The sequence below is a fragment of the Protomyctophum bolini genome (assembly GCF_963924005.1).
Source record: "Protomyctophum bolini genome assembly, chromosome: 9".
NCBI classification, from domain to species: Eukaryota; Metazoa; Chordata; class Actinopteri; order Myctophiformes; family Myctophidae; genus Protomyctophum; species Protomyctophum bolini.
This window is the reverse complement of record NC_137870.1, coordinates 34,377,432-34,513,618: the sequence shown is the minus strand read 5'-3', so window position 1 is coordinate 34,513,618 and position 136,187 is coordinate 34,377,432. Positions and strand designations below refer to the sequence as shown.

Genomic DNA, 136,187 nt, shown 5'->3' with positions numbered 1-136,187 from the left:
TATCTGATTCTACTGACTATATAGAGTTTTACCATACAATATTTTGTGCAATGGAATAGTATTTAACACAATCACTTCTCCTCCCTATATGTCTCTCTGTCGGGCGGAAACCTCATATGTCCAAAACTATTACATTTCAGGATTCAAATTCAAAAGTATTGCAGATCCACAAGCTCAAAACGCATCCGCATTTTGAGCTTGGGAATGGGCTACCTTTGATGCTTCTGTGTGACACTGTAGTCTGATCAAGTAAGATGCTAATTTAGGGGGGAAAAAAACTAAACACTAAAAGTTAAAATATGGAGATAAGAGGTAACAGCAGCGCTATATGTTTGGCATTCAGATGTCTTATTTGAGCAGGGGGGCATATGATAAACACACACACATGCAAAACTATTTGAGGGGTGCAGGGGTGGGGTGGGGTGGGGTGGGGGGGGGTCGCAGCATGATGCCCATCTATCTTTCTGACATCTACTAACCCAATCCCACCGGGAGTAACCGAATTCAATCCTCTGCATTAGATAAGCACGTCTCCCCTCCCCTCCGCACGCGTCTGTGTGTGTGTGTGTGTGTGTGTGTGTGTGTGTGTGGGGGGGGGTTCTGTGTGCAAGCGTGGGCTTGTGTGTGTGTGTGTGCACCCATGTGTGTGCGCATGTGCGTCCATGTCACACGCGCAGCAGGTTGAGATTGTTTTCACAGTCAAGTGTTGGTGTGCAGGTCACATTGCAGTTATACGGGGAGCAGACGGCAACAGGCCCGACGGACAAAGAGAGCCCCCTGCAGAGAGAGAGAGAGAGAGAGAGGGTCGTCCTCTCTCCCCCCCCCCCCCCTCGGGGGCTCCAGGGGGGTCCTGGACCTCTACTCTCTCATTGTCACTGTTGTCGGGTGGAAGGAAACCTGCTATGTCCAAAACGGAGTGGAGAGCGGGGGCGTGGTTCTGATGGATCCGTTGTAGCCATTATTTAGTCACATGAAGCTCTCGTTCATAATTCACCTTTGGTATGCAAATTCGGGGGGTGCGCCATTTTGATGAGTGATAAGTCACTACTATACCTGGCCAATGGATATAGGCATACAGTGTTGGAAAAAGACTAAGTACTCAATTGTTTTACTAAGTAAAAGTACCAATATTGCAATTTACAAGTAAAAGTACGGAATTGAAAATGTACTTGAGTAAAAGTACAAAAGTTCCGGCATCAAAATGTACTTAAAGTATTAAAAGTAAAAGTACTCATATTGCAGAATGTCCCACTTCACAAGTTCAAAATGTGTACAAAGTCTATTGAAAATAGCAGATCTACAAGCTCACAATGTGTCACGTTGTTCCACACCCCCGCAGGGTGTCAAGTCAATTCCTATTAATATAATTTGTATTTCTTGCACTCATTACAAGAACACTTACAGACTATTTTTACATTCTCAACATTAAAATTACACTAAAAAAGGCCTCTGCACAGGCTCTGAACACCTGCCCATGGTCCCTACAGTATGGACAGAGCTGGGCTGTTCTGACATCACACCACTCCATATTTGGGCATTCCTGACACAGAGAGAACTCCATATATAGGATTAAAGGGACATAGAGAGACAAATACAGAAATCTGTACAAAAGCCTCATTTGGCATGCTTGACAAAGAACTCCATATATGGGCATAACAGGACACATACATAATAACTGGGTGGGGCATTCATTTCCGCTTGTCCAGAACCAGCACAAAAGCCTCTATGGAGCTGGCCTGTTCTGACATCATTCTGATGTCTGCATAGACTCCATATTTGGGCATGTCTTCACCATTCATGTCTGCTCACCGAGCATCAGCGGAACAACAACAAACAGCTGCAGCCTATTTTATCATCCTTGTACTAATGAAACTAAAATGCTACACGGTGACGGCGCAGGATTATTATTTCATGTCAAAACATTCAAGTATCAGAAGATTATGTTACCCAGGTAAAGTAGGCTCACTCACTCTGTACGTTTAACTAAAGTTTTCCACATGTCCGAAAGTAATTTATGAAAAAGACATAAGCCTAACCTTTTTTTAAATCATACTATCATTGTTGATATAATGGCATTTAGGTCAATGATATAACATTATTGTGATATAATAATAGCATCGGCTAGGCTATTTAAGGGCCATGCAGTCAACTGTCTTCCGTGAGAACGTTAGGTTTTGGTACGATTACAATTAACAATTTACAGTAGGCATTTATATTAAGCAAGAACAAAAAGCTTGGCAATAAATCACATACCTAAAAAGTAGTTATCATGAAACATGATGACGCGCAAGTGACACGCAATTAAGTGACGCGCAAGTCTAATTATTAGTATTACTATTATTATTACAACGAAGTAGGACACTATGTAACGTTCTTGTACCAGTACTGTCCCGGATTTGAACTTGGGTATCCTATACATTTTACCACTGAACTAATAGAGCCTTTCTGCTTGCTCTGGGGGAGGAACTGAATTCTGACCTTCAGTTCAAAATCAAAGGCAAAACCGCAAAAAACGGAATGGTGTCAAAGGTCGTGTCCAACCTACTGTATATACTGTAGACACAGGAGGTCTCAATAGAAGAGGTCGTGTCCAACCTATATAGACACAGGAGGTCTCAATAGAAGAGCGGGGAGACCAAATACAACCACCCCGGTCCCCGATTATATATTATATATTGTTTTACTTTTAAAATTAGTTCTCAAAAGGCCCAAAAATGAAGGTCCGGCCCTACCTGGGCCCTCATCAAACCCTGTACACTCAAGTCAAGGCACTGCCCCTGCTGCCACCCTTATAGATCTCCATATATGAAGCTGACCTGTTCTGACATTCCATATGTTGATCTGACCACATCAAACCCTGTACACTCAAGACACGCTCCATATATGGCCAGTACAGAATTAATTCCATATGTTGATCTGACCCCCCATGCCAAAGCGCCAGCGCTCACCCAGCAGTCTGCTGTCACCCAGGCGGATGCGTGCACGCGACCTCACCCTCTTCTTGCCCTCAGGTGTCTTACTGGTAGTAAATGGTGCATTTATAAAGCGCTTTTATCCAAAGCGCTATACTGTACATAGATGCATTACATTACATTCACTTCACACACACATTCATACATCGATGGCATGTGTAGCCCCCAGCCAAGACCCAGCCCGCGACAGCCCTGCCAACCGGGCTCAGCCCTATTGGCACGGCAGGTTGCACGTTGGTCTGGCGAGTGGGAGGCCCGGGTTCAATCCCTGCTTCCGCACAATGCTACACAAACATGCAAGGCACCATCACAACCTGCACATCGGGAGCAATTAGGGGTTCAAAGTCTTGCTCAAGGACACTTCGAGACCAACTGTGGGGGAGCCCAGATCGAACTGGTATAGGTTTCCCTTCCGGCCGGGCCACTCTAAACTACCGAGCCACTGCTGCCCCATAACATAATACTCCACCATGCATGCTTGCATGTATGGACAAAATAACAGGTTCAATTTAACGACAGAACGGCGAGGAGGTTGGCGGTGGGAGATACGAGGTTCGGCGGGGCGCTGCAGATGGTGTGGGTGTCTTCGGGGGTGCCTGGCCGGCTGCTCTATCGGGTGGATCGCGCTGTGTCGCCATCAAACACAGCCAGTTATCTTATCATCGCCGTGACAACTGCCTATTAGTCCCAGAGAGAGGACCGCCGGGCCGGCCCCGCGTTCCCATGGTGATGACACGGCCCACAGTGCCAGGCGGCTCTGAACCCGCCTGCTGGGAGATAGTGGTGGGAGCAGAGTGGACACACACACACGCACACAGTACACACACAACACACACACACGGTTCCATAGAGGGGGGGGTCATCCCTGCAGTTAAATTATTTATAGCTTGAATGGGCCCTTACAGGTCTGTAACTCTGAGAGTGCATGGGTAACTGTGACATGGGTAACATGGGACATGGGTAACATGTGGAACTGAATGGATTTGGTTCCAACACTCTCAGAGTTATATTGGGGACTGTTTTTTTTGTAGCTTTCGCCTTTTTTTTATTTTTTTATTTTTTATGGAGGGTCAGACAGTAGGCTGACAGGAAATGGGGGGAGAGATGGGGGGGTGACATGCAGTAAGTGCATGACATGCAGGGAGTCGAACCCGCGGCACACTGCCAGACTGGATTACCAGCCAAGGTGCCTGGACCGCTGAGCCACGGCCCAGGCCCCCCTGGTGCATTCCTAACTGGGGGTCCTTGATATTACAACGGTGCAGACTACTGTAGTAGACTGTGTGTGTGTGTGTGTGTGTGTGTGTGTGTGTGTATGCGCGTGTGCACATGCGCTGTGCGTCGTGCACACATAAATGGCTTGTGTGAACGGAGATGGGAAAGTCCCTTGCTCAATCAACTGTACTGTATGTGTATGTTTGTGTGTGCGCGTGCGTGTGTGTGTGTGTGTGTGTGTGGTACAGTAGACAGTAAAGAGGTTTATGTCGCCAGTGAGAGAAGAGGAGGCTCCATCGGTACTTAACACCAACCTGCTATGACAACTTCAACAAGGACGTCGACTGCTCGCATGTACAGTATGTGTGTGTGCTCGCATGTGTGTGTGTGCTCGCATGTGTGTGTGTGCTCGCATGTGTGTGTGTGTGCGCATACAGTATGGGTATTTCTGGAATATCTGAAGCGCTTCTTAAGCGATTCCGTTGGAGTGACCTGCAGATCAAAGTGACTGAAGAATTACAGCATGCTTATAATTGATTACCGGTATAATGGATTATAAGGGAGAAAATATATAATTTTGATAACAATAATCTCTAATATTCTAAACTCTCACTAATGCAATATATGCATAATATGACAAGACTATTATGTGTACATTTAAATTGATTATGCTCTTGAATCTTCTTTTTCTATCTCTCCTTTTTTGCACTCTCTCCCTTTCTTTAATATGTTTTTGTTTTGTACTACTGTTGTTATTTACTGTTGTGTGTCTGTTGTGTACTGTTGAGTATGTGTGTCCGTCCGTCTGTTACAAGCAAATTCTCCTGAATGGCCTGTTATAGAGCCACCAGGAGGCCGATACATTTAGTGATATTACTCCTCCAGATACTGTCCAAAAATCCCGCAAATCGTTACACAGTATCTCTATAGTCATGTGCTCGAGACGGATCTGCCCCATATTACATTTCCCATTATAATTGGCTAACATTGGCTTTCAAAGTTTGCAGTTAGCCCACAAAAAGCGTCAAATCATGAACACAGCATGCAATTTACATGAGATCTATCACGCACTTTCCTACTAACTAGGCTGAGAAATATATCCCACCGTTTTCACATTGGCCTATTATAGCACCACCAGGAGGCCACAACCTGACCTGACCTGGTGGAGACCATTTTCCATCCGTGTGTGTGTCCATCCGTCCGTTACCAGCTAATCTCCGGCAGCGTTAACCTGGTCGATGTTAAACTTTGCACACACACTCCCTAGATGCCAACGATGAACCTCTGCCCCACATTCTCCAGAACGGCCTGTTATAGCGCCACCACGAGGCCGACCTTTGTAAAACACAAAAAACTCCTCCAGATTTTTCAAATGCTTTTGTGTGACGCTGTAGTATGGTCAATATAGTAAGGCATTAAATATATGGGGGAAAAAACACTTAAACCATTAAGATAAGAGGTTTCTGCCCGACAGCAACACTATAGTGAATTGTTATGTGGTCACTGTGGACAGAGCAGCAGTTCAGAGGCAGTGTTCATTTTGTCGCTGTCGAGGTGGAAAAGGTTGCACGTCGAAAGCCAAAAAAAAAAGGAAACTAGTGTAAATAGTGGAAACTAGCCGACCTACAAGCTCGGGGGGGCATTCATTGGGTGCAGGGGAAATATGGAGATACAAGGTCGATCTGTCCGGCAGCAGCGATTTACAGGAAACACAAAAGAACCACATCAGTTAGACTATAGAATACAACGCACAGCTGACACCACAGAGAGAGAGAGAGAGAGAGAGGGAGAGATTGAAGGGGGTGCCAATGGAGGACAAAGCAAGGCTGTAGAAAGGACCAGTGGAACTGGAAACCTCTTGTCCCAGATCAGTCCTTCCACCGTACAGTACAGTACAGTACAGTACAGTACAGTAAAGTACAGTAACAGTATAGAGTATGCCTGGCAGTGCTGTGTTTCTGTGTACAGTAGCGTAGCTGTCAGCGATGCCAGCAGTGATCAGAACAGTTGCCTGGCAAGTGTCTGCGTGTTGAACAGCAACAAACAGAGCTGGATAATGAGAGGGGACGCCCAAATGACAGCATTGGGCGCTGTGTGTGTGTGTGTGACTGACTACCCCCTCACCCCCCTCACCCACATCCTAGTTCCTCCCTTATTTAGATCGTTGTCGTCAGGCAGAAACCTCTCATCTCCATTGTCGGAACTATTTCCTAAATGAATGCTTCTATGCAGTACTTGTTCACACTACAGCCTCACACAGAAGCACCAAAAGTATAGCAGATCTATACAAGCTCAAAGCGTGGCTTGTAGATCTGTTACTTTTGTTATTTTTTTAACTTTAATCCTGAAAAGTAACAGTTTTGAACATGGGAGGTTTTCGAGGAGACGATTATGTTCTGCGAGTCTTCCCCAATACTTTGTTTCTGTTTTCTATATGGACAGCGTTCTCGTGTGAATGGGGCCTGAAGCTCATGAACTCCAACATCTCCCCCTGATCAAGTGACCACCGAAAAGAGAGATGCGTTGTGTGAGCAGTGACCACGGCGGTGTGACGTCACGTTGTAGTTTCCGGGGGTCACCTCTTTCTTCACCGACAACTGGACTATGATCAGTCCTTTAAGGCCTATTAATAATGATAAGATGACCCATGTAGGGACATTACGGATTGCAGCTTTAAAACTTAAATATTTTGGTGTGGCGGTAAAAGAGCGAGTATACAGTTGTAGCTCATGTGTCGGTTTCTGAAAGAATGGAAGGTTCAAGTGGTTAAAATGCTGGATGGCTGAGGCTACATCAAAAGCAATGCAATGCTCCCATCCCCCTCACAACACATGCACACACACGAACATGCACACGTGCACACACACACACACACACACACACACACACACATGTAATTTAGCCTCTTATCAGTGTGTTATCGTGTAGTGGGTGAGTCAGTGCATTAGCTGTGAACAGTGCTCTCTCCCCTGAAGCCCCCCGGAGCCATATGGGGTCTCCCAGGGCAGCTAGGAGGGGCTGTGGCTCTAATAATAGAGAGTAAACCTCAGTCATTACAGCCCTGACAGCCCCACTGTGTCATCATTGTCTGTCTGGCAGCTGAGAGCTCCTACAGGACAGCACAGAGGTTTAATGTTAATAACAATTGTTTTCATTTTAGGTTGTGGACACAGAACCACAACCACAACCTGTCCCTATATAGCGGCTTGGTAAAAGGCACGGTGGAACAGAGGCAGTATCACCACAGTGTGTGGAATTCCAACTGGAACACAAATTATGAGCGTGAGTTTGACCTTGAACTTCTGTCCGTCAATCAAGAAAAGGAAATACACATTAAAAAATAAACTTAAAAGGGATAGTTAACTTAAGCTGTATGAAATACTTGCCATTAATATAGTGGTTGCAACTGTATTAATTGATTGCCCGAGTCCTCTATCACATGGAACTCCCACCACGGGACTCTGGCAATCAATTTATTTTTATTTCAAAAAGAAACTCAGGGCAGCAATAATCAGAAAGGAAATTATATTAAATTAGGTTCTTATTATACATTATATTTTCGGACTGATAAATCAGTTTATTTTTTCTTTTAATTTTACCGTTATAAATTTTGTTTTTTAGGTTTGTGTTTGTTCAGAAACATGGATCATGCTGTACTGCATTTTATGATTTGTATTGTGAGGAAGAATATTCTCCACTACGGTGTAGACTAATGGGGATCCTTAATAAACTAAACCAAACTAAATTAATACAGTTGCAAGTATTTCATACAGCTTAAATTAAAAAAATCTGAACTATCCCTTTAAGCAGGAAATCGTCATAGGTCTCAATCAAAGACAAAAAAAAGAAAGACATGCAAACTCTTGTTTACTTCCGGTATCTGCCTTTTTAGGAGAAATGAAGAAAGTTAGAGTTTATTAATTCCAACTAGACCTATAGACACACAAATCTGAAGAAAATCTACTTTATTATCAGCCTTTCTCTGTCCCAGCAACACACTCTCAAGGGATCCAGCACCAGTAAATATCAGACGTTCGTGAGCTCAGACGGTGCCCACTTAGGAGACCCTTCGTAGGATTCGTGTATATACCATTTTGCCTCCAGTGGCTCCAATTGGGATGGCGTATCTTTAATAATATCTTAAAGAATATCTTTGTCTCAATAACATCGGGGGCCATAACATCACATTTCAGCGGCCATCGATTTTTATTTGATAGTAAATGGCAGGTAACAAAGCGCGGGGCCGCTGAGTGGGGCCAGTGTAAATGTACCTCTGATAAACAGTTAAAGAACTTCATCCACTCCATTCGCTCAGCCGTGGCCTGGAGGCAGAAAAATCAACACTAATCGGATGAGAGGGAGCAAAACAAATCCTACAGTTCTACTGTCGTTGTGCTCTCATGATATGAACTGGAGAGGAGAGGAGAGGACAGGACGTCTTCCAGACCACATTTATACTATCAAAGGAAAGGCTTGTTTTAAAGAGGAAACTCAGACTTGTGTGCGCGATACACCGAGATTGTAATGCTCTCTTTATATAAAGGGAATGTCTGTATGTCTGTCTATATAGGTCTGTAGACATGCTACTCACTGCCTGCACCAATGGCTCTGCATTTGCACACACACATTGACCAATACCTATGGAGATGAATGTGGCCCAAAACCTGTCCACAATTAAGCTTAACAGAAAAGGAAACATTTCACTGCAAGTTGCGGCCCCACAGAGTATTAGCAACTCAATGTATATAGCTTAAACGTATGTTTTGTCTCCACCAGGCCGAAGGCATGGGGAGAGAGTATGTTTTGCACTCCGTCCGTCCGTCCATCCATGTGTGTGTGTGTGTGTGTGTGTGTGTGTGTGTGTCTCTTCCTCCGTCCGTGTACAGCTAATCTCTGGCACCATTGGCCGATGCCAAACTCTGCTGCACAGTGCACACACACTCCCTGGATGCCAGCAACTAACCTCTGCCCCAAATTCTTCAGAACGGACAAAATGCCACAAATCATGAACACAGCGTGCGATTTCCGTGAAACTATACACACACATTCCCACTAGGCCGAGGATGAAATGTCAGATAAAATAATCAGATCAGCCTCACGGTGGCGTTACAAAACAAACAGGCACATTCCTGTTTTTACCTATATGAATAATATAGGCTATGATCTATCTTTTAACGGGTAAGGACTGGTGGTTAAGTTAATGAGTATTTATTTATGCCTTGTACCCCAGGAAGACGTTGTTTAGGTGTCAGCTAATGCGGGAGCCGTGTAAATAAAACAAATGAAGAGATACAAAGCTAGGACAGTTAGAGAGGGCACAGCGTGGGAACAGTGTGGTATGGGGTGAGAGGAGAACAGAGGGACGAGGGAAAAGAGGAGAGGAGGAGAAATACTGTACATTTTTATCATTATCACTGTATCTCCATATTTCATCCATGTTGTTTTCTATTCATATTCATAAATTAGTATAGGCCTACGCTATTTCATTGTATTGTAAAATCAAAGAGGTATAGGAGAGCACACCACTAGTGGTGAAAGGTGCTCCACGGGAGAGAAAACTCCTCTTTTCTGATCAAATGTTCCCTACAATGGCATGCCCCAAAATAGCCAGGTTTTAATGTGGTTAAGTGTGTCTGTGCAGGCTTTAGCATTTAACCGTTGAAAGGTATAGAGTTATGTGGGAATGCCTACTGAGCCATACTGTACATCCAAACATAAATCTGATCGCATTAAACAACATTAAACTCACTTTACCAAGTCACTTTGCCACTCGATGTGCCATTCACTTCACATGCATGCACATACCCTCTATTAGAATGAGAATCTTTATTGATTCACGCATGTCTACAAGTGTAAAGACGTGGGTGAAATGTGTTTTTTGTTGCAAGCTCCATATTGTTTGTGTTGTTTGCAGGAAGAGAATAGGGGGGGCAATATAGTGACTAAATAATAACTATCTTGGATTCATTCCAACACAGTCAGGTTCTTAGTTATTTCTTCTTGTTTCCTTAAAAGTGGACGGTTTTGGATGGTGTCCACATGGTGACAAAATAAATGTCTTGCTTTGTTTGTCCTTCCTTTCAGATGCTTTCAAAGCTTTTATATCTCTAAAACCTTTCGCTCTTGTTCTCTCTTGTTCACAGACACACACACACACACGCACGCACGCACACACACACACACACACACACACACGCACTCACACACACACACACACGCACACACACACGCCTTTTCTCTTTCTCAGACATCAGCGAGGCGAAATATGCCAGATCAACAGAAACGTCACATCCATGATAAGGGGGCTTACCTTCCTTTTTTCTAATTGAAGTGCCGTCCGACCTTAGCAGCTGACAGCTCCCCTCTGACGTCTGGTGTGTGTGTGTCTGTGTGTCTGTGTGTGTGTGTGTGTCTGTGTGTCTGTGTGTGTGTGTGTGTGTGTATTACTACACTTGTCAGGACCAAATGTCCTATATCCTACCATTTGAGAAGTACACATTGATATATATTCCATTATAGGCTTACAATTAGAAAAAGGTTGGGATTAACATTAGACATAATAGCTGGTTTATGGATTAGAGACAGAGGTGTGCCTGTCATGCCCATAGTTGTGCGCCGGTGTTGTGCGCAGAACGATTGCCGATCTACAAGATCTCTGCGGCGCGTTGTGAGCTTGTAGATCCAGCTGTTTTGTGGGCTTTAGACACAGAATAATGTGAAAATGCCATTAATAAGAAATGTTGATGTCCTCATGAGTATAGTATAGTATAGTATATACAAAAGCGAGTGTGTGTGTGTGTGTGTGTGTGTGTGTGTGTGTTTTTTTGAGGGGGGAATCAGTTTTCAGTGCGTCTAAGTGCTGAAGACAGCAGGGATCACAGAGGGTCAAGTTGAATGTGGGGCTCTGCCATTGAGTTAGTGCTGCCTGCTGCCATCACCGTTCATGTCATTCATTCTTATCATTTTAGCATTATCCTTCACCTGTCTGTCTGTCTGTCTGCCTGTCTGTCTGCCTGTCTGTCTCCTGTATATACACTACAGTATGTTCATGTGTTTTCTCTTTTCCTTTCCTCTTTGTCCCATTTAAAGACCCAGAGGGCTGATTCAAAAATAAAAAGCCTTCTAAATGGGTATAGATTTGGCAAGATGTTTAAAAAAATTTCAGAAGTGGCAGCTCTTTTTTTGTTCTTACTGTCGATTTGTGTCGAACTGTTCTTTTTCTTTTGTTGTTCTGTCGTGACTCGTTACTGTGGATGTGTATTGTGGGTGATACTAATCACAAAAACAATAAATGGCAGATGTACAAGCTCGCGGTGAGGCGGGACGCGGCGGCGCTGTGAGCTTCTGCTGTTTTTGAATAGCTGACGCAAAGATCTTAAAATGACATGGACGCTTTCCCAAGATTTAATGACCGATTCTATACAAATGCCTCCTAAACCCAGTGGTTCTCATGGAATGCTGACTGAATGGCAGATTTATAAGGTCGCAGCGCGGCAAAATGTTATCGTCTGTTTTCACTGAACGACAAAATAGGGCTTTAGGCTTAATCATTAAGTGGTTAGTTATTTACACTCTATCTGAGACAAGCTCGATGCGTCACATATCAGGGTTCGGTTGCCTAAAATACTACCATTCAACACTTATTCTGACAAGATAACAGGCATTCTACAATACGGCATGGTATCTGTAAGCACTAGGCATGTGACGATATATCGTATATCAATATATATCGATATTAATCCCGACGATATGAATCGATTCATTGAAATACAAAAAAACTTTCAAATAAATATATAAATATTCCATCATATTCAAGTGCTTTTGGAGAGAAATGATAGTCACTTTCAGTAGTAGAGCACTGTAGAGGGGAGCTGTGTGTGTCTGTGACTGTGCCCAGGTGGTGATGGTCGTTGATGCTCATCAAGGAAGGCAAATATGTTTCTGCACTGTCAAAAGTAATGCTACTTATTTTGCAATGTTGTTAAATAAAAAATCTCAGGGGGGGAGATAAATTATATAAAATTTTAAAAACTGTATTTTGTCTTTAAAATATATATATTTTTTAATATCGTGAAGAATCATATCGTGATACGAATCGTATCGTGAGTTGAGTGAATGGTTACATGCCTAGTAGTCACTGATGCCAATGGACTGCTGTTGTCCGTACGTACACGTCCACACGTCTACACTGTCCCAACCTCATGCACACCACATCTCAGGAACACCTTGAAAGACTCTGATTATACATTTCTCACAAAACAAGCATCCACTCGGTGGCCAAAGGTTGCCGTGACCTCACGAAACACCTTCATGATATTCCTTCAAAAACTTTTCAGGATTCGAATTCAAAAATCACAAAAAAGCAGCAGATCCACAGGCTGAATGAGTTAAGACCCGAGGGCCGATTCTACAAATGCCTTCGAAAAGTTTCAAGAATTTTCTAAAATGTTCAGAAACAGCAGATGTTTCGAGCTGGTGGATCTGCTACTTCATTTGTTGCTTTTGTGTGACGCTGTAGTACGATCAAGTAGGGCACAGTGTTTTGTTTCGTTTTTGAGTGGTGCAACCACTCCTACAACCAGCAATGTCCGTGTCCGCCTATGTGTATCTGAGCACGAGTATATGACTATTTAGTACCAGTAGGGGCGCTGTTTGCCAGAAACAGAGAGAGAGATAGTATTAGTGCTGCCTGTTGCGTGCTAATGAGAGTTTGAGAGAGAGGAGTGGGGGGGGGGAGTTGCACCACTCAGTTCACACAGGTGTGATTTTCTAGTTACATTAGGTTTTTGGTAACTTTGGTAACACACACAAAGACACAATGTACGTATCAACATGCACACAAAGTGACACTCATGCCATACAAAAGGCAATAGCTTTGGAAAGCCAGGGAACACACCCCAATATCCTGATGCGCACACACACACACACACACACACACACACACACACACACACACACACACACACACACACACACACGTGCACCCATGCATGCCATGCATGGTTCCTATAGCCACCTCCTCCTGCAATAGAAACATGGTCGGAATCAAGTTTTCTCAACTTGTCCTCACATTTCACTGCCTGTGTGTCTCTCCGCCCCTCGCACCGTTACTTAGATTCATCCCCCTTTCCCACTCAGTTTCTGTGTGGGTGTGTGTCTGTGTCTGTGCGTTCGTGCATGTACAGTATGCACAGGCATGTGTGTGAGTGAGTGAGAGTAATATTATGAAGAACAGATTTTTCTGCAGAGGAAATGAAAGGCCTTGTTAGCAAACTGGGGGAGTGGGATGGGAGACATCAGAGGGCCGGCGTCGAGGCTGACAACAGCATAATGCCGCTGCACCGGCCCTGTGGAGCGTCCCACCCACCCAGAAACACTCTCCACATCTTCACAGGCACTGCCACTACACAAGGGATCCACAGGCAGGTCACATTACTGCCCGCCTTCATCAGTGTTTACTGGCAACTTAAAGATTGTAATAACATCGGTCAGGATAGAGATTTTTTATTTAGTCCCCCCTTTTTTTAAAAGAGTTTTGGAATGACTTGTAAAACCAGCTGTGACAGAGAGAGGGAGATAGACAGAGAAAGAGTTGGGAGGGAGACGGACAGAGAAAGAGAGAGGGGAAGAAAGAGAAAGCGTGTTGGGAGGGATACAGAGGAGAGGAAAAAGAAAGAGAGAGAGAGAGAGAGATGCTGGCAACGGCGTCAGATGCATAACCACATTTGGACGGAGATGAGAATGGGCCTCCACAAGGTCACGTTCTATAAACACTCTCTCCGAGTCCGCTCGCTGGAGCTTTTGTTATACATTTTAAATGAGAGTCAACAACATGTCTGTGTACATGTCTTCATGTTTTCGGTGGTCACTTGAGGTAATACAACGAAAGCGGTTTGACTCACAACGGTAAACACCAGCGACCGCGGCCAGAAGAGAATTCAGATGTGTTCGCATCCCCGCAAAAAAAAAGCCGACGACTCGACGGCTCGGGGCTCACACAGAGGCAAACGAGAAAAGCCCCTTTTCTTCTGCCAACATCTCCCTCTCTCCCATTCTCTCGCTCTGTAATTCCTGTGTGTGAAGACTTGAAGCTGAAGCGGGGTTTCTCGGGGTGTTTTCTTTGGGCAGCTGCACGGCTGTGGCTCGTCTATACTTAACGTAGATATATGGAGTTTTGATCAAATGCTGGAGAAGTGGCACGACGGGCTCTGTGATTATTTAAACTGCAGCGTTGAATACACAAATCAGACAGGGGGCGGTGCTATTGGGGGGCGTCGTGATAATTGTCTAACCCAATCGGAATCTGTTTCTAATTGTAAACCTAACCCTAAAATATTTTTCTTTTACAACATAAAAACTATTTAAATTACTATGTTGAATGACATTTCATTTGTTGCTGACATCGACGATGTATTATTGTGTACACTTTTTATGCTATGCTGATGAATTGAATACATAGAACCACAATGAAAACAATTCCCCGTTTCGCCTTAATGTCGGACTATGTACATTTTGTACAATGTGTGCTGCGCACATTCCTGACTAATACAGCATTCAATCAATGAAAAAAGGCTTGTGATACAAGTGTAAGGTAATACGCGCACACACACACACACACACACACACACACACACACACACACACACACACACACACACACACACACACACACACACACACACACACACACTAGAGCCTGTGTGATAGTCTATAGTTTTGAATCAAAGCTTGAGGATCCTTGCCCTGTTCAAGGTTCCACTCCCACTGTTCTGTAGCATTGGGCTGGATAACCATAACAGTTTAATGACATGCTATTACACAGCGATCACACTTAAACCGCCGCGTTAACACCATAACCACTGCCTCAGTCCCACGCACACTCATGCACGCATGTCGCGCGCACACACACACACGCATACATCTGTGCTTGCGCATACACCACGCAAGCACAGATGGACAGACACACACACAGACAGGAACGCAAGCACGTACACACGCTCGCACGCACGCACAGGCCGATATCACATTTAATACCCTAATGCTATTTATTATAGGCTTTGGTTTCCATTTTGTATTTTTCCTTTCTCTTGCATTTTTCTTTTGCAAGATACATCATATCCTTTTTTTTGTCCTTTAGTTTGTTTTAGCTTGATCACCAAAAAAAAGCCAAACCCCTAACCTTTATTTTGTGTCCTTTCGTTTTTTGTCTCCTGTCTGGTGAACAAAGCCACTCCACTGATGTAGACGTATTGGACCTGACCCGACGAATTGGCCACAACAACAAATCCATGCCAATCCCACGCCGCATGGAACCCCCCCCCCCACCCCCTATGCCCCGGCACTACCCGCACACCCCACCCCACCCACGCCTCACCCCGAAGCCCAGGGCGAGTCACTTGTGATTTATTTCATATTTCCATTTGATTGGAGACTGTTTGGGGGTAATCAGGCTCTGTCAGTGGGCTCTGTGCTGTGGCTGAGCTGTTTACATAGCTCTGCTGGAGACATGTTGACACTGAGGAGGCCTGACATGAGGAGCGGAGTGCAGGAGCCGCTGACTCTCAAGGCCCTCCGCACCGCGCTGTATGTGTGTGGCTCGCACTGGAGAGGTGGAAGGACAGGTCTGGTACAGAGAGAGAGAGAGAGAGAGAGAGGGAGAGAGAGGGAGAGAGAGGTAGAGAGAGAGAGAGAGAGAGAGAGAGAGGTGGTGGTTGGCCACTTGAAGCATCCCTATCCCTAGGGGGAACATCAATTTGCGTAAAATAGCCGGTGCAATTGCAACACGTTATGAGCTTGTAGATATAGATATGCTATTTTAAAGATTACGGTGTGTAGAGCCGTACGTGGTTCTCAAACATTGACGTGAACATTGATGTGATTTATATGCATTTGTCTGCAGACCCCCATCTGAAGTTTATAGTGCCAGGGTTGGGACCGCCATGAGAGGATTTGTGTTGTTAAATTGTCTGAATCTATTCCACATTTTTGTAAAATATTTAGAAAATTGCATGATGGTACAACCTCACAATGGGTCACATAAGCTGATAAGCAAGAAAGAATAAAATAGGGTTCTCTGGAAACCCTGCATGGACCCATGGACACCATGTTGAGAAACACTGGTGTTGAGGGGGGTATGACAGAGGGGGTTGACAGAGGTATAGACCCCAGGTCACACAGTAGTGACAGAGGTATAGACCCCAGGTCACAGTAGTGACAGAGGTATAGACCCCAGGTCACACAGTAGTGACAGAGGTATAGACCCCAGGTCACACAGTAGTGACAGAGGTACAGTATAGACCCCAGGTCACAGTAGTGACAGAGGTATAGACCCCAGGGGTCACACAGTAGTGACAGAGGTATAGACCCCAGGTCACACAGTAGTGACAGAGGTATAGACCCCAGGTCACACAGTAGTGACAGAGGTACAGTATAGACCCCAGGTCACACAGTAGTGACAGAGGTACAGTATAGACCCCAGGTCACAGTGGTGACAGAGGTACAGTATAGACCCCAGGTCACAGTAGTGACAGAGGTACAGTATAGACCCCAGGTCACACAGTAGTGACAGAGGTACAGTATAGACCCCAGGTCACAGTAGTGACAGAGGTATAGACCCCAGGTCACACAGTGGTGACAGAGGTATAGACCCCAGGTCACACAGTAGTGACAGAGGTATAGACACCAGGTCACACAGTAGTGACAGAGGTATAGACCCCAGGTCACAGTGGTGACAGAGGTATAGACCCCAGGTCACACAGTAGTGACAGAGGTATAGACCCCAGGTCACACAGTAGTGACAGAGGTATAGACCCCAGGTCACAGTGGTGACAGAGGTATAGACCCCAGGTCACACAGTGGTGACAGAGGTATAGACCCCAGGTCACACAGTAGTGACAGAGGTATAGACCCCAGGTCACAGTGGTGACAGAGGTATAGACCCCAGGTCACACAGTGGTGACAAGAGGACAGAATGAGACAAAACACTTTGTTTCCAAATGGGAAACTACAGCAATATTTAACTTTTTACATCGACTTTCACCCAAACAAAATGGGGGGGGAAGTTAGAGAAGAGTCTAATCAATTTAGCAAAGGTTGTTTTTTTTGTGCGGAGCAGCAGCAGTCAGGCCTTTGACAAGCAGACGCTGACGTCTTTGGAAGAAGACAGAAGCTGAACACACACGTCTCTTTATTATTTTGGTCTTTGTTTGTAAAAGATCCTCACACAGAGAGGAGGTAGTTGGCTCTGAGAATGAACCTCGGGTTAGAACACACGCAGTCACACACACACACACACACACACACACACACACACACACAGTCTTTAAAATAAATGTATAATGCTGTTAGATATTATTTTAAGGCACGGTACTGATTTCAATGCCAAATGTCAAATCAGACGCAGATGACTGGGAGGGTTCTTTATGCAAATCAGACACAGTGTTAATATTCAGATTATAGTCTACATGAAGCCTCAGTGTGTTTCTAATATCCCAGAGAAGGTAGGTGTGTCTCTGTGTGTGTGTGTGCGCGTGTGCGCGTGTGTGTGTGTGTGTGTGTGTGTGTGTGTGTGTTATGTCTTTCTCCAGATAGAGAGACGGTGCTGCTGCACCCAGGGGCGATCGGAGCTGGTGCACTAGCTCTATAGCTATCCTGCGTCGGCATGAAGAAGGATAGCGCCTCGCTGTTTCACCCCGGGAAACGAACACAAAAGAGACAGCGAGAATGTTTATGAACACCTCAAACCCCAAAGGACCCTCGGGGTGACCTGATTATCGCCTGCCTGTAATTCCACAGTCGGCAAGGTGCCGCTTCCCGCTGGAGGGAGCTGGGAGAGAGAGGGAGTCATGGGGAGGCGTGTGTGTGTGTGTGTGTGTGTGTGTGTGTGTGTGTGTGTGTGTGTGTGTGTGTGTGTGTGTGTGTGTGTGTGTGTGTGTGTGTGTGTGCGTGTGTGTGTGTGTACTGCGTCACTGATGGGTATCATTAAACATCATTAAAGGGTTGGAGGAGTTTCGAGTTGCTTTGTTTTTTGCACTTTCGAGACCTTTTGTGTCAAATGCACTCTAGGAAGAGCACACAAACAGCTCAGCCCCGAAGACACACACACACACACACACACACACACACACACACACAACAAAGTAGACTATTTACAAGTCAAGCTTGTTTTTGGTGTTGCATGTATTCTTTTCACAGAGAGCAAAATTGTTGTCTTAAATAAAGTAAGTCTCGGAGCTCTACAAACTGGTGTGCGGATGTTCTTCCTCTTTCTTGCATGTATTCTTTTGACATGAACTCTGACTGTGGCCTTGGTTGAAAAAAAAAAGGAAAGAAATGGGGGGAAAAAAGGAAATCAAATAACAGAGCCAACAACTGCAACACCCTGCGGTATACACACACACACACACACACACACACACACACACACGCAAAACTGTGCTGCTCTCTCTATTCAACAATAGGCATAATAACTTTTTCTTCAAGGCCCGTGCATGCATTGTGAAGTTGGAGCAGTCATTTAAGTGTTTGTGTGCATTTGTCTCCGTGTGTATTTTGACGTGGTGGTTGGCAGTGCACCCCCCACCCCCCCCCCCAATTCCCTTCTAAGTTATGTTTAGTCATCCCGTGCCAGAATGTGTCATGTGCCATTTTGATTCGGGGCTGTTGATTGGTGGGGGCTTGACGGTAGGAATGCCACCACCACCAGCACCGCGAGCTGGAGCTGCCGCGGCCGGCGATGTGTTTATCAGTACTAAGAGAGAACAGTGGAGCCCCCTCCCCTCCCCTCCCCCATCCGCTCTGGTCAGGCCAGAGAGCAGCCAAACATCTCTATCCGTCATTGGCCACAGCATTATCATCATTACTATTATCCATGAACAACAGCACAGAGCCATGATGGACCACACTAGACAGAAGGACCCATGCAGCGGAGTTGTTGAAGCGCGGCAGAGTGCTGCCATCTGCTGGCCAGGGGCCACACCATGAGGAAGGTGACTTCATCATTATTATTCCATATTATGGGCAGTGGTTCTCAAAACTTTTTTATTTTTATTTCAGGGACCCCCTGTGAACGGAGAGTTATTAACCCGTCACCCCCTCCTCAATGAACCCTGGCCCGAGGGTTCACTGCAGGAGGCCAGGTTGAGAACCACTGCCATATTGAAACATGGATTCAGATTAGGGTTCTTATTGTATGATGGAGTTTTGAAAGCTAAAAGGGGCATGGACACATTGGACAGGCGTACATGTGGAACGTCATCGTCATCAATAATATTTGTGCCGTTTCAGACACAAGCCCACTTTTCTGGGCTTGTTGACCCCGGTCAACAAAAGTTGACAATTAAAAATAAAGTTGAACTTTATTTCTAGATTAAAGTTACAGACATCTCTTGTGGTTTGCCTCATATGGTTAAAAGTTCAAATGCATTCTCTCTGTTGCGTGCGCACACACACAGACACACACACACACACACACACACACACACACACACACACACACACACACCTTTGTACGGTACAAGCATAAATGGATCAATGATCACAACGCCTTTACGAGGCTTCAAAGCATAAAATAATGTCCATCGATTCACCGGTGCAGATTGTGCCTCATCTCCTCAGCTGGTCCCACAACACTAGAGAGGAAACCGGGAGGAGAAGAAAACAATGGCTCCTGGCTACCCCGCTGCCTCCACCGCGGCCGAGCGCGTCAAGCTAATGCAGGCTGACGCATGGTGAGTTATTGCGCTGAGCACCCAGGCCGCTGGTTTTGCTCACAGCCCCGGTTTGATCTTTTATTTACACTCCTTTTTGCTCAGGATTTCAGGACAATTTTCCCAGCTCTTTGCAGTCAACAAACTACAAAGCAAAGCCTCCTCCGTTTCTGGGAGGCAATGTTTGAATAGAGAAAACAGACCGCTGGCCTGCATGGTTTGCGTTGCTTGCTTTCAGAAATACAATAACTTGGACACTTTGGAGTGGACTCCATGGCCTGGTGTGTACTGTAGGTTGGTCTGACCCTGAGACAGTGGCAGAGCTGGATGGATGGATGGTGATGGAGAGCAGAGCGGTTTGGCCGATATATATCGTCCTTTGACCTTTTGATGGCATCCGTTTTGGCAATGATGCAGTCGCAAATGTATTAGATTAGTTTTTGTGGTTAAATAAGCTCTTGTATACTTGTTTGCTTGTTGATTGTGTAGCTTAAGTTAGTGAAGTGAAGTTTATTTCACATTGAATTGTATCTTTCAAAATGATCTTCTTCTTCCAAAACATCTGTAATCGGTGGTATAAAACTGTCCAAAATCGGGCTTTAATGGAGAGTCAGACATGGAATGTAGGCAAACAGAAAGTCAAGACAGATAGACAGCCAGACAGCCAGACAGCCAGACAGACAGACAGACAGACAGCCAGACAGCCAGACAGACAGACAGACAGACAGACGGTAGTGCAGGTACAGTATAGGGGACAAATCATTTTGACTGCCAAGCAGCATTGTAAATTCACTCAAGTGGCTGTCTGTAGCAGGGAAATAGAGGCCGCAGCTAAAACTATTATTCTGCCATTAGTTTTCTGCAGGTCACGATTGTGGCATAATGCAATAGCATTCATCTATTTCATTCATTTTAGTTCTTAGAGAGCGACACACAATTTAATTACCCGTCCTCCTCTTTGGCGGTCTTGACGGGAGCACGCGCGTCGCCCCCCGCCCCTGCTTCTGCGCGCTCACTTCTCGTAAAGAATCGCGGGTGCCGAAACAATGATGGATAGAGTCTGAAAAGTGCATTATTTCTGATGCATTTTTGATTATTTCTACCCCTTTCCGCTTTTCCCCCCTCTGCAGGTAATGCAATAAAGCCTGATCTGCCCCGAGTTCTGTCAGAGACATGGATATTGCGACGGCGTATCGCACTCTATACCCGACTGATGCGCGGGTCACTGAATCATCATACCGCTCACTGGCTTTAAAATGACTTCTTCACTGTTTTAGAATGTTGTTGTTTATCATTTCACCCCATTATTTTGTCTTTTTTCGTCCCCCGACCGATACATTTTTGTCTGAGGCTGTCTGACATTATCTCTTGCCTTTGTGTTTTTCAGTCTGTCTTTTTTTTGTCTCTGTCTGTCTCTCTCTCTCTCTCTCCCTCCTGCTTGGAGACATTCTCATTTGGATCAGTGCCTTGAATCCCCCCCCCCCCACACACACACACACACACACACACACCCCCCCCCAAAAGACCAACGCAATATAATTCCTGGTTGCAAAGTATTTCAAGGGCCTCTTCAAAGTAATTCAATCAATAAGGCCCTCATGTTGGGTTAAAGCTGGGGTTACAGGCCGATATTGCACCGCTTCAGACACTCCCTGATGCCCCACTATGTCTCACTCCCTGATGCCCCACTATGTCTCACTCCCTGATGCCCCACTATGTCTCACTCCCTGATGCCCCACTATGTCTCACTCCCTGATGCCCCACTATGTCTCACTCCCTGATGCCCCACTATGTCTCACTCCCTGATGCCCCACTATGTCTCACTCCCTGATGCCCCACTATGTCTCACTCCCTGATGCCCCACTATGTCTCACTCCCTGATGCCCCACTATGTCTCACTCCCTGATGCCCCACTATGTCTCACTCCCTGATGCCCCACTATGTCTCACTCCCTGATGCCCCACTATGTCTCACTCCCTGATGCCCCACTATGTCTCACTCCCTGATGCCCCACTATGTCTCACTCCCTGATGCCCCACTATGTCTCACTCCATGATGCCCCACTATGTCTCACTCCCTGATGCCCCACTATGTCTCACTCCCTGATGCCCCACTATGTCTCACTCCCTGATGCCCCACTATATCTCACTCCCTGATGCCCCAATATGTCTCACTCCCTGATGCCCCACTATGTCTCACTCCCTGATGCCCCACTATGTCTCACTCCCTGATGCCCCACTATGTCTCACTCCCTGATGCCCCACTATGTCTCACTCCCTGATGCCCCACTATGTCTCACTCCCTGATGCCCCACTATGTCTCACTCCCTGATGCCCCACTATGTCTCACTCCCTGATGCCACACTATGTCTCACTCCCTGATGCCCCAATATGTCTCACTCCCTGATGCCCCACTATGTCTCACTCCCTGATGCCCCACTATATCTCACTCCCTGATGCCCCAATATGTCTCTCTCCCTGATGCCCCACTATGTCTCACTCCCTGATGCCCCACTATGTCTCACTCCCTGATGCCCCACTATGTCTCACTCCCTGATGCCCCACTATGTCTCACTCCCTGATGCCCCACTGTCTCACTCCCTGATGCCCCACTGTCTCACTCCCTGATGCCCCACTATGTCTCACTCCCTGATGCCCCACTATGTCTCACTCCCTGATGCCCCACTATGTCTCACTCCCTGATGCCCCACTATGTCTCACTCCCTGATGCCCCACTATGTCTCACTCCCTGATGCCCCACTATGTCTCACTCCCTGATGCCCCACTATGTCTCACTCCCTGATGCCCCACTATGTCTCACTCCCTGATGCCCCACTATGTCTCACTCCCTGATGCCCCACTATGTCTCACTCCCTGATGCCCCACTGTCTCACTCCCTGATGCCCCACTATGTCTCACTCCCTGATGCCCCACTATGTCTCACTCCCTGACGCCCCACTATGTCTCACTCAAAGTGCCCTAAACCACTGTTTCCCAAACAATGGCTCTGGAACACATCTTTGCATCATGGACAAATTTTTTGGGGTGTAAATGTATATATCGTTTCCCTATAAACAAAACAGTTTTTTCAAAAGATTTCAACTAAATAGTTTCAGAACAAGAAAAACATAAAAAGAATCCTCAAAAGGCCATGAATAAATAAAAAAAATTAAGAAATAGTGCAAATAGTGTAATAGCAGATCAACAAGCTCACTTTTCAAATCGGCTTAAGTGGTAAATTCATAATGTATTTCATAATGTATTTTTGTAAGTTTGGATGCCGGGCAGACACCAAATTTAGTTTCTGGTTCTCGAGAGAATGCTTGCACTAAACAATTTCTTTCTAACGTGAGTCATGCTCTGCATAGTCAATATCAATCACCTTACTTTTTCTAAAACCGTAAAAACAAGAACAAACCATTCAGGATTTTCCATTTATTTTGTGTGCATTCTTTCGTCGTTTCCATCACAAAAGCGTTTTCCATCACAATATAAATGTTTATAACGTCTGATATAATGTACACCTCCTGACACGGTGGCGCTTTTCAAACTTCTTCATGTCAAAGACCCACAACTGGACTTTGACAGGAGCCATGGACCCTCATTGACTGTCAACTTATTCTGTCCCATATACTGTATACCCTCACCCTGATATTGAAAATATGTTTTGGCTTAAATTAACTTGGCTTAATTGAGAAATAAAAGTGTGGTGTTATTGAAACAATTTGTTGTTTCTTTCTAAAAGTATACACACCTGTATATTATGCCAATGTGTGTACATATCTGCTATCACATACACTATCTGTATAGGCAAATAAACAAATGAAAATATATACATGTCATATATTATATGACCTGTATGTATATTATTTAGCGGTTTCTAACTTTCTAAACAACAATTCTTTCTCTTTTCTCTTCTGCCATCACTCTATCCTCTCTCTTCTCACGGTAATACTACAAAAATGGAGCGACAACTAATAGGCAACGAAACTCAAATAATAAAAGATTATTCGAAATCTGTAATATTTTTTGTATTATTATAATTGAAAGTGAGTTGAATGATATAAATACAAAAATGGATCTCCAAGTAGTGCACAAGGGTAAAACAACATCATTCATTAGTATTCCATTCAATAGCGTTACGTCTCCAGCGTGTGCATGCCATCATTGCCATGTTCCTTACTAGCCTCCTGTCATGTCACTCAATACGTGGCTTTGATTGGGCCGAGGCCGCTGCGGGAACACAAGCACATGGTAGCGCGAGGTCACAGAGAACAGGTGAAGCAGCACAGGTGAGCTTGGCAGCAGAACACACACACACACGCACGCACGCACGCACACACACACAGATTTCATAGTGTTCTGACGCTTCTACTTGGCAAGCCACTTCACTCACAAAGACCTGGGTTACAGCGAGCGCTGGCTGCACTCATGGTGTATAAACATGACGTTACACGCACTGCCTCCGACGTGGCACTGGCCTTCACACACACCCAAATGTTGTGATATGAACGATGACGCCCTCACACGCCTAGCAGCACTCACAACAGCAAAGGACATTCACTGACCATCCCCTCATCTGGACGGATATACTGCATAGAACTTTGAGATGGGGGAAAAGTTGGCTTTAGCAGGAGTTTTAATTTGTTACCTGCATTGTTCTCAAAGTGGGGTCTGGGTATACCCCCAGGGGTCCTTGAGGGTGGTTCCAGGGGGTCCTCAGGTAAATTATTGATAGGTAGAAAGCAAATGAACAAAAACAAAAACAACCTTTTTTACGTTTGAAAATGTTGTGTTATTTTTTTTCTACCATCAAATTGTTTTTTTTTTAAATGTTTACATGGTTATGTTTCACCTTTGTTCTCTGGACTGATTGATAGTCTTCCTGAGCTCTGGTAGAGCAACTACACGAGCCTCAACAAGTGGTAACTATATATTGTTCCCAGGTGTAACAATTATTTCACACAGTCTGCCTTCTCAGTAAAGGAGGCAAACCTTTGGAACTCCTTACCTACGGGTCTAAAACTAGACGGATGGTAATGTGTAGTACTACAGCGGACTCTCGTTGAAATCAAATCAACTGTGCTTACATCATGTATAGTGTCTGACGGGTTACATGAGTGATTAAGTTTACTGTTGTTTTATAGGTCAATGTAATGGGTATTGTAAGTTTGTTGTAAAATATTATTAGTATAGTATATTGTTAGATTAGATGCATGTGCATGTAAACGATTGTTTTTAGTCGAGGTAGTTCAAATTTGTATAGAAAAACCTAACTAGGGACTGGTTTTGCAAATTAGCCTTGGCTATAAACCCTATGTACAACGCAACGGTTTCATGTTTTTACAACTTGACACATTGTTTTTTGTATTGTCCCTGTTAAATAAACGTATAAAAAAATGGTCCATTACAGGTCTTTAACTCAGAGTTATGGGGTCCTGTGGCCTATAGGTCTAATTACAAACTAAACTGCGGGCCCTATAAAATGAAAAGCTTGAGAACCACTGTTTCAGAGTACAGTACATGTTGTCAAGCCCGTCACAGCTTTGCTCTTCCACTAATGTACGACACACAACATTATATTCACATCCTCATGACCTCCAGTCTGAGGCCAATAAAGCCGTGTTGAACTATGTGACTCGGTAATTCCACAAGTTCACTGGAGAAACAGCAGCCAGTAATAAAGTCACTCCATCACCCGTACTCTGAACCGTGTCAACGGGACTTACAGAGAAACCACACGACTCTCTACAGCAAAAACTGTGCACCGTCTGTGTGTGTGCATGCATTCGCCGTGCCACACCGTCGTACGATGGAGCATAAATTAGGATAACAACCTCCCGTTTACCCTCACTGCCTCCTTTTCACCAAGTCACTCAGTCACAGACACACACACACACACACACACGGGCGCACACACTCACTCGTAACAGGCCCCAGGTCTCCTGACATAGCCTCTCCTGTGACATTTCATCAGCAGGTGTGTGTGGCATCCAGACCATGTCGTTGTGATTGGCTTTGTGCTCCGCTGTCGCGGCGATGGGGGGGGAAGATTGATCGCGGAGGCCTGAGGGGCCGATGTGTGTGTGTGTGTGTGTGTGTGTGTGTGTGTGTGTGTGAGAGAGAGAGGGGACATCGTGGAAAGGTCAGGCTCTGAGGTGAAGCCTCTGATATTGACTCTACAAAGGTTCCCTCTGATGAGACAATAACGCCTGGGCAGCCCCTTGCAGGGTGCGCGCACGCATGCACGCACGCACGCACGCACTCACGCACACACAGTGGACCATGTGGCACATAGGGTTGTGATCCGGATTGGAACTGGTGGACTGGGAACCAGATACAACATAGAGGAACCAGAATCGGTTCCATCACATTTGAAACCGTTTCCACAACCGGTTTTTATCACTATTGTGGACTTCACGTCTGCTATATAACAACAATATCAATACCAGTGGTACTCAAACGTTTATATTTCAGGGACCACCATAGCTCTGAAAGTGTACACATGGAACCACATGGACACATAAGGGTCCATTTGGTTCCATTTGTGCACTCTCAGAGTTACAGACCTGTAAGGGTCCATTTGGAACCCCCAAATGGACTTCTCCACGAGTCTAGCGCATCGTAACAGGGACAGACTCCTGTGTGTTACCGGCCGATACCGACAATAAGCCTCTCCCGACCTATTTATATAATAGGAAGAGGAATCGTTAAGGAATCGGAAACCGATTACAGAGGCATCAGAATCGTTAAAACTCCTAAAGGATCCCAGCCCTATAAGCATGCAGAGTTTGTGTCCTTGTGGTGCGACAGCATCTGGATGCATTTACGTTTGTTTAGAGATGATTTCTTGTGTTTCCACCGAGTCGTGGGTCGCGGTGCAGTGCCCAAACTTCATGTTGTACCATTCTGTCAAAACTGTGTTCCGTTACATTCTGTGTCCAAAGCCACACTGCAAACAGTGCCAATTTAACCACTTTCAACAAGTTGGTGTGTTTTAGATATGCCATTATAGGCTCAAACATGTTTCAAAAATAGCAAAATATTGCTTGTAGATAAGCTATTTTTTACAGGCGACATGATCGTATGACAAAGTATGAAATAGGGCTTTAATGTGGAGGTCATACTGTAGGGTAACAGATAAGGCACAGCTTAAAATGTCTTGCATACTGGCCGTCTGGCCCATATCTATACAACAATACGGTATTAGTTGATTTGAAAACAGAATTAAACAGAAATTACTTAAAAGTTAAAATGGGAAAGATTCTCCTGAATCTTTCCCAATCTTTCTCCTGAAAAAGCAGCTATTCGGTTTTAAGAATCAAGACATTGTTGTGAGTGGAGGAAGTTTCTAGTTTTACATACTGTATTGACCTGCAAATTATGTTAAATATTAAATGAAGTAAGTATAGAAGTACAGAATGTAGATAATGTGATCCAAGTTGCCTTTGTTTCTACGGAGCTATGATTTTCTGACTGTTGGGGGCTGCGGTGGGGTAGATTTAGTTGTTCAAACACCACAACATAATGACATATCTCTGCGGTTTGGGTGAAAAAACATCTAGCTCAAGTGGAGTTAGGTTTTTGTCGAAGCGCTTTTTAATAGTTTTCATTGGTTTCAGATTTTTTTAACCAATAATTATACAGACGAAAATGGTGTTCAATAGCACTGAAAAACTAATAATAATAACGGGTGGAGTTAGCTGGTTTGGCAGATAGTTTGAGGATCCAAAGGAGTTAAGAGGTTTTCGCTTAAGCACTTTTTAGAACTTTCCATTGGTTCAATATGTATTTAACCAACACAGACGTAAAGCGTGTTCAATAGCCTTGATTTATCAAAAACCTCAAAATTGGTTTCTTCCGGAAAGCAATGATATAATATATTCGTTATTATGACAATGCCAAATTATAACCTTTTTTCACATTATTAGAATTTCCAGCATTTAAAATGATCTACCATCTTAACTGTGAGAATGGACCTGTAAAAGATTTAGCAGTGCCTCTTGTCTGAACTAACCAACCAGGTATATTTAATTCACTTATCATTTCCGTCGGCTGGAAACTTCATTATGTGCAAAACAGTTACTTTTCAGGATAAAAAAAAGAAACAGCAAAAATAGCAGATTCACAAGCTCAGGAGCTTGTGGCTCTTGACGTTACCTCATCATTGTTTCTCTCCCTTCCACCACTCATCTGTCTTTCCCTAATCTCTCCCTCGCCCCGTTCCCCCCTCTCTGTCCGTCTCTCACCAGGCTGACGGTGTGTTTTCGCGCAGGACGTTTCCCCTCATTGTGTCTCACTGCCGTACGTTTACATCTCTCGCCTCCATCTGGCCCGCGGGCCCATTTGTCTTAACACCCACCTGGCAGCGAGGGGGCCCGGCCCGGCCCGGCCCCCTCACTGCCCCTGTCTAATGTTGATCCCTCTCTCTCTCTCTCGTGAAGTAACTAAGTACATTTACTCAAGCACTGAACTTGAGTACGGTTTTGAGGTACTTTTACTTTGAGTATTTCAAATTGTTTATACTTAATACCTTTACTCGGCTACATCTCAGAGGCAAATGTTGTACTTAGTAACTAGCTATACTTTGTATAGATAACACCGTTTTATATGATGGCTCTGTGAAAATAGCCAATCTACAAGCTTGCAGTTCCATTTATTTGGTATATTCATATTGCGTTATTGCTACTTTTACCCAAGTGAAAATAATCCGAATACTTCTTCCACCACAGCTCTCTCTCTCTCTCTCTTTCCCTTCTCTCTCTCTTATACACACACACACACACACACACACACACACACACAGGCCTGCGCCCATGGGAGAACCTGCCTGGCTAATTAAAGGAAAACAAACTGTGCACTTTCCAGCCGCACGCTGCAAAACACTGCTTATTAAAGGAGTAGAAAGTCAAACTTCATGATTCATTAAGAAGGAGGAAGTCTGAGCCCACTGAACATATGGGGGGGGGGGGGGGGGGGGGCAGGGTATGGTGGTATGGACGGACGGATGGATGCATAAGCGAGGTGGTGTGTGTCCGTGAGTGAATGTGCGTGATTGATTGAGTTAGTTAGTTAGTGAGCGTGTGAGTGAATGAGCGAGCAAGTTAGAGAGAGTGTGTGTGTGTGTGTGTGTGTGTGTGTGTGTGTAGCCTGGAACCAAACAAATCTGCCATGGCAAAACAAATGTACGCAGTGAGATTTGTGGGCCATGCCAGGCTAGCGTGTGTTATTTCTAGGGTGGGGTCTTCAGTGTGGCACAGGGACAAAGGCAGGCACTGATTTTGTTCTAATGTGTTAACAAGACAGTGAAAGTTGTGGTCAGCACCGATGTCAGCTCCATGCTCTGATCTCATCGTTCCTATAGTGTGTGTGTGTGTGTGTGTGTGTGTGTGTGTGTACACCGCAAATTATTACAGGTCCATTTAGTTCCAGTTGTACACTCAGTCGGGAGTCAAATTAACACTCTTATTTTACTGTATACATGTTCACATGTGCTGCCGTACCTGTGCCAGCTAGCGTGCATGCATGGGTGTGTGTGTGCATGTGTGTGTGTGTGTGTGTGTGTGTCTGTGTGTGTGTGTGTAGCCTCCCGTCTGTGTTCACTTCTCCCCTCTGTCCTCCAGCTTTCCTCGGCTTGATGTTTTCCTTTAGGTTCTAATGAGTTCTAAGTGGCCAATACTTTCTTCTGCAGGAAACTCATGTCAAACTAATTAACTTTTAATGAGAGGAAACCCACTGATTAGAGTGTTTTTCTTGGCAAACGAGCCAATTAATTCTGTTGGTCGGAGCGGCAGGGCTGAGGGGGCCGGGCCGGGGAGAAGGCCTCTCCTCTTCAGTCTCTCTCTCTCTCTCTCCACACAGTGCCAGTGGTGGAAAGTAACTATGTACTTTTACTTACTGTACTTAAGTACAATTGAGGTATTTGTACTTTACTTGAGTAATTCTAATTCCCATTATTTTCTAACTTTTACTCCACAACAAATATTTGAAAACTTTAGTTACTAGTTACTTTGGCGATTTTAATTTTGATTAAATCTTGATGTGAACTCACATTTCGGCCATTTGAAAATAGCCGATCTGCAAGCTCACAATGCGTTGCTCGCAACACGACGCATTGTGAGCTTGTAGATCTGCTAGTTTCAAAAGATTTTGTACACATTTTGAACTTGACATTCTGCAATATGAGTACTTTTACTTCTAGTACTTTAAGTACATTTTGATGCCGATACTTTTGTACTTTCACTCAAGTACATTTTCAATTGTCTCAATTTATTTTCCACCACTGCACAGACCCCCCCCCCCCCCCCCCCCCCATGTTGTCTGAACCCCCGCTCAGTCTGTTTGGCCAGCTGCTGAAGCGATGGCATTCTGAGATGTAAGTCCACACACACACACACCCCCTATTCTGAGTATGTCTCTCTCACGCTTTGTTCTCTCACTCTCGCACACACACACACACACACACACACACACACACACACACACACACACACACACACACACACACACACACACACACACACACACACACACACACACACACACACACACACACACACACACACACACAGTGATGACATCACCATTTTAACAGAAACTAACTGATCTAGATATGTTCAGTGTGTGACCGAACACCTGCGGTCAACTGTAGGTTTTAACGCTCAATTCGCCAATGGCTTGTTTTCCGTCAAGTAATTTCCGACATCCCGGAAACACATGTGTTTCATAGCTTCCTATGAATTGCTAACATTATATTAATGACTTAATATAGGCAGATCGGGCCTCTCATTCCAGTGATAGGTCCTGCTCAATTGGCTTTGCCTGGATCCTAATGGACGTCCGCACACAATGGAGAGGCATTTCTAGTCCTTCAGAATTACAGCCCTAATCGCAAACAAAACGACCATGTTTAGCAGCTCAAATAGTAACTCTGGATTATCTCACGGGTAAAATATGAATGTTTCCGAGGTTGATAAGATAGACGAGGAACACAAACAGATCATCCCTGCCTCATGCAGGGGAGGCGGAAGTGCTCTTCTTCTACAAGCCAAATAGAACGGGACTGAATGGTGGCAGTAGCTTAACCTTTACACACACATACACACACACACACACACACACACACACACACACACACACACACACTTCACTCGCTGCCCAATACTGCTCTCTAGTGATGTTTTGGAGATGTTTGCAGCATGTTTCTCTTCTCTGGACTGCATGATAATTAAAAGGCCTCTGTGCAGCAGTGGCCCTCAAACATGTTCATGTAAAGGGCCCCCAAATGTATACCATTTGGCCGTGGACCCTCATTTGAAAACATGTGGTGCCAGGGACCCCCATGAGAGAAGATTTGTAGAAAAATGTGTTTGTGTGTGCGTGCGTGCCGTGTGCATCTATGTTTGAGCATACGTGCATGTGCCTTTTTGAATAGCCAGAAAATGTATGTGTGTGTGTGTGTGTGTGTGTGTGTGTGTGTGTGTTTCAAACAGGGCCTATTTGACTCTTATTTTCATATCAGAGTGAGTTTAACTACCAATAGAAGCACTAAAGTCTCCTAACGGTGCCGTTTAGCTCTGGTGGGAGATGAGCGCACGCTCGCTCTCTGCTTCTCTCTCTGCCATTCCCTGGAATCCCGAGTGGGAGTGTTTGATGTGCCGATCGGAGCGGCGTGGAGCAGAGCGAGCCGCTCAGAACCTGGAAAATGTGTCCGTTTCATCTCTCAATTACTGTCAAGGTTTGAAGTGCTGGTGTTCTGCCTTCATCCTTCACAATATGGCTCAAGTTCGTTGAAACATATAGGGGGAAAGAATGAAAGACAGACAGACAGACCCCAGAAACTGCCACCGTTTCAAAACCTGTCCGAGACTTTAAAAGATGATTTTTTTTGTCTCCCTATAGCCCACCCTCCTGAGGTGTGTGTGTGCATGTGGGGGGGAATCATCAGAAGTTCTTTAGTATAATGTACAGCTGTCAGGAAATTGGTGATCTATCTAGACCTCATCATCACTGCCTTTAATCTGCCTTATTTCACCCTAGGCAGTGTACACAACTACACACACACACACACACACACACACACGGTCATTAACATGACTAAAATAACCGCTCTACAAGTTCACAATGTGTTGCAGATGTGACACGTTGTGAACTTATAGGCTATGTTTGCGCTACACCAACGTTGTAAAACAAAGTATAAGTCGACAGGCACTGTCAAACACTGCTCTTGTTTATTACAATACATCTAGATTCTAGACCACTGTAATGCACTGTGAAATACTTTGGAAATATTGTTAATTTTGGAAGGAGCTTTGCATTTGAGAGAGATGGAAGTCAAACACTCATAATAATTTACACCAACATATTGGATGGTTGCTCATGTGAATCTGTCCTACCAGTGAAGTTATTGAAACTGGCTTTGAAACTGACAGTAACACAGCGACAGATGGAGGTAGTCAGAAGTAGTCAGTATGTGTGTATGTGTGTGTGTGTGTGTGTGTGTGTGTGTGTGTGTGTGTGTGTGTGTGTGTGACTGTGGTTGGAGGAAATGTCTGCAATGTCCTAAATGCAGTTGCTTTAACAGCCCTACTACTGACTACATTCCTTATTCTGTCTCTCTCATATCCCTCATTCCAGCTGGCCTGTGTGTGTGTGTGTGTACAGTATGGACAGAAAGGGGATATGTCTCTGATGACCAAATATGATATATGAAACAGAACTGCATTTCATTTCATGTGTGTGTGTGTGTGTGTGTGTGTGTGTGTGTGTGTGTGTGTGTGTGTGGTAATTCTGTACTACAGATTTATATGTGCGTGACATCAGAACGGGCTCTTTATGAGCCAGATTTATCTCTGACAAACACATCAACTGCATCAAATTATAGTTTGCTGCACTTGGCGCTCGTTATGCCGTCTTATGACATTACCACAAAGGGGGAAAATCCTCCGAAAAAACATAATTCATATCATGTGTTATGGTTCTGATGCAGCGCTGTTCCTGATTTGTCAACATGACCGAGTAACGGTAACCTCTGGAGAGTGTCAATTGAACTCTGAGTTAGAAGAACACTGAGGATTTTAACTGGACTAGTGTTTCCTAAAGGATCGCCTAAAGTTATATGATCACTCAGCATTTATACGGGTCCAGAATTACTGTATTGTTTTGATTACCTCTGCAAGCTGACAGCCATCTGTCTGACTTATTGTGACTGATTTATTGTAACCGTCTGCATCGTTTCTAATTCATGTGTGTTTTTATTATTATTAATGGGGAAGAGAGTAAAGAGAGTGATGGTATTTTAAAGTATTATGGTCATTAACTGTGTTAACTGTGTTAACAAAGCATCTTACTATCGTATTTCACTGTATCTATTCTCAACAACACTGTAAATGAAGCCAACTACAACTTTGAAAACAAAGTTTGAATTGAAATGCAATTATTACTTCCATTTTCATTGAGTATCAAGGTATCAAGGCAGAAGTACCACCCAAGGAAATTATGTTGAGGCTTAACACATCTGGTTCACATCCTCCGTCCACTAAACGAGTGTTCGAAAAAGATTATTTCCGGGGAAGTACTGTACGTACATGCAGCGGAAGTGGCCCGGCCGCCCCTATAGGCTCTCTGCATTAGGCCGTGGCCAGGCTTCTCTCCCGGAGACGAGAAAGGCTGGGAACGAGGCAACTGATGAGATGCTGGTCAGCAGCCATCGCTTTACAACGTCACATATAGGACCTGATTGCTGCCTTATGAGTATAAACCAACCTTATGCAACAGAGGTGTGCAACTAGTTGTCCTTTAACCCATTTTGACCTGAGATCAGATTCTAAAAATGTCTGTTTGAAAATTACAGTTGTCTGAAAAAGCTGTTTTTATGTCAGTCGTTCTTTGATTTTTCAAAAATATCAGACCTACAAGCTCGTAGCACGCCACTCGGTGGCACGCTATGAGCTTGTAGATCTGCTATTTTTCAATAGCTAAAGCATTAGCTCTGATTACTGTTCTAATTACTGTTCTAATGAAGATCACTCACTTTCCCACTTCTGATCACTAGCTAAATATACTCATGGCCACAAATAATGCCCACATAAATACTAAATCCATATATTACCAGGCACACCGCCACCCCTTTCAAGGTTTGACGAGTTGTGCAGCTCTTTCTGAGATGCTGGAACCACCCAGTGGCACTAATAATAATTTGTACCACGTACATTCGTAGAAAGTCACTTGCTCATTCTGCCATTTGGTGGTACTGTAACTGAACCTCCTGGCCCTTTCAGCATGCAATACTTTATATATTGACTTGCAGCCACGTCACTGGAGGACTTGTTTGCATTAATGAACGCCGGGTAAATGGTACATTTACTGTATATAGTGCCTTTATCCAAGGCGCTTTACACATTCACCCACTGACAATTTGACACACATATTCACACACCGATGGGAAACCATGCAAGGCACCAACCTGCACATTGGGAGCAATTATGGGTTCAGCGTCTTTCTCAAGGATACTTCGACACTACTGTAACTCTGGGGGAGCCCGGAATCGAACTGGTAACCTCACGGTTCCCATCCAGCTGCTCTACCGGCCACACTACCCCTGAGCCAGTGCCACCGCCGGGTATACCTACAGTATGTATTGATCAGCTCGGTGGCCTTTAGTATAGTAGTTTAGTAGTAATGAACTTGAGAGTTGGTCACAGAACAGAACAGGACTGTACAATGTTAGTGTCATAGATAGACAAAACATTTAGATCTTTAAACAGAGGAGCAGATGGAGCCAAATAGTCAGAAGAAGTAGCTATTCTTACACATTTCTTTTGAATAATTAATAATTTGTGTAAATTGGATGGATATGTATTTCCCCAAACAATATTGCAATAAATGAGATATGGATACAACTGTAATAAAGGGTTAAGAGGCAAGCCTGATGAACCAGGCCACTAATTATTCTGATGATACCAAATGATCTTGAAACTTTGTTGGTTACTGTATGTATGTGTTATTTCCAAGACAAATTTTCCCTCCACCAGGATTCCTAGGAACTTGGTGGATGAAACTTGACTCATTTCAATCCCCACCAATAGAGATCTTAGCTCTATGATGACAGTATTTTTTTGTTTTTACACACAAACTATAAAATTAGATTTCATTACATTTAGTGATAATTTATTTGCAAGAAACCAATTAGATAGCATAGCTGTGCCAGAATTTGCTTCCTTAATGAGAGATTCGAAATTTCTGTGAGTCAAAATCAAATTAGTATCATCAGCAAGCAGAATCGGGGTAAAAGATGAGGATACAGCAGCCAGGTCAGAAATAATAAGGGTCCAAGAATAGACCCCTGAGGTAGGGGCAACATACTGTACTAGTGAAGCCTCGGCCGGGAGGCGAACCCGGAGACTATGGATCAGCAACAAAGCACCGTATAGCAGGCCTGGATTAATGGATATATTATCGTCATATTACGGTAAGACAACGGCTACAACGTTATTCTCCTTAAAGTGGCCACTATTTCTTTAGGGTGCATTGTCCCTTTACCAGCTGCAACTCTCCTCCTACACTGGAGGTCCAGCTGTCTTCGAGCAACTCTGCACTAGATATTATGTCATTCCCTGGGGTTCTCTGTCCCCGTGACCCCCGAGCACCTTTTCATATTGGCTGCGTCCTGCGTGAGTGTCTCCGTGTGGCTGTATATCCACTGTCGGCCTGTCCTCCTCGACACAAACCTTTCACTTTCTCACACTCGCTCAATCTCACACCGTTCCAGTCCATTTGTCACCTTACACTCACTCACGCCTCACCTCCTTGTTTTTCTGCCTCGCAGCCTCAAAACACATGCACACACATAGCTTTGTATCACTTGTGATGTGTGGACGTCAATATTTTGGAATGCCATTTTAACATTGTTTTTGCCATTTTTAACGCTTACCCTAAAAGCATGACTTAAGGCTCATACATAGTCTGGATTTGCGGTGGTTAGGTGACCACCGAACTACAACATGACGTCACGAGCCGCGGTGAAGAGCAAACCACCGCCACCGCTCCAGCCCTTCTCTGTTTTTACTCACCACCGCTCAACGTTATTTCGCGGTGGTCGCGGTGGTCAGCTCACCACCGAAGATCCAGACTATGAATAGGCCTTTATACTTAGTTGAAAGACACACAACTTCATCAGGTACAACTCTAACCCTATAACACCTAAATGATAAATCCTACCTTAACCCCAACCAGATCTTATTTTAGCCATTAAAAAACAACAATTTCACATGACTAACCCTCAAATTCTACTACCGCATAGGATACTTGTGGGGACATTTGGGCCCCATATCAACTATAACACAATAATGCACGCTCGCAGAGTTTCCCCACTCTGTGGTCGTCAAAATAGGGGTTATTGATGATTCTGACCCCATTCCAAGCATTAGCTTTACATGAAAAACACTCCTTGGGTATTCAATTGTACCCCAACGTTCAACCCCTGCATTTAGGCTATCATGATCCAAAATGTATATAATAATCAATTTTTAATGTTATTTGGATCATAAAAAACCGTTGAACGATTACTATTGCGATATATCTTGGGTCAATTCGTAGGCCTACAACTACAACAGAGCCACAGACTGCTTAAAGCCACAGCAATATATATCTAGGACGAGCCTGAGAAGATCCAGAAGAATCTCCACCAATAAATGTCGTCAGTCTTACTTGCTCTTCTCCGTCTTTCCCATCTTTAACACAGCATATCTTCTACTTGTCTGTTATATCTATAATCGACAGTATGGAGAATAAGTGGAATGTGTGTGGAATCATGTGAAAGGACCATGGTTCATAGAGCATTGCATGGGGTATCACTGCCACCCAGTGGACAAACATAGTATTCCATGTTCTGGGTCATTATGGTAGTAATTTAATAGTATGGTATTTATCATAGAATTTTATATATATATAACATTTTTGGAGATATTTGCCCACACGCTCCCTGCCAGACAAATGTTAGACAAATTACTGAGAGTAATAACATTTTAATGTTCCTTTAACTCTCAGTTCAATACTACACAGTGATCACTCTTTGTGGGAAAGACTTCTTAAAAGTACCAAATGTACCTCAAAGCTATTAGGCAATATAAACAAATCATGTTGTATAGGCCTACATGGAAAACTATGTAGTAAAATGTTGCAAACTTACAATTTCCCTCTCTGGAAGATGCGTCTCTGAATGTGGTCCCACAGCCTCCCAGCTCTGAGCTGATTGATGTCCTTCTATCTCCTCACCCACGTCAAAAGAAGATACCTGTCAAACACCAAAGAATACATGTCTTTTATCTTTCTCTAATCATGTAGATAACCAAGAATTCTAATCATGTTCTTGTTGTTCTTGTTTTATATACTGCAATCATGTTTTCTGGATATTCTATATTTCATTGTGTTTTACATAGGTAAAGGCCTCGTATAAGCCCCTTGGGGTTTTTTTGCCTCAGCCTAGCCTTCTTATATTTATATGTTCACTGTGTTGTTTTTATACTGTGCTGAATAAATAAATACAAATAATACAAATCTTCTGTGGAAGATTTTAAACCTCAACTGTTCCTCAGAGTTTCCCCAATTTCACTGGTATAGTTTTGTTCGCTATAGTAGACCAGTTAACAAAATAAAGAAAAATGAATGTTATCATTTGTGTCGTAAAGACAGATATTGCCTTTCCCATCGTCGTGGATGGCTTGATTCTACGTTTAAAATAATTGATACAGATAGTGTAAATCTCTATGGGAAAATATGAATGGCAGTTATTTCAGCGGGTCCAGAAAACCACGCCCACTGCTATGCTCTATAGATTGTCACATTTAGAAAGAATTCGAAAGAAGAAAAAAAGGGCAGGGTACAACACTTTTTTGGTTTTTGTTTACTCTTATACAATATTAATATTATGGAGTTTGGCGAGTTCCATATCCCAGTACACACGTTCCATCTCAGAGAAGGAGGATGCAGGAGGAGGAATGTGATAACTAATAAGTGGTGTGCTACCGACAATCAAGCCAGACATTTTTCTACAAATAGAGGGTGTTTGTGAGGCAAGAAGAATGTCAAGAAAGATACAGAGAAGGGCAGAGGGAAGATCAAAGTCCATATATATCCATTGTATGTCTGACATTTGAAAGAGAACTACCAGAGCAGATGTGCAGAGGAGTAAGCTGTGGAAAGGAGAAGTGTAACGAGGATTGTGTTTCAGAAGAACCAAAGTGTCTGGCTACACTGCAAGGGAATTCACTTTGCAGGGTCTGGAAGAAATAGTCCTTGGATGATGCAAAGATGAAGTGGCTTTTTTATTTAACATTGTTACATAGACATCTCTGCAGTCATCAAAATGAACAGAACAAAAGTATTTACCATAATAACTGGTCAGCTTGGCCCCATGGGTCTTCTCACCTCAACAGTCCTACTTCGACTGCCAAGCAGTGGCAGCGCTCAAAAACACAGGAACGTATTAAAGGTTGTGCAGCGTGAACTGCCACAGTGTCCTAAAAGGGAAGGAAACAAAGGTGAGCAGGATCAGAGTGGAAAAGGGAGTCACATACTGTACATGCCGAAGCTGTGAAGAGGATGGACGTGAAAGGGGATGAAAACAGATGAATTGTGCGGTTGAGATGCAGGGTAAATCTGAAAGAATTGAAATGGTGTTGGAAGCAGCGAGGAGATTCCTCAAAATAGTGGTATTTACTACATTATGGTGAGGACTTGAATTATACATTGAGGGAAGGATTTGCGCAAACTCAGACCACATGGGTCTGAGACTAATGACGATAAAATAGTTTGGACAATAAATGTTAAATGTATGAGAGTTATGGGATGGGGTGAGCACAGAACACTAATAGCACTAAAGACTATACATCAGAGAAGATCTATGTGATGATGATGATGTGCAGCGCCAGTGCTGTAAACATTATGGTCAAGCCAACATGCTGGCACGAAAGTTTCATGTGTTCAGACAATGTCAAAATAGCACTTTTTAAAACCTACTGCACTCCACTCTATACAGCTCACTTGTGGTGCCGATACAGCAAAGCGAAAATGAAAAGACTTCAGGTGGCATATAATGATGCTTTTCGAATATTCCTGAGACTCCCAAGATGGACCAGTGCTAGTGAAATGTTTGTGACCAGTAATGTACCCACATTTCATGCTGTACCGAGGAATGTTATGTATAGATTCATGTGTAGACTGAGGGAATCAAATAATGCACTAATTATGGCCTTAACAGGGATCACACAGAGTGACACAGTCTTCTCCTCATGTTTCTGGAAACACTGGAGGCAATGTTTATATGTTTTTAATTGACAAGGACTGCCTGGAGTGAAAATAGCCTAATACATAGGCTATTTCTGTGTTGTTGTTTTTGTATTTACTGTTGTGTTTTTACATGTTGTTTGTATATGGACCCATTGTGTCTGAAATAAAGTTTTCAATGAATATACAGTAATGCAACTACTACAGTAGCCTATAAGGATGTCATGCCAATAAGTGTGGTGACTCCAGGCCAGGGACCCTCGTGGTTCCTTATGTTGGGGGGCTCGGTTCTGGCTGTGTACAAATGGAACCATGTGGCAAAAGTAATTGAACAAAGCCCTTCCCTTTAGTATCATTGGTTAATGGTAACACCTGTCTGTGATGGAAGTAAGGAAGAGGCCCAATTTCTGTCCAATCACGGCTGCTGTGCATAGACCCCATTGTGAGTTACTGTAGCCTAATAGCCTAAATCTCTGTCACATAAAACTTCCAAGTATAGTCCAAAATACCATAGCCCACTTGTCATGTAGCCTATACAGTACAGAAAGACACCACTGCAATTAGACTTATTGCTAAGAATTGTGTTCATAAACGTATGCTAGTCATGATAATCATCCTAGTATGCTCCCATTAGAGGGAGCGAGCTGGGAGGGAAGGGAAGAGTTGTGCTGCAATTGTGCACATTCATTGTGTGATAATAGCCTAACCTTACCTCTGGTCCATAGCTCTAAACGCATGACCAGAGCTTAACCTATGATTCTTTAAATGTCGTAAGCGAAACCTACCTTTTTGAAAGTGCACAAGGAAGAGACTGTTCCTCTGCAACTCTACTACTTCTGTGCTGCTGTCATGTTATTGTTACGGCGGTTCGTTCTCATTCTCCACACCTGCTGCTCCCCTCGTTGAGTATAGTAGCCCGTGTTGCCAGATTGTGCAAGAAAAACAAGCGCTGGCAAACAAACAAACAAAACGAAATCATCATAATATGATGATTTCGTTTTGTTTGTTTGTTTGCCAGCGCTTGTTTTTAACTTTCTTTAACTGTATTGTATATATTATATACAATACAGTTAAAGAAAGTTAAAAAAAAAATGGGGAAACGTGTTGGCCTACTGTATGGAAATGCTGGGCTCCAGAGATTTAAAATGTATGGGGGTCTGTGTGTGGGGGTCTGTTTGTACAGGTGAGATTTAGAAAAAAAAACATGGGGTTTGCAGGGTTAAATTTACCTCATTTTACAACAAAAATAATAATAACTTTATTAACAAAGTCCTAAAAATCTAAAAGTCTTTGACTTTGTCCAGATCTCAGTAGGCTACAGCCCTTCCACTCTATTACACCCCCCTGTTGGCCGTGCGCGCTACATGCCAGCCAGCCAGCAGCTAGACTGTGCATCTGCATTGTGCACATTGCACAACCCTGTGTGTTGGTCTGTGTGAGTGAGTGAGTGAGTGAGTGAGTGAGTGAGAGAGTGAGTGAGTGAGTGAGTGAGTGAGTGAGTGAGTGATTAACAGTTTGCAGAATTACAGTAGCCTACATTTCAAGCACAACTCAATACAAAAACTGGAGTGGACGACACCATAAAGCATTACACTTGTTTACAATAGGGTCCAGTCCACCATTTTCAATTCATCATAACATTTAGAGACTACAAATATACAGCCAATCAAATCATTGGTATGGGTATGGGGTATACGCACAAACACCCAAAGATGGCCATATGAGGCCCTCAAAAAAGGGAGTCATCTCCAGTCTCCAACCAGCTATTTAAAGCGGAGACGCTGTGAAGAGAGGGGCTTTTATGGCTTGAACCGTCTTATCGCTGCTTGCAGTGATATTTGTGGGCTCGCTCCAGCGAGCACACACTAGTTCTCTACAGCCACTTTTTTGGCATCCAACTACTTCAACAGAAGAACAGATCAAACTATCTTTATGCAGTTATTTATGACGGAGACAGTGGAGAAGGTTCATGACTGAGGTGCGTGCAGCCTCTTTTATTTATGAGTGAAAATCATATAGCAGGCCAGGGAATGGTAACATAAATCACAGTCTGTTGGCCACACGGTGGCGTCAATGGTCCCTCGACGATATCTGCCGGTGAGAGAGGGAAGTTAGTCTTTAAGTTGAACAGAAATACAAATACACTCCTTTTCTGTGGGAGGTCTGCCACCCTGCCCGAGGCCACTCTGGCGGGGTGGTGGGGACAGACAGAAATAATAACGGCCTTCTCTCTTTCTCTTTTCCTCTAGGTTCCTGTGGCGAACAGCGACTCCCGTGGTGGGTACAGGTAAGTACAGGTACAGTAGGTGGTTTAGCTTAGAGTAGCATAGTTCATTAGCTTAGGCCTCTTCTTTCTACAGGGTTCCCGGGACAGGTATAGTATCACACAGGTACGATAGTTACATAGGCGTGCTTCCCTACGCAGCTCAAGGAGCTCGCTAGCCCTCCTATCCGAAGCAGTAATATCCTTAGCGGAGTCTTCGCCTTTAACGGCTCCTCTTGACTCATAAGGTGAGTAGTATGAACAGTGGTAAGGTTTCTCTTACGACCTTTTTAGGCGGTGTCGGTTCAAGGTGGCGAGGGGTCCCCGCTGTCTCTCTCTCTCACTAGCGGCAGGGGGACGAGGAGTGGGTGGCGTCCTCCTCCGCCTCTCTTCCACCTCGCCTCTCTCTGTGTCCGGCTCCGAACCTAGAAACCTGTTAGATAGAGGGACGATGAGAACGTGCACACAGAGCGATATAACAGTGGGGAGCGTGTATGGGAAATATAGTGTCGCTTACCACCCGAAGTCTCTCGTGAGGCGTGCCTCTGTCAGCCCGTGGTGAACCAGCTGCTGCTGCGTGCGCTCAGAGTGAGAGCGGCTTTTATACTCGGCCGGCTGGCGTTGATTGCTCGCCGCATAATTTCCGTCTGGCCTAGTATGAGATCCGGCACATACACCTGGCTTGATTGGCTGATGTATGATGATAAGAGTGCGCCCACGTCACACAAGGGTGATTTTTATTATCATTCATGATTAGGGCTTAAGTGGTTAAATAAAATGAAGTTCAGTTTATATGTATACAGTATTTTATATTTATTATCGCTCGTTCATTGTAAAAGTTAGTAGAACTTTAATAAAATCCAATATTTCATGAATCCTTCCTTCCTTCCTTCCTTCAAAACATTGGTCACATCAGTAATCTAATCTAAAATGTGGTCTAGTAGTCTCCAGAATCGGAATTGGAATTAAACCTACAGTATCATTGGTTGGGCTACCGATCTCCTAGCAGCTGGAGGTGGAGGTAACCAGCAGATTCTCAGTAGTCTCAGTAGCAGCAGCATCTGCTCTCCCCGCTCCATTTACATCCTTTACAGCATTCCCAGTCTCCCTCAAGACACCAAAGACGTCCCAGGAAGGAGGCAGCATGTGGCGGGTGAATGCCAGACGTGCCAGCAAGGAGGCTGATTGAATGGTGAGCATGGTGAGCAACATTATGAAAGACCTGAAGGGGAAATACTGGTGGATGTCCCCTGTTAACTCATCCTCCCTCCAACCGGGAAACATCAGGACAGGGGGGATGTGGAGTAGAGGCTCCCCGCTCAGAAGTCTCACAAATGTCCCCAGGACGAAGCCAGTGGTCGCACCGTATCCGTTAGCGAAACGACAATGGAGGACACAGACGATCTGCGGGAAGACCATGCAGTACAGCAGGTCTGAACTCATCAGCCAGAACGCCATGACGCCTTCCCCGGTGAAGGCCAGGCCGGTGCCAGCCAAGCCCACGAACAGCACACTTAGCCGGATCACCCATGCACACTCCACCTCCGATGCCTTGAGAGAGAGTGGAAAAGACTCGTTATTACAGAATGACCGTCTGATCTCCTTCTTGTGCCTAAGCCTAGTAATACAGAATGTATGCCCCATCGTATGACGGTGTCACATGCCGAAAATAGCAAATCTACAAGCTCATAATGTGTTGTGAATGAGCATGTATGCGTTGTGAATGAGCATGTAGATCTATTTTCACTGCTTAACACCATCATGCCACAAAGTATAGATCAGGCTTTAAAACTCTGGTCTCAGAAATGTTTATACTCAGTCACATGGTATATGTTATATATATATAACTTTCATATAATACCCGCGATATGAACGAGTTCAAAATAAGTCAAGTCACACACATCGACAAACCTTCAAGCAAGGCAGGTGAGCAGGTACTCAAAACGACCAAAGATCAAAAGCAAAAAAACAGAAAGAAGAAGCATCTGCACACTGTAATACTCATTATAATATGGTACAGTAATTGTCTATTCTGTCTGTGACTCAGTCATCCTTTAAGTCATCCTTTAAGTGACTTTTATGTAGGCATCCAATGAGTGAGTTACATTTAGAGCCAAAGCTCACGTCATCTTAAATAGAGTCTTCCTCGTTCTCTTCAGTTTATCTCTTTTGTTCGAGCACCTGTTGAATTTTATTGGATGTGCGTGCACCTCTTGAACACATACACATACAGAAAGGTTTCCAACCTGTTTCCTGAGGTAGCTCTTGTAGATATTCTGAGTGAACATGGATGCAGAAGAAAGCATGGCAGAGTCCACGGAGGACATGACGGCTGCAGCCAATGCCCCAATGCCCAACACCGACACCCAGGACGGGGCGAGGTTTTGCAGGGCCAGTGGAAGCACATTCCCTGCCTCCCCGCGCTCAAACGGAGATGGAAGACCATACTCTGTCTGGTTCCAGTCTGAGAGGGGGAAAAGCCTAGTGTGAGTTTAAAGCTGCAATCGAGAACGTGTGAACATTATTTGAAACAATAGTATGTGTATAACTAGTACATCTGCTGTGGTTGGAGGAGGTCTACTCTACTTCCGGGAAGCTCATAAGGGCAATATTCTCCCTGGCCAAGCAGGCGCAGAGCGTCGCAGTCCCGCCCCCTGCGAGGGCACCAGAAGAGAATTCCATATAGATATAAAATGTATTTATTTAGAAGAAGAAGAAAAACGGTTGTTGTACACTGCCCTTTTTTTTCTTTTTTCTAATGATTTGTTCGGCCCCAAAATATGCGTTTATTGTCATGATTTGTAAACTCGGCTGTTGGCTTTGTACGAGGCTTACAGGTCTTTAAATAAAGGGACTGAGACGCTCTATGTCTTAGCACATCGGTAGTAAGTTGGGGGTCCGCGTCAATATGCCGACGGTCCATTGGTCCGATCAACAACCTACCTCAAACCCTCACCCTAACCCTAACCTCCCCCGGGGCAGACACCTAAACCTAACCACCCACCCTCTCCCGACCCCCAGCGCACCTCGGATCAATGCTCCTTCGGAGCAATGGTCCGAAGGAGGAGTAAGTTGGGGTCCGAACCGTGGGTAGGACAAGATTTGTGGAATGCACATTGCAGCTTTAGCAGTGAGTTTGTGAAGTACCTGCAGAAATAGCCACCGCTCCTATAATGACTGAAGGAATGCCCATGACGGTGGAGAGGATCATTGATGCAAAGCACGTGATCTGGGCCTGAGCAGGTGATGCAGCAGAAAGGACCCTCTGATAGAATGCCTGGAAGGACAGTCCTCCTAAGGACTGCGCCCCACACACACACACACACACACACACACACACACACACACACACACACACACACACACACACACACACACACACACACACACACACACACACACATGCCATCAGGCTTCCGCGGTATCCTGGTGTCGGGCGGCACAAATTATGTCTGAGGCATGGAGTGCCAACGGATCACTGCCATCAGGCCTCAGCTGGGTCCAGTTGTACACGACGGAAGGTGGAAAGTTCATGCCATTTAGCCATCCATGAGCACAGCATAAACAGCTGCAGCTGATTGCAACACAACGATGCAACCCATTACTCTTAAAGACATGCACGCACACACGCCCTGACGTGTGCGTGTGTGCCACCCACACATTGCAGCTTTTGCGCAGAAAGTATAGAATAGGGCAGCCAGTAAATAGAGAAAAAGATAAAATATGGACATTGAAGGTTTCTGCCTGACAATGCAGATATGTAAACACAGATGCATACTGTACATGGATAGGATTTGGCGGGAAACAACAAACCAACCAATAAGAGGAATTCATCGATCCATTTTCCAACATCCTCTGTCTTGAGCTCCCCCAGCCAGGGCGGTGAGTGTGGAGGTGTGAGTGTCATATTATATGATGATGATGATGATGATGATGATGATGGGTGGAGAATTACAAAGGGAACACACAGCCACTGGGAAGGGCAAGATACAACAGAACAAGGAAATGGGTCAACAGAAATATAAATAATATTCACCGCCAGTGCTAATAGCTAATGCTATCAGGGGTGGGGGGGATGGAGTTTGCATTAACCACTCCCTCCTCAAAATGTAAAACTTGGCACACTCTTTAAAAGAAAGAAAATAAAAGAAAAATCAACATTTTCCATAATATTTCCAAGATAAAAAAAAAAAAATGGGGAAAATAGGAGTTCCGAGTGCATAATCTTACTCAGGGCACCTCAACGGGAAAATAAACAGAGACCCTCTGCTTCCCAGCCAGGCTCTCTACCCATTAAGCTATGCCACCATATAGCCTGAAAGAGCCTGTGCATATTAGAGAGGCAGAACAAACTAGCACTGGAAACCGACACCGACTTCCTATTGGTTCACCAACCTATGAGCCCGCATCCCCTTCCGTTTCCGAGGCTATGCCACCCCTGACATTCACGTCTGCTCTCACCAGACTGATGAAGATGATCAACAGCTGGATGACATCAGTGTAGGCCACTGAGTACAGGCCTCCCAGCAGTGTGTAGGTGATGGCAACACCTGCAGACAGGACGATGGCGTAGGACGAATGAAGATCAAGAATCACACTGACTGTCCCACCTGCAGAAACACACAATATACACACGTGTGCCAATTGAACCCTAGTGTCCCTCCTCTGCACATGTCATCCTCTATAGGTGAACCATATGCTATATTTCAGCGAAGATATCAGATTTACAAGCTCACATGCCTTCCACGGAGCACACTTTTGTAGTTGTTGTAGGAAAGAAAACATAACATTATTTAATCAGTAAGATGATGACGTTTCCATTTTGGTTTCTGCTCCTAGTAAAATATCCTTTGGTTCATTGTTTTTGTTTCTGCTCCTCAAACCTGTTCGGAGCCCTATAGGTAGTAAGCACTGACAGATGCAAGGATGAACAGAGCTAACAGCTAAGCAGAGTTTAAATAACATTGATGCACTGAAATGCCAAAGTAAGGAGGAGACCTGTGGTGAGGTGCAGATGTAGCAAAAGTGGGAGTAGTACTCTAGACTACATACATGTTGGTCCCTGAAGGACCTGATGTTGATAAGCAGAGCTACACTATACACATGTTGGTCCCTGGAGGACCTGATGTTGATAAGCAAAGCTACACTATATACATGTTGGTCCCTGAAGGACCTGATGTTGATAAGCAGAGCTACACTATATACATGTTGGTCCCTGGAGGACCTGATGTTGATAAGCAGAGCTACATAGTGTAGCTCTGCTTATCAACATCAGGTCCTCCAGGGAAATAACATTGATGCACTGAAATGCCAAAGTAAGGAGGAGACCTGTGGTGAGGTGCAGATGTAGCAAAAGTGGGAGTAGTACTCTAGACTACATACATGTTGGTCCCTGAAGGACCTGATGTTGATAAGCAGAGCTACACTATATACATGTTGGTCCCTGGAGGACCTGATGTTGATAAGCAGAGCTACACTATATACATGTTGGTCCCTGAAGGACCTGATGTTGATAAGCAGAGCTACACTATATACATGTTGGTCCCTGAAGGACCTGATGTTGATAAGCAGAGCTACAGTATAAAGTGTGACTGACCCAAGGCACCCAGGATGCAGGCCACCCAGAGAATGTCACTGAGCAGACTGGGAAGCAGGAGGGCTGTGGTGAGTGCATTGCCATAGCGATGCTGAAATGGATCCATCATCGTCACGTAGCGCTTCGACCTCATTTGTTTAGCAAAGAACAAGCCTCCTGTTGGGACACAACATGAAGGTGGTGGGTTAGACCAAGGGTTCACAACCTTGGGATCGGGACCCCAGGTGGGTCCCCGGATGATTAATGTGCATATTGTTTTCTCACTCAACAGTAAACAAACCAACAGCAGTAAGTCGCCCTTTTTTAATGATATATCGGACAATATTGATATATGCTACTGATAATATAGTACATCACTACTTTTAAGACCTTTTTAATACCTCTAAAATGTATTAAATACAAGGCAAAAATAACAATAGGCCTAGTGTCAAACTGTCAAATATTTCGTAAGAAAGAGGAAAACATTTTGAAAATAGCAGCACTACAAGCTCAGTGGAATCGAGTCAAACTAAATGTAATAAATTGCCTCAACTCCAAATCCAAGTGGTGGGTCATGGCCTGAAAAGTTTGGGAACCCTTTGGACAGTACAGTAGACCTGACTGTACAGATGTGAAGATGATGCCAACGTCTTCGTGAAACAATTTTCTCTGAAGGCTATATCACTGCATGTTTTTCAGAAAAATTATGTTTCTTCAGTGGCTCTCAAATGGTGGGCCAAGTCCAGATCTGATTTTGTTATTATGGATTATTTACAGTATGTACTATATTAGTACTTTGTGCACACTCAAATCCCAATACAGCAAATAAAACATATATTTTAAACATAAAATGTTCAAAAAATAACAAATGTTCAAAAATCTTCCCACCCAAATTCCATTCTAATGAAGTTGAGGAAACAATACACATGATGTTGGAGTGTGTCTGTTACATCACAGACTTGAATCTCAGCTCTTCCTGGACTACAGTTGAAATGGAAAGAATGCACAATGCTGCTTCTTACCTACGAGGAAGGACAGCACATATGAAGGGGGCCCTAGGGCCCAGATGACGCCACGGGAGGGAGTGTAGACGGCCTCGGCAGTACCCATGATGTAACCTCCTCCAACCCAGGTGGCTGATGGTGAAGAAGCAGTTAACATAGTCACACACACACACACACACACGCACACACACACACACACACACACACACACACACACACACACACACACACACACACACACACACACACACACACACACACACACACACACACACACACACACACACACACACACACACACACACACACAGGAACAAATTGTTGCTGTCGGGAAGAAACCTTGTACTGTCTGCATGTGCAGAACCATGTGTTCCTAATAATGAATCCAATATAGTATTATATATTAGTCACAAGCTCTTAATACTTTTCATTGGTTAAATAATTGTTGCAGAAAACCAACAGGGAAGACTTAAGCACTTTCAACCTGGCGTCTCAAATTTCCAGAAGTAGCAAATCTACAAGCTCACAAAGCGTCACATCTTTTCAGTACTTTTGAACGACGCTGTCATACGACGATATACAAAGTAGGGAATTAGTTTAATTTTAAAAGATGAAATGGAGATAATAGGTTTCTGCAAGAACAGGGGGGAAAAGACAATCTCACAGAGAATTGTTGCTCTATCTAAAGGTCCATTGAGACGGGCAGTGAGCCAGCGACTGATGCACCTTGTAATTCATTTTCAATGAAAGGAGTGTGTTTATTTTGGACGTGTGGAAAAGTTGAGGGGCGTATTTTCGAGGGCGCGGTCCCATGAAATTTTGTGAACACACCCGCGACTGACTAGACCTGGATTGTGTATCAGTCAAGTCAAGTCGTACGATTTGTCACACACGTTACCGCAGTGAAATTTGTTCTCCGCATTTGACCCATTTCTTGGAGCTGTGAGAATTTACAATTTAGGCATTTAGCAGACGGTGAGCTGCAGCCGTGCCGCGCTTGGGAATCATTTGATTAGTTGATTTACTCCCAATCCAACCCATTGATGCTGAGTGTCAAGCAGGGAGGAATTGGGTCCCATTTTATAGTCTTTGGTATGACCCTGCCGGGGATCGAACCCCGACCTCCCAGTTTCAGGGCGGACACTCTAACCACAAGGCCATGGAGATGGTCAACTTTTGAAACATTTGGAAAAATCATAAGCAATAAAGCAATTGTGAAAAGTTTCAATAATTGACAGTTTTCCCTGGCACATGTTTCGGATTGAGGATCCACATCAATTTGGAGGCCCTTGACATGAAAAGATTTGTGAATCCCCGCTTTATGCTATATACGTACATCGTCGTACATACATTTTCTCACCTGTCATTGTGAAGATGCCGATCCAAATGTTGATGTTGCGTCCTCCTATCATGGTGACCTCACTTCTGGATCCAACACATTTCTTCTCCTCTCTCCTGGATTTCCTTGAAGCCCAGACCCCCATCCCCAGGATCAAGGCATAGAAGACCAACACTGCTACCAACCCAGCTATGTTTAGAGCCATCGTGAAACTAAAACACACAAATGCAAGCAGACAGGATGTGTTAACATATTGAAATGTCCTTGAGCGAGATATTGAATCTATACTGCCCCTGTTGCTGCTGCTGCCACCAGGTGAATGGAATGATAACATTTATTATTTATCACAGAATTGTCATAATTAATGCTGATAAAAGCAGTAAATTCCATGTCTACTCACCGTTTCTTTTCCCCTGAGGGGCAACAGGACCATATCTGGAGAATGCATGGGACTGTCGCTAAACTACACTGAATCAAAAGTGAATAACTTATTTTTGAACGTCTGACTTTCAGACGTTCAGTCATGTGGCAGCCAAGTCTATCCACACAAGCCAAGTCTATTCACACAACCACGAGTTGTGTGAATCATCCCAAAATTGGCTTGGTGAATAGGCGCCTTGGTATGCAGGGTTTTGGCAACCAACTATTATGATTGTTACTTAATGTTCTAGACCCTACCTCTTATGTATTCATGTTTAATAAAAAGCCCCGGGAAGAGAGGAGAGCCAACTGCACCGAACCTTCCCGGGAATGACAGCTTTGCATGGCTACCTTTGTATGACTATATGTACGTGGGTTTCAATAAACTAATGTTTTAGACCCATCTCGACTGCGCCTCTGATATAGGCCTACTCTGAAATCAACAATAGTACAAAACAAAAAAAGGCGCCCCTCACTTGACAAAATGTTATTGGTTTTTACAAGCTTCTCCCATATCAGTTACACAACTTGTTTTAGTGTTTTAAGTCCTTACATAAGTAAGTATAGTATATATACAGTAACTGAAATCGGTGTGGCAGCCAGGCAATATGTTCCAAGCACGGCTGGGCTGACTTTATTTTGCACTAGGAGTATACATTGTTATGTTATGTTTAACCAAGTGTCTGTGTTGACTTGAGCCAATAAATGATTTAACCTGCATCCAGTGTCTCACCTTATGTGACTGAGAGGAACCCACAGTAGCAACAGACAGTGCTACACCCATGTTTTGGGACTGGATGTTCCATTTTGACCAGATATGCATTGATGCCGCCAATGTATGTATGTAATGTATGTAATGTATGTATGTAATGTATGTAATGTATGTATGTAATGTATGTAATGTATGGCCTTGTTTTTACTGGATTAGCCTTTTTAAAATGCTGCCATTTTGGCAAGGTCTCGATAAAGGTGCTCGATAAAGAGATCTTTGATCTCAAGTGACTACTTGGTCAAATAAAAGGTAAAATTTATAAAGAGAAGTCATCATGCTGAGGAAAGAAGATTACACAGTAAATGCAACACACTTTCCAAGTTCAAGTGCACTTATCACCATACAACCAAGCAGCTGGAACTTGTCTTCCATTCCAGTGGTTCTCAAACATTTTCATGCCAACGTCCCTCAAATTGATATGTATTTGGCCACGGACCCCCGTCTGAAAATATCCTGTCAGGGACCCCCAGAAGAGAAGATTTGTCTTCTCTTCTGGGGGTTAAAAAAAATCAATCTACTACACAAGCTCACAACACGTTGCATCACGCATTGGCTTTGAATAACCAAAGAATAATTGTGGTTAAACAGATTGTTATGCTATATTAAGTCATTTTGTTGGAGGACCTCCTGAAACCTCCTCACAGACCCTGGGGTTCCTGGACTTTCAACACTTTGGCATACAAAACAAAACTTTCATTGAGAGTACTTTAGCTTTTTATCTAATTCCATAGCTTCCTGTCCTTCAAACGTATAATGTATACATACAAACAAACAAACAAACAAGTGATCTAAAATATCAGTAACATAAAAATAGATCAAGATAAGATAACCTTATTTGGTCTGAAATCCAGAAGATGTGTTGATCAAGCTGGGAGATGGAGCCTTGTCAGAAAGTCCAGGTGTGATCAGGGATACACTGGCCTCAGTAGTTACAGCTCCAGTCTGCTTAATATTTCACAGACAGATTAAATGACAAACACTAGGCAAATATTTTACCAAATGCATTACTACTAACTTACTGTACTTACACAAGAAAGAAATATACATCTGAAATCAACCGTACAGCATATATTTAGTTTGGACTAATAATAATCAGAGGACACCAAAGATAAAAGCCTGGGTACCGAGGCTACCCTACCCTAGAACATGCTGAAGAATGATTGCCAGTGATTTTGCATGAGAAACAGGTCTTTAGCACTTTAAATCTACTGTATATGCAGTCAATAAGCAACAACCATGCTGGAGGTTATGTGGAAGTATAAATGTTGACCATGAACACATATTTTGGTAAATAATAAATATTGGGATAATGTATGGTCAGAGATAAAGAAGATACTAAGCTATGAGATACAGGTCTAAGACTAGTGTTGTGCTTTACCTTGGTGATTTGAGGATAACACACAGAGAAGATATGTACCTGGTCAAAGTATGATTGGCAGCTAGTAAAAAAGCAGTTACAAGGCTATGGCGCAAACCAGAACCTCCAGTTTGTGAGCAGTGGCTGAGCATTGTGGAGGAGATATTTGTAATGGAGAAACTAAAGGCTCATTCATAGTTTGGATTTTCGGTGGTGAGGTGGCCACCGAACTACAACATAACGTCACAAGCCGCGGTGAAGAGCAAACCACCGCCACCGCTCAACGTTATTTCAGCTCCGGCGGTGGTCACCTCACCACCGGAGCGGTGGTCACCTCACCACCGGAGCGGTGGTCACCTCACCACCGGAGCGGTGGTCACCTCACCACCGAGAATCCAGACTATGAATGAGCCTTTACTCATACTCACTGAGAGTCTGAGACTATACAAGAGGAACTATTCATTGAAGAATGGAAGAAATGGACTGAATATAGAATTCAACAGAACGACACAGATGTTAACAATGATGGACATTCATAAATGGACTAGAATACGTTGTTTATTAATGATGTATTTGAACCCTTTCACTGTGACTGTCATTTTATGTTTACCTGCAAATAAAGATGTGGTTAAAAAAACGATCTACTGTATAGAGGGTATGCAGTGACCGCAGGTCACATTTACTATGAACGTGTGTCACGTCATATATAGTCACGCCTCGTGACATCACGCCTCCATCTCCATATATGGAGCTCACCTGTTCTGACATTCCATAATTTGATGGCCAAGAGCCAACCATGACAGTCAGTCAACACACGTTTATAGGAGAACTCTGTGTTTTATAACAGTGGTTCTCAAAAATAGCAGATCTACAAGCTCACAGAGTGTCAATTCGTGCCGTGCTGTGATATGGTAGGCTATAGTCTATCTGCTATTTTTGAAAAATGTTGAATCATTTTGCCTTTTGACACAAATCTGCTCTGCTGAGTGAAATCATCTCTTTTGGGGGGTCCCTGGTAGGTACAAAACATTTTCAGATGGGGGGGGGGGGGTCAGTTTGGGGGTCCTTGGCAGGAATCAATGGGTTTGTTGTTTAAAGTATACAAAGAACATAAACGCCTTTAAACACACAAACACAATCTTTATTTTGTTCTCTTTGTAGCAGATAATGAGGAATAGAGCAGCCACACATTGAGGTGTGTGTGTGTGTGTGTGTGTGTGTGTGTGTGTGTGTGTGTGTGTGTGTGTGTGTGTGTGTGTGTGTGTGTGTGTGTGTGTGTGTGTGTGTGTGTGTGTGTGTGTGGTGGAAAAAGTACTCAAATGTTTTCCTTCAGTAAAAGTATCAATACTGCAATATGGAAATACTCCATTACGAAGTAAATGCACTTAATTGTACTGAAATGTACTTAGCTAGTTCCTTTACACCACTGGTGTGTGAGTGAGTGGTCTCAGAAGTGTATGTATGAGATAGTGATGTCGCCGTCTATCTCCAAGGTGTCCACCTGGGTGAAGGGCTGGAGGCGGTGGAAGAAGTCAAACAGATGCTGGCCATTGACGAACACCTTGAACCTCTGGTTCCCACAGCGGATGGACATCTGACACAACAAACAGCAACAACAATTAGACACATCATGACACTTGCACCTGGGGCCTATTTCACGAATCTTGGATGAACTAATCCAGGATATAGGCCAAAGCCAGGCTTTTTAAATCCTGATCTTTACAGCCTGGTTTATTCCGTTCCACTAAAGCCAAGCGAGGCTCAGAATTGGCGGATTTGGCGAGCCGGGATCAGCAAGCCTGGCTTAATAGACAGTCTGGCTTGTTGTCTCTAGACCCATTCTGTGGATCAAAGATTTACTGATCCTTCTTCTTCATGGGGTATTAAGGCAGTTTGCATCCTTAATAGTTGCATTACAGCCCCCTTCTGTATATCTCATTATCTTTACTAATCTATTCAAGACCAACTGATACAAGGATTTAAGCTTCTAAAATAAATACTGCTGCTGTAATTAAAGAGAGAACATACTCTCAATAGTGGATAGACTGAATGATTAACTACCCCAAAAATATAGTTTACATTTTACCACTACTATTAACTTAAAACAGAATTCTTAATATTGTAAGCATAATGATATTGTCGCATTGTGATATTTGGCCATAACTCCCTCCTCTGAGGGAGCTACCTTTGGGGAAGGGGGTTGTTTTCCAGACAGGGGCCAGACTGGTGAGGTTCATAGGTTCATGGGTTCATTTAGCATGCCAAAGTTTGTGCTATTGCCATTGAGAATGCATTGGGCGTTTAAGTTAAATAACTCAGAAACTACAAAACATTTCAAAGTAAAAAGTTCCAGCATGTGTTTCCACAGTAAGCTGAATTTTACAAAGTGTGAATGGAGTTTCTAGGTGAAAGTGATTTTTTGAAGTGCCACTATCTGCCTATAAATGTCTCAAATTTGAAAGCACTATATTTCTAAAACTATGAAACATTTCAAAGATTCCTTTTCAGGCACACATGTCCACCGTAGGATGAACCTAAATAGGTTTGAATGGGGTTTCTAGGTGTAAGTATGTAGGACTAGTAGTGGGTGAAACGTTACAATATGTTGTAAAACAATGACTAATGGTAATATTTAGTGGTTTTCACTTTTACAAAGAATAATAATAATAATATAATATAATAATTATTCTTAACCGTGCACTTGCACGACAGCAAACCTATTCATGGGGAACATTCACCAAAAGCAGCTGATCTACAAGCTCACAAGCTGTCATGATGTTGTGCAGCCTATATATTTTGGTTATTTGATTTTATATAGTGCTTAAATTAGTCCTTTAATGCAGACCGATACAAATAAGGCAACATAAACCCATAATAATTGAATAAATCTGGAAAACATCATTGGTTTGTGATCAGTTTAACTGCTTAATGAACAGTAAAGACATCAGGATTAGGTTAAACCTGGCTGTTAGCCTGGTCCGGAGCAGGCTAAGTCCAAAGCATAAGTTTCCATGGTAACTAATGTAGCATCACTTTCATGAAACCGAATCAAGCCTCAACATATCCAGGTTAACTGGTTAAGTTAATCTGGCAAGATCAACGAGCTTTCATGAAACCGGTTAAACACTGATCCAGGATATATTAAACCAGGATATGTGTTAAAGCCCGGCTTAATCTCTAATCCAAGTTTCGTGAAATAGGCCCCCGGTCTCTGAAAGTCAAGAGGCAGATGACACAACAACAAGGGGCCAACATAGTGGACCCGCAGTGCCCTCTGCTGGACACATCTGCAGTCAGATCAACATGGAATGAATTCTGTACTGCTGTACAGCATTTCTTGAGTGTACAGGGTTTGATGAGGTCAGATCAATATATGAAATGTCAGAACAGGTCAGCTCCATATATGGAGATCTAAGGGTGGTAGCGGGACATTCTCTTGAGTACAGGTTTTAATTTAATTTAATTAATTTAATTTAACTTAATTTTCGGGCCAGCTGCACTAATAACTAATAACTTTGGGGCAGGCCCGTCTATAGAGTTTGAATGGACAGGTATATCAGTCAAAACTCAAAAGGGAGATATCGAAGAGGAAGGATGGATGGATCAACATTATGAGTAACAAAGTACTGTCCCTCCATAAAGGGACATGTTTAGTTGTACCACAGACATAACGAAGGGTCTTACATCAAAGTACTGTCCCTCTGCAAAGGGACAGAGGCCGGTCTCTCTCTCCTCCTGTCCCCAGCCTCCTCCTACCATGCTGTTCCTCACCACCACGCCGTCCCTCACCCTGGGGTTCATGTGGAAGGCGATGTCACGCGTGCTGCTCGCCTCAAAGTTGATGCACATCCTGGAACACACACACACACACACACACACACACACACACACACCTATGAAACCAAACAGCGACCAACCCTCTGCCACAGTGTCAGTTTCACTTCAATGAAACACTAGAATGGAGTCATTTGTGGAAACCAATTAAGGACATGCCCAAGTATTTTATGTGCAATTAAATATAGGCTATTGCTGAGTGGTTGAGGAAAAGCCCGGACACACTGATCCTTGTTCAAAAATCAATATTAAAGAGATAGATTGAAAAGCAATATACACGCACGCATGCACGCATGCACGCATACACGCATACACACACACCTATCAGCTCCAAAGGGGACCATTCCTCTGATGATGATGGTTCTCTTAGAGGACATTCCTCCTGGGATCATCTGGGAGTAGGGCACCGTCTTACAATAACATAAAAAACAACACACTGTCAATACACAACCATATATACATGTTAAAAACAACAAACGTCTGTCAATACAATAAGTTTACTTACAGGGTTGTACACTGGCTGTCCACCCATAACCTGCAATTCAAACACAAGTGCAGTCAGGGTATAATAATAATAATAATAATAATAATAATAATAATAATAATAATAATAATAAATAAATTATTATTATTGTATTCTCACTGGTAGATTTGATCCAGGGTAGCCATTCCCTCCTCCACCCTGATTTGATCCAGGGTAGCCATTCCCTCCTCCACCCTGCAAGGGAAAACAGGCCTAAGTCAGTCCTGCAGCTTATACGCACAGTAGTACCAGCTGCAAGTAGTACCAGCTCCAAGTAGTAGCAGCTCCAAGTAGTACCAGCTCCAAGTAGTACCAGCTGCAAGTAGTACCAGCTGCAAGTAGTACCAGCTGCAAGTAGTACCAGCTGCAGCAAGTAGTACCAGCTGCAGCAAGTAGTACCAGCTGCAGCAAGTAGTACCAGCTGCAGCCCAGGAGACAGTCCAGGCCCGCCCCACATCCAGTATGTCAGCTTGAATCAGACTCCTGTCTTTTGAATGGATTTATATAATTATTTGTAATAATGCTAATGCTTCCGTCATAGTCATGGAGAACGGAAGCTCTGATCATACGTAGTTTTGCTGCGCTAATACTACAATACAATAGGCACAGTTGTCTGGCTACACGAGACTAGTTCGAATCTAACGCTGTGCATTCCTGCTTTGTCAAGCGACGATACAAACACAATTGGTCGTGTTTGGGGCGGAGCCTGTCAGCAGGGAGTTTTGGGTGGGAGGAGTAGGACGAAGGTTCTACGTCCTCCCAGTGGGGGCTCCTCACTGCAATGAGCATATGCATGAGTCATATAATGAGCCATGATGTGCTGGATGTGGGTGGAGCTGGACTGTCCAAATCCAGCTATTACCTTCTCCATATGAGAGCTTACCCCTGGGCCACCTGGGTAGCCTCCGCCCATTCCTCCGCCCATTCCTCCGCCCATGCTGCCACCTGGGTAGCCTCCCATTCCACCGCCCATGCCGCCACCTGGGTAGCCTCCCATTCCACCGCCCATGCCGCCACCTGGTGACATACATCCTCCTCCCTGGACATCGACGTGTAGAAAAGGGGGGTTTATTAAGACGAGACAGGGATTGTGACATAAAAAAATATTTTGTAATTTTTCTTAATCTTTTTTTAGGTTTTCTGAGCTCAATTGCACCCAAAAAACCCTGAACTTTTAGCATTCAGTATTTTCTGGCTCAAACAAGTGCTCTGATTTTCCTGCTGTTGTCATATATGACACAGCAAATCCCATATATGTCAATGGGATTTGCCAGCAGATGTCACTGTTTTCACTGTTTTGCCTGTTTTCACTGCAGCTCAAAAGGCTTCCAAACCCCAGAGAAAACTCCAGAAATCCACTGAATGTTCAAAGGGTGTAATTGAGGTCATAAAACCTCAAATAAAAAATAAAATAAATGAAAATGAATGTCATGAAACCTTTAACAGGAAATGTACAGAAGAGGAGAGGTTAATTTAGGTAGGAGTGCCCACTTGATGAGGATCACATCTTATATCCTAACCAAGTGAACCACGCCAGGTCACCTCTCCTCTTCTTTATACATGAATAATATATACAAAGTAATGCAAATAAAGCATACCATGCCACCTCCTCCCATTCCTCCTCCCATTCCACCTGCAGGTCTTCCCTGAAAACAAACAGAACACAGGTAAATACATTAATACCAGCGTTATCTGTCTCTCTTCGGTCTCCACCAGGCCAAAGGTATGGAGAGAGTATGTTTTGCACTCTGTCCGTCCGTCTGTCTGTGTGTTTGTTTAGTATGAGGAATGTCGTCATTCGATGTTCATGTTCATGAGTGTCCTTTTCTGCACATAGGATGCTGTATACCTTTATTAAAATGACATGCTGCGGACCCACTATGAATAGCTTATTACAGCTTGCTGACAATGGAATATAAAGTTAATATAGGTTTGCATGGTTGGAACGTATAATAAACACTGATGTACAGATTTCTCCAAAACCGTTTGGACAAAAGCTGAACACGGAGAAGGACTTGTTGGCTGGCTCCTGTCTTTTTCTTTTAATTATCAGTGCTATAAGGAGTCATAATTCCAGTGGCGCAGAGAGCTGCAATGAAAAGCTCACCCCGATGATGTTAATGGTCTGGACAGACACATCTCCTGCGATGTTGATGGCACACACTCGTTCCACAGGGAGCCGGTGTGGGAACGTGTAGAAGTCCTTGCCGTTGACTTTGATCTGTAATTGTCATGGAATGGTCACGTCATGGTATACTCAGTGGTGGAAAGTAGCTAAGTAGATTTACTTAAGTACTGTCTTTTACTTATACTCCCGTATATTTCCATGGCATTTATTTTCTACTTTTACTCCACTACATTTATTTGAACAGAACACTTTAGTAGTTACTTTAGAAGATTTGTATTATTATTACAAAACATACATTAACCACTTCAGCCATATACATTTCGGCCATTAGTATACATTTGAAAACTTGAAATGGGACATCCTGCATAATGAGTACTTTTACTTTTGGTACTCAACTGTGAACTGTATGTGTGTCATCTGTTCAGAGTCGCAAACACTGACAAGAAAGAGGTTCATATAAGGAATTGTCTGTGGCATGTTTTGCATTGAGATAGATAATTACAAGTTGTAAGACTATATCATGTCCAAAACTGTTACTTTTCATGATTCAATTTCAAAAGTATAGCGAAAGTAGCGTGTGTTGTTGTGTGACCTGGTAGCCCTGTGGGCCGGCTAGGATGACCATCTCGAAGGGCTGTCCCAGGCTGAAGGGCATGTCCCGGGTGCTGTCCTCCGACTGCCAGCTGCCGTCCTGCCGGCTGTTGAAGACCACCTTGTCCCAGCCGCTGAAGCGAGGGTTGAAGTGCATGGCGATGTCACTGCCCTCCGTGGACTGGCCACACAGCAGGTTGACTAGAAAGCTGAAGAGAGAGAGTAGACATCGTCATGTGTTTAAGGTGGTGTACAGTAGGCTATATGTCGTATTGGTTATAACGTTCTTAAAGGGGAATTTCACTTTTAAACATGCTTTGGGTCGTTTTACCTCTATCTCTATTTATTTTCAGAAAATAAAAGACAAGGCCAGCCGCCATGTCAATTTGCATGTCTGCTCAATTTCCATGTCTATTTGCATGTCAGCTCATGACTTCTATAGTAGACAAACCCCGGTGCAAAGCTTTGAGCATTGTGAGCAAGCATCAGTATAGTTACAGTACAAACGTGCGAGTCAAAGAAGGAGAAAGACTATTTCCCAATTTCGTTTTATATTTTTGGGCTATGTTTGCCTTTATTGAGGGATATAGACTGATAGGAAATGGGGAGTGACACGCAGCGAAGGTCTTCAGGAACGGGAGTTGAACCCACGACACACAGTCAGGCGGCATTAGCAGTGTCCAGGCGGCTACGCCGGCCACCCAAGCCACTATTTCCCAATTCCAATTGCGTTTGTCTTATATGTTACGCCAGCTATTCCTAAGCCTCCTCAGGTCAACCATTTCATGGTGGGACAGTGGGTAGATCTGGTTGAGCTGGTCATTTTAAAAGTAGTTCTCAAGTCAAAAAAAGTGTGGGCACACCTAGGATACACAATAATATAGCTCTGAAAGCAGTGCAGCTAAGGGCTAAGAGTGGCAGAAGTCATTGTATTATTTTACAGCTGTATAATTTAGCTTGTCTTATATCTGAATAGTCTTGTAGTATATTAGATATTAGTCAGAATATAAAGTTAGATTTGTGTTTACTTTGTCTGGTAATATGCCCCCTGAGATTAAACTGAACAATAATAGCGGACACATTTGAAAATAATTTGAAAAGAATTAACCACAGTGGAGGGAGGGACAGGCCATTGATAAGAGACCCTGGTGAATTCAGACCCCACCCTCACTCTGATTACACAAGGTGGACCCTCCAGTGTTTAAACGATGTCAACACATTGCAATAACAGACAAAGACTGAATCGTTGGAACTGATAACTCTGTGAGCCTATTAGTGAAGTATATAAATACTGCCATGTTTTACGGTTCAACTTCCGCCTTATATTATCATACAGTATCACAGAAACATTGTTTGCTTGTACTGTGGTACTTCAGCATGCAGTGGTGGATGGAGAACTTAGATTTGTTTTACTTAAGTAAACGTTGTAGTGTGTGTGTGTGTGTGTGTGTGTGTGTGTGTGTGTGTGTGTGTGTGTGTGTGAGAGAGAGAGAGAGACCCAAATGCGACCCCAATGAGCTGCACAGGTCAATGGGGTGTGCTACAAACAGACGGGTGCAGTACTTAGTTTAGACAGTTTTTGGTTTAGACTATGGTTAGACCAGTCATTAGTCCTACAACTACAACAATCTCAAACCCTCACGGCCTCACCCTAAAGCTAACCTCCCACGGGGCAACACACCTAAACCTATAACCTTAACCCATGTCTAACCAATGACTAGTCTACCCACTGTTACAGTATATACAGTATAACCTTATATCGGTGACAATATAAAGATGATTCTGATTCTGTCAGATGAATGTAAAATATAGTGAACCCAGAGCATGCAGACAGAGGCTTTTAGGCTTATACCTGTAATGTTGTACCCAATGTGTGTTGGTGTAAAGCACAGGTGAAAGGGCATATTAAACTGTATACTGTGTAATATCAATGTCTATTGGTGTAAAACACATGTGAAAGCGCATATTAAACTGTAAACTTAACCAATAACAAATTCCCCCTTTTCCACCAAAAGAGCTGTGGATCTAGAACTGGTTCTGTTCTTTATTTTATACGAAGGTTTATATCACATCTACATCTTCCAACCTGAATATAGTGACATGCGCCCACTTTGGTTCCCACTTCAGGGCAAGAAGAAGGGATCGGAACCAATTAATTTGGTTTAAAAAAGAAAAACGGGTTCAACCCCGGTGGAAAAGGTGCCACATGCAGTAGCATCTTACTTGTCTGTACTGTCACGAATGGATCCTTGGATATATATGGACATTCCATCTCTCATGCCTCCATTGATGGGTCCTGTGTAAGGAACACTCTGCAAAACAAACAGAAGAAGGGTGGAAATCCTGCAGATGACTGGGTGTTCCCATGCAGCGATTATCAACATTTTAATTTAAAGAACCTCTAGTTTGATGTGGATTAGGCCACGGACTAATATTGATATGATTCTTATCTCTAGGACATCAATCTACACTGTAAAATCCTGTGAGTTAATCAGAAAGTGTACAAATGGAACGGGTGCATTTGGCTCCATGTGTACACTCTCAGTTACAGACATGGAAAGGGTCCATTTAGTGGACAACTATCAATTATTTAGCTGGGGATCCCCTGGAGAATCCAGATTGAACTGTGCAGCTGATTACAAATGTAATACTATTTTATTATACATCTACTTTTACTCAATCCGAAGGCTATCATTTAATTATATATTATACAATATTTTACATTATATATATCATATTCTGTATTTCAGTTGATTCAACTTCAAAAACAAAAACAACTGTATTTGTCGTACTTACAGGGCTATACACAGGCTGGTAGCCGGCCGGAGCGACGAACATGACGGTGAAATGAGTGAGAGAGATGAAGAGATGAAGCAGACGGAATAAGCAAGGACAGGAAGTGGTGATGGCTGGTACGTTTTAAGGGCTGCAGGAGGGATGTAACCACACCTACATTCATTCACCATGACAGATGTGTGTTTACCTTCAACCCAGGAGAGACAGGAGTGGCTCCCCTGAACAAAAGATGGAAATAAGTGAGTCACCTAACCTGCAGGTATTCAATACATATTTGACGAGCGTGCGTGTGCGTGTGCGTGTGCGTGCGCGTGCGTGTGCGTGCATGTGCAGTATGTATTTTATTTATTACTTCTCTATTACACCATAATGTTCAGTTGAAATGTTCTGTTAAAAGTTCTGTATTAGAGCTTTACTTGAATAAGAGCACAAAATCAGTTTACTGGTACACCCGTAAAGGTGGTAAAAAAATCGAAATGCAGGAAAATTGTCTTTAAACTCGGCAGACACTTTATTAAGTAATTAAATGTACATAAATGCTATCGCATAATGGTCTGGTGTGGTAACACTATAGCCTATAGAGCAGGGGTGTCAAACTCATTTGGGGCGAGGGCCGCATTGGTCAAAAGGTCACTTGATGGGGGCCACAACCAGTTGCGGACGCACGCTCGATGTCTCAAGCCCAACACACACCGGCTCCGTCCGACGCGGCGCGTCAGCGCACGTCGGACGCCGCCGGTGTGCGATAGGTTCATTGAAAATGATGGAGGCGGCTGTTTTGACGCGCGGCGTTCGCAGACGGTGTGGGAGGCCCTTCAGTCAGTCACTGCTATAATATCTATCTATCTATCTATCTATCTATGCTCAGACCCAGCCAGCCAGCCAGCAAGCCACACACATAGTGCTCAGACCCAGCCAGCCAGCAAGCCACACACATAGTGCTCAGACCCAGCCAGCCAGCCAGCCAGCCACACACAGTGCTCAGACCCAGCCAGCCAGCAAGCCACATACATAGTGCTCAGAGCCAGCCAGCCACACACATAGTGCTCAGACCCAGCCAGCCAGCAAGCCACACACATAGTGCTCAGACCCAGCCAGCCACACACACCTCCGTAAGGGAGTGGTTGCACCACTCAAAAAATCTTCAAAAAACTGAAGAGGCTACTGGAGATTGGAGAACCTGATTTGGACATGATCTGATGCAGGACAATGTCACTATGACAGAAAGAGAAGATGGGTCTTCACACATTCACACACACACACACACACACGACTTTGTCCCTAATGTGCACGGCACCGTTCTACTTCATCATATCACGCAAGAGACGCCACACACCAGTATGGAAGAGAGATAGTCACTTACTCACTTGTTGTAACTTGTAGGGATGCCACAAAGTGAACATCAGCCAAATTGAATAGTCGACAGCTCTGCCGATTAATAATCGATTAATTGAACCCACCCCCCATATAAATCGTATAATAAATAATAATTTAATTAATTAAAATAATAAAACGTATAAGATTTTATATTATGCACATGCCATGGTCACATAACCATTATGTTGAGTGCATGCTTTGATGGTTACAGTTATATAATCAGTTTTGATGAGTAAACCTTTGTGGAGATCTTCTCAGTTCTCATTGTATGCTAGTTACTGCCATTCAGGATGGAAAATGAAATCCATTTGGATTTGGGGAGAAGTAGTTTCATAAGGGGCTGGTATGAAGTACTTGATATAAAGAGAACATGTTCAGTTCACTAGTCTACACTCTACTCTACACCTGCCTTCATTTCATCTGATTGTCTGTCTGGCAGGCACTTAACAAGCAATCGTTAACTGTGTCTGTTAGAGAGAGGGGCAGAGAAGAGTGGCTTTGCTCAACTTGATTTATACTTATATTCTCCACTCTGATGAAGGTACATGTTCGATATAACATTTTGGCTATTTTTTTTTTTTTTTGTTGTTGCTTGAGGCAGGCGGGCCACATTAAATGACATGGCGGGCCACATTTGGCCCGCGGGCCTTGAGTTTGACACCCATGCTATAGAGCATACTGTAGCAGTGGGCTTGTTTTTCTGGACCCACTGACAACTCTCCAATTAATTTTCCCATAGAGAATTTAACATATAACTAATTTTTAAAAAGTGGTCATGTGGCTCAAATTTCCCCAGCTAAGGGGTAAGTTGACCCACATGATAGACAAATTGCCCCAGCTAAGGGGTAAGTTGACCCACATGATAGACAAATTGCCCCAGCTAAGGGGTAAGTTGACCCACATGATAGACAAATTGCCCCAGCTAAGGGGAACATTGACCCACATGATAGAGGTCAGAGCCCTGCACCCAAGAGCCCACACAAACGTGTCACCCACCGAATCAAAAGTATATTTAGTTTCAGACCATATAAAAGAGACCACAACATATCTGTACCATTTATCATTTCTGAATGGGTGGGCATCATGTTTTAGAGAAATTTAGACCCACCTGGACAGTGAACACACCGCTTGCCATCAGTGCTGTTAACCGAAAGGGTGCTGATGGAAATCATATTATTGGTCATGCCCACCCTATAGTGGGTCAGGCTGTAGAACCGGCCCTGCAGCATTGCAGCTACTTAAGAACCATTTTTACTGTATATGGTCCATATATGGCCAGGCCCAAATGGACCCTACATCACAGTGTTGACTAATTTGGTCCTTAAAAGGCAGATCACAGCCTCAAAGATGTGCTTTTGCTTGAAGGTATGGTTGAAAGGGAAGGAATAAGGAAAGGAGAGGGGAAGGAAAAAAACGCACACAATAAGCTATAGTTAACTGATTTATATTGCATTAGCTATAGCTATCTAACCAGTCAGCTCCAAACATTTTGTTACTAGACACTGCTAACTAGTGGTGAAGGTAACAGTGAAGTAAGTCCATCTTGTTTTCCGCCACTTATTTCCCCCAGTTGTCTCCTGACTTGCAAGATGTCTGTGTCAGGGCTGAAAGCAGAACTGAAGTATTTGAAGTCTATTTTCAAACCAAACCATGAACGCTTCAGAATTGTAGACTGCAACCATGACGAGCTGAGCTGTCAGTTCAATGTGAGCGGAGAGAAACGGGTGACCATCCATTGCAATATGACAGAGTCTTACCCCTCCACGCCTCCAATGTGGTCTGTGGAGTCCGATGACCCAAACCTGGCACAGGTTTTAGAGCGTTTGGAAGATGTGGGAAGAGGCAACACTCTGCTTTTGCAGCAGCTGAAGAAGCTCATCTCTGACCTCTGCCGGCTGTACAACCTTCCCCAGCACCCTGATGTGATGAAGTTGGACCCGCCCCTGCCCGCAGTTTCCGTAGGACAAGAGCCAAAGTATGGAACCACCGACAAAGTCCCATCTGAGGAAGTGGATGAGGAGGAGGAGGAGGAGGAGGAGATGGAAGAGGACTTAGAAGACCTGGAACTGGACGACTTCAACGAGGCAGTGGAAGGTAATAAGTCGGAGGATGAGGATGGTGTTGAAAAGAAGAACCTGGCAATCCTGCAGAAGATCCGTAAGACCCAGACGCAGGACCACGTGAACGGAGTCGTGTCCGGCTCAGTGCAAGCGTCTGACCGTCTGATGAAGGAGCTTAGAGACATTTACAGGTCCAAGAGCTACAAGACGGGCAGCTATTCTGTGGAGCTCGTGAACGACAGTCTTTATGAATGGCATGTAAAGCTGATGTCATTGGACCCAGACAGCCCTTTACACAAGGACCTGCAAGATCTTAAGAAGAAAGACGGACTGGACTGCATTCTCTTAAACGTCTCGTATAAAGACACCTTTCCCTTTGATCCACCATTTGTGCGCGTGGTTTCACCAGTGATTAGCGGAGGTTACGTTCTCGACGGAGGTGCCATCTGCATGGAGCTTCTCACAAAGCAGGGCTGGACCAGTGCCTATTCCATAGAGTCCGTCATCATGCAGATAAGTGCCACGTTCGTCAAAGGAGAAGCCAGAGTGCAGTTTGGAGCCCAAAACAACCAGTACAATGTTGACCGTGCACAGCAATCCTACAGGTATCTGGTCCAGGCCCATGAAAAGCATGGCTGGTACACGCCACCTAAAACGGAGGGCTAGGAGATAACCACTGTCCATGGTTCCTGCACTATAGGGCCACATGTAGAATCAAAAGCGTTTTGGCCCTGAAGCAAGCCGTCTTGATTTATGTGTCCAGAGCTGTGTCTCTGTGCATGTTTTATATTTTGAATATATTTCACTTTAATTTCATAATGAAAGTCAACAGGGGTTGGATCGGACTGGATGCTTGTCCAGAGTCATACATCATATATATATGTCATAATTTACTGAAATTATAAGACTGGCCATGCAGGACATGATGTCTGAGATCCACATGGTTCAATGTTTTTTTTTCTGTGGTCAGTGGTGGACTATGTGCGTACACACATGCACAGTCACACACATACAAACGCATGAACTTGCTCTAACACATTACATTCACGAGTTCCACCATCATCCAAGAAATCACACCCAGTGTGAAGTGAGTGGTGCAGGTATAGCATTGGCGCCAAGCACGCAAGGTGAGTGGAAGAGTTCTGTCTTAGCTGATATGGCACCCTAATATGGACATCTCTGATGTAATTAGCATAATTATGGCCATATATGGACACTTGTGCTGCTATAGACACATACTGTAGACACACTCGCTCAAAAATAAATGGATAGTTTGGGGCAGGGGCACAGAACCTCTGGAATTTCCGGAGCCATCACAAGTGGCTCAGAGTTGCAAGATGCAGTACAATTTAGGGGCTACTCCCGAAAGTCTTCCACCTTTCAAAATACTGTTGAAAATGTATTGCCCAAAATATGGACACTAGGTTGAAAGTGTAGTTCGTTGGTATATAAAATATGTTTTCAACAAGAAATGCAGGATCAGGATTGTCCAAACAGCATTGTAATATCAATGTTCTGTATTCTACACATCCAAAAGATCCAGAAATAAACATTAGTGACATTAACGGGACAAATAAATACAAAAAAATTAAAACAGCTGTACTGTAGGGCTGCAACTATATATATTTGTTGATTATTCTATCAACATCAGCATCGATTATTATTGTATACTTTGTCATACAATGGTGTCGTGCAAAAATAATGAAAAAAACCTAATCTAGAAGCTCAAAACACGTCGCAAAAACCCTTTGCTTACAATGACATTCCCAAAGTTAGGTCAATATTATTAAATAATAAATAATAGATAAATAAACCGATATGTTTTTATAATTTCTTAAATGTGTTACTTTGAATAATTACACCCCAACTGGCACAATAATTATACTCAATCTGCCATATAGATGGTTGTGGACAATTCAGAAACCTGTGTTAACCAATTCCATTATCGATGGATATTCCAGACTAATAGAAACCACTCTTTCTGGAAAGTTAGCATGATGATAGAAGCAATTGTCTCTCCCTGGAAAGTTGGCATGCATAATAGAAGCCATTGTTCTTGCATAACGATAGAATAAAATGCAAATATTTTGAAATGACCAATAGCATCATTAGTTGGCGGCCCTCTGAAATGTCCACAGTCCTCCTCTGAGACACACAGGGCCCTATTTTGGTGGCTTAAGTACCAGGTCTTATGACTTAACTTAAGACCTGGAGGCGTGGTTAATGCCGTTTGGCCACTCAAAACAGCCAAACAGCACTGGCCACACCCCCAGGTCTTAGGTTAAGTCATAAATCAAAGTCAAAGTCATATGATTTGTCACACACGTTACTGCAGTGAAATTTGTTCTCCGCATTTGACCCATCTCTTGGAGCAGTGAGCCAAGGAGCAGTGAGCTGCAACTCTTTGATGCTGAGTGCCAAGCAGGGAGGCATTGGGTCTCATTTTTACAGTCTTTGGTATGACCCGGACAGGGATCGAACCCCAACCTCCCAGTTTCAGGGCAGACACTCTAACCACAAGGCCACTGTCTGGTACTTAAGACACGCAAAATAGGACCCACAGTCTGTAAACCAAGATGGTGCCATTTTATAATGAGCTTTGGTGAGGACCAATATGAAGATAGGTCCTTTAAGGACATTGTAAACGAATATTAAAGATTAATGAGTTCTCAATGTATTTTATAGTTGCTTCCAAAGCCTTTGAAGTGCAATGCCCAGGTACTGAGGTACCTCAAACCATAACCTGACCATAACCGCAAGGGAGGAGCAGCGCATGGTCGCCTACCTTAACGCATGTTCGCCAACCTTAATCCGGTCGTTTTCCGCATGTCGGACCAATGACTGGTCGGAAAAGCATACGGACACTGGTATAATATCCCGGGCACATACTGTATGTTATTGTGAGGGTTCTGGTGCCATAGACCATACACGTTAAATGGCGTGGGTAGTATATCAGCCCCATTTGAGATAGCAATGGGATTTTGTCAGCAGTTTTCATTGTTGGGATGAAAACTTTCAGTATCCAAATTTTCTATTCATTAGTAAAGATATGTGCCCTGGATATTTTATACACGTATACATACAGTCCTATTAGCCATGCCGTCGTTAGAACCCCTTTTCCCCACAAGAAATGTATTTCTATAAAAAATAGTGTCACAATTTGCCCATTGTGACATAGTGATGATGTCATGATATGGATGACTTTGGTACATATAGGCAGATCAAATAGAGCTCCACGAAAGGCAATGTTAGGTCTTAACTACAGCAGCACAATGACCCTGCCACGCCATGTCTACCAGTCAACAAAGCCAACTTCTTGGGTGTCCCCACCAACAGCAGGAGAGACTCTCTTCGAAGACAACAGCTTTACAGCACCACCGATGAACAGTCAGTGTTTCTACACCCCTGGGCTTACAGGCGCCCCTCAGGGAGGTGCAGGGATCGACCACATGTTTGCTGATCCAGTGTCCAACGTTGTTGGAGTGATATACGCCTCATCGCTGGCCAACCAGGGAAAGGATATCGTGAACAAAGAGATCGACAGATTCATGGCGATGAACAAGCTGAAGTATTTCTTTGACGTCGACACCAGATATGTCATCAATAAAATCATGCTGCTTATGTTCCCATACGTTCACCAGGAGTGGGAAGTGGGTTACCACAGAGACACTCCGCTAACGCCGAGGAACGACGTGAACGCTCCCGATCTCTACATACCCACCATGGCCTTCATCACCCACATTCTGCTGGCCGGGGTGTCTCTTGGCCTTCAGAATCGGTTCAGTCCAGAGGAGTTGGGACTGTGTCTCAGCACCGCTCTGGTGTGGCTCAGCATCGAAGTCTTTGTCATGCGTTTGAGTCTGTACCTGCTCACGGTGCTGAGCGACCTCTCCACCTTTGACCTCATCGCCTACAGCGGGTACAAATATGTCGGGATGACCTTCACCATGCTGGGCGGCTTGCTGTTCGGCAGTGCCGGCTACTACCTGGCTCTGTTATGGTTCTCCGTCGCGCTTATGGTCTTCATTGCAAATTCTTTGAAGATGAAGATTCTCTGCGGTATCTCTTCTGACTCAGCTAGGACCGGAGCCAAATTTCGATTCCGCCATTATATCATTGTGGGCATGGCTATATTTCAGCCACTTATCATCTACTGGCTGACCTCTCACCTGGTCAGGTGAATGTTAAGTGGCAATTCCATTGCTGTTTCTGCCCCGGTCAGTCAGCTCACACAGTGAAGGATGACCTTCCATTTGCGTTGATGGAAGTTAAAGACGTTCACTGATTTGTACCAGAACAGTGAATAGAGGTTTTGTTCAAGAGAAAATGTCTCACAGCAACACTTTGTTTGTATCATGTGTGTAATACTGACAAAAACCTTATTTTTTGGCCCACATTACAATTGTATTGGGTATGTGAGTTGTTTAATTAATCCCGAGACATGGCCGAGACATGGCCAAAGCATTTCTGGGGGTCCCCAGCCAAAAACGTTGAGAACCCCTGAAGTAAAGGACACATAATGGGACAGGGATGTGAGCGGACCATCACTTCACTCAGTCACTTCCAGCATGTTCAACACGAAAAACAAGACAAGCTACATGTTGCATGCCATGAATTTTATTTGAGGTTCACATTATATAACCAAATGATGAAGTAACACTGTCTGTTTAATTAAAAACAATGATGATATTCTGGCTGTTCCTCCGACTCCAAGTCTTCCTCGAGGAGCTGTGGAAGAAGCATATGACCACATTATTACACAAACCAAATGGCAAACCTCAGTGGTGGACAGTAAAGAAGTACATTAAAAAGAAAATTTACTTTTAGTTTGGAATTTGTACTTTTAAATGTTTAAGTATTATTCAAGCATCTACTTTTGAATTATTATTATCATTATTATTATTATAGGCCTAATACTATGACTCAAGTAGGCCTACCATGTCCATGTGTCCACCACTTCAAATGCCCCACCTGCAAGTACATACATCAATAATAAAATGATAGACGACGATGACAACAATAACATGTAATACTAAAATCACACTCATGTGAAGTGGCCGCCCTGAACGCACTGGTGTGCTCTCTTGTCGTTCGTTTATTGTTCACTCTGTGCGTTGTCGTTCGAAAATCCAGTGCGCTGCGCACCGGGTGTGACGAGTGCCCGCACTGAGCGACCCACTACCCTGAAGCTGGGGTTGTCCGGTGTCGGCGGTGTGAATGCGTCACAGCTGTGGTCGTTCGTAAATAAGGCACACTGTGACGTCACCGCCCACCACACTCATAGTCATAAGGCAGGCATGTGATCCTGGCAGATGGTTCAATGTGTGGTTGGAAGTTACAGCTTCTCTTGCCGTTGCACTGAAAAGAGAAAGAAATGGAGTGAGAAGTGACCCACTGATGTGAACTTGAAGTCAGAATGTGTATGAGGTTAAAGGTGCACTATATAGATGATAGCTCTATTTATTCACAAACGTCGCATAGTAATTTGTTCAGTAACAGAGGTATGTCTCTCTCCAGTTCTTTAGTAAACAGAAAATAGATGAACACTATAAAATGAAAGCTGATAAATGGGGTACTCTGATCATGTATTTTCTGTTCATTATAGAGCTGGCCGAGAGACCGCTGTGTGAGAATTTACGTCATGTGTCTGAGAAAATCGACATGTTACGTCATGATGATATGTACGATGATATGACACGGGTGTAGCCCCTCCTATATACAGCTTTTGTCCCCACACGTCTCAATATTTGCCATCGACAATGAAAGGAGAAAATGGTCAAATGTCTGCCAAATATGATGTAAATTTGTGGCACCACCACCACAATTGAAATACCATTGACAATTGATATACGATGACAAGAGCGCCCCTCACTTCACACGGGTGTGATTTTTTATATTTATACAGATTATAGGTTCTTGGGTTCACCTATGATTCTCCTAGATTACTATTTCTATGCATTCGATGTATTGCGTCGTGTTTTTCATAATGATGTTTCAAAACAACTTACTTTTTCCAGATTTTCCATGTGTTACTATAACTTGCTGGCATGTTATTCACATGCACACGCCTCTTCCCATCATAGCTAGTATATGGAGACACACAAAGCTTCCAACCTAAACCTGAAGGAAACAGACAATAATTAAAGACAGGTGTCACCTATTGTCATCTTACACAGTATCAAAGACTAATTGTGGTACCAAGACAGGATAAACAATCATGTGAGTATAAGTAGATTTAGTAAAATATGAATATATCACAATGAGCTATCATACTAAATATGGGTCCAGCCCCTAAAGTGTCTGCATGAGAAGTTAATAGACAAAACAGACAATGCTAAACTCACACCTTGAGTCTATGCTTTTTAAACTCATTAGAAATATATAAAGACAATAAATATATAAGTAGGCCTACCTTCCACAATCTCGCAGTGCATTTGCCGTTGGTATAGGATCTGTATAATTGTGTCATCTGCTTTAATGACAACATTGTCATGATGAAGTAAGTGTGCCCAGAAGTGTCCGGATTTGGCCACAGAGCCTCTATGACAAATGATTAACTTATACTTAATTTTACTGCTATCACAAATGGGAATTTCGATGAGATCAGAATGATGGTACTACAGGGGTGTGGTGCACCAATTCCCATCATTATCAATATGGTTCACAGAAAGAGTAATGAAATCAGGATAAGCAATCCAACATAGTTGTCTCTTCATTGCAGAACCACAAGCTGTACAACTTTGTTGACTTTCACCTTCCATGATTGAGTGTTTGAGTGTTTCTAATTCTTTCAACTTCCAATGCACATTTTTTGCAGGTGTCTGTCTGTTTTGCAGGAACAGTTGTGCAGACACTACACATACCCAACAGGAAATATCACACCGCTGCGACAAACGCTAAAACCGTTTTGTTGCGTCTCCCATTGGTGTGGTTTGGGCTTTGGGTCAACGTAGAATCCCACTGAAATATTTAACATTTTAAAGAATGTTGAGGCTATGGGGCTGGGATTGTCCAAATTTGGGTACAGATAATGTGTATCCGTGAATCTGTGTCTCTCTGAAGCTAATCCTATAAAAAAACCACTGGACTAATCAGCACCATAAACATTTTGTGCACAATGCCACTAGGCTAACATATTATGTCTTTCTCCCACATTATTTATTGATCTGATACTTTTTGAGATATTTAACTTAAAAATAAAGTATAAAGTCATGGGACTTGGATTGTCCAAATTTGGATATAGATGATGTATCAATGTGATGATGACATCAATATTCAATCTATAAAATGTTAGACGGTATGCCATAACTTGAAGTTAGTGTAGTTTAACACATAGCCCAGTGAGAAATCATTATCTAATCAGCATCAAACTGAAGGACGTTTGAGTATACACTAAAGTGAAAATGTCTCGCAGATACGATTCCCGAACTACAATCTTTTCCCCTGAAGGACGCTTATACCAGGTGGAATACGCCATGGAAGCCATCGGTCACGCCGGAACATGTCTGGGGATCCTGGCCAACGACGGCGTCCTGTTAGCTGCAGAGAGACGCAACGTCCACAAACTGCTGGATGACGTTATCTTCTCCGAGAAGATTTACAAGCTCAATGAGGACATGGCTTGCAGCGTTGCCGGAATTACATCGGACGCCAACGTTCTCACAAACCAATTGCGACTAATCGCACAGAGGTATGCGTTGCATTACGGGGAGCCTATACCCTGCGAGCAGCTGGTGACACATCTGTGTGACATGAAACAGGCCTACACGCAGTTCGGGGGTAAGAGGCCGTTCGGCGTGTCCCTGCTCTACATGGGCTGGGACAAGCACTACGGCTTCCAGCTGTACCAGAGTGACCCCAGTGGCAACTACAGCGGCTGGAAGGCCACCTGCATCGGCAACAACAGCGGCGCCGCAGTGTCCATGTTGAAGCAGGAGTTCAAAGAAGGGGAGATGACACTGGCCGCAGCGTTGACCCTGGCCATCAAAGTCCTCAATAGGACCATGGACGCCAGCAAGCTCTCGGTGGACAAAGTGGAGTTGGCCACCCTGACGCGGGAGGGCGGGAAGACGAAGATCAAGGTGCTGAAGCAGGAGGAGGTGGAGGAGCTCATTGAGAGGCACAACGCAGACGAGGCCAAAGCAAAGAGCAAAGCTCCGCAGGAAAGTGAGAGTAACGTTGGTAATGTGTAACGTTGTCTACTACGACGTCAGCTCTATGACGGCCGTCTGCCACCTCCATATCTGGGTAAGGTTTCAACCCATTCCAACCCCCGTTGTCTTCCAGTCTAAAATTTCAGTTAGAGGAAAAAAAAAAAAAAAAAAATGCCATTATTAGATATTGTTTACTTTATTGTTGATATTGTTTATTGGGGCGGCTGTGGCTCAGGAGGTAGAGCAGGTTGCCCAATGATCCGTGGGTCGGCGGTTCGAATCCCGGCTTCTGTCAATATGTCAAAGTGTCCTTGGGCAAGACACTGAACCCCACCTTGCCACCATTAGTGTGTGAATGTGGGAAGTAAGGTGATGGTCAAGTTTATTTATGTCCCAAGCTGGGCACTTTGTTTTACAGCAGATAATAAAAGCTCTTAAAACACATTACAAACAGTAAAACATACATAAACAACAGACATACGTATACATTATCACAGATTGTTACATTAATCTGTATTAATGTAATAATAATGTAGCCTTCCAGGCTTCACTACATCGAGGATCCCACAGATGTTCCTGGCCAGCATCTCCCCGCGCAGGGAGTGGACAACCCTCAACCGCCTGAGGACGGGTGTGGGACGCTTTGGTGCATCCATGCAGAAGTGGGGTCTCACAGAAAGTGCCCACTCCAAATGTGGGGATCCATTACAGACTGTGGAACACGTGCTGACCAGCTGCCCCACATACCGGCCACCAAATGGTGATCAATAAGGCTTCATTGACCTAGACACACACTGGCTTGCTGCAACAGAGCTGCAACAGAGCTGAAGGGCTAAGGACATATACGACAGAAGAAGATTATATATAAATATAATATATATATATATAATATATAATTATATATAAAGATTATATATAAAGTGCAACTACATCTATCCTCACCACCCACCCCTGAGACTAAACAGCATCTATACCTCCTCATGCTTCCCTTGTTGATAGCACGAATGGAGGTAGGTATAAATGAAAATTGGTTTTGCCATTGGCCCGATGGCAGGAATTCATATTCCCGGTATAGGGGGTGAGAGCTGTCTGCTCTAATTTACCACCTGCTAGTGACTCAGACAGCTGATTTATTTAGCCCCCTTAACAACCCTGTTTTTCTTAACAACCCCATTTTTCTGTCTGACACCAAGGTTACCATACCAGCAAATGGCAGCCAGTGAGGACGCTGGGGTTGACTGTGTGCTATAAGTGCTATAAAATCAATCCAAACCAGGTAGTTTTGATGGTGTGGATCTTAAAGAGGCTAGCTGTCCATTTTCCTACATAATCTCGCAAACCGGCAGGCTGATTTTCTTGACCCTTCTTGCGCCCACTGCAGTGCTAGCAGGTAAAGGAAGTATAACCTTTTTCACATACGTACTGTATCCTATACTTCTTCATTCTTCTTCTTCATTTTTAACTACAATTTCAGAATGGAAGTCAATGGGGCCCAAATTGGACTGAAATCGTTCCCAAAACATCAGTGCCATTACTGTCTCATGCAATTATCTATGACAGACGTATGCACCATATTGAACTGCTTTGTGGAAGACATGCAGTACTTCCGGCTCCATGGAAATGACCTGCTTCACCTTAAAAGTCTTAGTCGATGTGTTTGTAGTCAATGTGGTGACACACTCACAACTCATAGTGCAGCCACTTGAAGTGTCACAAAAAGGCATCTTAGACACAGTAGCACACTTTCCTGCTCAACCTAACAAATGTGAAACATGTAAGCAAGTAAAGAGCTTAGCAACACACAAAGTAATTTACAGTCCACAGACTTTACTTCTCCCGTTAAGATCTGGCACAGAAATCCCCAAAACGTTCACTCTTGTGTCTGTACCAACAAAATAATTATACTGTGTCCAGTATTTGTGCCTTTTTGGACAGGTCACCATATGTGTCATTGTAAACCTGCACAAAACAGAAATGGTATATCATGACACATGAATCCAATGACACAGGCTCATATACCTTTGAGCTGATGCAACAAATAATGACTGACGGCTAGTTTCTTTGTTGTGTCATACGAGAAAACCAAGAGTGTCAAACTAATCCAATTTCAGCAGGTCAAACAAAAGCATAAATGCACAGACAGATGCAAACCATGTACACAAGTTACACCCATTCCAAAACTATAGACAAAAATCCTTCACCTGACCTAGAGAATGGCAGGTGGCTGTGTGATAAGACTATAGATGAGTACCATCAGCTCTTGCTCTCTATGGTTGTTGACAAAATGGCATATAATTGTCCCAGCACTTTTGTACGCGTGTGTATGTCACAACAACTGCCTCGAAGAGCCGTTTTTTTTGTCCAGTGTCCACACTGGTCTGGAAACGGCACTTTTTTTACCTTTGACAACAGTAGAAGGCCTGGCGCTCGGAACTTTACACCTCTCCCACTTAGCGGAGAGTGGGGTGTGGTAAAGGACATCTCCCTGAACACGTGCTTATTGGGTCCAAAGCTATTTATTATGTACATAAATGACGTCTGTGATATATTAAAACAAATGAGCTGCGTCTTGTTTGCTGACGACACTAGTTTGTGCTGCTCAGGAAAACACCTGGATCAGCTCTTGGATACAGTGCAAAATGAGCTTACAGTATTAAAGAAATGGTTCGACATTAATAAATTGTCACTAAATCTAAATTCATGATTTTCAGTAATAGATCAATTGACAGAGACTAAAATTATGATAAATAATGTGGAAATGTGGAGTGTTTGAGAATACATTTCTAAGTTTAATTATTGACAGTAAACTTAATCGCCGTACCAAAGGAATACTTCAACCGGATTATCACACACCACCCAGCCTGCACACACTACATGTCTGTCAAACCAGACGAGGGTCCAGTACTTAGAGTTTACAACAACTATCGTCCCCCCCAGCATATAAAACTACCACACTGTGACATGATGTTTCACCATCCAAAGCTGCCATCTTTGACACACCAGTGACCAGTCTACCACAAGGCAAACAGAGACACACACATTTTAACATTCAGCAACACAAAAGTGCTATAGTCAATTCATTATTATTTTCAAGGATGGGAATCTGCGCAAACCATACACCTGCCAAACCAACTTAACCAAACCAATGTAACCAACTTACCAGACATAGTTTACTAAAGATAACTATAAACCAACATTAAGACAAACTCCAAAATTAATTTCAGCTCAACCAATTCGATCTGCATCTAGCACACCAACTGAATGGCTGGAAAATGGAAATGAAGAGTTTACATATAGTAGGTACTCATAGGGGGCGGGGCAGGGGTCCCAAGACATTGCCAAAGCATTTCCGGGGGTCCCCGGCATAAAAACGTTGAGAACCCCTGGACTAAAGCAGTGGTTTTCAACACTGTGTCCATTATTGTCTCCACCAGGCCGAAGGCATGTGGAGAGACTGTATGTTTTGCAGATGGTGTTTGCCATTATTTGCATTTACATTGACGATATTTATATAAACTAGCCCTTAGCCCGTTGTGAGATATTGCCCACCCATAAATATCGTTAAATATCGTTAAAGTTCATTAAGAAGAATACTTGCTACGGGGGGTACTGCGCCCTGGGTGCGTTTTCTCACTGTTCTCTCTAGCAGGCATGTTTGTGATGGGTATTTGACAGACGGCATGGTGCGGGGTACACTGAACCCAGGACCGCCATTGGCCGCCCAAGCTCGACAATAAGGTCGCCACCGTGCCCCTTGAGTCTTCTTTATTCATCTAAATTCTCTTCATATGCCTATTTATTTTACTCAGCATCTTATTTATATTGCACTCTACATCTTATTTATATCCTTCTTGATCAATACTGTTTTTTGTGATTAGTGTTCATGCGCCATTTCACAATTGTCCAAGCACACACCAGTAAGACGCGCAAACGCGGGAAGCGAACGCAGCTCGTACATATTTGGGTTTTTTTAAGATTTATTTTTAAGTTATTCTTTTTTTAAGCCATAACCATATAAGGAGTCCCCAAAGCAGCTATACGTCCAAATATGGAGTGTGTTGCATCAATCACAAACAAATCACTCAGCTCCATATATGGGCACAAAGGTGGGACACACACACAGACAGACATGATCTGCTAGGTCTCATAGTAAGTGCTCACTGCGTTCGCAATCATGTGATGTATTGCCATGCTTTTTTGTTCTTGCTTAGTGTAAATCGCTCTGGATTAAGAGCGTCTATAAATTGGCCAATCACCATTTGCGTCCCCACTTTTTTTCTCTTCACTTTTGTGTTTACACAAACACGAAAAGCCGGGCATAGGAGATTTAAGCCTTACTTACAGTATACTGAATCAGCCTAGAGCAAATGGTAACACTGCAACACAAATGACAATAAACAGTTGAAAAAGCAGGGGCATGACATTCCCCTCCATTTCCATCCTTGCCCACCCACACCAATGCTCCTTCTTCCCTCTCCCCATTATCACTTAAATGGCCTGTTGTTCATGGTTGTTGATGCTTAATTGAGTCTTGAGGTTTCTACATATCACATCCATGATGCAAGCCTAACCAACTGTAAATGGGGTCCCAGATCCAGCAATCTGGTTGGTGAAACATAGTCACCAGTTGTTGTTGAGTGGTGCAACCACTCCTATAGACAGCTGCGTGTCCCTGGGTCCCTGGCTGGCTGGCTGGCATGTGTCCGAGCACGAAAATAGCGCTTGGTTGGTTTTCACCACCAAGTGTCACTGTTGCGCACATATTAACTGTATATATGATGATTTCGGGTGTGACCGGGCTGGCCCCTGGGCGCGTTCCTGGTGGTCTGGATGTTCCGGGGACCCCATGCGGCAAATCTGTCATCTCTCGACCGTTTCGGACATGGGGCGGCTTGCCGGAAGCGGGCCGGTACCCTGGGCGTGTGCGTTCTTGCGGGTCTGGAACTTCCGGGGACCCCCACACGGAGTTGCACCACTCACTTCACACGGGTGTGATTTTTGTTTCCATCCTCTAAAACTTCATCTTTGTAAAAAAAAAAAGCTAACAAAAGAATTGGAAGACAGGATGCAGCAGCATTTGTGGATATCACAGAGCAGACCAGCAAATAGCCATCTCTTATCATTTACTCATCCTCCTTTTTTTTATACATTTGTTTTTCTTTTTTCCATGTTGTTGGTCGTTAAAAACACTATACAAAAAAAACCTCTAAATATAAAAAAATCTGTTTCTTTTTGTTTTTGTTTTCAGTTCAACCCCTCCTTCCTCTTCATTGCTCCTTTTCCTACAAGGTTAATGCATACATCCAAACAGGGCATCTTGAATCCCAAACATGCCTATTCTGGGGGAAGCTCACGACACTTGCAGATCGGCTATTTTTGCCAAAGAGATTTGGTGCAGATGGAAGAAGAAAAGCGGTCGAAGTACAATTGCAATTGTAATCTGCAATCTTCTTTCTGTAAACTAATCCAGTGTCTTTGTATTTTGGATGTTAAACATTGAGGGATCAAACTGCTGCCCTTTAAATGGTGAATCTTGAGCATTCCAGCCCATCTGCAGCATCTCATGCACTTTCATTTCCTCGCTTGTTAGCTTCTTCTGAGGTTTGGGTTTGTCTATAGTAGCAAGCTCCCCTTCATCATCAACTGTGGCCACAGGGGGGAGCTCACAATTAATTTTGGTGATATCAATCTCCGGTTCTCCTTTCAGTAGTGCTTTCCACCACATCTCACCGCACTTACTGAGTGATAGAACAATGCAGCGTCCAGGTTCGAGGTTCCACATTGAGTCTTCGGCGTTAATCTTTTCTGTTAACTCTCCCTCCATCAGGACCGTCTCTTCTGCTCCGTCCCTCACACAGACACGTACACTGCTGGTCTGGATGCTAACCGCCACCTGTTTGCCCCTGACAACTGTTTCAGGAACATCTACACGTACGTCCACATCGTCATAGCCTTGAGACCAGCGGTATTTGTCCCTCACAGCCCCATTATAACTTTCTGGGTTAGACTGAAATAGCATCTGCTCATCCACTTCTGCTGAGTTGCTGCTGGCGGCTGCAGTTGTCCTGTGTTGTGATGACTGTCCGCTGCTGGGGAGAATGCCAGAGGCTGGACCTGACACTGTGGAGGACTCCATGGTTGGCTGGGCATCCAATATCTCCTTCTGCTGCTGTGCACACTCAAGCTCTTGAGCTGCTGGGGGAGGAACAGCCCTGCTTTCCTTTTTTTTCAGCCCATTATTTCTGTCCTTCTCTGCAATCTTTTCAAATATCTTGAATTTCTTGAGGGCCACTTTTTCTGCCGCACCATTGGCACGGTGGAAGTAGTCCGTCTTGCGGTACAGGAACCCAAAATAGATCTGCAGGAAATCCTGTACATTTCCAACATTCTGCAAGATGCCGAACAAAGCGTTGTCGTACATTTCTGTCTTTCCCAGGGGCGGCGCCATTGCAAGTTAGCGCTCTATGTGGTATTTAAAAGAAATTATTTTTAGTAGGATTTGCTAAGTAATAATTCCTTTGCAAAATAGAACTACTAGGTGTTTACCAATCGGTAGCTTGAAAAGAATGACAACAAATTAACCACTTTACCAGTTTAAGTACAGTGACGCTGCCAGCAAAGTGTGACATAGCCTCTCAGCCAAAGCCATATATGGTTATAACATTCTGACCTCACATGTGATGTCAGAACAAATTGCCAGATTTTAGTATGGGGGGAAATGTAGGGACTTGGGAACACATGCCTCTGAGGGTATACAATACTGTTGACAGAGTACTTACTTATAGGAGGTCGACGGTTTATGACATCAGTATAGTATGATCTCCATATATGAGCATAAAATAAACATGTACAGACACAAAGACAGATACAAGGATCTCCACATGTGGGTGTCGGGACTGTTTTGGGCCCAAATGTAGAACTAATTTCAAAGTACAAACCCAGGGGGACAGTTTAACACGACTTTACTTAAGCAATATTACACAAGGGTATATGTGCTTTACCGCGATTATTGGCACAACAGTGATTGCGAATGCAGTGAGCACTTACTATGAGACCTAGCAGATCATGTCTGTCCGTGTGTCCCCCCTTTGTGCCCATATATGGAGCTGAGTGATTTGTTTGTGATTTATGCAACACACTCCATACTTGGACGTATAGCTGCTTTGGGGACTCCTTATATGGTTATGGCTAAGTTAAAAACTTAACTTAAAAATAACTTAACTTAAAAAAATTACTTAAAAATAAATCTTAAAAAAACCCAAATATGTACGAGCTGCATTCGCTTCCCGCGTTTGCGCGTCTTACTGGTGTATACTATGGGCAAAAATGTAGGGACTTGGGAACACATGCCTCTGAGGTTATACAATACCCGTTGTACCCGTTGACAGAGTACTTCTACTTGCAGTACCTTTTTAAATGTGGTCAGGAACGAGATGAAGTCGAGTTCCGCAAGCATCACTGAAGTGAGAGAGGAGAGGGGAGGGGCTGAGGTTGAACAGGAGGAATGCACACTGGACAAAGTCACTCACTCACCACCACAAGGCAAGGGTACACAGTATAGGGGCAGAGGCAGGCAGCACAGGAGCAGAGTCAGTGTGCACATTGGACTGCCCTGGACTCCATATCTGGAAGTGCCTGACACGGAACTTCATATAAGAGCATAAAAGAGACACAGACAGACGGGTACAATGGGTTCCTGAATAGGCCGGGCACCAATCTAGTATCTACCTATTATGCCCAATTTCTACTTTTCCTTCGTTTTTTCAGGGGCACTAGCCCCTCCTATATACAGCCTTTGTCCTGTCTCAATATTTCCCAGTCAATGAAAAGAGAAATTAGGTCAAATATGACTTAAATTTGTGGCAACACAAACATTAAATGCCTTCGACAATGAAGGGAAAGCCATATGTAGAGCAAATGTACCTAGTTTTTGGAGATAATTTTTAAAGGTATTTTGAAGTAGGGTAAATCTAAAATGAAATACAGTCCCATCAATTTAGAAGTGTCCAGGAACTTCACAGAATATATACCACTTAATTCGAATTATATAACAATCGGTTGAAGATTATCTGAATATCGCATAAGTAAAATATCAACTTCTTTGCAGCGGGCCATTGCGCTGAGCACTGGCAGTGGCAGTGGTTTACCTATTGTGAGGACTTCTGCTTGGATTCATGGTGAGTGGGGCACCGACGATCTGCAAGCTCACAACGCGCTGCATGTGTACGAAACACGTATCCCAAGCCGTGTATATCCACGGCTTCCCAAGCCGTGTATATCCACGGATATCCCAAGCCGTGTATATCCACGGCTTCCCAAGCCGTGGGGCGAGCCGCCTCTCTTGAGAGAGAGAGAGATCTTTACCTGTACTATATTTTCACCTGTACTTTTAAACATCTAAACATTTTGACGAGCTGTGATGAGCGACTATCCAATGCAGAAAGCTATTTCAGAGTTAATATTTTCAATGGCGACGATGAGCCAATCTGGACATAATCAACCAGCTGTCCCAAAGATTCATTAGTATATACGCGAGACCTCTCTCATGTTTGAGGCTCTGCAACCCATGACCCTCCAGCATGCAGGCGACGATGAGCTATATGAAAAGGCAAAACGTCTATCTGACCACTATACAACAGGGACCTAGCAAATGACTGATCATCAGTCTATCTGTCCGCTTTGTACCGCTGCATGTCAGTGCGGAGAGCGCTCTCCATGGTGCTGAAACCTTTTTTCCTGTTGTATTCCATTCTATTCCAGGAATTTACAGAATTGTAACGTGTGAGAGATGGGATCTGTCACGATGATTCCATTCACACCTCTCTCTCTCTCTCTCTCTCTTTCGACCATGAAATGGAAAGCAAAATACAGCACGATATAGTTTCACATGCGGCTATGCACACACCACGCATAGACTTGTTGGTGTAGGCTACTGCGCAATGGCATTTGGCCTGGGTCCTTATTGGCCCACACACACACACACACACACACACACACAAATATGTTTAAATTACTCCTAAACATTAAACACTCTCCTATCCTCCTGGTGGAGACCTGTGCCCAGAAGGGCACTTTTTCTATTTAATTTCTGCATCTCTGTCTGGGCCCATGTAACCATATAATGCATTTAGATGGCAAAAATGGCAGATCTGCAAGTTCAGTGTCTTGAATGAGATCGCACTTGATTACGATTCGGTGCAGGTGTGAATGCAATCCGCAGTAAATAAAGGAAATGAAGCAAATGAGCGGGTGAGGAGCTGAACACAGTTGGAGACGGAGAAGGCATATTTTACGCAGTGCAAAGATGTCCCGTTACCGTGGATAGACGTGGTCGAATGAGGAGACTGAAGCCCTGATCGAAATGAGGACGTGTACATTAATCAATTGCTTAAGAAAACACATAAAAACACTGCAATGGGAGTGCTTGCTGTCACTGTGCGCTCAGCGTTGTGCCTCCATGCCCAAAAGAACAGTGTGTGGCGGCTGCGTGCGTAGAGAGAGAGAGAGGGGGGGGGGGTCCCAGACGGCACGACACATGCACGTTATGAGTGTCATTTTATCACCATATATTTCACTGTGTACTGTAGGCTAGTTTATGAATGGAACACATTGATAAAGGTTCCCCCTGCTGCGTCCCCCTGCTGTCCTTGCCGACCACAATGACCACAGCCTACTATACTATATCCACGGATATCCCATATCCACGGCTTCCCAAGCGAGCCGTCTCTCTCTTGAGAGAGAGAGAGAGAGAGAGAGAGAGAGAGAGAGAGAGAGAGATTTTTACCTGTACTATATTTTCACCTGTACTTTGAGAGTTTTCCTGTACTTTTAAACATCTAAACATTCTGACGAGCTGTGATGAGCGACTATCCAATGCAGAAAGCTATTTCAGAGTTAATATTTTCAATGCCAATCTGGACATAATCAACCAGGAACCAGCTGTCCCAAAGATTCATTAGTATACTGTATACGCGAGACCTCTCTCATGTTTGAGGCTCTGCAACCCATGACCCTCCAGCATGCAGGCGACGATGAGCTATATGAAAAGGCAAAACGTCTATCTGACCACTATACAACAGGGAGCTAGCAAATTACTTTCCCACTCAAACCGGCATAAATACAAGAAGCTCTCTACTCCCAGCACAGACTTTAGTTCGCCTGCAAAATGGCAGCCTTTTATACCCAGCTGGAGATAATGAGAATGGACATTTACAGTTTACAGACAGTTGGAGCAGCTTGTGGCTCACTCTGGGGTCTGCTCACCCTGGCCTCCCCGTCAGTCTTTGCAGGTGGCGCTGCTGGAGCTGGTGCTGCCATCATGAGAGCTCTTCTTCCATGGGATTGATTGGGCTGGTCTCTGGCTGGCTCTTTCTCCATGGGCTGGTCTCTGGCTGCCTGTGTCCGGACAACAGACCTCCACCTCTCAGCCCGGTCCTCCAGCCCTCCCTCTGGATTCAACACTGCCATGGCCTCTGGGTCAGCTAATGACCTACTCCGGCCTCTGGTGGCTCCTCTTCGTCTTTCCTCCTTGCAACTCTTTACATAGCCTCTGTACTGTGCACGGGAGGGATCCCACCACTGCCACCAATTGTAGGAATGACCGTGTTAGTGGCTGGAGAAACAGTACAGAGGCATTGGTAAAGGTTAACCAATGATAGGTTTATTCGCCAAATGAGCATTACAAACATAAAGCATAAATACAAGAAGTTTTCTACTCCCAGCACAGACTTTAGTTCACCTGCAAAATGGCAGCCTTTTATACCCAGCTGGAGATAATGAGAATGGACTATACCATTTACAGGGTGTCTTCAAATGAGAATATACCATAAATAAGCATACAATAAATACATATAAATAAATAACCTTAAACCATACAAATGTTACACGTTTCTGTGAACTACATGAACTATACAACTTATATAATAAGTCCTTCACATTACAACATAAATAAGCAATCACATCTTAACCCCCCCCCCTGCTATCCTGACATGGTCCAGCCCAATCCTTACTGAAACACATCACAGGCAATTATTAGGCATTCAATCAAACCTCAACAATAGAACTCCACATTATTGCACTTCCCAAACATATTGAATCTATAATTGTTAATGACCAAACATTTCCCCAGGTGGAACTCGTTAGCTGAGTGGCCATCTCAGCTAAACACTGCAAAATACAACTGTGCAAGTTAATAAAGTGCCAATATGCTGTGCAATTTAAGTAACAGAGGACCACTCTGTTACAAAAATACGAATATTATTGTTCCCTATCACAGGTAAACACTTGAGTGCAGGTGTAATCAGTTTCACGTGGACACATCAGCCATAGTGAGCTGTATTATTCATTCATCCTTCACCAAGCAGACAATCATAATATGCAAAATGCACACATCATCAGACTTCCAATTGTAATCTGGAATCATTGGATGTTTCTTGGCCTTGCAACAGACATGCTCTTCAACCGCAAGGCTGATCAGACCCCGGCCTCAGCGGCCTAGCTGTGTCCAAGTGGCATGCTACAGCCAGCCCCCACTGTCTCCTTGCAGCTAGGTTATACCAGTCTGTAGCTTTTTGGGTTGCTCCTCAAGTAAGAAAGATCAATTAAACATTCTAATCTAAAGCATCATTGATCACCTTTTGACAACATACAGGTATAACATTACAATTACAGTGTGACTGACTGGACCATAGCATGTGAAACCAGCTCTGTCCACTACTGTAGGCTAGTACATACTTGCCTTAAATGTCCACTGTGGGGCAGCAGTGTTTCAAAAACAGTTTGGTCTATGGATACAAATTGAGTAAAACTGTTTTATATCATTTAACGATTTTCTTCAATTAATTAACATTAAATATACTACTACTACTACTACAATAATAATAATAATAAAAAATTTAAGTACAGCAATACTTGGCAATTTGAGGTCTTCTTTTCCTTTCAGCTTTTCCCTTCAGGGCGGGGTCGTCACAGGGACTCATCTGCCTCCTTCTCTCTCTTTCACTACATCCCTAAATCTTCTCTTTGGTCTTCCTCTAGGGCAGGCCTCCTGCCTGCCAGTTCCAACCTCAACATCCTTCTACCAATATACTCACTATCCCTCCTCTGTGTGCAACAATCTCAGTCTCAGTTTTCCACACTCTCCATTGCTCTGAAATGTTGACCCTATAAGTACTTAAGAGTCCTCCACCATGCACATTTCTGATTCATTTTTATTAACAATAAATTAATCCTTACAAAATGAAATGAGACAATTATTCAGAAATTATTAGCTCATCACTTTGAACATCGAAGGCTTACAATGTACACATTTACACATACACAGGTTTCACTGCCATGCTTTTTCATTCTGCTGTCCCAGTTCCACTGTGCTATTTTGTGCACATGCAACAGGTGTGTGGCATGTTTTCTTGTGTTGAACTGGTTGCACAGGATTTGTCCCAGCTGTGTGTGTGTGTGTGTGTGTGTGTGTGTGTGTGTGTGTGTGTGTGTGTGTGTGTGTGTGTGTGTGTGTGTGCGCGCGCTGTATATCAAAGTTGGCGTGGGATCCGGCCCCAAAAGCCATGTTCATCTTTCCCATTCCAGTTACACAACCTTGACCGTTGCATTACTTGTTACTAAACAATTTATGATACATTCACCGTCTAATTTCCATTCAATGCCAGTATTTTATTGTATTTTTTACCTCTGGCTTACAAGGAGATTTACACGTCATTGCTCAAAGGGATTTGATTCTCAAGTAAAGCGCGTCATTCTTTATTATTATTATTTTTTTCAGATACAATACACCCATGCAATTGAGGCGTGGTTACAGTACATTCACATGCTAATCTCCTCAAGAACCTTCATGGTTCTCTTGGGTTCCATCAGGATCGAGTAGCTCCTTGCCTAACCGAGCTCCGTTCTACTCTCCATGACACAGACCACACTGGCCTCACTGGCCGCACAGATGTTAATGGAAGTTCATTTGACATTATTAAGCATGCAGGTTTCAAGGAGCCCAAATTCCTCAAGTTCTTTTCCGTCTATCCTCGAGTTCTTTTTAGTCTATTCCGAGATGCCCGAGATTCCAGTCTCTGGCACTCTGAAGAAATGTGAACAGAGTGATGTCACTGCACTTGGTTCGCTGTGATCCCGCGGGGGGGCTGGAGTCGTGCAATAATTCATTTTTGCCCTCAACGAATACGTCTCTTGTTTATTCTCCCAACGCTTCACTCCACGTTCTCCACTTGATCTGTGAAAGTGCCAGTGTAACTGGAGGTCTTTGGGTTGCGGCTGGCCCCCCTGTAGCCCATCCTGGCCCCAGTCGGAGCACCCCCGCCCTGGGCCAGGTGGATCCTCTGGACCTCCCTCAGGTTCTGAGCCCGAACCTCCTTGCTCTGAATGGTCTCTACGACTCGGGTGGGGAACCAGCCCCTCTCCCCGTCGTGGAGCCTCTCGCCCATCATCCAGCCTGGAGGGAGAAATGTTTGTTTTGTAATAATAATCAAAGTCTACAAAGTACGTTTTAAAATACTGTAAATGTAGTGGAGTAAAAGTACAACATTTGGTTCTGAGATGTAGTGGAGTAGAAGTAAAAGTGTTGGAAATTGGAAATACTAAAGTGGAGTACAAATACCTCAGATTGTACTTAAGTAAATGTCCACCACTGCGTTTAAGTGGTTAAAGTTGTCAGTAATGAGATCCAAGAGTATACAGTGTGTACCCACCGTCATCTGTTTTCTCCAGGATATTCAGGATGTCAGCCATTTCAATGGAAAGTTCATCTGGTTCCTGAGATGAGTATGACTGAATGCACTGTACCTGTGGAGAGTCTGATAAACACCACACAATTAGCATTCAGAAGAGAATCACAATAATCCTTTTTTGTCACATCACAGTTTAAACCAGGTAAAAAGTGGGTGAAATTAAATTTTATGCCATATAGTTCCCATTGTGTTATTTTTCCAAGAAAACAAAGAAAGGGAATGAGAGAGGGGGGGGGGTGGAGGGGGTAGGAGATCTAGGCAGTAGGCAAGAAAGAAAATGTAGAAGCTCGTTCCACACAAACAGCACACTCGTAGGGTCTCCCATAGCTAATTTACAATACAAGGGGTTTCCAGATATTTCCAAGCTTGTTTCACAAACGGCACAACCATATAGGGTCTCGCTTATCTTATTTACAAGCTGAAAATACTGAAAATAAGGTGCAGGACATTATTTCAAGGTGCCACATTATTCAAGGTGCAACGTGGCTCAAGAAGAGCTAAAGTCCAGGTCAACTATAGTCCCTAGTATAATACACAGTAGGTTCAGGGTGAGCAAAAAGAAGGTCTAAGGCCAGCCTGTCATCAGGCCGCCGAGCAACACCCATGCCTTGCTCAGCGTCCTGATGGCAGACTCATGTCGTGCTTCAGCAATCTGACGGCTGTCGGGTGGAAACTGTTCCTTAGCCTGGTGGTGCTGCTCTTGATACTGCGGTGCCATGCGGTGGGTCCCTTTGGCCTTCCGCGGGCGCTGGGCACTTATATCTGCATATTATAGATAAAATGACTGTGCCCCTTGTGTTCTTAAATATGTGATTTAAAATATGTATATTATATATACATTTTAGTCAACTAAATCAACTGTAGATTTAGTATACTAAAATCTTGTGATATTTAGTTGACTAAAACCAGACTAACACTAAAACATTTCAGCTGACTAAAATGTGACTAAATCTAAATTAAAATGTATTCAAAAGTCATGACTAAAACTAAATCAAACTTTGCTGTCAAAAGCAACACTAGTGTCTCTCACCTGGTTGATGGGCACTGGTCGACATAACAACACTAGTGTCTCTCACCTGGTTGATGGGCACTGGTCAATATAACACTATATCTCACCTGGTTGATGGGCACTGGTCAATATAACACTATATCTCACCTGGTTGATGGGCACTGGTCAATATAACACTATATCTCACCTGGTTGATGGGCACTGGTCAATATAACACTATATCTCACCTGGTTGATGGGCACTGGTCAATATAACACTATATCTCACCTGGTTGATGGGCACTGGTCGACATAACAACACTAGTGTCTCTCACCTGGTTGATGGGCACTGGTCAATATAACACTATATCTCACCTGGTTGATGGGCACTGGTCAATATAACACTATATCTCACCTGGTTGATGGGCACTGGTCAATATAACACTATATCTCACCTGGTTGATGGGCACTGGTCAATATAACACTATATCTCACCTGGTTGATGGGCACTGGTCAATATAACACTATATCTCACCTGGTTGATGGGCACTGGTCAATATAACACTATATCTCACCTGGTTGATGGGCACTGGTCAATATAACACTATATCTCACCTGGTTGATGGGCACTGGTCAATATAACACTATATCTCACCTGGTTGATGGGCACTGGTCAATATAACACTATATCTCACCTGGTTGATGGGCACTGGTCAATATAACACTATATCTCACCTGGTTGATGGGCACTGGTCAATATAACACTATATCTCACCTGGTTGATGGGCACTGGTCAATATAACACTATATCTCACCTGGTTGATGGGCACTGGTCAATATAACACTATATCTCACCTGGTTGATGGGCACTGGTCAATATAACACTATATCTCACCTGGTTGATGGGCACTGGTCAATATAACACTATATCTCACCTGGTTGATGGGCACTGGTCAATATAACACTATATCTCACCTGGTTGATGGGCACTGGTCAATATAACACTATATCTCACCTGGTTGATGGGCACTGGTCAATATAACACTATATCTCACCTGGTTGATGGGCACTGGTCAATATAACACTATATCTCACCTGGTTGATGGGCACTGGTCAATATAACACTATATCTCACCTGGTTGATGGGCACTGGTCAATATAACACTATATCTCACCTGGTTGATGGGCACTGGTCAATATAACACTATATCTCACCTGGTTGATGGGCACTGGTCAATATAACACTATATCTCACCTGGTTGATGGGCACTGGTCAATATAACACTATATCTCACCTGGTTGATGGGCACTGGTCAATATAACACTATATCTCACCTGGTTGATGGGCACTGGTCAATATAACACTATATCTCACCTGGTTGATGGGCACTGGTCAATATAACACTATATCTCACCTGGTTGATGGGCACTGGTCAATATAACACTATATCTCACCTGGTTGATGGGCACTGGTCGACATAAAGCGTGTGCGTCGGTTGGGAGTGAGAGCACAAATCCACCGCAGCTTTTCGCTCCTGTCAATGTCAGACATTTGGGATTGATCAATACTAGCCAGTTATTGCAGGGATTTCCAACCATTTTCATACCAAGGTCCATTATTTATACAGAATTTGAGCCACGGACCACCATTTGATGAGATTTAACCTCTCATGCCAAAGACTATTTTGTCGTTATGATTTTGTCCACAATTGCATGCTGTATGTTGGTACCATTAGGAGAGACAACATTCTACATTCTCTGGTTGTGTAGACTTCTTGTAAATTAAGTAATGCAGATCTTTAACAATAATTTTATTTAAGGGTCCAATTGGTTACCAACTCTACATCATTTAGCTGGGGACCACATGGAACCCCCTCAAGGCTCAAGGGCCACTGGTTGAGAACCAATGAGTTATTGACTTGTTGCTATAGGGTTGCCATTCTGCCAAACGTCCCTTGAAATATGTATCATCCCCTATTATAAGGGACACACTTTGTTTATTATTTTTTGGGGAATCAATGAACAAACAGAAGGTAAGGAGGGGTAAGGAGGCCAAATTCATCATTCATCATTTTGGGGGTCCTTGACACGAAAAGGTTTGAGAACTACTGATTTAAAAGCATTTGTAGTCTTAATGGTATACAAACATTAAACTTCATTTACAAGAAGTCCTTTTTCATGTAGTTGGCAACCCTAGCTTTGCAGACTGAGGTTTGCGGTGTTGCTCCAGATACTCACATGCTGGTGGTCTTCAGCAAGTAACTGACGGGACGTTCTTCCTGGTTCTCCAGGAGCTTCAGATTGAAGACGTTTGCCAGCTGCTGGCCCTGGTCCTCGCAGTCTTCAGTCCTCAACATGGCACGTGTGCACCAGTCAATGACCTGGAACTTCTCCCCGCTATTAAAGGTAGGGCAACAGTTAAGGAACAACCTCTGATATTTAAATACTACTCAATGTCTAAACAAAACATATCACTTTCCTTTTTCATATCATTATATGGAAATGACTGAGGATAAGTGATGTTTTGGATTAAAACAAAATGTTTTTTATCTTTCTTTCAAGTTTGATTGATAGTGTTTGTTCAATAGTCTCACCATCTCTCCACCTCTTTAATAAACAGAAGCCAATCAGGAAAGAGTACCCATTTATTGTTTTATTTTTTTATTTGTATTTCCTGTGCAAGTTCTTTCTCCTGATTGGATGAAATATATATCCCGACCTGAAAATGCATTTTCTGCTTACTAAAGAACTGGAGAGATAGGGACACTGCTGTTGCCGAACAAATATTTTATATCAATGAGTACTATCAGAATATGGAGCCATTTAACACTTACATTGTTGACAAAAAATATCACTTATACCCTCCCTTTAAAAGGTACCTTTAAAATGAGATGTTTAGAAAATGTGACCATACAGGTATATAGCAGAGTGGAATTGCACACAGTGATGAAATCACAAGTGGAGGAAGCTTCTAGAAAGATGTACACTGTGTGGCCAGTACTGTACTTGGAGTACAATATTGGCCAAGGCTTTATCCATTAGAAAAGGATTATAATCAATCTTTGACGTATTTACAAACTGAACTCCCCAACCAGTGAATTATTCAAGGAAAGCCTGTGTGGCAACTGAGGAAGGTCGGTGACGCTGGAGGGACAGCTGAGGAGGGCAATGACAAGGACATGTGACACAGATGCAGAGAAGGCTCAAACAAACCAGTGAACCACCTAGCTTAACTCAAATACACCAGAGTATAAGGCCAAGTGTGGACAAGGGACGGACGCATTCACACCGCAGACAAACAGTCTGGTGAGACGTACGAGGACCCTAGACAGGAAGCAAAGCATAGTCCTAGAGATCCTAGTCTAATATAAGTATCCTTGGATTTCTATTTCTTTATACAGAGTTTATGAGGGTTTGGGGGAGGACCTCCTTCACACCTCTACACAGAACCGCTCAACTGAATGTTGGGGCGGGCAGATGTAGCTGTTCAAACACCTTTTAGAAATATTTATAAAACATATTTATTGTTTTATTGGTATACATCACTGAGGATACGTCCCAGGTGCATCCATGCGATGTGTTTTAGTTATAGTTTAAGTTATTCTATTTATAGTGACTCATAGAATAGATGTGACAACCAGGTATAGTCTGGTGAGTGACCACCGGAGAGACGGGTGACAGCCGGAATGTAGACGGCACCCGGGTGAGCAGTATGGGTTAGCGCCCCAGCCTGTGACCTCCGTGAAGAAACCCTCGGTGAGGCCTTCAGGAGGGCCATTATAATCCACCAATCCTGAATGAAGTGCCTGCAGGTCCTGGGAGTCTGGTTTGTGTGGCCCTGGTTTTTCCCTAATGGGACTGATTGAGGGTACTGTAGCAACTGGGACGTACTGTAAGTCGGGACTTGATCACCCCGGCTGGGTCACCTGAGTGAGGGGTATGATGTTTGAGAGACCCGAAACCCCGATGACCTTGAGATACATCACTGAGGATACGTCCCAGGTGCATCCAACTTTTTTATATTTATTCTTTTGAACAGGCTTGATTAACGTTTCCTTTTTGCAAATGAATTGGCGGCACATTTGGTTACCCTGCCAACCTGGAGAGGCGCTTGGTGATGAGCAGCAGGTTGTTGAACAGGAACAGGTAGACTGGGTGGTAGAGCTTGCGGCTACGCATGGTTCGAGTGCTCTTGGGTCCATTCATCTGCTGCACTTCACCCTTCCTCAGGAGCCAGCGGGAGTGAGAGATGATAGCCACGGACTGCAATGGTTAATAACAGACCATAATAAGTTCAGTGTTAAAAGAAAAGGTTTGCTAGGATAGTTTAATAATGTTCACAGATACATAGCCGATTCATATAATATATTATTCAGTCTATTACAGTACAGCAGTGGTTCCAAAACGTTTTAGCTCAAGACCCGAAAAAATAAAGTAGACTGAAAAAGTGAAAATAGCAGATACAAGCTCACAACGCGTCACTTGTAGTCGTAGATCAGCTATTTTCACTACTTTTATTACTTTCATTACTTACTCACTACTAACATTTGTTTTCTGAAATGTCTTCATGAAATTACTGGGAAAGAAATAATTGAATTTGGTTTTTAATTCTTGATTTTCTTGGGAATGTTTTTTGAAAATGTTTTTGAAATAATAATAATTAAAAACAAAATGTAGAAAACAAAAAATATAGGGATCCAACAAAAAAATGTCCACCGCCCACAAATAGGTACTTACTTACCCACTGTTTGGGAAACATTGCCGTACAGTAGCCTATATAATCACAGATATCCATATAGATATTTGGCAAATTGTGTTAGTCTTTTTTGAGCAGGTGCATATACTTAAACCATATACTGCAGATCGAGCCCAATGTTTAAAGGTTACATCTAGAACGTTTTATTATTAGATAAGATGACTTTGATCTCTCTTAGCTGAGGACGTTATACTTATGTAATTAGTTGCAAGCGAGATTGACTTTGTGGATGATTGTGTGTGACTGTATGAAATGTGTTTTGACATGAATACCTTGGATTTAAATTCGAGTGTTTTGTCGATTGTGATGAGCTCCTCTGTGCGACTCATCTTCCTCACCCCCTCATTACACTCATACACAATCTGTTGTGGACAGAAATTCACACCATTAGGAAATTAATCATACACTCAAAATTGCACTTACTGTAAGTACAGCACTTGAGTACAAGTACAGTACTTAGTTACTTTCCACCACTGCTTGATGGCTATTTACCTTCTCCAATAGCTGATGTGCTTTGATTGCGTTGTGCTCCCTCTCAGAGTTCACCTCTACCTTTTTTAGGATGTTCTGTACAAAGAAAACACACATTTAAAAAAATTCAAAACAGACAAAAACACTTTGAACCTTGAGCATTATACATGAACATTTTCAAAGTGAAAATGTTATACTTTTTATATTTAAAAAAAATCACACCTGTGTGAACTGAGTGGTGCAACTCCCCTCTCCCCCCCCCCCCCTCTCTCCTCTCTCTCATTAGCAACAGTGCAGCACTAATACTATCTCTCTCTCTCTGTTTGCTCATGGCCACATAGGTGAACACATAGGTGAACACGGACATTGCTGTTCCTTGGAGTGGTTGCACCACTCAAAAAAGTGTTAAATCGCTCCACGAAGAAGCAGGGCAAAATTGGACCATTAGGGCTGTGGCCCAGGGGCCCTTCGGGGAAATTGGGTCAATTTAGGTCAAAAAGTTGTTACAAACACGAAGAAACACAAAGTATTCTTGCGCATGAGCGCTATGGGGGCCCCAAAGAAATTAGCGGCCCAAGGGCCCTCATGGGGGTTAATCCGTCCCTGCGAAGAAGTATCATGTTCACAGGTTGCACGTGCGTCGTGCGCCACACATGTGAACATGATATGAACTGCCTCTTTGTGGGCTTCTAATTGGATGAAGTATCCCAACCTGAAAATGTATTTTCTGTTCACTAGAGCGACTCGCCACTTAGCCACTCGGCTACTGCCTCCTGTCATATTATATGATGTTTGTCAAATTCCCCACGCCTCACATTGAAAAGCTTCAGTACTGTACTCACCTGTACGAGTAGCTTGAGCCTGGTGATCCTCTGGAAGGGGAGGATGAGGAAGGAGGTGAAGGACAGACCTCGGACTCTAGGCTGGTTCTCCAGCGCAGCCATGGCCTCACGAAATGCCTGGTTTCCCTGTCTGGACAAAACACAGGAATGATCAGTGGAGATGCTCGGTTGTTTAACAGCAGAAAGCAGACGTGTCTTCTCAGGTATCCCTCTAGTTCGACTCTTTTGTGAAGGTTATAGGGTAGAGAGACTAGAGTAGTAGGAGTACTGTGCTGTGTGTGTGTGTGTGTGTGTGTGTGTGTGTGTGTGTGTGTGTGTGTGTGTGTGTGTGTGTGTGTGTGTGTGTGTGTGTGTGTGTGTGTGTGTGTGTGTGTGCGTGCGTGTGTGTGTGTGTGTGTGTGTTCCAAAAGCGATCCAACCTAATTGACCTAATTTCTCCATCAATCAATGGCAAATTATGAAACGTGACAGGACAAAAGCTGTATATAGGAGGGGCTAGGGCCCCTCAAAAATCACCCTTGTGTGAAGTGAGCGGTGCCTTTTATTATGATGATGATGTATGATGATGAGAACGTCATCTATTACTGTATACGGAATAAAAAGTTTATACAGAATAAATACATTTTGCCATTGACTTGGAAGACATAAACGTCACGGCCGGGGGCACACAAAGAAACACGTTGGATCGTTTAGCACAGCGCAAAAACACACAAAATCCCCACAACCACTGCTTTGCAATGTATTTGTCTGACCACAAGGGGGACACCTCCACAAATGCTACAAGAGCCACCAAGCCCACCATGAAAGTTTATCATGAGAGTACTCCCTCTGGGTTTTACTGTCTGCAATGTTGCTTGGGAGAGAGAGGGGGGGGCAATCGCCTTTTGCTTTGTGACGTGCAGTCTGTAAATAATCTGCAGTGGAATGAGCAGCACTGAAAACCTCTTAAGAAGCCTTCATGGGTGAGAAAATACCACAACAATACAGCAGCAGCAGCCAATGAAAGCAGCTGCTTCCGAGACAAACACAAGGCTACAACTACTGTAGTCAAGTCACTAGGTATGTGTGTGTGTGTGTGTGTGTGTGTGTGTGTGTGTGTGTGTGTGTGTGTGTGTGTGTGTGTGTGTGTGTGTGTGTGTGTGTGTGCCTCATTGATATCCATGCAGAGCTGACAATCCTGACATGACTTTATGTGAAGTGTGTGACACAACGTTCTAGGTCAGAATGTGATATCAGCCAGTTTCAGACTTGGAGTATCTGGTGACGGTATACACATGGAGGTCATGGAGTTTCCTCTCCCGTGTTGTAGGGGACACAAAGCCCTGTAACACCTTGCAGCACCTCACATGATCAGAGTGGACCGTGGACCTGCAATGATGTTGATTTTATGACATTATGATTGTGTTTCTGGCAGGTGTCGAGGCAGGTACCTATAAGTCAAAGGCCTGTATTCAAAAGTTTACTAGAGTCAAATTACAAATGTATTGGCATCAAAAACAGTAGATCTACAAGCTCATGCACAACATGTCGCATTGTGATGCGTTGTGAGCTTGTAGAACAACTATTTAGAACAGCAAAATTCTAAAGGTGTAGGAATGACCGTGTCTGGAGAAACAGTACAGAGGCATTGGTAAAGGTAATTCCAATGGTATGTTTTTCACCAAAGGAGCACTACCAACTGGCATAAATGCAGGAATCTCTCTACTCCCAGCACAGACTTCAGTTCACTGGCAAACTTCCTCGGGTTGAGTACAGAGTGACGTAGAGGGTGCGCTGTGACTGGCCAGTCGCTGTGATTGACAGCCTACACCTAAACCTAACCCTAACCTTAACCTCAGTAAAACTATACCTAAACCTACCTAACCCTAGCCCTAACCTCAGTAAAACTATACCTAAACCTAACCCTAACCTTAACCTCAGTAAAACTATACCTAAACCTAACCTCAGTAAACTATACCTAAACCTAACCTCAGTAAAACTAACGCAGTGGCTGGGGGGCGTTTCCAAGAACCCGAATGCGAAGAATTAGATACCATATTAGCGCTGGAGATAATGAGAATAGTCTATACCATTTATAAATCCTTCACAACAACATAAATAAGCAATCCCAAAAGCACATCTTAACGCCCCCTGCTATCCTGACATGGTCCAGCCCAATCCTTACTGAACACATCACAGGCAATTGTTAGGCATTCAATCAAACCTCAACAATAGAACTCCACCTTATTGCACTTCCCAAACATATTGAATCTATAACCCACATTGCACTTGCCCCTCATGTTTGTTAATCACCAAGCATTTCCCCAGGTGGAACTCGTTGGCTGCGTGGCCATCTCAGCTAAACAGGAAACGGTATTCAACAATAAAATCATGACTGTGCAAGTTAATAAAGTGCCAATACATGCCAAAGCGCCAGTGAGTCACCCAGGCAGATGCGTGTACACGCTTATCGCCCTCAGGCGTCTTACTGGTAATTATCTAAATCTGCAAAGTAACTTGTAACTAAAGTTACAAATGAATGTACAGTATAGTAAATAGTATAGTACATAAATGTACAGCCTCTGAGTTGTGGATATACTTTCCACCACTGATTTCTGGCTTTGCCACTTAACTGCTACACCAAAGCAGTAATTAATTAGCTAACTACAAGCCTGATTTATCCATAGAGTTATGAAGGATAGAGGGAGGACCGGAGCGACAGTCTGCTATGCATTTCAATGGAAGTTGCTCAGTGGCGTTTTGAAGCACCCAGAAGACTGCCGGAAGTACCATTATAACTCATTGGCTCGAGCGAGCGGAAGTTGAGAGCGGTCTTAAATTTGAAGTCAGGGTTGACGCATGTTACGCACATGACGTCACTGAACGTCCGCCCACCTCCATGAACGTGCTGCAGTTCCACTCTTGGACAGTATGTAGTGGCAGCTTCAACGTTGGCCAGCCCTTCTGGGGGCTTGGATTTATCGTATGTCGCATACTAAAACTAATCTACAAGCTCACAATGCGAGCGTGCAACACATCATAGGATGGAGAATAAATCAACGGTGCAGAGAACAATAGTGGTAGTATGAATTACCCTGTGCACATACTGTAAGTGTACACACACACACACACACACACACACACCTTAAAATGTTATTGCTCACACACGTATATCCAATACCATATACGTACACCCATTGCTGCTTTTTGTCATATTTTCCAGAGCTTACGGGCGGGGTTGCCATTTAATTTTTCCTTTGCGTCTGTCCCTTATATTAGTCCGTGGGAATGTCACTGTGTGTCACTCAGGTATGTGGTAGTGATGACGGCGGACTCAGGCTACATTCATCACCAACCACACCTTGCACATCACAGCCATCCAAATCAACAGCTAACCTGTTCTGTGCTCAAAATACAGATTTACAAAAACATTGGCGGGCTAAAAAAAAATAAACACTCACACAGAGCGACAAATGAGGGGATGAAAGATCATCACTATTATGTCACATTTTCTGTCTCTCCCTATTCTGCTCTCTCTCTTTCTCTCTCTTTCTGTTTATGGAGAACATTTGTCAGTAAGCATTTAGACAGCTGAAGATCACCAGATTGTTATTCAAAGGAAAGTTGTGACATTGTTGCACCCAGTGTATTCAGTGTAGCGAGTACAGGCTTCCCTCTTAGTTGATGGACAGCCACTTTGGGTTCTGCTGAAGCCCCCTGGCCCTGTGCTAATGAGCCAAGTTAGTATAGGTCAGACTTGCTTATTGTCAGCATCAGCCAAGAAACGAGGATGTCTACCTCCCTTTACAAGGCACCCTGTTAGATGGTTTGCTGACGTGGAGCTGTGTCACACCTACCATCAGCTCCAAGCACGCCTTGGCCACCCAAGCTGTGTATCACAGCTTGGGTGACTCTACCGACTGAACTCTCCAGGCACTAATGAGCCAAAGCTGCAGCCATACCGGATTTAGAGTCATACGGTGCGCTTAAACCAAGACCTAACCATACAAAGAAGATGGAATCCCCAGGCACAAGACCCTTCATGTGACACTACCAGTGCATGGATAGGCATAGGCACAGGTTCACATGACAACAGATCTGCACGATGTCAAAAGTATAGAAAGGAGAAAACAGCAACCACATCGCCAACCACTCCCTTAGCCTTACAGCCAAAATATATAATCAAAATAAACCGCAAACCTGTTCTGTGCTGAAAGTACAGACTAACATTGATGGACAAAAGTTGGTAAAAGTTTAATAGGCAGTGTTGATGGAAACTGATGTCAAAATGCTCTCGCTCCGACTCTCACACAATCCTGTGAGTTGTTCATGTCAGGAACACCTGATGAGGCGGTATAGTATAGCATGTCTAATTGTAATCATAATTACATTAGCTGGTTGCAATGCAAAAGCAAACATGTGCAAGCTGTTTTGTAAATTGTGAGTTTGTGACACATGATTGTGACAATGAATTAACAGGCAGACTTTGTGATAATTCTTAAAGGTATCCCCGACAAAATGATGCCATAAAAGTTCTATATGCAAATACCTCAGCGACCAAATTACTCCTGACTGAGAAACACCATCATTCCCCATCCTTGCTAGCTCCAAGGCGACACACTTGCCCCGTTTCTATTTATTATTGTTGTTGATTATGATCTTCGTATGTCAGTTAATACTATCAATGATAAGGGCTACCAACTAAACCCTAGCAGAAGCTCGTCATCCTGATAAATACCTAACCGATACTGACTTCGCTGATGACATCACGCTTATCAGTCAATCATTGGAGTATACACTCAGGCTCTCCTTCAGTCTCGTGTTGGTCTTTATCTCAACGAGACAAAAACGGAATATATGCAAATCCAACAATAACCACGTTATCAAAACACTTAACAACACTCCTCTGAAACAGGTTGAGGACTACAAGTATTTGTGTTCATATATCTTCTTCCCAAAAGGACTAGGAACTTTCAAACTAGGAAGGGTATGGCCTGGTCAGCCTGCAAGGACATGCATAAGATCTGGTCGTCCCAGCTTAGTAAGAGGTTCAAAGTAAAAAATATTTAGGACAACCGTCGAGCCGATTGTACTCTATGGCTCCGAGACATGGACACTATCAAAGAAAATGGAGAAACGGCTGGATGGCACTTACACCCACCCGCCTTCTAATGAGAGCGCAAAATCTCTCTTGGAAAAGAGCCACCCATCGACTAATCTAATATACGGCAACCTTGCCTGTGTTTCTTCACTAGTCCGATCCAGAAGAACACAGTTTGCTGGCCACTGCTACAGAGCTGATAATGAGGTTATATCCTTCAAAGTTGCAATGCATTAGTCTATTTTTGTACTATTATTTGTTGTACTTTGTGTGTCCAATGTAGTATAAAGAACATAGCATTTGTACATTCAAAGAATGTTTTACCTAAACTAGTAACTAAGGTTTTCAAATAAATATAGTGGAGTAGTAGTACAATATTTGGATCCAAGATGCAGTGGAGTAGAAGCAAAAGTATTGGAATTTGGAAATAAACTGCAAATATATCAAAATGTTACTTAACATACAGCGTACAGTACTTAAGTAAATTACTTTCCACATTTGCATTTAGGAATAGCGCTACAAGGTGACAGGTAGCTGATTTGTGTAGAAATATAATCTACTTGGGTGTCAGTAATGAACAAAATGATTGTATATTACAGTATATATATCAAGTACACAACCCAACCCGGCATTAGATCAATGCAAACAGTCTCCAAACACACATACCATACAAAAACTAGATTCTGATGCTAAAATAAATGACGAATGTCACACTATATGTTTGTGGAAATGTTACAATGAACTATTTTTGAATGGTACCAGCCGCGCCAAGGACGAGGCGTGTCTGTATGTCTGTCCGTTCATCCATTTGGAGCATGGAATGTCTGTTTGTAGCATGACCTATTGACACGCATATACACACACACAAACAGAAATTGGGGTCAGTCAGGACGCACGCACGCACGCACACGCACACACACACACACGCCACACCCTCCTGCTTAAGTCAACAAATGTGCTTGACTCCTGATTGGGACACTGAGACACACACACACACACACACACACACACACACACACAAGCCAGGGAGGAGGGCCTTCTCTCAACACTACAGTACAGTACAGTACAGTACAGTACAGTACAGTACAGTACAGTACAGTACAGTACAGTACAGTACAGTACAGTACAGTACAGTACAGTACCAGTAATATAGTATGTCTAGTTGCACGGCTCAGATCACACAGGTGTGATTTTTAGGGTGTGTGTGTGTGTGTGTGTGTGTGTGTGTGTGTGTGTGTGTGTGTGTGTGTGTGTGTGTGTGTGTGTGTGTGTGTGTGTGTGTGTGTGTGTGCGTGCGTGCGTGCGTGTGTGTGTGTGTGTGTGTGTGTGTGTGTGCGTGTGACTGCGTGTGCGTACTCCGTGAAAGGGATACCCACAATATTCGCCGGTATGTCTTCTCCTGGTATCCCTGGTTGATGACATAAGCGATGAAGACGTTGAAGTGATTGTTGGCATGGTATTGGACGATGTCACACACGTCCGAAATCTGGATGGACTGCTCTATTCTGTTCTCCAGATCCATCAGGAACCTAATGCAACAGCAGACAGCATAATTTCATCTGGGAGTTCGGGGGAGCTTGTCGTTTGGCTATTTTCAAATGGCCAAAATGTATATAGGGTGTACATGATATAATATTTGCCTTGATGTAGTGGAGTACTGTATACAGTAAGTAAAAGTACTGAAAATTGGAAATACTAAAGTACAGTACTTTTGTAAATGTACTTAGTAACTTTACACCGCACTGGAAACAAGATTGAACTGGCACAGTATTTTAACCACTTTAACCCCAAACAGTGCTTCCCACCAATGGGCCCCTGGCCACAGTCTTATTCTTCCCGGGGGCTCTATAGTCGATGCTCTAGTATTTATCTCAACACTAAATCTCTTCGCATAAAATAGCCGATATACAAGCTCACAAGTGGTTCAAGTGGTGAATAAGGTAAAGCGCAAGGTTCCTACCTTTCACTGGCCTTCATTACATCCTCAATGTTGGAGAACAGGAAGTGCATGTCTGATTGGTTGAGGGTGTTGACCAAAACAGGGTTACGCAGGAAGTGGGTCTCCAGAACCTCCAGGCTCTTGTAGTAGGACGCCTCGGAGGACACCAGCTCAAACATGGCCTGAAAGAGAGAATGGTAGGAAACGTCATTTGGTTTGTTTTTTACTGGAAAGCAGTAATCAGTGACCTGCTCCACTTCCTCCCCACTCATAACAGGCTTAAAGACGGACACCGTGCCCTATGTCCAAGGGCAAAGTGTGATGGTTTAAGTGGTTAATGTGTTTTTTGCTATGGTTTCCAAAAAGTAATGGTATTTCTTAATTATTAGATTTTCCAACTGACTTCATTCGACATTCTCACCAGGGGAGGCGCTAATGTTGCCTCACCGGCTGCAACTTCCTACAAAAACTACTGGCTGACTTCATAAGCTACGTATGTAAGCGGTTGTTTCACCCATAGATATATAACAAACTACTGGCTGACTTCATAAGCTATGTAAGCGGTTGTTTCACCCATAGATATATAACAAACTACTGGCTGACTTCATAAGCTACGTATGTAAGCGGTTGTTTCACCCATAGATATATAACAAACTACTGGCTGACTTCATAAGCTATGTAAGCGGTTGTTTCACCCATAGATATAAGAAAGGCTAGATGGCTCTGGCCAATGGAGAGCGGCGTTGCTACGTGGTGGCCTAAATACAAAAAAAACAATTTTCAACCGATTTTCAAACGGTTTGGTTTGTTATAAACGTCAGAGACGACCACATACTTTTATACGACGTTCATATAAAAAACAACATTAAGCAGATAAGCATCCTGAATCATAGCCATGTTGACAACGTTTGTAATAAACCAACCCGTTTGTAAATCCGTCAAGATTTGAGGGAGTTATGACTATTTGAGCTGCCATAGAACATACTGTACTGTAGCCCCTCAGCAAGATGGCCACCGGGTGAACTACGTCAGAGACTCCGCCTTGAGCCATCTAGCCTTTATATACTGTATGTCTATGGTTTCACCCTGGTCTAAAACATGTACTTTTGATTGATTGATTGATTGATTGATTGATTGACAGTTTGCAGAATTACAGTACATTTCAAGTACAACTCAATAAAAAAAAGTTAACTGTGAGTGGATGAAGCAAAGCAAAGCAAAGTTACCATGTTTACCCAGGGTAACTGGACTAAGCTCAAGAACTTGTTTACAGCCAGGCCCTGCTCATATAGAACATTTCATGGTAGGGGTTCAATGCCTTGCTCAAGGGCACTTCAACGGTGGTAATTTTAACGTGCCGGTCCGGGGATACGAACTAGCGACCTTCCGTTATCAAGACCGCTCCGCAAACCGTTCGGCCACTGCTGCCCAAACACCATAAAGCATTTAATACACTTGTTTACAATAGGGCCCACCATTTTCAATTCATCAAAACATTTAGACGTACGGATACACAACTATATAGTCAAAACAGGAAATCATCATAGAGGAGGTAAAAAGGGAAAAGAACATATACAGTGAGGGTGAAAAGGGGTGGGTGGGGGATTCAGATTTTATGGGGGCCAGTTTCGAATTGCAGCTGTCCGTAGGTGACCTTTGAGAGCAGTTTTGAGTTTTGAAGGAGTCACGGGAATTGCATGTCTTAATGACTGTTGGTAGGGCGTTCCACACAAGAGCGAAATGAATTTAGTCCCTGTTTTGTGTCGAATCTGGGTTGCACATGGTTTGTTGAACTCCCTCTGGTGTTGTGGGTGTGGACTTCGTTGACATTAAGGAAGTATTTAGACAGGTACATGGGTATCTGTGCTGTATCGAATCTTGTGGACCAGACCCATTGCAAGATGCTGTCAACCATTCCAGCCGGTCAAAGTGGGCAGGGGTGAGGTGGGGTTCGGGGAGTGAGGCCAACTAGTTTCCTGTAGTAATTTCCTGTCCTAAGTGTATCATCTGTAGCTCGTCAGAAATACCTTTTCTTTTTGGAAACCAAACTGCAAAAAGGATTTCGCCACTGCTTTTGGACCGGTTCTACCCATTCCAACCTATGCACGGATACCTTCGTACGGAACCTCTTCTCGGAGATACAGCGGAGGGTGAGGTTCCAGTTCCAGACGGGACTAGACACTCACCACTACTGCAGAGCAAAATGATTGAATTAATGTACCCTTAGATAGCCTACATATCTGTAAATATGAGAGTATACAAATGTAACCAAATCTGCAAAGATTTGATTGCTGTCCATAGACCATGTATTTAGTAAACAACTGGGCAGAGCCATGGACAGTCCTTTCACAAGGAAGGGGGAGGGACAGGTGGGTGGTCATAGGAGGAAGTGGAGGGGCTGGATCAGGTGGCTGGTGGTGTTAGATGAAATCCAGGTATAATTAATGAACTGGTGTGCGTGTCTACATAAAAACACAATTGTAACAATTGCTATACACTTTTATGAGTACATCACCATCCGTAATTGTGCCCGAAATATGCCAATTTCCATTTAGTTGACAAGACAAGACACACAACAGTGTGGGTGCTCCCAGTCTCAACGGCCCGTATGTGTGCGCACGCCGCACACATAGGCCTACGCCGCCTATACCTGAGCCATAGCATTTGAAACTAAATAGAATGAAACAGCATTTGTGGAATTCATCTGTCGCAAGTAAGACTTTTAAATGAAATGGATGAGTCACAGCAGGTGTTTATACTCAAAACATCATGCTGTATCCCCAAGAGACACTAGTAGACAACTATTGTAACTATTTCTGACTTTTAAGGATAATTTATACTTTGGATATTCACTGCCGTTGTAGTTTAACACGTTCTATGGTTATAGCTTCCTTGCAGCTGGTTAGATTACAGTATTAGAAACACCTGGATGGGGTCCCTGTTAGTGCAAGCACAAGGACCCAGGTTCGATGGGTTATTCTAGCCAAGTCATTTTCAGTGGAAGCCAACAACATGAAGCTACACATTCATGCCCGAAATGTATTGCTGTGTGACAGGCGTGACGCACTACAAACAAAAATTGTGCTGGCTTCAACCTTTTGTCAGCGCTCCAAAGACGCAGTGAAGCGTCAATCAATCACATGTTTTTGTTTCGCCATTTCCACTCCCCTTCTCTATCTCTCCCAACAAATCCTACTTTAACGGCAAGAAATGTAGCCGGCCACGCTTTGATTTGTAGATTTGTCGCAATGAGTGTAGGTATAAGATCTGGGCCGCTCTGAGGACAGTTCTGGCTTACTATAGAGCATCCAATGGATCGACAGTGCTTTCTTTTACCAATGCCCTTCCGACAGCTGAACATTCACTCTTTTGCAACAGGTATAACCAGCGCCTCCTCACCTCCTGCATGATGATCTCTCTCTGCGGCAGCTGGGTGAGCAGGCCGCTGTCCTGCACGGCCTCCAGGTTTTGCCACAGGCTCAGCGACTGCGCGCTGTTCCTCAGCTGTAGCTGCAGGGCCGGAGGAGACATGGACCCGGAGCCCGTCAGCGCAGAGTCTGATGTCGCATCCTCGTTGGAGTCCCCTGGAGTCAGGCCATCTCGCTGTCGCCGCTGTTCAATCTCCTGCTGTTTGGAGGTGTCCCGGTACTCCTGGTAGAAGAACGCTACGGGGAGGAAGGTAAGAGCGTAAGTCATGGCCGTTGTTCCACACAGGGCGGTCACTTTGCCTGAAGGGAAACTTTTGCAGACACTGAACCATAAATGATGTAATCGTCAATCGTGACGTGTGGGACGACGTCATTGACGCTGTCAGAGAAATACACAGCCTCCACTCTAATAATAACCTAATCATCTGCTCATATCAGAACAATGGGATTTTGTTTCACATTCGGCTAAATTTACCACTAAGGGTTGACTCAATGACATTTGGGCAGAAGGATTTAGTGCTGACTGAAGTTAGAAGGTGAACTTTTCTCACAACCAACCACATGAGCCCTGGCATCCCTACTCTGGGCATGTTATGAACAAACATACTGTGTGAACTTGTAGACCTTCGGCAAAGAGATTTTGGGCTCTATTTTGCGACAGGGGCCCTTTTTCCTTAATTTGGGGATTACATATTGTGTGAGAGGCGTTACCACTTTAAACTGGCTATCTTATGCCACCACCTAAATCCTTAAAACACCTCTGCTACCCATTACATATGCATTAGGTGTGGTTTGGAAGTTACGCAACTTAAACCAATCAGTGTGCCAGGTGTCATTTCCTTTAAGATTATCCATAATCCATTATGCCCTGGATCTTGCCTTATGGAAGAGCAATACATTTATATTAGATACAGAGGGTTGTTTAGTGTGTCCAGTATCTGACTATCTGCCATCCACTCCGCGACCAACTTGTGAATCTCGTTTGCATCCGAGCATAGGCATGGCTGAGGCATGGTAACGCCCTGCCTGCCTGTGATTGGCCTATAACCCTAAAATAAAGTGTTTGTGTTGATTATTGTGTAATTTGTTTGTATGTGTAAACTATTTTCCCTTCATCTTTATCCTTTTTAGTGTGATAATGCCAGCCAATGGTCGGAGCCTCCAAGGAGTAGACAGGTCCACAAACACATTACCTCCAAACACATTACCTCCAAAAGTGTCTTTAGACACTTATATACATAATACAAAATACAAAATACAACATATATACAAAAATAAATAATAACTACTGGTCAAAATAACGTTCCACATATAAGAAACAAAATGAACACTTGAGAAAATAACAAACAGTAGCTGTTACAGGCTTAAATGCCTCCTGCGATGAGGCCCTAGCTGGCTCACAGTTCTAACCTGTTGCTCTTTCACGACTGAACTGCCTCCACCTGCAGCAATCCTGCTTTTATACAGGTGGGGCAAACCATCCCCTAATCAGCAAGTGGCAATTAATTGACTCAACCACACGGCCTACTAAGGCCTACGAGTAATCTTCCACACTACTATACTTTAGAGGAATATACACTCAAACATTATTTCACAGGCCCAATTCATTCACAGGGCCTAACATAAAGAGCAAACATAATACACACAGGAACAGTCACCCCCCCTCCTCTACAGTACTTGGCACCCTCCAATCTAGAGAGGAGTGCCAGCACTGCAGAGGAGAGGCAGGTGACAAACATACAGTACCAATGCAACTTCAGTATCATTCAATACAAATATAAACATACGTATTTAAACCTCTTGCAATCATTGTGTGGAATAATAACAATGTCATTTGTACAATATATATATATAGGGCACGGGCTGCCCCGTGACAAATAGTATTAGATAACTACTAGAACATGCCCAAATCAAATCATATTACTAATTACGGAGTGCATGTTCAATCAATTATTCAATCAAAGCAAACGGCATAAACAATATTAGTTTGCCTCTTCTACACAAATAAAAGTTACAAGTTATAGTTCTCTTGTATCATGCCGTACTACTCTACTTGTATTATTTCCCACCACGGAGTAACCTCGCATCCACCGCCCGTCTTGAGGACACTCAAGACGGGCTGTGTCGGTATAGGCCATCACAGGCAGGCGGGGCGTTACCATGCCTATGCTCGGACACAAACGAGATTCACGCGCGACCAACACACAGCCAAGTTGTGCTACACTGTGAGGAGATGATAGGGCTAGAAGCACTGCATGTGCACATATTTTTTTTTACAGTCAAGCCTCTCCTTTGCCAAGTTTCAGTTGAAAGAGTGTTTGCAAACTGATAAGGACTCTGCTTGCAGGGCGGACACTAACTCTGCGTGTGTGTGTGTGTGTGTGTGTGTGTGTGTGTGTGTGTGTGTGTGTGTGTGTGTGTGTGTGTGTGTGTGTTTGTTCTTTTGCAAAGGAGAGGCAAATTGACTTTGAACAATTGCAATTGCATAAGCTCCCTCAGTCATATTCTGCAGATTGCCTCATGGGTGGGCGTATAAAGCTGGACTCAGAATTACATAAGAGAGAGAGATTCACACACACACACACACACACACACACACACACACACAGCGGCTAGAGCGAAACATATTTGTAACCGAGCAAGCGTGTTTTTGATGAGCACTTTTCAAGGAGTTATTCTGTGAATGCGTATATTTGTCAAGACACATCCGTTTATTTCCACTCGTTAAACAGGTGTGCTGCAGCAGCTTGTGAATTGGAACCTGTACATAATAAACCACTTTTATTGTGAACACACTGTATGGTTAGCGTAGGAATGCCATGCCGGACCATGCCAAACCAAATGTACTATCAGCACATAGAAGCAGTCGACCTTGACAAACAGAGGCAGTGAGAGTGTCAGTGATCGACACGACTCACTGGAGCTGCTGTAAGCCTTATCAACGCAGTTCATTGTGTTGCACGAACCTTGATGATAAGTTGTTTTTATAAGTGTGTGCGTGTGCGTGTGTGTGTGTGTGTGTGTGTGTGTGTGTGTGTGTGTGTGTGTGTGTCAGTGTGTGTGCGTGTGCGCACGTGTGTGTGTGTGTGTGTGTGTGTGTGTGTGTGTGCGCGTGCGTGCGTGCGTGCATGCGTGCGTCCGTGCATGCGTGTGCATGCATGCGTGTGTAAACTATCTTTGCTAGCCTAGGCGCATGCACAAGTTAGTTTTGAAAGGCCTTCAAATGGCCGGCCTCTCCAAATGGAGGGCCAAACCGTTAGCAAGGTTTAGGTTGGACTTGTGCCTGATTTATATTCATTTACCTGCTCTTTTGGTGTCCTGATAAATGTTAATTTATTATTATTATTATTATTATTATTACCCTTATTATTATTATTATTATTATTAATGTATTAATAAAAATAAATTCCAGGACAATTTTGAAAGAAACTAGTGATACACATCATTTACAGGAATGCATCACTTACAGTAATGCATCATTTACAGTAATGCATCCGGGCATTCCACATTTTGGTGACAAAGCAGTAGAATGAGAACTCTCCCATGTTTGTTCTAAATGTGTGTGTGTGTGTGTGTGTGTGTGTGTGTGTGTGTGTGTGTGTGTGTGTGTGTGTGTGTGTGTGTGTGTGTGTGTGTGTGTGTGCGACGTGCGTGTGTGTGCATGCATTAACATGCGTGTGCATGCGTGTGAGAGAGAGATAATATGGGGGAGAGTGTTTTCCAGCATTCTATTGAGAGCTGGCGATATTACAGCAGCAGCTCTGGAGGTGGTGTAGGTGGAATTCATATGTTACCGTAACGCTGCGTTCCTATTGGCTGACTATTATTTGCTTACCAATATTTTTCACGATGTTGAGAGTGTGGCAGATCGTCTCTATTTGCATCGGAGGAGGCCTCTCCTCACCGTTGCTCACCATCCTGAAAGAGACGGATAGATAGTTTATGTTAGAAATGACATCTCACTGCTATCAGCTCCCACTGTTTGCATTAACTCAGTCAGAGGTTGTCCACAGTCCTAAGTGTCCTCAGTGAGGCCAGTTGAAAAGGCCCTATTGTGGGAATGTTGATATTTATATTAATTTAAAAAACCATAAAAAGCAGATCTATCGAGCTCACAATGCGTCGCTCCATGCTGATGCGCTGTGAGCTTAGATTGGCTATATATTCATTTATTTTTAAGCCATTTCACAGTCAGAGGATATGGCTATTTGGGGGTCCTTGTTTGGGAACACTCCAAGAACTAACTGTAGCCTAATTAAACTGTACGTGCTGCAGGTATACTACCAGTGCTATACCACCATGACTGGCAGTAAAATATGTATGTTCTGGCATTGTGTCACGTGTAATGCTGAAACCATGCATCATTCAGACAGTTCCATTATTCATTTCGCAACTATGATACATTTTTCATATTTTAACAGAAATCTCACAGTTGGGTTTCAGATCTACCATGTCAGATGACTATGGAAATGATAATAACCCAATGATTAACGACTTGAACCCTAACATTCTACGAAAATAGCCGACGTAAAACCTCAATCTGATCTACAAAGCTTGTAAATCGGCTAAGACATTTGGGCCCCTATATTTTCGTCAGTCCCTAAACTGCCTTGCCTTTTTTTTTTTACTATTTTGAAAAACATTTTTAAATCGTTCAAATAGCCAATCTACATGCTCACAACATGTCCATGTAGAATTGTAGATATTTTAGTTAGGTAAAGTTGCCTTATATTGGTTGTTAATGGTACCCCAACTTTCAGCAGCTGTAAGTGGTCAAATATTTCTTTCTGCAATGCTGCAATCCTCATTCACTGTGTGATAATGCTGGCCGTTGGTCGGACGTTCCAGGGAGTAGACAGGCCCACAAGCATATTTCAGGCATTTTATTTACCTCCAAAGTGCAGTGACAATACAAAAAGTAATAAATACTGGCCAAAATAACATTCCAAAAATAGGAAACAAAATACACCTGCTGGCTAAACTTTAAGAAAACACAACAGATCTTGAGAGGCTATTTAACCTTCGATGAGGTCCTGGCTTGCAGCTCTCCCTGATGTCTCTCCTATAGCCTCAGGTAATACTGAACTGCCTGCACCTGCGGCAATCCTGCTTTTATACAGGTGGGGCAAACCATCCCCTAATCAGCAAGTGGCAATCAATTGACTCAACCACGAGTAATCTTCCACACTACTATACTTTAGAGGAATATACACTCAAACATATTTCACAGGCCCAATTCATTCACAGGGCCTAACATAAAGACCAAACATAATACACACAGGAACAGTCACCCCCCCTCCTCTACAGTACTTGGCACCCTCCAATCTAGAGAGGAGTGCAGGCACTGCAGAGGCAGGTGACAAACATACAGTACCAATAAAACTTCAGTATAACTGTATCAATAAATACAAATAAACATTTTAAACTCTTTCGACCATTGTGTCTATAGGGCACAGGGCTGGCCTGGCCCGTGACCCGTGGGCCCTGGCCCGTGTCTCTAGTAGAGGCCTGTTGTAAGAAAATGTCAACTCATTAGCGTACAATTAACGTTCTATATTATGTCTCCTGACGTTGGTGCATGAACCATGAGCAAGAATTCCAAGATTTGGTGCCTCTATTCATCCTCGTTGCATCAAATTATCTTCAAGCTCAGCTTTCCCCCGGGACACCACAACAGAGTGCGCCATGTGCCACAGTACCAGTAGCCAGCAGGCTCCACTACCAAGCCTGAGTGCAGTATCATTCATGAATCAATATTCATGCATTTAGCCAATCACTCACTGGTGATAGATTGTCGTTATATAATATATATACACAGTAATACAACCCAGCCACCAGCCCCACCCACTGTATAACTCTGTCCTCACCTGAGCTTGATGCCGTCCGGGTCAGCCACCGCGGCGCTCCGACGGTCCCCTGCGACCTCCTGCACGCTGCAGGCGGTGGCCGTGCGCTCCGAGAGGCTCTCCATGTCTCGGTTGGGTAACAAATGTGTCCTGTAGACGACGAGCCCCTCAGCACTGCAGCCAGCGGTAGAGGCAGGCGATGTGTTCGCATCCATCCGTCCTCCGTGAGGTGAACGTGGGCTCCCCAGTTTCCCGTTGCTTGGCAACACAGGTCCAGAATGAAGTCGTGGCGAGGCTGGCGGGCTGAATGTGCGGAGAGAGAAAGCAAAACAAACGAAAAATCAAACGCCAGACTTCAGAACAGTTGTCATCACCAGCAGGAGCTGTCTCTCCTTGTGGGAATTTGTGGGAAAGTGCTCTCGAAATCTGTCTTTTCTTTTCCTTTTTTCCCTTTTGAACACACATATATAAGAAATTAGCTGTAGCTTTCATCACTACCACAATAGAGCTGCTGTTGGTTGAGTCAGCTGAGCTGAGGATTCGGTTAAACCTTCAAACAAAGGCTGAAAGGGCAAGTGTCCTTGATGTGATGTGCTCTACAGCACAGAATGCCTTTGATACTTGATACAAGCAAAAATTACATTTCAAATATGTGTGCGTGTGCGTGTGCGTGTGCGTGTGTGTGTGTGTGTGTGTGTGTGTGCGTGCGTGTGCGTGTGCGTGTGTGCGTGCGTGTGTGCGTGCGTGCGTCTGAATGCATGTGTGTGCAGTGTGTGTACAGATGTTTCATGCATGTACATTACTACTGTATGCTGGATGGATGCTGAGGTTGGAACTGCCAGGTATAGATACAGTTTTAAAAATGTAAATTAAATAGCAACTGTATGTAACCTTTAAAGCAAGTGTCCCCAAAACATAGTTTGCAATCTACCAGTATAGATCGCAAAGGCTGTGCAGCCAGTAGACCACATGACATGCCCCTATAAATACTAGATATATCTGTAAACAAATCACAAAATATCTGCCTGATTGACATCAAGAAGGGCCTGTCAGCTCCGTTCACGGCTTCTATAGGCAAACCCGCAATGTGTTGCACGCAAACGTCAGTAGCATGATTACAAAGTTTAAAAGTTTTAGGCTATATAAACATGTCCGAGCGAGGCAAAGAACCAAAAAACCTACCACTTTCTTTTCTTTTTTCTTTTTTTATAAAAATATTTTTTATCCCATGATTTTGCAACCCTTTTTGTTCACCCAGTGTCAATTATCTAATGTAATCCTGGGCGCTACACTTCCTCTGCCAACCTGGGGGGGCAGTGGACTGACCTCATGCTTCCTTCTATGCATGAGGAGTCCAAGCTGCTTCTTTTCACCTGACAGAGGGGAATTTCCCCGGCCAGACGTAGCGCGTGGAAGGAACACGTCATTCCGACCAGTTCCTTTCCCCTCCATCAGGCGCCCCGGCTGGCCAGGGGGTGGTAGTTTAGAGACCATGATTACTGCATGTTTTTTGTTAGGGTATACTTATACCCTAGGGGACACGGGGAGAACATGCAACTCCAACAACTCCACACAGAAAGGCCCTTTTGCCAACCCCGCCTCGGGTATGGGCACTGATGCCGAAGGGAACACATCCACAGTGTCCCCAGCGGGAATCGAATCCGTGTATGCTTTGGAATGAGCCTCCACAAAACAAAATTGCAAATCCATTTTCTAGAGAGAAAAAATTGTATCCTGCATCATGGCTATGATTGTGCAGCCTTTTCTTTACCTTTAGACGTATTTACCAAGGTCAGCAGCACCTCATCAATACAGGTGTGCACCCTTCTCCTGTTTGTCGCAGTATGACTTTAAAATCTTCAAAGAATATTTAAAAAGTTTGATCCCCCTGCTTTTGAGGCCCATTCCTGGCATTCACCTGCTGTATATTGAGGTTGAATAACCCTCCCTCCCTCCCTCCCAGCATGAGAGTCCATGGACAAAATTGAAAAGCTCGTAGCCCGTAGCCTACGGACGTGTATCTGTGTGTGTACATTGGGTGTGTGTTTGTTCACTGGCAGCATGGCAGGGTTGGGCTTACCGTCTCGTTGCCCGAGGTGTTTTCTGGGGTTCAGGAGATCCCAGCATGGACCCCCTTGTTTTGCTAGTGGGGGAGTCTGAGAGAGAGGGAGGAGGGGGGGGGGGGGGGGATTAGTGCACTGTACAAGGAATGAGGGGCCAAGGCAAGCCGCAAAGCACAAGGAAATTAAAAGTGTGGTACTAAGTATAGTCCTCTAATGGTCTAAACAGTGGCTTCCAAACAGTGGGTCGGGACCCATATGTGGGTCATGGACCAATTTGGGTCATGACTCGAGTAAAAACTCCTGTTTTCTTTTCCTACATTTAAAAAATATATATATATTTCAATAGATTTTTTTTTGTATACCATAAATTAAAAATAATAATAATAATTAAGAAGTAGTGAACATATTAAAATAACCGATCTACAAGCTCACAATATGGTCCAAAGCTTTATAGATCAGCTATTTTCACTGTTTGGGCCCTGAGGAAACATACAATTTCCAACAGTGTTCACAGAATTAAAAATAGATATTACGTAATTTTCAAGATAATTTCATACATAAAGAAAATCTACGAATTTGAAAACCTTTTAAGCAGTATAGTGAAAATAGCCGATCTTTAACTTCACAACGCACTGTATACCGCAACACGTTTTGACCTTGTAGATCGGCTGTTTCCACTAGTTTGGGGTCACAAGGAAACATCGAATTTCTCTTTTTGGTCTCAAGCTAAAACATTTCTGGGAACCGCTGCTGTAGAACTAAATGTAACCCACACACAATGTACAGTTTATGTACAGAAACACTGGCATTTACGCACGGACACAGCACGCATTCATGCACGCACGCATTCACGCACGCACGCATTCACTCACGGACACACGCACGCACGGACACACACGCTCACGCATTCACGCATGCATTTACGCACGGACACACGCACGCACGCACGGACACACACACACACACACACACACACACACACATTACAGACAGAGCCTTCTTTGAGCACAGGGGGTAGATTGGCAGGTAGTAATGACTTTTAGAAGAATGTTCCAACCGAGTGGTGAGCCATCGTCATGGGGCCGGCAGCTTGTGTTCCCTGTCTGTAGATTGGTGGCTCTCGACCTTTTCTGGTTCAGAGTCCACTTGGAAAACCGTGAAAGCACTCACAACCCGCCACCCATCTGACCACTCAACTGTCAAGTGGTCAGATATAGCTGAGCCGCATGCATAGAGCATGTTTATTTTAGTGATCCATCAATTTGACTGTATACTGCCTCCCCCTGGTCAGCCAGGGCGCCTGGTGGAGGGGAAATTACTGGTTGGAATAACGCGTTCCTTCCATGCGTTACATCCTGCTGGGAAAACTCCCCCCTGCTGATAAGAAGCAGCCTGCTCACTCCTCGTGTGTTGGAGGAAGCATGAGCTCAGTTCGGGGCTCTCTCCAGGTTGGCAAAGGGAGAGTGGCGCCCAAGATTACAGTTTAGGCAATTGTCACCGGGTGAAAAATGGGTTACAAAATCTTGAAAAGATCAAATACAAAATGAAATAAAAATACAAAATTAAATATACGCATACACAATGCATCGCATCGCATTGTGAGCTTCAGAGCTTGTAGATCTGCTATTTTCAAAAGATTGAATTGAAACAAATGAGAGATTCTGCACAACTTTGAGTACAATGAGTTACTTTCAGTACTTTATGTAATAAGTACATTTCGATGCCAACACGTTTATACTTTTAATGAAGTACATTTTGAATTCCGGACTTTTACTTTTAACATTGCAGTATTGATACTACAACATTTGAGTACTTTTCCCACCACTGGGTTTAAGCGGTTAAGTGTGATGGTTAGTGTAAGCATTTTGTGGCCTGTGATAGCATACATACATACTGTAGCATGGTGAAAGTTTAATAAGAGGATGGGCAAGCATGCATGACCTTACAGAATACAGATATGATTATAATTACATTTCTGCTCCTGGTGGCTGAATTGCAGTGGGTCGGCCACCACCGTGAACAAAGGAATTCTTCAACCACAGCCCGACCGACTGTGTGAGAACTTTCTAGATGCTTATATAAAATGTAGGACAGATCCTGGCCGTCAGACGCATCCACAGTGGCTGACTAAATAACGTTGTACATTGTTCCTGCAGTTTCTGTTTGGAGGTGGATGGTTAAACCAGTACAATTCATTTTAAGAGCAGAAAAACAAAGCCTTTAAGTAGGGCATAAAGAACAGGATTAAGGCAGAGGCTTATATTTCTTCTTATTTTGACTTTCTTTATATAATGCACTGGTGGACAATAAGTATATTTACTACTGTATTGTACTTAAGTAGGCTACATTTTCTGACTATCATTTGTTTTTTGACACTTTCACCTCTACAACATTTCAAATACAAATATTGTACTTCTGACTCCACTACATTTCTAGAAAGGGAAAAAATGTACATGAATTAATATGAATTATCCACTTTATTTAAAAATAGTAAAAATAGCAGAAATATATTCTCACATTGCATTTTGCAAATTAGACCAAAAATGTACTATCTAATTTGTACTTTTGAATACTTAAGTAAGCTATTAATCATTAAACTCAAGTGCAAATTTGACTGAGCAACTTTCACTTGTAACAATTGACCGTGATTATCTATTTGACTCAAGTATCGGCGTTGAGTACTTTGTCGACCACTGTGTAGTGTGTATAATGTCACCCTTAGCTAAGAAAAACACTCTCACGGCCCTAAGCACACGTTCTCTGTCTGAGACCGAGCATTGACAGCTGTCTAATGACACGCATGCAGCATCAGCACAGATTGTCACTTTCTGCTGACTGCAGATCCAAAGCTCGTGGTGTTCTGTGACCCTTGGAGAAGATCTATGTGTCTTCAAGACAAGTGTGCAAGTACATGTTTGTCTAGCAGGAAACAGACTTTGTACCTGCAGACTGCCTAAAAGTGTTGCGTGTAACAACTCAATGCGTTGACGCTGTTAATAAGATGTTATGCAACCCCTTGCTTGGACAAAAGAGGCCTATTTAATGTTGCAGCCCCCTCATGTCCACACATTCTTGCAGCCCTAATTGCTGTCCCACTTCTACCAGAAGATTATATTTTGCAAAATGGAGCATCTATTCAAAAGCCTTACTAATTACACACGGCAAGGAACCAGGTTTGAATTATCTTGTTATGATGTAACTCCAAATATTGCCAAGATATCTTGAATAGTACAAAAAGTACAATCTAAAATAGTCTCCACACATTGCACTGTGGGAAAGTCTCACTAATTAGCGCTCAGACGAACACAAAGTGCACCTCCCCACTGTCTAACATTACACAATCTGGCACAATTTAAAAAATACATAGGCTACACAATTTATGTTGATGTTACTATTTGAATTAGGGAAAAGAAGTAGGCCCGCAACAGAATCATGGCATTTGTTATTGCACAAATAAGACACTGCAATAGCACATTTATCCATCATAAATAGACAGGGGACACAAAGCCTTGTTGGGTTTTGTAATGTTATAATTGGCATGAATCCAGTTTGCTAGCATTTCTTTCAGTGCTAGCTGTTTCACCATGCAATGTGAATCAATCCAAAGACTATTTTGATTTGTAATCAGCGGATAAACTATTTAAGATATCTCTCTCATGTTTGGAGTTGCATCATGGCAAGGTAACTACACAGCACAAACCTCTACCATGGTTTAGTGGGGCTTTAACCATTTGAACACCAGCATTCATCCATATTCTGGATGGAACATTCTGCAAAAATGGCAGATTTACAATCTCACAACATTTTGGTGTAGAGGTCCAAGGTCCGTTTGACTAGGAATAAAGGGTTTACAACGTGATTAAACTGTTCCAACAATAGATGATATGCATAAATACAGTGGTGGAAAGTACATGTATGTAAGTATGGACTTAAATACAATTTAAGTAGGTTTTACTTGAGTAATTCAATTCTTTATATAGACATATTGCACTTTTTACACCCATATTTGACCGCTTACTTTACTTTTCCCACTACTACATTAATATGGCTGCCTCTTGTGACAGCCTCACCCTGTCATGCCTCTCCTGTCTGTAAAACAGACTTTTTATGTCTGAGAATAATGAGATCACCTGCTGCACTGTGGCGGGTGGTGATGATCTGTCAGTTTCATAGAGCTAGGCAAGATACGCCCTCAGATATAAAAGGGATCAGTTCTAAAAGAGAAAGTCAAACATCAATGTTTGAGCAATATAACTTTGGAACCACATTGAGATAAGGGTTATCATGGTGAAAAGTCATAATTTATTACTTGAATCCTTCTTTACACACTTGTGTCATATTCTCTGTTTGGATCTCTCCCTGAGAAAACACACATGAATAGCTGTCTCTCTTTTTCAGTTCACATCAATATGACTAAATTGTTCTTAATAAAAAATATATTTGATTGATTGATTGATTTTGATTGTAATCATATCAGATCAGATATAATAGCTCTGCGGGTTTTATGATTGCATTTCTTAATATCTTCCTGTTTAACAAGGGTGGCTGGTGTATGTCTGCTTAGTCAAATAAAAAGCATGACTCTGATCACACCCATAAAGGCCTATCCCTGCAGAGGCTGAACAAAGTCTAACACCTTTATTGCATACTTCTCTTGGCCATATAAATATGCCACATTCCTTTCCAAGGCCCAACTAATATAGCCATATGTGGAATACATATTGATGCAAGATAGCAGCTCTGTAACCAGAACTGGCAGGTGAATAAGCACTCAATACTGCTATCACCATAGTAGTAGCCTCTGGGTGTATAATATATATTGTGAAAGGAGAAGGGCAATAATGCAAACCAACTGCCTAACCAGAAAGTCACAGTTGGAGGAACTTTCATGTCCAGTATCTGCTCTAACTGGGTGAAATCACGAGGTCAGAGGTTGACGCCTCCGACTCCGTACACAATTCCCTCACAAACCTCAAACAATTGAACCCGTTTCTCAGGTTTCATTCACCTGTTTTATAGCACAGAAGGACCGCCAAGCGTGCCTGTGTGTGTTCCTTTGGAACAATAGCGCTAGCCCGTCAATGGGCGCACTATAGAACAGTCACAAACTCACAATTACGCGAGACAAGGTGATGGAAGGAACGAGGCCAGAGGTTGTTGGTGTCCCACACCATCAATAGGAGCCATAGAGACACTATTTAACCCAGTAGATAAATATCTAAACCAATTAGATGCTGGTGTGAAGATGTTTACCATACAACAATGTTTAAGCACAAACAAGAGGAAACCAGTCTACAAACTGCTTCAGGGTTGTTGAGTAGAGGCTAGAGAAACAATTGAAACAACAGGTGACAGTAATTATGAGCTAAAATGACACCTGCGTTACCTCTGACGATTAGGTTACCCTCCATTCAGCAGGCTATGTTTTCGCCCCGAGTTGTCTGTCCGACTATTTGTGAACGGCACATCTCAAGACATAGTGTGAATCGAGAATCATTAAGGGTTAATTTGTCACTTACTTATACAGGTAGAAGCATCGAAATGTTTGTGGGACATGCCCCGTAGAGACTGTGCTAACCTTATCAGTACTTGCGTAGGTACCGATAAAAATGGTATCCGTTTTAAAAGCTACAGCTACACCATAAATCCCTTAGTGTACACTCTTTGCAGTTACTCTCATGCTTCCACTTCCAATCCAAAAGGTAATGGGTTGGAAAAGAAAAAAACTCACAAATTTGAGTACCACAAAAGTGCACTGCATTTTTCTTTGAACCCCAACAGAAATGCCATGTGGCCATTTATAATTTGACATTCTTTGGATAGTTGGACAGACAACACAGTTGAGCAGTTCCAAGTCCACAGTGAAAAATCACTGTATAAGCACTAAGCAATAACATGCCTTTACTTATATTAAGTTGTTACTTTGTGACAAATGCAATATTTGTTCAATATTTTAATGCCAGTCAAATTATTATTATTATTACATTTATTATTATTATTATTATTATTAGTAGTAGTAGTAGTAGTAGGAGTAGTAGGAGTAGTAGTAGTATATTGCAGTTCTGTGTGATGTATGTGCATAGCTTTTGAAATTGTAGTTGCTTACTCTCAAAACTATTGTTGCAAAGTACTGTAAGTATAGTGTAATGTATAACACATATAAACAAACGGTATGTTTACACTAAAGTATATTGCATATTTATTTTATATAAATGCAAGTTAACTACTGAAAACATACACGTATCCACTCCATGTGGTTTAGAGATCACATGATCAAAGCAAACTACTTATGCCTGGCTTTTGAAATTACGTCATATGGCAGCCAAGTCTATGGACTTTTAATGTTTATTTTCGAGCACCATTAACAAAAACATATGGCAGCCATATGGACTTTGTTAATGGCACTAACGTGACGTGTGGCCAATATAAATACACCTTGTGACTGATTTATTTATACAGCTTTTGTCCCAATGTCTCAATATTGGCCATATTGACAATGAAAAGAGAAATTAGGTCAAATGTATACACGGCACACGCTGCATTCATGTCTGGCAGTGAATCTGAAATAAATGAAAGTGACGCTGCCATATATGTGCAGGCTTCTAAAAGTCAAAATGATGCTTAATTTCAACATTACCAGGTGCCCCCTGGTACCCGCTGGTAAATCACACAAGTGTGATTTTCGTACCATATGTACGAAAGTGGGGTCCAACCGTCCAGGGACCCTCAGGTTTGCTTGAGGGGGTTCCAAAAAGGACCCTTACAGGTCTGTATAGCTCTGAGAGTTTTGCAGGTCCGTGACATTACAACCTTTGAGAACCACTGTACAATATGTTTGTGCTGCCAAACTAGTTTAATTGAGTTTCTTACTTTCTGTGTGTTCACATGATGAAGCTACCCTCTTCTTCCTCATGGACCGGTAGAAGCGTGAGTTCCTGCGGTTGGAGTCTCTGCTAAAGCCATTTTTTAGATCGTCCTCGTCCTCCTCGTCGAAACTGGGGGCTACCACGGCCGCCGGCCGCTTTTCGGGGGGCTCCTGCGACTTCTGCCCCCACTTGCCCCTGAACAGGGCCGTCATTGCCATGACAACGGGCAGCTCTACTTCCCATGCACCCTCCCTCCCCTCTTAGATGAGAGGAAGAGAATTCCTTGCCCTGCTGACAACTCCGAGGGAATGTGGGGAGGAAAGAGTCCATTAAATATTATCCGGAATCCAAGAGAAAATCCATCCCTGTCAACAAGAGGTCCTGGTAAGAATCATTCCCAGGTGTAGGTTAATAAGTAAACCTCAGAAAACACACACACAAACACACACACAACTTGCGATACAGTCAACTCAACTGTGCCTAACAAAACAAAACAAAACAAAAGTTTCTTTTCCTGTTTCTATTTATTTCTGTCACTCTGCTTCCCTGCAGGGGCAGGAGTGTTGTTAGTTACACAGCCTTCAGAGCCAGCAACAGTCAACCCCCTGTCTCTCTCTGTCTCGCTTTCTCTCTGTGTCTGTCTGTCCCCTCCTCTCGCTCTCTCTCTCTCTCTCTCTCTGCTGTAATTATTGCATTTACCGTATGACTTTCCCTCCCCCCCTCCCCCCCCCCCCTCTCTCTCTCTCTAACTCTCCTGCCCAGCCTCTAGCTGTCTCTCTTTTCTCCCTCCTTTACTCCAACTCCCCCAACAAACACACACACACAAACACACACACACACACACACACGCACACGCACACGCACAGGCGCGTCACACTGTACTGTTCCAGGCAGAACATAGGCCTACATTCCTGAACTCAGCCTGGCTTTACCTGCCAGCCCGCCTCTCTGCTCCGCTCCACTCCACTGTAGAACCTGAAAAGCCACCTGCTCACCTGCTCCAGGCTGCTCTCATGTATCCTCCAAGTCAGGTCCATTTTTACTTTTAATTCAATATTATTATTATATATTTTTGTAGATCCCCATATTCTCTACAGTTTTGTCGATCTTGCTTCTCCAGTGCACTTTGTGGTGGTGACATCAAGACGATTTGGCCAGGAAAACACAGGCTATGTGAGTGGGGAAGTTTGTCTTCCCCACACAAGGAACTGTGTCCAAGATAAGAGAGAGAGTGAGTGAGTGAGTGAGTGAGTGAGTGAGTGAGTGAGTGTGTGTGTGTGTGTGTGTGTGTGTGTGTGTGTGTGTGTGTGTGTGTGTGTGTGTGTGTGCGTGTGCATGTGTGTGTGTGCGCGAGAGGGAGAGAGAGTTTTATCTCCAGTCATCTGACTGGAGAGTTTAAAGTTCGTTTTCTTTCTTTCAGCACAACAGTAAGTCTGCCACAGCTTTGTTTTAATGATAGGCCCTGGTTAAAGATCAACAATACCACGTCCAGAAAGCTGCTCCAATCCTAAATTGTTTTGAGAGTGCACATATAAGGAATGTGTCAGCCTATGTCACAATCAAACTCAACCAATACATTTTAAAGAAAGAAAGATTTCAAATAGCATTAATATTTTACATTTTAGATTAGAATAACAGTTCTATGACATGGCTTAGTTGCTTTGCAGTTAGTTTCCTTTGACTTCGTTCAAGAAATCACGTTTGTATTGACGAATGAGGTCAAATGGAACCTGAGTCACTCTGAATTTTCCATCTAATAATGTGCACCAACCAATTTGTCACGTACACAGTGATGTCTAAACAATGTAGTCACAAGACAAGTGTTTTGTTTATTAGAGAGAGAGAGAGAGAGAGAGAGAGAGAGAGGGAGAGAGGGGGAGAGAGAGAGAGAGAGAGAGAGAGAGAGAGTGTCACACATTTCTCAGACTCTCCCACTTGGAAAGGGTGTTGTCTAGTCAAGAGATGTCACAATGAATCACACCTGTAATGAGCATTGCAATTGCAAAGTAATGGCTGTCAGGCAGACGACTGCAAATAAAACAGTGTCATGACTCATGTGACCCCTTTTTGATATTCCATATCTGTAGCTGGCTTCCAAAATTAGTGAGAGGGTATTTTTATTTTATTTGTATTTTATTGTATTCGTTTTTTTTACTCTCTAAGCATCTACCACTATAGTTCATGTGCATCCTAGTTCAAGCTCTGCTCAACTGAGAGGATGCATCATGGCACCATATAATGCTTGCTCAAAGTTGTGTAGGAGAGTGTTTTGTGTGGGACCTGTCAGTGGTGGAAAGCGGTGTTCCAGCTCTAATGTTCTCACTCTAAAGTGCATCCTCAGGCTCTTCCTCCACCTCCCCTATTCTTCACCTCCATTGACCCAGGCTGTCAGCCGGAGCTCCTCGGTGGAAAGTAACTAAGTCAATTTACTTAAGTACTGTGCTGAAGTACAATTTTGAGGTATTTGTACTTTACTTTTCCAATACTTTAATTCTACTCCACTACATCTCAGATCCAAACATTGTACTTTTAACTCCACTACATATATTTGAAAACTTTAGTTACTATAGTTACTTTGTAGAGTTTGATTAGTATTACAATTTACAAAGCCCTTCAGCCCAATATACATTTCGGCCGATCTACAAGCTCACACAAAGTCGCGATGTGACTGTGGATCTGCTGTTGCCTGTTTTCAAAAGATTTTTGTCAGGTGCTTGAAAAGCGCCTGGACTGCATTTGCTACTACCTCTAGTAGCGACCGTAGTGGACCCTTTTTCATGATTGGCTGCCTCGTCTCTAGGCTGTCTCTAACGGTGACTCCACACCAAGCAGTCTTAATTCAGACTAGTCAAAGACTAGACTAGACTAGACTAGTCAAAGACTGCTGAAAACTGTCAGATTGCAACAGAACAGACTAACAAAGACCTCTTCCCCATACATTTCATCCATAGTGCCAATAGAGAGAGAGAAACAAATCCCAACCAGAATCAAGCTTAACCAACAAGCTTCCATGATGGGCCGTATTAATGCTATTAAGATGGTGGCTTTACCGAGATTTCTTTATTTGTTTCAAAACCTGCTAATTTTTCTCACTGCAAAATTCTTCAATAAATTGGACTCTATTATCTTACCATTTGTATGGGGATACAAAGCTATAGTCGCATATCAAAACCTCATCTTCAAAAACCCATTGAAATGGGTGGACTGAACTGAACCTACCCGTGTTCAGACACTATTACTGGGCATGTAATGCCACTGGCATTTCAACAGTTAAGAATGACATTTGAGCTACCCCAGTCACACTATTTTCGTTATCTTCAAATTAGACATTATGTCAGAGAGAATATCCCACAATTTGAAAACATGCCAGAGAGCAATATGCTTTTAATAAGCTTCTACAACTTCCCCCTGACTCTAAGCAAATTATTTCTCCTTTTGTTTCTGTCTTTACTACTCCTGTATCTACCAACCACTTGAGGGAAGCATGGGTCTCTGAACTGAGAGAATGGAGATGAATGATGCAATCTGGAAGAAGGGTTTATCGAGAATACATTCTTGTTCCATTAATGCCAGATATCAGCTAATACAATATAAAGTCATGCACAGATTGCACTATTCCAAGACAAAACTGCACAGGATCTATCCAACAACTGTGACAAATGCAAAACAGCAGAGGGCAGCCTAAACACATCTATTTTGGCCCTGTCCACAGCTACACAGTTTTTGGTCAAAGATTTTTGAATGGTTTTCTAAAAATATATAATAATTGACCCTCAACTGGCTTTATTTGGATGTTCAGAGAATGCTTTAAAATATACAGATGAAGAACACGAAGCTTTGATGCTTGGTCCATGCAGCGAAGAAAATAATTGCTTCATTATGACTGTAATCATACAGATGGAATCAAATCCCACAAGACATTCATAAAAACATGGATTCCCTACACAGCTTACTTAAAAGGATAGGTGATGTAAGAATGGCTGTGTTAGTGGCTGGAGAAACAGTAGGCTACAGAGGCATAAAGATTAACCAATGGTATGTTTATTCACCAAAGGCCACTACCAACTGACATAAATACAGGAAGCTCTCTACTCCCAGTGTTGCCAAGTAACTCTCCAGTAACAGAAGTAGCTACTGGCTCTTCGGAAAGTCTCTAGAAGTCGCTTGGGGTGGTGTATGCGCGCGCGAAGCGACTTTTTAGTGTCCCTAGCGACTTTTAGGCGCCCCTAGAAAATATGGAGCCAGCCCAGAACACCATGTCCTTGATCTGTGCACATAACAGAGCCGAGGAAGCCAGACGCGCCGAGCTGGCCCGAGCACTTTAGTGTGGATTTGAGGCTGAGAGAGGGAAAATGAAGAAAAAGGAGGGTTTTATCTCTGGCGACTGTCAACACGATTTGTCCCCAATTCACCAGAAAAAGTAACTAGATTTCTCTCCAGAAGCTTTTCACTAAGTCAGTCGCTAGGGGGGTCTGGAAAGAAGCGAAATATGGCGACAAATCCACTAAGTTGGCAACACTGTCTACTGAGTCCCAGCACAGACTTCAGTTCACTGGCAAAATGGCAGCCTTTTATACCCAGCTGGAGATAATGAGAATGGACTATCCCATTTACAGGGTGTCTTCAAATGAGAACATACCATACATACACATAAGCATACAATAAATACATATGAATAAATAACCTTAAACCATACAAATGTTACAAGTTTCTGTGAACTACATGAACTATACAAGTTATATAATAAGTTCTTCACACTACAACATAAATAATCAATCACAACAGCACATCTTAACCTCTCTGTCTCTCTGTGTTCTGTCATGGTTTATCCTGGAACAATACAAAAACTCCCTAAATAGTGCACGTACCTCCCACTACTCATCCATCATTCAATCCGGCAGCAATAATCCAAAGTCACTATTCTCACCATCAACAAACTCCTCAAGCCTATGGACACCATCACCACCTCATTTACTGCCACTAAATGTGAAACATTCTTGTCATATTTTCAGTCAAAGGTTGACACCATACACACAGACCTGGCCACCTCTCCCACCTCCACAGTCCACACCTGATTTTGATTTGAACCTGCCTCCCCTCTTTTCCCCAGCCACTCACTCACTTCCTTTACTGAAATAACTGCAGCCAACCTCTCCTCCATAACCTCCACCTGCATCCTCGATCCTATCCCCCCACCATAATAAACACCTCCCTGTCCACTGGTCACGTTCCTCCTGCTCTCAAACTTGCTGCCATCACCCCAATACTAAAAAAGCCTGGACTTGACCCCGACTCCCTCAGCAACTACCGGCACCTCTTCAAAATTGCCTTCCCTAGCTAACCCTTTTCACTGTCTTTTAATGTTCTTTAGCTTTTAGTGTTATTTTTTCCTTTTTCTATTAAAGTTGTTTTTAATTTGTTGTTACCTCTGTAAAGCCCCTCCATGTAAAGTGTCTTTGGGTACTCAGAAAAGCGCTATATAAGTTTGAAAGGTGACACCAAGAGGAACAATTTAGAACTTAAAATCACAGAGAGTTCTGTGGCACCCTTGTTAAGACGACATCCATGTGAGCCAGAGGTTGCGAGTTCAAATCCTGCTGAGTTCCTCCTACTTTCACTCTGCAGCATGTTATGGAGAATAACATCAAGAAGAACACTGGAAAGAGATGGAAAGCTGAGGATATTGGTGGCACTCTGTGATAAACTGCTGTCTACTCTACAGTATGTGAGTCGTGGGTTCAAATTCAGCCCATAGGCCATGTCCTTGGTCCAGTTGTACGGCATATTATAGAATGCCGTTTTTCATCATTTTTGAGGATAAAGAAAAGACGAAAATCACCCCGAAACATTTCAAAGATTCCTTTTCAGGCAAACATGTCCACACACACACACACCACATGCAGTACCTCCCATAAGACGAACCTAAATAGGTTTGAATGGGGTTCCTAGGTGTAAGTATGTAGGACTAGTAGCATGCCAAAGTTTGTGCTATTGCCATTGGGAATGCATTGGGTGTTTAAGTTAAATAACTCAGAAACTACAAAACATTTCAAAGTAAAAAGTTCCAGCATGTGTCTCCACAGTAACACACACACACACACACACACACACACACACACACACACACTTACTTTGCAGCATGGCAGCTAGTCCATCGATGTCGATGATGACGTTGCTCCAAATATAGTTTATGAGATGATTATTGTTGTGTCTGTGCATAGCCAGGTGGCTGTTCAGACCGATGTGTGATTCGCAGACTTTGTCACAGGAGGGGAAGGCAGCAGTGGTGGTCGGTGGTCCTTTGGCACGTTGGTGCCTCTGTGCACGCCGCTGTGCTCTCCTCTCTGTGAGCTTCTCCTGAAGATGAGTGATTCCCTGGTGACAGGTAGAGCTCCAGGTGTGGCGATCAACAGCCAGGGACTCTAGTGACTCTCTCACACACACACACACACACACACACACACACACACAGTACCTGCCCTCTTAGGCCCTTATTTATGGGCCTAAGAGGGCCCATAAATGGGTGTACACCGCATTGATAAATAAGGGCCTTAGAGTCTGGAGCCTGTCTCATTTCTATGTTGATTGAATAGGATTAAGGATTGCTGTGAATGATTATGGTAAGCTCACATGCCACATTTCATATAACCATACAGTAATAACTCCTCTAACCTTTTTTTCTCCATATATTTGATTTGCAGGACATTGTTCTGTGCGGGATGCAGGACTTACATGTTCAGAGCGCTCTGCCGGCGGTGGAACCCAGATATTACGGAGGGAAAAGTCATCCAGCTCATATTGAAAAGCATTCACCCGTCACTGGCGAGTCAGCTGAGAAGCAGAGGGGTCAAGACTGTGGATGCTCTGGTGAGGCTGGGACAGCAACTGGAGAAGGACAAGGAGAAGCAGCTACACCAGGAGGCCACCAGGAAACACGTCCCGGCAACAAACAAGCCGCAAACTACAGTAACTACACCCACCACCGCCCCACAAACATGGTCCTAAGCTGCTCAAACATACTGCTGGCGATGTAAGGGATCACAATCACCTCCTTTTGTAACTTCATCATTATGTTTCATCGAATGTTTCATTGAGGTTTGGCATTATAGATGGAAATTTAGTCTAGTTATTGTCATGTAGTCTGTTACAAAATACATTTGCAAAGGTTTCAAAAGAAGAATATTGTGGCCCCTGAGTCATCAAAGTTGAGTAGCCCTGGTATACACACCAACCATGTAATAAAGAAATATGTATTGTTGGATTTAAGGAGGCAAAAGTATATGTTAATTAGTGGGTAGGAGAAATTTAAAAGTGCTGCAGCTTGTTGTGTAAAGAAATATGCAGGATGTACTATACTATGTAATTAAAAAAATAAATGCAAGTTATACTATACAGTACTATGTCCTACCTAAAATAAACAAATAATGTGGGGGATAATATTTTGTGGTAAACACCTCCACCTGCTGCTGGGTGAAGAAATTGTACTGTCATGGAATATGGTACTGGTTATTTTTTTTTAAAGAACATTACCTTGTTTGCAAAAAAAGGGGAAAAAAGAACATCAACAGGTCAACACCACAGTCCTTTTGAACAACAGATCTACAGTATTTATCACTGTGAGAGGGTTTAAGAAATAGGAATATGTTTATTTAAACACAGGCATTACAACACAGTCATTCGGGCAATATTTACATAACGAAGATAGTTCCACATTGCAATGTGTTGCAAAAATTAAGTTATGAAACTACTGAACCAAAATAAATAAATACGTCCGGTCCAATGTTAATTTCATCTCTCTCACAACAGAAGGGAACACAAGGCCTTCAACCGATGATGCTCAACAGAGAGGGGCTAACCACGTCACAGAGGGTTTAACCACTTTCATTTCTCTTTGAATGTTGCCCAATGTTTTGTCTGTATGGTCCTTGCAGTTATTTCTTCCCTACCAGCTGGGGCTCAGAGAGCTTCTGGATGGTTAGATCTTTCACCAGGCTGTCCACTAAGCCCTTAAACAAAGGCTCTGGCTCCTGGGAGACAAGTAAAAAAAAAAAGGAGGAAGGTGTACAAATAAAGCATTTCAGAGCTGAAAAATATTTATGCAATACATAAATGAACCGCACGTCATGTATTGGGCATGTATGTTACGTATATGTATACAAGTGTGTGTAAAAGGATTTCTTTACCTTGTGTTCCAGCTGCCTCTGTTTCTCCACAGCCTCCTCCAGGCTCAGACCGACCCATTGTGCTTCCTCCTCGTGGATCTCAAACTCCTGTTCAAACCAATGAGCATTGGCAGGGAGAAAAGATATAACATGATCTGAGATTCATCTTACACATTTGGCTGTCATATATTACAGAGCAACAGACCATTGGGTAAAGCTTTAGGCAAACGCTTAGGCAAAGCTACATTAAAATTTTATTTCAACATCGATAAATCTGTCAGTTCCTAAAAGATTTAAGAATTAGCTCTGACTTAAACGCTTAGGCAAAGCTACATTTACATTTTATTTCAACATCGATAAATCTGTCAGTTCCTAAAAGATTTAATAGCTATGACTTAACCACATGAACCCTATCGTCTTTATTCTGGTGTGAAGATTTGGTGAGAATAGCAGATCTACAACGGTATGCAACTGGCTACTTTCCAGTATAATAATAATAATCTTTATTTATAGAGCGCTTTTCAGAACAAAATTCACAAAGTGCTTTACATTGCATATACAATACAGTACAATAGAGGTAATTGATGGGATAAATCAACAACAAAACATCTTAAATCATTGAACAGACAATAAATATTAAAATATAACATAACACCACATAATGAACAGGCTATCTATGGGAAAGCCTGTGTAAAAAGGAAGGTTTTTAAGTCTTTTGAAGACGGCCACTGAGGGTGCGTCCCTCAGGTTCTGTGGTAGGGCGTTCCAGAGTTTCGGTGGCCGGGCTGTGAAGGCCCTATCACCCATGGTAAGGTGTTTTGTTTTAAAAGGAGTCAGTAGACCCCTACCTGCCGATCTGAGGGTACGTGCGGGGTCGTGGGGCTGTAACATAGCTAAAATGTTACTTGGGGCCAGCCCTCGCACGGCTTTAAAAGTAATCAATAAAATCTATTCTAAAATGTACTGGTAACCAATGAAGGGAGGCCAGTACTGGAGTAATGTGTTCACACCTCCTATTGTTGGTCAAGAGTCTTGCTGCAGAATTTTGCACTAGTTGCAGGCGGGCTAAGGCTTTTTTATTATTTGTATAGAGATTTGATGTATAGAGGGGGAAAAGGAGGAGGCCTACAATAGCTCCCTGTGTGGTACTCCAGTTAACAAAGTATATAGGCTTTAAGTGGTTACGGACAAATGAAACTTTCTTGCTGTACCTTATACTTGATGTAGACCTTGTCTCTCTTGACAGGGTCATCGGGGTACAGCTCTGTGTCTTTGCGAACCAGGCGCAGCAGCATCGCCCGCCTCAGGTCCATCGCCAGCTTAGAGTTCAAGTCTTCCTTTGGTGTCTAATGAACGGACATGAGAGAGGGAACACGGGTGTTTTGGAAAGTACAAACTATTCTTGCAGGGGTTTATGGCTCTTTGAGACACGGTATCAGGAACTTCAACAGTTACAAACTAATCCATTTAATCGATTATAACAAATAATTGATTTTTATATATATCGGTTTGAAAAACTTCTAAAATAGCCAATCTAAGCTCAGAATACTTCACAATGTAATGCGTTGTGAGCATGTAGTTAGGCTGACAACGTGACACCGTTGTCCGCCAAAGTAAATCAAACTGAATAATTTAGAATAATTTCAGGTTGATTCTTAATTGCAGCCCTACACAGTACAAGTGAAAGCTGTCTCTTACTTTCAGGATGTAGAAATCAAATCCAAAGGCTGCATCGATTAGGTCCAGGGTTCGTGCCGTGACTTTGATGGTGAACTTGTGGTTGAGGATCTCACTGTAGAGCTCTCTACTAAACAACTTTGGTTTCCACGTCTTCCGGAGACGGTTAGACATCTGTGAAGAGAGGCCAGTTCATTTATATCTATTAGGTACCTGTGTTCTATTTTCAATGACGATGATACGTATATAATAAAGGTTTAGTGTAAAAATACTTTTCAAACAGCCATAGCTATATATATAGAGAGAGAGAGAGAGAGAGAGAGAGAGAGAGAGAGAGAGAGAGAGAGAGAGAGAGAGAGAGAGAGAGAGAGCAGCTGACGAAGCTCACGGCCAAACGCGTCATGCTAATATATAAGTTGATGATGCAGTAAGTTGTCTGTCTCTATTCCCTGGAGTGTGCAGTCCCTTCCTTTATTTCTCTTTAGTAGAGTATATGTATATACTCTAAGTATATGCCTAACTAGACTAGACTCCTACTGAGTTTTTTGGTTGTGCAGGAGTCCCCTTTTTTGGTAGCCCTATATATATATATCATTTATTTATATCATCATTATTTATTTATTTTTCCACCTAAGGACTTCTGACACATGTAAACATGTTTTTAAAAAAACTACAAATGGAAGTTATGTAATGCCCTTTTAACTAATTACCATATGTCTCAAGCTTAAATGTTATAGTGTTCCAGTCCCAATTGTGTTTGCTCATCGTTTTGTGTTATCACTTCCAATCTCACTTGATTATCTTGTGTAGTGTACATTTAGAGACATACAAATAGACACTTGTAGTTAAAGAACAGAACAGGAATTCATAGGAAGCAAAAAGGGAAAAGATACATACCGCGACTGACGTAATGGTGTAGTTTTCCAACCCAAAACTACACCGCGGTGATAACCTATCACCAAAAACTGGAGTATGTATGAGCCTTTAGTACAGTGCTATACTCACTTTGTCATTGTTGGCATATCTCCACCCTGCTACCCATCCTTCCCCTCCCCAGAGTCCATCATTGCTCTCTGGGGGGTAGTAGATGGGGATGGGAACATCTTGTACCCGCTTCTTCTTCCCTGTCACCGGATCAGGGATGTACTGGACACCCAGGGGCTTAAAGTGGACTGGGGTAGGCTCTTTCTTCTCCAATGACTTGAGGTAATGTTGAGGAAGGCGAGCATAGATGCCCTTCTTCATATCAAGAGCCGCCCAGATCTTTGGGGGGTATTTATGATAAGGCATGGTAGATGGTTCCAAGCAAAGTATAAATCTACATGGAAGAGAAATTGAGAGTAAATAGGTAATGTTAGACACAGATGGCGATTTCACTTGAATTGAAATCCATTTATATTTATATAACAATTCCCTGGACATCACAAATGACATGTAACATGCCCATAAATGGAGAGGTGGGCATCACGTTCGTAACATGCAGACAACCAAAACTGTAGATTTTTTTTGCGCAAGGCAAGCTATTATTCTTCCCATAGGAGGCCAGACATTAGAGAGCGCTTGCCGTCTCAAGAGAACTTGAGCCACTGCTAAGCGAGCGAGTCGCCGTGCCGAACGTTGAGAAGTTCGCTGAAGCTGACTCAACGCCGTCCGGTTATGTTCCGATAGGGACAGAATCGTAAATCCTTGTCTCCCCCTAGTCCAAGCCATACACTACCAGTAAGACGCGCAAACGCGGGAAGCGAACGCAGCTGAGACCCTGCAGATCATGTCTGTCTGTCTGTCTGTCTGTGTGTCTGTCCCGCTGTTACTGTATATGTGGACCTGGCCCCTTTTGTGCCCATATATGGAGCTGAGTGATTTGTTTGTGATTGATGCAACACACTCCATATTTGGACGTACACTCCATATGTGGACGTATAGCGGGACAGACAGACACACACACACACAGACAGACATGATCTGTTAGGTCTCATAGTAAGTGCTCACTGCATTCGCAATGATGTATTGATGACATCAGAGTACTCCATATTTAGGGAATTAGCAATATTTTTGGTACAACTGCAGATCCAACAGACTTCCCACTCTGCAAGAAGTGGTAACTTTAAGTTTGATAATGATGTACCATACAATAAATGTTCAAATCATACTTTACAATTACTTTGACAATTTTCCTTTTTTTATGTCGAGGTGCCCATTGATTGATTGAATACTTTATTAGCAGTTTGCGAAAAGGTAAAGTGGTAGCCTAAAATTTAGACTCTCGTAAATGTATTTGATGATAAAATACAAAGTAGTAGCTTTTTTTAAATAATGTGATGAATCTAGATTCATCCCATTATTTTTTTAAATCTAGAGTTGCAAATTGCGGCTAAAGTGGTAGAGACTAGAGATGTATACAAAAGGTGCTAAAGGATAACACAAAAAGGCCCAATAAAGGCTTTGTGGTCCTGTGTATTCAATTCATCGAGACATTAAAAACATCATAGTAGCCTACTAGAAAAATATGTACAGTAAACATCATTTCTGGTGATACGCTTTGACTTTACGTTCCAAATAGTGCCCAGTGCCCACGACTTTACCCTGTTAGCCGAGTCGGAGGGGCATGATAGATAACATTGCATAGCCAGATGCATTTAATGCACGTTTACTTTCAAACAATACAAACGATACATATCGTAGACGTAGCAAGGCTAACCCGTGATCTAATAATCCTTGGGAAATAGTTTATAGAATGACTTGCACATCTTTGACTTTAGTATATGAATAATATAAATGTGTATCTTACCAATAATATGGGGTTTAGAAATTATAAACTGTACTGTCCCACGATAGCTCACAGTCACAACCAAGGACACCACACAGTCAGCCAGCCATACACCACACTGCAAACTCCGTTTCCGCAATGTGTCTGTCTGCAGGGGAATGATTGGATAACAGAAAGGAAGTTCTTATGGCTGATTGGCTTACACCCAGTTCCAGAAAGAATATGGTGATGCAGACGCAAGGTTATTAAAATCATATTATTCAGCCTTTTGATCTTCTCTACTCGACCCGTCGCCCGAAAGGTGGAATTGAACCACTCTGCCGCTAAGCAGCTACAGGTTTGAAGCCTGCACCCCGGACCACCGAGGCTCATCCGGGCAATAGAAGGAACCTACAGCTAGGATATATATAGGTCTGCTAGTGCCAATCATTTCAATTCATGGTTTAAAAATAAAAAATACTAGTAACGCCCAGGGAGTAGTGCACCAAAATTGCTGCTGTTGTAACTTGTGTTGCTACAAATAGTTAAATATTTTCCTCCGAGGTGGAAAGCCTGGTGACGCGAGGTTACATTTGATTAAACTAAACTAACTGAGCATTGCATGCACGAGTTGTTAAAGATTTTCCAACTGGGACCGCGACAGATGGCTCTACTCGACCGGTCGCCCGAAAGGTGGAATTGAACCACTCTGCCGCTAAGCAGCTACAGGTTTGAAGCCTGCACCCCGGACCACCGAGGCTCATCCGGGCATTTGAAGATATCTGCCTCTAAGATATATATAGGTCTCCTAGTGCCAATCATTATCAGTCATGGTTTAAAAAAAACAAACGTACTAATATACCACGGGAAATATTACAGAAATAAAGATATAGGACAAAAGAGCCCCATACGAATATATTGTCCTCAAATAAAAACAAAATCCTCCTAAAGATACCCGGAAGTCCAATATGCAAAATACCCGATTGCTATTGGCTCTTTGAGAACAAAGGGGTGGGGTTTGACTAGAGTCGAATCCAATCCTGTGCCATGTCTGTGGTAGAACGTTCTAATCAGATTTATAAAGCAAATAAGTAAGTAAAATGGACAGACTTAGATTTAAAGTAAGCACAGCTCTATCAATGGCAATTACTACTACTTATACGTTGCGTTGGACAGTTAAGGTAATTTCACACCAGCAAAAATAATATTATTGCAGAATTACAGTACATATCAAGTACAAATCAATACAAAAACTGTTAACAGTGAGTGGACGACACCATAAAGCTTTCCACTGGTTTACAATAATAGGGCATTGAATCTCGGGCAATGTGAATCATGGCCATCGGGTGATCGGGGACCAGGCAACCGTATTCGGAAACGGTTCCAATGAAACGGATTCAGTCCCTCTCAGTGTGAATCCTCTATGAGACACAACCCGTCTTTGTATTGGTGAGTAGCAAAAACGGTCTTTATATTTTTGCTACAGAGAAGAGGCTGGTCTGCATTTCATGCGAGGGCAGGAAGCCAAGAGTGGCATTACATAGCATTAATGAAATGGCAGCAATGGCATTAGCGCTATGGACCAGAGTTAAACCAGGCCCATTTCAAGTTGTACTCAAACCTGTCGTCAACGTCAACCCTGAAGCAATTCCAACCTAATGAACCTATCCAAATGAGCGGGGGTGAGGTGGGTTCTGGGAGTAAGGCCAAGCTAGCATGACCAGTTTGTTTTGGGATTTCTGAGCGGAGAATTGTTTTTAAGGCCTCCTCGAAGAAGCAATCTGATTGGTTGAAATAGCCATCTCTAGCTTTAGCTTATAGCGAGCTGGAACCCCTTAAATCTTTTTTTTCTCCTTTCTTTTTTATTAACGAATAACTTAGTTATATAAATTGAGTTGACGTGTTTTTTTATGGGTAACTGTTGTATAATAGCCAATTAGCCATACACTTGAGGGTGTGCGTTATTGTCATTAATGGCACTGCACAGCACGCCATTAATGACAGTAAAGCACACCCTCAAGTGTAATATTGCTTAAATATATGGATGGTCGGATACTATGCAGTGCAGACTATCAATAATGAATATAAGAGAATCTACGTCTAATCTAGTGAATGTGAATGAATATGTACATACTGTCAACATAACAGTTTTATCATCCAATTTGATTGGATGATAAAAACTGTATATTTGTGCACAATATCATTCAATACTAGATGCTCTTTAATTTACAAAAATAATCCAACCATAAAACTGCACATTCCTGCAAGTTTCCTTGATAACTGATTGTTGTGATTTGCCAAAAATCTACACATCTGGCCACTGCTTACAAGACAGAAGAGAAATGTGACATTGTTCAAAGCACTGTTCAACCTCAAATTAAAGTTCCCCGTCCAAAATGAAAGTAACTCTCAAGATGAAAATAAACAATTTATATTTCTATTCTTTTGAGGCCATGTCTTGAGGTGGGTGATAACTTTGATTTACTAACTAACTGATTTACTTACTGTACGAGTAATGTCTATCAAATGAAGAAAATCTAATGTTGAATAGAGGAAAGAAGCGCTGCCGTGGTCATTGCAGTTGTGAACTGAAAACAGGTGCTCGTTGGCTAGGGTTCAAACCATAGACTGTAAAAAGGTTCAAACATGAGGTCCAAGGCACTCTGTTCCAGTCAAGTGAAAAAAGCCTTTATTGTAATGGTATGGCAAAGATCATTAAAATAGACCAAGGCGTTTCGGCTACAAGCCTTCGTCAGGGTCCCAATAGTTATGAAGAAAATCTAATCTTGGAATTAAACTGTTCACTTTGAGAATAAAATTGAGTAGTAAAAAACCTGAGATTAGCCCATTTACATATTTTGGCACAGACATGCACAAACACACTTAACCATGATGCTCAGAAACATCTGTCAAACACAAAATGCAAACACACAGACTGTGTAAAGTAAAATGAATTGCAATGACCAGAGGTGGACTGGGGCTCTTTGACAACAGCTGGCACAAAAGTACACAGCGGATTGTTAAAGAGTTACAATACTACAAAAAATATATCACTCAACTGTCCTATATCACACAACACATGACAACTACATGGTACGACATAGGAAGCAATCTACATTAACCACATGAAGCCATTTTGGACATTTTTTTCACCATTTTTCAATTTCCGCAATTTCCACAATTTCTAATTTCCGCAATTTCCACAATTTCCACAATTTCCAATTTCCGCAATTTTCAATTTCCGCTTTCCGCAATTACCGCAATTTTCAATTTCCGCAATTTCCGGAATTTCGGCAAGGTATGGCCTAGTTTTTAAGTGATTGAAATGATTATAGAGGATAGAGATTCCATTGAGATTCATATATCGTTGCTATCTAGAGGAAACCACATAACCTTCTTTGCATAAATCAGTGCTATTGAACACGCTATGTTCAATCGGTGTGTTGTTTTAAAAATATTGAATCAATGAAAAGTAGTAAAAAGCACTTGGGACAAAAGCTCTTAACTCCATTGGACGCTATAACTGCTGTCTGCTAAAACAGCTAACTCCATCTCTCCCCCTTTCTTGGAAGTAATTGACAATATATAGCCTAGTCACAAAACCAACTTTGATGAGGTAGCATTGCTTTGTTTTCAAAATATAAGGTTTTCTTCATTTCCAGTAAAATGTATATTTTTCATTTCCTGAAAATGAACATTTTGGCATTACGTGGTTTCTTCCCGACAGCAGAGATCCAGTGTACACAGTGGCATGTATAGGTAGGTATGCTGTCCGTCCTACAAAGCCAAAGTGCAAGTAACACCGTTTTTAGACACATGTAGCAACTTTTTTATTTGTCTCAAAGGACAAATTAGCTTTCATGATTTTTCAGGATAAACAATTACCTCATGAACAGATATACAATTAGTGCAAATGAATTACACTTATATCCCGATAACCCATTTGGCGGGCCAATTAAAACACTTTGAAGCATTTTATTTTATCAGTTTAATTATTTGCATAGTTAGTTACGGCACTTTGACTTTGTAGGGCAGTATGGGTAAATGCATTGCACTCAAAATACTGTGCCCAGTAATTCATTTGTTTTGTCTAGTAATTTGAATGAATGGCAGTGCAACAGATTAAATTAAAACAGCGCCAACAACCCATGCCCCATTGAGCTTGCGTGAGACTGTACAGGTATTTTAAGGTATAGGTATATACTATATA

The 136,187-nt window shown here is 43.2% G+C and overlaps 8 protein-coding genes across 10 annotated transcripts; 3 read left to right on the top strand and 5 right to left on the bottom strand.

Moving 5' to 3' along the window:
- Positions 1 to 42,442: 42,442 nt before the first annotated feature.
- LOC308321841 (high affinity choline transporter 1-like) lies at positions 42,443 to 49,563 on the bottom strand (the record flags this gene model as incomplete). Its single annotated transcript, XM_080772932.1, has 8 exons — positions 42,443 to 42,991; positions 43,687 to 43,904; positions 44,588 to 44,741; positions 45,258 to 45,413; positions 45,902 to 46,050; positions 47,037 to 47,192; positions 48,038 to 48,151; positions 49,380 to 49,563. 8 exons carry the CDS (start codon positions 49,561 to 49,563, stop codon positions 42,443 to 42,445), a joined length of 1,680 nt encoding a protein of 559 aa, XP_080629058.1.
- A 3,730-nt stretch (positions 49,564 to 53,293) lies between these two features.
- On the bottom strand, positions 53,294 to 61,866 carry LOC308322010 (galectin-4-like). Of its 2 annotated transcripts, XM_080773184.1 has the most exons (12): positions 61,780 to 61,866; positions 61,207 to 61,295; positions 58,985 to 59,192; positions 58,372 to 58,485; positions 57,863 to 57,910; positions 57,282 to 57,303; positions 57,148 to 57,245; positions 56,385 to 56,459; positions 56,247 to 56,276; positions 56,063 to 56,151; positions 55,592 to 55,757; positions 53,294 to 53,501 (listed from the first exon to the last, which is right to left on the bottom strand). In XM_080773184.1, exons 1-12 carry the CDS (start codon positions 61,819 to 61,821, stop codon positions 53,355 to 53,357), a joined length of 1,128 nt encoding a protein of 375 aa, XP_080629310.1. In that variant the 5' UTR covers positions 61,822 to 61,866; the 3' UTR covers positions 53,294 to 53,354. The 2 variants fall into 2 exon arrangements, with proteins under 2 accessions (XP_080629310.1, XP_080629309.1); XM_080773183.1 differs by having other exon boundaries at positions 57,148 to 57,303.
- A 2,879-nt stretch (positions 61,867 to 64,745) lies between these two features.
- Positions 64,746 to 65,882, top strand: LOC308321071 (ubiquitin-conjugating enzyme E2 Q2-like; the record flags this gene model as incomplete). Its single annotated transcript, XM_080771861.1, has 1 exon — positions 64,746 to 65,882. The coding sequence occupies one exon, from the start codon at positions 64,746 to 64,748 to the stop codon at positions 65,880 to 65,882; it is 1,137 nt and encodes a 378-aa protein (XP_080627987.1).
- Positions 65,883 to 68,488: 2,606 nt separating this feature from the next.
- LOC308321840 (protein YIF1A-like) lies at positions 68,489 to 69,397 on the top strand (the record flags this gene model as incomplete). Its single annotated transcript, XM_080772931.1, has 1 exon — positions 68,489 to 69,397. The coding sequence occupies one exon, from the start codon at positions 68,489 to 68,491 to the stop codon at positions 69,395 to 69,397; it is 909 nt and encodes a 302-aa protein (XP_080629057.1).
- Positions 69,398 to 72,619: 3,222 nt separating this feature from the next.
- Positions 72,620 to 74,140, top strand: LOC308321839 (proteasome subunit alpha type-4-like; the record flags this gene model as incomplete). Its single annotated transcript, XM_080772930.1, has 2 exons — positions 72,620 to 73,382; positions 73,914 to 74,140. The coding sequence occupies 2 exons, from the start codon at positions 72,620 to 72,622 to the stop codon at positions 74,138 to 74,140; spliced, it is 990 nt and encodes a 329-aa protein (XP_080629056.1).
- Positions 74,141 to 78,830: 4,690 nt separating this feature from the next.
- On the bottom strand, positions 78,831 to 79,817 carry LOC308321838 (nudC domain-containing protein 3-like; the record flags this gene model as incomplete). Its single annotated transcript, XM_080772929.1, has 1 exon — positions 78,831 to 79,817. The coding sequence occupies one exon, from the start codon at positions 79,815 to 79,817 to the stop codon at positions 78,831 to 78,833; it is 987 nt and encodes a 328-aa protein (XP_080629055.1).
- Positions 79,818 to 85,581: 5,764 nt separating this feature from the next.
- ngef (neuronal guanine nucleotide exchange factor) lies at positions 85,582 to 120,021 on the bottom strand. 2 transcript variants are annotated; one of them, XM_080771715.1, is made up of 15 exons: positions 119,397 to 120,021; positions 112,544 to 112,619; positions 110,485 to 110,766; positions 108,453 to 108,535; positions 104,589 to 104,854; positions 101,211 to 101,371; positions 100,627 to 100,779; positions 94,171 to 94,300; positions 93,350 to 93,424; positions 93,130 to 93,219; positions 92,192 to 92,364; positions 90,340 to 90,498; positions 89,557 to 89,636; positions 87,076 to 87,180; positions 85,582 to 86,819 (listed from the first exon to the last, which is right to left on the bottom strand). In XM_080771715.1, the coding sequence occupies exons 1-15, from the start codon at positions 119,608 to 119,610 to the stop codon at positions 86,578 to 86,580; spliced, it is 2,289 nt and encodes a 762-aa protein (XP_080627841.1). In that variant the 5' UTR covers positions 119,611 to 120,021; the 3' UTR covers positions 85,582 to 86,577. The 2 variants fall into 2 exon arrangements, with proteins under 2 accessions (XP_080627841.1, XP_080627842.1); XM_080771716.1 differs by having other exon boundaries at positions 92,201 to 92,364.
- Positions 120,022 to 127,017: 6,996 nt separating this feature from the next.
- Positions 127,018 to 132,267, bottom strand: mrpl28 (mitochondrial ribosomal protein L28). Its single transcript, XM_080773176.1, has 6 exons — positions 132,020 to 132,267; positions 130,237 to 130,549; positions 129,253 to 129,405; positions 128,766 to 128,900; positions 127,576 to 127,662; positions 127,018 to 127,419 (listed from the first exon to the last, which is right to left on the bottom strand). Exons 2-6 carry the CDS (start codon positions 130,519 to 130,521, stop codon positions 127,324 to 127,326), a joined length of 756 nt encoding a protein of 251 aa, XP_080629302.1. The 5' UTR covers positions 130,522 to 130,549; positions 132,020 to 132,267; the 3' UTR covers positions 127,018 to 127,323.
- Positions 132,268 to 136,187: the final 3,920 nt, after the last annotated feature.

Coding starts and splice junctions, on each gene's coding strand:
- mrpl28 (XM_080773176.1), bottom strand. CDS start 130,521: ATGCCTTATCATAAATACCCCCCAAAGATCTGGGCGGCTCTTGATATG. Junction 128,901..129,252: donor TTGATTTCTACATCCTGAAA/GTAAGAGACAGC, acceptor TCCGTTCATTAG/ACACCAAAGGAAGACTTGAA. Junction 127,420..127,575: donor AGAGGCAGCTGGAACACAAG/GTAAAGAAATCC, acceptor CTTGTCTCCCAG/GAGCCAGAGCCTTTGTTTAA.
- ngef (XM_080771715.1), bottom strand. CDS start 119,610: ATGGCAATGACGGCCCTGTTCAGGGGCAAGTGGGGGCAGAAGTCGCAG. Junction 94,301..100,626: donor AAGACATACCGGCGAATATT/GTGGGTATCCCT, acceptor TGTTTTGTCCAG/ACAGGGAAACCAGGCATTTC. Junction 90,499..92,191: donor CGCCTCTCCAGGTTGGCAGG/GTAACCAAATGT, acceptor TACCTTTAATAG/CGGGGAGAAGTTCCAGGTCA.
- LOC308322010 (XM_080773183.1), bottom strand. CDS start 61,821: ATGTTCGTCGCTCCGGCCGGCTACCAGCCTGTGTATAGCCCT. Junction 61,296..61,779: donor ACCAGCCTGTGTATAGCCCT/GTAAGTACGACA, acceptor TTTGTTTTGCAG/AGTGTTCCTTACACAGGACC. Junction 59,193..61,206: donor ATTCGTGACAGTACAGACAA/GTAAGATGCTAC, acceptor CTCTCTCTTCAG/CTTTCTAGTCAACCTGCTGT.